Source organism: Lotus japonicus, chromosome 5 (assembly GCF_012489685.1).
Source record: "Lotus japonicus ecotype B-129 chromosome 5, LjGifu_v1.2".
NCBI classification, from domain to species: Eukaryota; Viridiplantae; Streptophyta; class Magnoliopsida; order Fabales; family Fabaceae; genus Lotus; species Lotus japonicus.
In genome coordinates, this window is record NC_080045.1 from 23,499,449 (window position 1) to 23,606,202 (window position 106,754).

Here is a 106,754-nt window from a genome sequence, read left to right on the forward strand (position 1 = left end):
TTCTCCAACTTAATCATTAATTCAACACTTTTCAAGCGAAAATTCATCTCTTAAGACTATAATGTCTCCACATATTAATCCAACGCTTAGCAAAACTTATTCCTCGAACTCGACTATAACAATCTAGTTCAGAGTTAATTCTTCTCAATCTCGCTACCATCAAGCTATCATCTAAAACCTGATTACATTCAACTTATTTAGTCTCTAACAATTCCACTCAGTAATCACATAACCTATGACTTCATAACTTCCGAGAAACTACTTAATACTTTTCCGGCATTAAACCTCTTGACTTAGTCTACCTCTACTTGGAGTAATCACACGAACTAACCAATCAATGTCTATACGACACTCATCGAATTCCAAAGATTTAAATCTTAATCTTTCACAATCAAGTGCTTAACACGAACTTTCCTCCCAAATCCGACTAATCCTCAATCAATTCAAATTCATCTTACACATCCTTCTATCAAAGTCCATAACCAGCTGTGATTCCGAATATCACCCCCTCAATATTAGGTTGATCAGGCCTAATACATCGAAGGTGGAAATTTAGAAAAACCCACTGGAACAGTCAATGAGTTCCTATCCTCCAGTAGTCACAAATATCCTGATACTAAATCCTTTAAGGATCCCGCTACGGAACTACACACCCTCAACATAACACGTATACTACCCATACGGAATCTCCCTAAGATTCGTTCTTCAACTACTAGCTTCCTCATAAACGCATCGGTGGAAGACTACTTTCTAGACTTAGTGTGCTATTCCCAACCTCGTGTAACTTCTATAGTTAAATCACGAGCAACCTCGAATAAGGTCCTACATCGTTCCCACGTTCTTCCTCGTTCAACTCCTCAGCTCTTGCCCTCCTTGGCATGAATCCTTTCCTCTGGAGCAAGTTGTTTTCCTTTCCCAACATTCCCTGATGATTCGCCCCTGAGTGCCTTGCAATCTTGGGAGAAATGTCCCGGTTGGTTGCAATTGAAGCATAGACTTTCTTTGGTCTTGCAGTTCACAGCTAGATGCCCCTCTCGGTTACACTTGAAGCATCTCCGTCCAATCACTGAGCATTTGTTAGCAAAATGCCCAAACTTTCTGCAACGAAAACATGTCACTCCTTTGTCACCAACTGGCTTCCCCCCCAGTATCAGCAGTCGTCGTTTTGTACTCTCTTGAGATAAGATTTCTTCCTTCGGAACGCTGATATGGTCCCCACTTATGGTAGCTCTTCCTTCCGTTGTAGCCTTGGGAACCTGACCTCATTGGTCCCCCAGCTCCAGTTCGGTTCATTCCTCTTTGTTGATACATTGCTGTCGCCATCAGTCGTTGATGATACTCACGTGTAGCCTCCACCATCCGGTTAAGATCCACCATCCTATATCCCATCGAACGTCCGATTAGTACTAACCATACGGTAGCACTAGACAAACCACTCAATCCGATTGAGTAGTAACGCAAGCAATTAGAGCGAAAATCGCTCTGCAGACAATCAATTTTCACTCTTTGCAGAGTCACACAACCTAGCACAGAAGACCTATTCCCCAAAGACTCCCAAAAGACTCGACTAAGCTCTGATACCACAATGTAACACCCCGATTCCAGGTGTCACTTTAATAACCAAAAATAAACTTTACGCGGAAAACAGGTAATTTTTTTTTTGATTGTTTCCTTTTAATAAAAGCAGTAAAGAAATAAAGACAAAGCCCAACAACTAAACTAACCGATAAACAACATATACAAAGGTACAGCCTCTGCTGCACTATCCCGTCACGCGCACACGCAGTGACTCCAAGGTAGCGTGCCCGTAGGCGAATATATACAAACCAGAACTGTACGCAAAAGCATCAAATATACCACTATCCAAGAGAAAGTCGGCCTCAAAATGGCCTCAACCCAAGACCCCTATAGTCCGACAGACTCTCTGTGATCCTCAGCAAGAGAACCACACAAAAAAGCCATATATCGGGAACCTACCCGGTCCCAAAAGTAAGACGAATCAGAGCTATGACAGTGACAACCAACTCAAAAGACTCTAACCACCCATATCCCACACTACTATTATCGACTCTCCCTCGATCAGCCATGAAGTCCGAGTCCTCGTCGAAAGCTTCAGTAATAGACATTTCGCTCCGGGTCTTTCCCGCACAACGAATCATCACGAACCGGCTGACAGACGCCTGGCAGCAGGCCGACCGCCCAAACACAAACATACAAACAAAGCCAAGGTGCTAGGGTCAACTTACAGAATACAATAGATATACAATCAACATGAGATAAAGGGGGTATATATATATGTTGTATATATACATATAAGTTATGTATTGTATCAACTCCCTAATACAATTCAATCATCAAAACACATAACGATGTTTATCAACATCAAATCATCAATATCTCAACAGATATAGTTAGAGTGCATGATATGTCAATGCAACGTCAATTAAGAAGGTTCCGGAAGAAATAGGCTGGGCACGATCGAGTCGGTCCTAGCACTAGCATTGTGCCGACCATAACCCTCGGGTGTCACTTACAACCTTGACATAGTCGGATCAGTCCTAACCCTGCGGGTCGACTTTTCCCTCCAACGAATGCCCGAGTTACCCGAAGGCATGCTGTACCCGAAGGTATATACTGTACCCGAAGGTATATAGATATATTGTACCCGAAGGTATATAGATATACTGTACCCGAAGGTATATATTGTACCCGAAGGTATATAGATATACTGTACCCGAAGGTATATACTGTACCCGAAGGTATATAGATATACTGTACCCGAAGGTATATAGATATACTGTACCCGAAGGTATATACTGTACCCGAAGTTATATAGATATACTGTACCCGAAGGTATATACTGTACCCGAAGGTATATAGATATACTGTACCCGAAGGTATATACTGTACCCGAAGGTATATAGATATACTGTACCCGAAGGTATATACTGTACCCGAAGGTATATAGATATACTGTACCCGAAGGTATATGTCGATTCGGCGACAAAAGATAATTAATTATGAAAGGAGTGCGATCACCCTTGATGACTTCTTGAGTCATCTGACTCATCAAATCTCGATGGTCAAAAACTGCTCCGACCCAAACTCAAAACAACCCAAGAGTTAGTGTCTGTCAATACAACACAACTCCACCAACAAGATTACACGAGGGTCTAGTGTCGGTCAATACAACACAGCCCAAACAACAAGAGCACTAGGTGTCGGTCAATACAACACGGCTCCACAACACTCCCCAAGAGTACTAACGTACTCGGTGACTTTCAATCATCACCATAGCTCACCTTAGTGGCTTTCCCAATTCCGATAACTCTCCAAACCCACAACAAAGGTCGACTTTTCCCCGCCTTTCGTAAATATTTTTCCCCTTCAGTTCTCCTATGCTTAAACGTTAATAAAAATGATTTCAATTCAAATTAGTCAAATTATGAGTTTATTTCTCAAAGTCTAAGTTTCCCAAGTCTTTATTTTTCGAAAGCTCTATCATTCTAAGTTTCCAAAAATCAACCACCCAAAATACATTTCCCGGGGAAAGTCTAGGAATTCCAACGAATCCCAACAAATGGCTAAGTCTCAAACCCCACATTCGGACTTGCCTAGGGTTGTTCATCCAACCCGAAATGTCAAAGATCACCAGGTCAATGAACCTCCACTCCGAAGTTGCGTCAAAACGCTCAATTCAACACATCATCAATATCATAAGTTATGAAAACAATCATAACAATAAATCATCATCATAAACAACATCAGATAAAGCATAAGTCGAATTTATCGACGCCTATCATGCAATCATAGCTAAATATAGCAAGTTGCCCTAACCTCGAGCTGTTCCAGCTTCGCAAACAAAGTTCTCCTCAAACAATTGCTCTGAGTATTCCAAAGTTCCTTCAACTGAACCTCGGAGGAAAACAAAGCAGAAACCAAACAAAATCGATTAGTTCGATCGCAAAACAATACATAAACGATAGACAAAGCATTAAAGCTTCAGAATACGACAATCGGGTACGAAAGGACAAGTTTTCGAAAACGAAAAACTCCCCCCCTTAGGAAATAGCCCACGGCCATAAGGAGAAAAGGGCTTCGGCTCTTTTTCTTCGATCAAATCAATTCACAAGGTAGTTTTAGGGTAAAACTAAGGCAAAGAAACTGTCGGAACAATTTTCGGACAATCGGGCCGAAATACAACTATCCAGGGGCATTTTGGTCCAAAATAAAGGCTCAAAACTTCAAAGTTATCAGTTCTGAAAACAAATTTGGCAGCAATGATCCTCATGACATCCGTGACAACAAATCCTAAAGGCACGAAGTCAGATTAAGTCTTTTCGACAATAAAGTTTCGAAATGTGAGACAAAAAGGGTTTTGAAACAGTTTTTCAGATCCTGGACAACTGGATCACAATCAGCGTTTACTGACAGAGGTTTTAGACTCAGGGGAACGTAAGGAACATAACCCAACCAAGAAATCGAAGAAATCGAACCATTTTAGAAAAAGCTCAAAACTGTGAGCACAGAAACGACTTTAGAAACGCAACAGAAACAATAATCAGAGGTAGGAATCGTGTTAGTTACCTCGATACCTAGAAGTAGGGACGAACTGCGCGAAGATTGGTAAAGTTTTCGCGAAAATCTCCTCCCCCCTTGCTCTCCACGAAATTCAGCCACAATAGGAAGAAAATGAAGGAATTTTTGCTTTTTGAGCTATTTATAGGCAGGCGAAATCGCGGGAAAATGAAAATTTCGCGATTCCGATTTTTGCAGCACGATCACCGTGGAATTCTAAGAGAGATTCTGGCGTCAGAATTCCAGAACTCAAAACAAATATCTAAGATTTAGGAAAAACGATATCCAAAACGCCAAAAGCGGTGTAAGTTAGTCTGTCCCGAAAAACTACTTTTTGCTGTGATGCTCAGACGACAAAACTTCCAACAGAAGAAAGATTGGAAATGTCGAAACAAGTCTGGCAACGCGGACGGAATCTTCGTTAGAAGTCCCGAATAGAAAAAGTCTTCATCCTTCGCTCAAAACTACATCCGAAAAGTAAATACTATCGTGCGTACAGTCCAGAGTTCCGAAATGAAATGCTTGTCGAAGGAAAAATAAAGAGAATCTTTAAATTTTCCAAGAATTCGAAATATCGCCTAAACATTGCTTTAAAAGCGAAATTAGCCTATTCTGGACATGCTCGCCATAAGGCAGGTGTGCAGACGACTCGCACTAGCTCCGAAAGAAACAACGCCACATTCCTCGAGCAATTCCTGAACTTTCTTCTTCATTAATCTTTCTCAAATATCAAACTCCTGTCACACTTACACTGATTCCACGTGTGAGTCGGAAATTAACTTGTTCCGAAAATCCGGGTCTTACAGTGAGACTTCGTGAAAGCAGAAACTTCACTAAGGCGGGAGACCTTGTGGAGACGGGAACCTTCGCTGAAGCGGGAGACTTTGCGGAGGCGTGAAACTTCACTGAAGCGTGAGACTTCGTGAAGGTGTGAAACTTCATTGAAGCGGGAGACTTCATGAAGGCGCGAAACTTCACTGAAGCGTGAGACTTCGTGAATGCATGAAAATTCACTGAAGCGTGAGACTTCGTGAATGTGTGAGATTTCACTGAAGCGTGAGACTTCGTGAAAGCGTAAGACTCCATTGAAGCGTGAGACTTCATGGAAGCGTGAGGTGTCATCGTCGTTTACCCTAAGGCAAACGACAGGGAACATTTGTTTAGTTAGACACTTGTGCGTTGGGAGGACGATACATTGTTTGACTAACGTTATCACCTAGCTTCATATGTTGAGATTTTGATGATTTGATATTGGTGAACATTGTTATGTTATTTGTTGAATTGTTGAGATATTGAACATTGTGTTGTTACTAGAGATTTGATAACATGTCATGTATATACCTTAGGGTAGGCAATGCAGAACTTATATGTATATATACAACATATATATATATACCCCCTTATTCTTCACATGTTGCTTGTATTATCTATCATATTCTGTGAGTTGACCCTCGCGCCTTGACTTTGTGTTCATGTTTTTGTTTAGGCGGTCGGCCTGCTGCCAGACGTTCAACAGCTGATTCGTGATGGTTCGTCGTTTGGGGAGGACCCGGAGCGAAATGACTACTACTGAGCCTTCGATGTGGACCCGAACTTCATGCAGGATCGGATGAGGGTCGATATTAGGGGTGTAGTATATCGGGTTTCGTTATCATAGCTCTGATTTTCATTTCTTATTTTGGGGAAGGGTAGGTCCCCGACTATTAGCTTTTGTGTGGTTCTCTTCCATGAGGATCACAGGGAGTTTGTCGGACGTAGGAGGTCCTTTGGAGGCCGTTTTGGGCTGACTTACTTTCTCGGAGGACTGAATTTATAAAACTTATGACTCTATCTATGGGTCGCACTTGTTTGCCGTTGGGCAATACTTTTAGTTACTTGATGTTACTTTCCGTCACTTGAGGACACTCGTGACGATGATTTTGGTTGCAGCGAGGGCTGTACTTATATTGTATGTTAGTCGCTGTTAATCGCGATTGGGTTGAGTCTTTAATTTCGACAAGTCTTTTTATTTAAATAAATTGAAAAAAAAAATACCTGCTTTTCCTCTTTATTTTATTTTTCAGTTACTAAAGTGACACCCGGAAATCGGGTGTTACATTGTGGTATCAGAGCTTGTCGAGTCTTTCGGGAGTCTTTGGGGAATAGGTCTTCGGTGCTAGGTTGTGTGACTCTGCAAAGAGTGAAAATTGATTGTCTGCCGAGCGATTTTTCGCTTTGAATTGGTTGAAGTTTCTACTTAATCATATTGTATAGTTACGCTAGATGCTATCTTATGATTAGTTCTAACTGTTTGTTTAACTAAACAGGAAATGGTGAACTCTAACCAACTTGCTGAGATGGTGGCCACTTTGGTCCAAGCAATGACTGTACAAACGAATGACAATGCACATAGGCGTGCTGCTGAGGATGCACGAGAACTACACCGGTTTCAGAGAGAAGCAGCCCTGGACCAGAACAGGGGACTGAATGATTTTAGAAGGCAGGATCCACCCAAGTTCACGGGTGGGACTGACCCGGACAATGCGGATCTATGGATCCAAGAGATTGAGAAGATTTTCGAAGTACTGCAGACTGTTGAGGGGGCCAAGGTGGGCCTGGCAACTTATCTGCTGTTGGGTGATGATGAGTACTGGTGGAGGGGTACCAGAGGAATTATGGAAGCTAACAACGAAGAGGTGAATTGGAACTCTTTCCGTGCTGCATTTCTAGAGAAGTACTTTCCAACTAGCGCTCGAGACGAGCGGGAGGCACAATTTCTGACCCTTTGTCAAGGGAACATGACCATACCTGAGTATGCTTCCAAACTGGAATCATTGGCTAAGCACTTCCAGTTTTTCAACAACCATGTTGATGAACGCTACATGTGTAAGCGGTTTCTCAATGGGCTGAGAGCAGACATCGAAGATTCAGTGAGGCCATTAGGAATTATGCGGTTTCAAGCTTTGGTTGAGAAGGCCACCGAGGTGGAGCTGATGAAGAACAAGAGGATGAATCGAGCTGGAACCCACCAATGAGGTCGGGTTCCCATAGCTATCAAGGACGAGGAAAATTTCAGATGGAGAAGCCATACCAGCGTCCTGCGGGGGAAAGGTTTACCCCAGGATCGTACAAGCCTATGGCTACCGCTGCTGCTGGAGGAACAGGAAACTCGATTGCAACCCAAGACGTGAAATGCTTCAGGTGTGGAAAGTTGGGGCACTATGAAAGTGCGTGCTCGGAATCGAGGCCCAAGTGTTTCAACTGCAACCAACCAGGCACAACGCCAGTCAGTGTAGGGCACCCAAGGCGGAGCCGTCTGTCAATGCTGTGAGGGGAAAACGCCCCGCTACTAGAGGAAGAGTTTATATCATGGACGGTGAAGGATCGGAGGGGTTAGCCTGAGGTGAGCGCAAGAACGATGGTAACCTTCTAAATATTCCTTTTGATTTCTAGTATAGTATACCCTTCATTACTCTAGTAGTGTGTGCAACACACCTAACTTGCTCTTACTGTCGAGCTTTGACCTTATAATTATTACACCTACTAAGAATTTATTTGACTGCTGCTCGTGTTTTAACTATAGAAGTTACACGAGGTTTAGAATAACACACTAAGCCTAGAAAGTAGTATTGCACCGCTGCGAATATAAGGAAGCCAGAAGCTGAAGAAGGAATCTTAGAGAGATTCCTGCTGGGTAGTATACGTATTATGTTGAGGGTGTGTGGTTCCGTATCAGAATCGTTGAGGATGTAATATCAGGATATTTGTGACTACTGGGTGATAGGAACTCATTGACTGTTCCAGTGGGTTTTTCTAAATTTTCACCTTCAATGTATTAGGCCTGATCAACTTAATATTGAGGGGGTGATATTCGGAATCACAGCTGGCAATGGACTTTGATAGAAGGATGTGTAAGATGAATTTAATTCGATCGAGGATTAGTCTCGGGTTTGGGAGGAAAGTTCGTGTTACGTAATTGATTTTCTTCGGGAAGGAGTTGTCGTCTTAAGAAATGAATATTCATTTAAGAAGTGTTAGAGAGTTAAAAGATATTAGAGGTCTAAACTTAGTGAAGGTTTAGATTTTAAGCCAATCGATTTGATCACGAACGCGTGAGACATGAAGTCTTGTCAAGTTTTGATCGAGAGACTAAGTATTGGAATGATTGGAGGATGATCAAGTTACAGAAAGGAAAGTGTTAGTATCAAGATGAATACTTGAGGTTTTTATATTTGGACAAGTTTCGTAGAGTTTAAGAGTGAATGGAACTTTGTTATGGATTTCGGTGATGCATGCTAGAGTTAGCAAGTGAATTTTGCTCAGTTGAATGAGAATCCTAGGGTTAAGATTGACTTCGGGAGTTGAAAATCATGTACGAATAAGAGATTTAGTGGTGTTAGCATTTACGATTGTAGTTAAACCTCAGAAAGTTGAAGGATAGGATGATAAAATGACTAGTTAAGACCCTTGAGGTATAGTTATGAATTGATCTTCTAGAGGATAAGTCTCGATTTATGCGAAGTGTTAGGGATTTCAGTAAGTGTAAATTGGTTTGAGTGAGGAAAGTTTTAAGGAAGGAAATGACAATGAAGGATTGTTAGATATTAAGGTGATGATTAGCTTATCAGTTGTTTGTGAATTGATGTAAAGGGAATAAGTCTAGCGATGAACGAGGTGTTGAGACTCAAGTCAAGTTTTAATTTGAATGGTGATTAAGTAGAAGATTGATTTCAGGGTACGAATGAGGATGGTTACGAAGTTCGAAGTGACGTTTAGGGACTAGTAGATTCCAAGGCAATAGTTCATCTTGGAGTTATCAAGCGATCGAGTTGAGTTTTGGATCATGAGTGAACATCACGAGGACAAGTTGAGCATTCACTCCGGAACATAGAGATGTACCGAGTTTCTAAGCAGAATTTTGGACGAACAAAAGCAAAGGAGCAAGTGGTTAAGGCTGTGCGATTGCACGAAATGCCAACCAATATTATATCCAACGGAGACCCGACGCAAGTGGTCGAACCGGACAATATAGAACTAAAAGATGATATGTCTTTTGAGACGCCGTCGGTCAGCATTGCGGCTAGAAAAGTGAAACAATCGAGGAGAAAGCAGAGTGCTTTAGTGAAAGTTATTTGGAACAAAGACACGGACGGTGCTATATGGGAGTTAGAGGAAAAGATCAAGGAATAATATCCGGAACTTTTTACTGAGCCCTAAATTTCGAGGACGAAACTTTCTTTTTGGACGGTAGTAATGTGAGACCCAAGTTTTTAAGCTTAGAATAAATTAATTAAATTCATATTCACGATTAGGTTTCGATGTATCGTGAAGGAAACCTGAACAAGTGGTTATCAAATGGAATAAATTTATGAAGGAGAAAGTTCAGGAAAAGGCTGAAAATAGTATTAAAGTCGATATAAGTTATAACGCGAGTCTTATTCACTTACGCCTAGGGCAAGAGCGTTAGTAAACGATTAATTTACCCTTAAAGCACTATAGGAACTAATTCCAAAGGAATGTTAGAATTTCTCTTAATCTTTTCCATGACAAGCGTTTCGATACGAAACCCTGAGATATACGAACGTCCGATTCCAATTCTCGGAGGTTTGCCGAAACTAAATCCCTGATGACTCATGAACCTTAAAATAAACTGTCGATGGAGACTTTTTCTATTCGGAACTTCAAACGAAGATTCCACACGCGTACACCCATTTCTTTCGATGTTTCTAATCTTTCTTCAGAAGAAAGTTTTCTAATCCAACATCAACTGCAAAAAGTAACTTTTCGGGTTAAATCGATACACACCGACTTTGGATTGTTTGCTTTAATCCCAAGAAACCTGTTTCGAGTTCTGAAATTCTGTCGCCAGAACCTATCTTAGAATTCACAGAGGAATGCACAGGAAAAATTGGAATCACGAAATTTTCATTTTTCCGCATTTTCCATAAACTATAAATAGCTTGAAAAGAAAAAAAAATCAAAAAAATCCCACACCACCATAGCCAAACCCGCGAGCTTGAGGAAGGAAGGGGAGGAAGAGATTTTCGTCGTTTCTTGCCTGATCGTTGCACCGTTCGTTGCTACGCGTAGACCTTGAGGTATAGATGCTATTCCTTACTTCTGATCGTCAATTCTGTCGCTTTTCTCTATGTCTTTCTGTGCTCAAAGTTTTGAGCTTTTTGTAAAACTGTCCAAATAACTTGATTCCAGTGTCTAAACTTATTGCCTACATGCCCAAGAGCATGAATATCCGGTTGTTTTCTGCTCAATCTCGCCGAATTGCCGCCGATTTTCAATTCTGCTCGAAAAACCCATTTTTGGCCAAAGCTTCGTTCTTTGGATTAAAAACTCTCGACTGAGCTTAGTGTCAGTCGGATTAGTTGTTATATATGTCGTTAGGAACACGCTCATCAAATTTATTTCTCAAAATTCCGACTTTGAGTTTTCAGGCTAAAAACACTTACCAAAATACCCTTGTGTTAGTTTTCGACCCGATAACTTTTCTGAGAGTTTCCTTGTCCTAGATATCGCCTAAGAATACCTAGGAATTAAATTAGATCGAAGAAAAAGTTCGGGAAACCCTATTTTGATAGTGGCCGAAACTTATTTGGTGTGGTACCGTGTCCAAAAATAATTTTTGGGTCTGTATGACCTGAGTTATAGCGTAGCTCTCTCTGTTGTCGAAATTTTGGCTTTGGTTTCGTGTCATTCTGAGTTCTGTAGCTCGAGTTATGGATGTTTTAGCGAATAAAGTGTTTTTGTACAAAACTTGAATCGAGTCAAAACTCATCCATTTGGGGAAAGCCCTTCCATTCGTGCCTAAATGTTGTACTCTGAAGCTTCTTGAGCTTTGTCTAACGTTAGTTAGTATTGTTTCGATTGTACCGACTTATTTTGATTGATTTTTGCTTTGTTTGCTCTAAGGTTCGTTTGTGGAAACCTTGGACTTGACTGAGCAAGCTTGTGAGCGTGACTTACACCGTGATTCTGAAGGAACTAGAGGTGAGGGCAACTTACCTTGCTAGCTAATGTTTTAGGCGTCGATGAATTCAACTTGATTTATTGTTTATGCACTTGATTGTGATTGACTGGGAAAATGTTTTCTGAGGCTACGGCTGACAATGATAATCATTTATCGTTGGAATTGTTTTTGATATTGATTCACATGTTATGTGCTAAATGGTTAATCTAGGATGTGTTGATATATGTGCCTTGACTTTCGGATTGTGCTAATTTGATTATGCAAATACACATATATCTGTTGTACGTCAGAGTGAGGATAACGGGCAGTTATGCCAAATTTATCATCAGATTTTGGGAAAGTTTGACGGGACGAACGGAGGTTCGGGCCTTGTTATTGTTTTAATGGATCGAGACCTTCTCTGGGAATTACTGGGATGATGAGATCTTTTAAACTTATAAGATTAGAGATAAACCTAAATGGAAACTATTTTACAAGGAAAATTCGTAATACACTAAACAACCTCTGAACCCTTTAAATAATGATAACAATGTCAGATGAAAGCTTAGAGCTTGGATATTAGTTTTGGAAAATGAGAAGGGTCGCAGAATCCAAGTTTTGGGGAAACTAATAACTATAAGTTTCCAAGTACATTGGTACTCTTTCGCTCTTTGAGCAGTTTATTTAGCCATCCAAAGGATGAGCCGAGAAGCTTCACTGAGGCGTGAGACTTCGTGAAAGCATGGAACTTCACTGAAGCGTGAGACTTCGTGAAAGTGTGCAAAATCACTGAAGCGTGAGACTACGTGAAAGCAGAAACTTCACTAAGGCGGGAGACCTTGTGGAGACGGGAACCTTCGCTGAAGCGGGAGACTTTGCGGAGGCGTGAAACTTCACTGAAGCGTGAGACTTCGTGAAGGTGTGAAACTTCATTGAAGCGGGAGACTTCATGAAGGCGCGAAACTTCACTGAAGCGTAAGACTTCGTGAATGCGTGAAAATTCACTGAAGCGTGAGACTTCGTGAATGTGTGAGATTTCACTGAAGCGTGAGACTTCGTGAAAGCGTAAGACTCCATTGAAGCGTGAGACTTCATGGAAGCGTGAGGTTTCATCGTCGTTTACCCTAAGGCAAACGACAGGGAACATTTGTTTAGTTAGACACTTGTGCGTTGGGAGGACGATACATTGTTTGACTAACGTTATCACCTAGCTTCATATGTTGAGATTTTGATGATTTGATATTGGTGAACATTGTTATGTTATTTGTTGAATTGTTGAGATATTGAACATTGTGTTGTTACTAGAGATTCGATAACATGTCATGTATATACCTTAGGGTAGGCAATGTAGAACTTATATGTATATATACAACATATATATATATACCCCCTTATTCTTCACATGTTGCTTGTATTATCTATCATATTCTGTGAGTTGACCCTCGCGCCTTGGCTTTGTGTTCATGTTTTTGTTTAGGCGGTCGGCCTACTGCCAGACGTTCAACAGCTGATTCGTGATGGTTCGTCGTTTGGGGAGGACCCGGAGCGAAATGACTACTACTGAGCCTTCGATGTGGACCCGAACTTCATGCAGGATCGGATGAGGGTCGATGTTAGGGGTGTAGTATATCGGGTTTCGTTATCATAGCTCTGATTTTCATTTCTTATTTTGGGGAAGGGTAGGTCCCCGACTATTAGCTTTTGTGTGGTTCTCTTCCATGAGGATCACAGGGAGTTTGTCGGACGTAGGAGGTCCTTTGGAGGCCGTTTTGGGCTGACTTACTTTCTCGGAGGACTGAATTTATAAAACTTATGACTCTATCTATGGGTCGCACTTGTTTGCCGTTGGGCAATACTTTTAGTTACTTGATGTTACTTTCCGTCACTTGAGGACACTCGTGACGATGATTTTGGTTGCAGCGAGGGCTGTACTTATATTGTATGTTAGTCGCTGTTAATCGCGATTGGGTTGAGTCTTTAATTTCGACAAGTCTTTTTATTTAAATAAATTGAAAAAAAAAATACCTGCTTTTCCGCTTTATTTTATTTTTCAGTTACTAAAGTGACACCCGGAAATCGGGGTGTTACATGAACCATTGGGTGAAGACAAGAGGAAGAAACAGAAGGTACTATTTGACAAGGTGGTGAAGGAACCGTCCAAGAGGGTTGTTCCAAGAGCTCTGAGAATCGCATTGTATCCTTAAGATGAGATTGAACTGTCTAAAGACATACCCAAGGTCTCTACTAAAGAACGGTCCATTCACATTACCAAGAGTGGAGTACCACTGCCGCCACCGTCTCATCCAGTTGCTTCAAGAACTCGCTCTGGCAAATGATCCCCAACGACTAAGCCAGCAGAGCCCGAAAAGCTTAAACGCTTGAGAAAGCAATTTGAAGAAGAACCTGCTGAGAAGGCTACCCAGCCTCGTTCCAGAAGAAGAAAGATACTAGCAGATGAGCATGATGAGACCTTGGGTGATGAAGTCATTGCTTTTCACATCAGGCTAGTAGATACTCTGGGATCCGCTCTGCCATATTAAGAGGTACCCTCTGAATTTTCACAACAAGATTTTGTGAATTCTTTATTTAATGAGAACTTTGAACACCAACTCCCTGCAACACCACCACACCACACTCAACCATCACTAACGCAAATCACCAAAAACTTCACTGAACCATCCAGAACAAGTCATCCAAACACTGAAATGACTAAACCACATGTTGTGCAACCCACTGTTCATAACTCTCCTCAGTTCACCCCCGTTCGTTCACTTGAATCCTCAGATGAGGAAAGAACAGATGATGATATGCCCAATAATACCAACAACAACAACACTTCATCACAACCACCTTCATTCACCACAATCCCCATTCCACACACACACCACTGGTTGTGCATACTGCACCATTCAATGAGAAGGAACCTACTCAAACAACTCCAGAATCGAGTTCTTCAAAGTCAACAGGGTTTGGCTCCATCCTTTCTCTCTCTCAAGTGAGAAAGAGGCGTCTTCAGACGCTTGTGTCCTCTGCCATCCAACGCAGACGTACATCCAAGACTCCCAAAGTTGCATGCTTCAAGGACCTTCCGCATCGTCTGACCAAGAGTATTGCAAGAGCTTTGGATCACCAAGTTTCTGTGTCATGGATAAAGCCATCAGATGTGGGTTATGTTTACAAACGCCAAGCTAGCAAAGTTCCAGAGTGGGATACATGGAAATTGTGCGCCACTTAAGGCTATGTGGGCACTATACCGTTTTCCCTGCTTAATCGAATGACTGCCCTAATCGTCCTCCTAGGCAATTGGGTGTATGCACTTAAGCCTAATGACATACCTGAGTCCATCCTTCGTCTTGAGAAATTCCAGATTATCAAGGCAAAATCACCACTTCGTGAAGATGGTGAATACTTTGTTGAACTTCCACCAGAAGCTGAGCCTGCTGATGAACAATGTAAGACCCCGTTTTATGGCATATTATTTTAATAATAATATTAAATAATATTTTGTGAATTACTTGTGCTATGTGTGATATTATGTCTTTTTAAAAGGTGATTAATTTTTAGAAGCAATATTAAGTCTTAGAAACCTCTAGACGTTGATGTGCGCGAAGATACGAGCATTTTGACTGTAATATTGCTAGGGTTCTGCGACGACGACTTTTACGTCAAAATCGGCCCAACAAGAGCGATGAGTTGGCGAATCGAGTCGACGAAGACGATTTCGTGGGCCACACCTTATGGGGAGGTGCTGGGCATGATTTTAAGAATATTCTATGAGGGAATATTCCTTACTTTGGTTTTTGAAGGTTTTATTTAAATAAAATGAGTTTTTATTTAAATAAAATGCATTTAAATAATTTTAACCTATGGTTTAATATCAAAATTAATTCTGAAAATATTTTTGAGGTATTATGGAGCTGATGCACGAAATTTTGGAGCCAAAATTATTGATAAGGGTTTTTGATTTTAAATTTGAAGTTTTGATGCATTTAGGAGAGAAATGGAGCATTTAATGCATTAATTATTTTGGGGTTTTTATTTAAATTATTATTTTAAATATTTTTTGGAGAAAATCTGAGCATGGAGAGTGTGTTGGGCGGCCAAGGCTTGTGGAGGAAGGAAAATGAGACTTTTGCAAGTAATTTCCTTTTCTAGCTAGGTTTTATGAAGGAGAGATATTAGGGATTTTGATTCTTTGACTTTCAATTAATGGGGGATTGATTTCTGAACTTTTAAAACCTCCAAGGATCTTTTCACATCTGATTTAAAACCCTTTGGATTCATATTTATATATTCTAAAAGATTAAGGATTTAAATGATAGTTTTAAAAGGGATTTAATTAGGAAATAAGCCAAATTTTGAGGACCGAATCAAGGAAGGTTGGAAGAGTCTAGAAACACTAAAATGGGCTGGAAATTTCGTGGGTTTGGGCTTCTTCTTGGGGAGAAAGAAAAACATTTAATGCTTGGCTCTCACCCCTCACTATAAATAAAGTTTTTCCCCCTCTCATTTCTTCACACCAAGAGCTCTCCTCTCCTCTGCATTTGCGTGAGCTCTCTTTCCCTCTCTTGTCTTTCTTTTATTTTTCTTGTTCTTAGGTTAGTTTAGTTTCTAAGCCTTGAGCAAGGTCATTCTCAATATGCTATGTGGTTGCAGCTTAAGCTGATCTGCCAAATCCAGAAGAGAATGATTTTAATCAAGTTGCTTAGAAATGATTATCTATTTGAGGGTTTTCTTAAAAAAGTTCTTGATGTTCTTATTTTGTTCTTATGACCTTCAAAGAAAGGATTTTATAAAGGAGGTTTTGATCTTGGGAGGATTGAATCTATGCGAAAATTATGTTTTTCTTCGAAAGTTCTTCAAGTGTTCTTATGATCTTCAAGCAAAATGTTTTAGAAAAGAATGTTTGATCTTATGAAAGAAATGATTTTGGATTTTCAAGGTTTTTGGGGGGGAATTTCGTGATCAACAAGGGGATGGGCTTATGATCGATTCGATTGTCCGATTAGTAACGTTACTATGTCCGTTCGTTGGTAGGAAATTTCCAAGTGTAGATCTAGCTTCAAGGAGCAACCCGAGACTTCTAGGAAAGCGTACCTTTGAGGTAAGGGCACTTCGGCTATGATTGATTGTGATTGTATGATAGCGAAATGATTAGGACCTTATGATTTTCGAATATGCGAGTAAGGGCACTTCGGCCTCGGCCTAGATAAATTGGTTGTGATTGTGATTGTTAGAAAGCATGATGCTAGGACTATCAATGATATATGTGCTAGACATGCTATATGATGATGATGCAATAAATGTTAGCTAGTGTTATTATGAACATGCCTATATGCCTAGGATGTTAGCTACTTTTATTGATATGCATGCAAGTTACTATGCTATGATATTTTGTTCATATGAGATGAACATGATAGGCTTAGGGCCTAGTGATGATGACTGACTTGCATGGCATGCATTGTGGACCAAGTGACCTGGACTGGGCTTGGTTGTCCACGGCTAGTGACCTGGACTGGGCTAGTCGATGGTGACATTCAGGGGAGGCCCTGAATAAGGACAAACGTGAAACGGCAGTGCGTTGGAGAGGTCCAACCCCGATCATCAAGCTGTTGGGCAGCGGTGCATTGGAGAGGTCCAACCCCGATCGTGGAGTCGTGGTCGTCCAGCCTTTCCAAGAGGGATTGACTTATGGATATCCAAGTGTCTGCATGCATGTGCACAAGCATTGACTAACAATAACTTAGAGCTACGAGATAGATCCCCATACTTGTGCAACTTAGAGCTTAATATAGTTCCCCTATTTGTGAATGTTAGCTTAGGGAAGAACATGTGATTGATAGGGTAGTATACCCTACTTATGATATGTGTGTGTTAGAAGTTGACCCTTGCTTGTTTGCTGTTTGGGGCGCTTAACGCCTAGACAACAAGCATGCGTGTGATCAGTCGAGATGCGGCCCTATACCTGCTTGATGTGGACGACGACAAGGCTCGAGACATCGACAGCGCGACTGATGGTCCAGCTATGGGATTGGCGAGAGAAGAGGATGCGAGACGATGTGATGTGAGTGTTGGAGGAGGCCTTGGAGGGCACGCGACCTATGAGTCGGGTATTGAGTGTGATAACTGAGTCTGTACTTGGGGGCGAGCTGAGTTTGTTTATAGGGTTCGAACCTAACCTAGAGACCTTCTTGTTGTGTTGGCTCGGGGGCGGTCGAACACTAGTTTAATCATTATGTTTTAATTTGAAAGAGTTATTGTACACTTCCAAAGCTTTTATTAATAAGATGAATTATTCAGTCTACTTCTCAAGTTACTACTTTTTATTTGTAAGCAATGTTATTGAAAGGTTTTATTTCAACGAAAATTTACACACGTTTTTGGAAAAAGGTTACTAAAGTGACCCTCGAGAAATCGGGGCATTACAAACAATCCAAGGCTCCCACGGAGAAGGAGATCAAGAGAACAATGATGATGCCATGAATCAAGAACAGCCGTTGGCCAATCATTTTGTCACCAGGGAGGACTTTGACAGTCATAGGGATCAAATGAATCAACTGTTCCTGAACCTCACCTCCAAGATTAAACAACTGCTTAACAGATTTGGCTAATGGCCACTCTCTATCTCAGTCTGTTTTGAACAATTTAATCTTTTATGTTTGTTTGTTTAGTGCACTAATGTTTCTACACTATTTGCTGCACTGTTTAATTACCTGTTCACTCTATATGCTATGCTGCACCTTTTAATATGTTTATCACTATTATTGCTATCTTCACCTGATAGTTTAGGCTTTGATACCGCTTTATGGCTAAATTCTTGCACGCTTTTTAATAATTCCAAAGGGAGAGAAGACATAGAAAAAGTATAGAGATGCGTTAAGTTTTAGAGTTTTAGAACTTAATTCTATAAACACCTTTACTCTGAAAAAGTTTAATTCAAACAAGTTGTTTTTCTTAGGAGGAGTAAAACTTAAAAAGCTTTCCTTGAGAAATGATAAATCTATAAGTAGAACTTGAATGCTTTTCTTTTTGAAACTCTTATCTAAGAACCATCTTACCATAAAGAACTAAGGGGGAGTTTATATTTTCATTAGAAACCTTTTTCAAATACCCTCTATCGATTTGTTAAAAATTGTCATTATCAAAAAGGGGAGATTGTTAAGTTCAAACGCATCATAACGTTTAAAAATCTAATTTTGATCAATAACAATTTTATAGAAGCACTCTAATTGTCAACTAAGCTTCTCAATTAATTTGAATTTCAGGAGAAATTCAATTTGCACGAAATGCTTCAACGTTCAATCGCTTCAAAAAGAAAAAGCTTAAGAATTTACAAGACCGTCTGGCACGCAAACAAATTCAAGTCAAGACATATTCCTTCTTACCGTCCAATGCCAACTCATCAGTTAGAAAAATTGAAGATAAATTTTGTGCGCCGAAGACAAAGTCATATTGCAACCAATTGACTTATGTTCAAAAGAGATCACGTTAAGACTATGTACTTTTTCTAAAGGCGCGCTGACCAACAAGGGAAAAGGACAACTTGTCAACATCATATTTCTCAATTGTCACATGTATGAAAAGTAGCCCAAGTCTATTGTCATCTACTAGTTGACAAACATCACTTTTTCGGCTAAAGGATAGACTTGAATCTAAGCATGCATTCAATGAAGCTACCAACCGAAGCCTTTGAATCAACGGATGGATTTCATCTCTCAACGGCTAGAACAACGGTAAGATCATGTCTCACAACGGCTACAACACTAGCAAGCGAGTATTTAAGGCAAACATGAAGAATGAAGATACAGAGAATTACTGAAGCAAGCACAAGAATTCAAAGCATTCATTCCAACATTCTTCAAAGCATTTAAAGCTCAAAGCAGAAAAATTCCTAAGTGTCAAATCCCAGCCACTACATCTGTTCAGTAAAAGAGAGAACCTTGTACCTTAAAAGAGTCGAACCTCTTTATTTATTTCTCTCTTAGACCTAGAACTCTTGGGTGATCCAAAGTCAAATATGAACCCAAACACTTAGAGTTCCAGTGCTTTAAATTCTCTACCATTACTCTTGTATGAAGAGAAACCTTGTAGAGCTAAACGATCTTGAAAATATTTTAGGAGAAGTCATGTACAATACTTGTAGGAGGAGTCCTGTAGAATACTTGGAGAAGTCTGTGATAATACTTGTGGGAGAAGTCCTTTAGAATACTTGTATTGGAGAAGTCCTTGACACTTGCTAGTGAAAATCTTGGTGATGGCCAAGTATTGTACGTAGCTCAATCGTTTAGGGTGAACTAGTATAAATCTCTATGTGTTGATCATCTTCTTTATACTGCTTATATTTCTGCTGCACTAAACGGTTTACGAAAAGTTTTACTAAACGTTTTCAAGATCTAATACTCTTTTAAAAAACCTAAGTTTTTAAAAGTGATTTTCAATAACACAATTCAAACCCCCCCTTTCTTGTGTTGTTTACTTGCATCTCAGGATCGATGCATCGTTTGATTATTATTTTAAGGGTGTGTGAAAATAATGTGTATTTTCCAAAAATAATGTGTATTTTCCAATCCAGATTATTTGTGATCGTGTGATAACTAATTGTGCGATTCTTTTGGAGGAGTGAATTATTGGAGGGAAATTCAAATGTATATAATGCCAAGATAGTTTAATTGGTGAAGGTGACATTTCACTAATTATTTGACTAGGATAAGGGCAAGATTTTCCAAAAAAAAAAATATTGATCACTTAATAAGTGATATGCGAATTCTCACTATGAGTTAGTGTTAGATTTATGTTTAAATTAAGCGGATTAAGCTTAGCTTGTGGATAAGTATAAAGAATAAAATATCTTCTAATCAGTTAAAAATGACTAGGCTTGAAATTGTGACTTTACATTAAGGTTAGAAACACTTTACCCAAGGTGAAATTTTTAACTTCTCACCCATGTTTTTCACTCTTGGGGAGAAGAGAAGATATTTTTCTCTTCACTTCTGCTTAGTTGGTGAAAGTTTAGTGAGATATTTGAGAGAGCTTAGAGAGAGAAAGTCCCATCCTCTTCTTCCATCAACCTTGGTCGCCACCTTCATCCTTTCTTGTACCATCAACACTTCATTTTTCACTCTTGAGATCTTGACTAAAGAGGTAGATCCGCCCCTCCTTTTTCTTTTGATATGAGTTTTCATGCACAAAATTTGAATCTTGGGTTTTTTGGTTATTCAAAGTTATGATGTCAAATTTCTCTCTTCACTAAACTTATAGATCTAGTCTTTAGCTTCGTAGTTATGTGAAAATGGTTTTGAGAAATTGATTTTTGGGTGTTAAAGATTTACAAAGCTTGGCTTTTAAACTAATAATCTTTGATATGTTGTTCGCCATCACTAGATGTATGTTTTGTGCTATTTTGTTTCCTTGGAAGTTGATGTTTTTCCTTAGGAAAATGATTTTGGCTTTTGGCTTTTGAGCTAAAGTTCTTCGTCAAAGTTGTAGAGAATATCTTGATCTATCCTTTGACATGTTTGTTATGTTCAAAAGCTGAGTCTTTGGATTTTGGTTGAAAGTGATTTTGAGACTTAAAGCATGTTTTTACTTTAGATCTAGTCTTAGATCTCTGTAAATCTAGCCTGAGATCTCTTTAGATCTATCCTTAGATCTACCTTGTGTGCTTTTGGTTTGAAAGAAAAATCTCATCTTGCTTAATTCTAGTTGAGACCATGATCTATGTGTGAAGTTTGGGTTTGTTTGCTTGCTTGATGTTAGATCTATATTTTGGGAATCCATTGGCTAAGTTTTGAGAAAGAAAAATTCTGTCTTGCGCATCATATGTTTCAGCCATACATGGTTTATGGGTCTGGGATCTTACAATTTTAAATTTAAGCTTTTATCTATGGGTTTTAAGGTATTTAAATAGCTTTAGAGGTGCTTTGGAGAAAGACTAAAAACGTTTGCTAACATGTTTGTTATCTTCAAAAGTTGAGTCTTTGGAAAGTGATTTTTTGTTTAAAGTGATTTTGAGACTTAAAGCTTATTCTTACTTTAGATCTAGCCTTATACCACTTTAGATCTAGCCTTAGATCTACCTTGTATGCTTTTGGTTTGAAAGAAAATCTCATCTTGCTTAATTCTAGTTGAGACCATGGCCTATGCATGATGTTTGGGGTTGTTTGCTTGCTTGATGTTAGATCTATGTTTTGGGTAGCTATTGGCTAAGTTTTGAGCAAGAAAAGTTCTATCTTGCTCATGATATGTCTCGGCCATACATGGTTTATGAGTTTGGGACTTTACAAATTTTAATTTAAGCTTTTATCTATGGTTTAAAGTATATAAATAGCTTTAGAAGTGATTTGGGGAATAACTAATAACGTTTGCGAACATGTTTGTTATGTTCAAAAGTTGAGTCTTTGGAAAGTGATTTTGAGACTTAAAGCTTGTTTTTACTTTAGATCTAGCCTTAGATCTACCATGTATACTTTTGGTTTGAAAGAAAAATCTTATCTTGCCTAATTCTAGTTGAGGCCATGGCCTATGTGTGATGTTTGGGGTTGTTTGCCTGCTTGATGTTAGATCTATGTGCATATAATGTAAGTAAGCTAGGAATACTAGCTAAGCCTTGACCTTAGGTATTAGATGTGATGTTTGGAACTAAGGATAATGTGTATGCTTGTTAAGGTTTGGAGCACTCGTTGCACTCGGTAGCGAGGACTTGAGCTAGGAAGGAAAGCATCAAAGGTAAGGGCACTTCAAGTTTCTGGACTTTAGCGTGTAAATTGTATGACTTTTGAATTGATTTGATGATACTGAAGTATGATATGATATGATATCTCGTGAACATGAACTGTTGATCCATGATTATATGAGAACATAAGACTGATAACAAGCTTGTATGCTCTTGATGTTGGTGTATAACATGATTGTTGATAAGATTGTATGCTCTAAGCTATATGAATAACCTGATGATATTGGGTTGATTATATGAAATGATTGTGCACTCCCTAATAATTATTATATCTTACTAACAATGCTCAAATGCGGAAATAGAAGAAGATAAAAGTTGTCATGGCAACAAGTAGCTAATAAGTTATGGTGATCCGAACCACTCATGAGAGGAGAGCGATTCTGACTATGACATTGCGATCGTAACTCCACTTGTTGTGTGTCGTTATATGTTGTGTGTGAATGTCCTATATATCTAGTATGAAGTTGACCCTTGCAATCTTATCTTCTTCTGGATGTACCGTGGGTGCCTCCACCAGACGAAGAGGATAACCTATTTGGGATGCCTATGGCGTGTCAGAATCAGTGTGCATAATATCATTTAAAATTTTCTAGAACATTTTTTAAATTGCATTGTTTCATGAAGTAATTTTAGTACTTAATATATTTGTTTTATATAAAAATATTACTTAGACATATTTTATTTTCCTTGAATTTTTAATTCCTAATTAATAATCAATATTTTACCTAATTTTAATATTTTATATTTGCATTATATAGAAGTTTATAATAAATATTTAATGTAATTAATAAGATTAAATTTCATTAATTTTTACGTACTATTGTCATTATTGCAAGGTTCAAGTGTCACTTTAGTAATTCAATAATTTATTCAACAAAAGTAAAAAAAAAATTAAATGGGTGTTTTTGTAAAGATGATTATAATTAATCTTATAATTTAATCTGAACCCGTCCAATACACCATTCATCGTTCTTTAGTTTACCTTCAAATCACAACCTTTCCATTTTCTCATCATTTTGAAATTAGAAGTTAAAATCAATCAACCCATTCGAAGAGCCTTATAGTAAATCGGTAAGACATGTGCCTTCTCTTATGTTTACATTTTATTTTTTGTTCTTCATTTTCATTTCTTCTATTAATTCTGTTGTTATTCTACAAAGTTTGTCTCCTTAAAATCTTTCACTTTGGCAATCCCCATTCTGCTTTCAACTTTTGTTTGAAGGTTGCTTTCAACTTGTATGTAACTGTCATTTGGTTTGTGTTTTCAATTCGCCAATTCAATTTCATGGCTTTTACTTCATCACCATTTACTTTAGGCAGTGTCCTTCTTCACAATTGTAATTGGAGTCTCATTAAAAACCAAAGGTTTATTGTCTTATATCTGGCTATTCATTTCGCCATTATGAGTTCACGATTTTTCTTATTCATTTTACATTTAGGACTGCATTTCACAGAATTGTCCTCTCCTCTTTCGGTAAGAACTTTTTTTCCACCTTCATAGTGCATGATTGGTTTGCTGCTTAAACTTGTTAAAGTCATCACCTTTATGCTTAATTTCAGAGTTAACATCACTTTTGTCACATTCACATTCATTTTTCAGGGTGTGAAATTCTTCTTCACATTTCGTTCTCAGGCTACATGCTTCTTAATCCTCACCTCCCACTCTGACGACATGTTGTGACTGTTGCTTCAATTGATGAAAGACATCTCATTCCTATTTTTCTTCACATTCATCACTATTGTGTTTGAATGTTTTTTGATTTCTTAATTATATGTTCTTGTTTGCCCTTATTTGGTGGTTCATCAGTGTAAATTTTCTACTTTTTTGTTCATTTTCATTGCTTGATTATCAACTAAATCAGTAAAATAAGATTTTTTTTTTCTTATTTGGTACAATGAAGCTTTTGTTCTTCACTAAAATGGTGTGGTTCATCAGTGTCAATTTTTATCCTTTAACATTTCACTGATTTGGTTTCAATTTTTTTTATCCTTTAAGGTTCGGCCATTGCACTTTTCCCTTCTCTGACAGTTCTATCGTCAATACATGTAAGTATCTTGCATTTTTCTTAATTTTCTTTGTTTCATTATAAACTGAATCGTCTGAGTAACTTTTTAATCTTTCCCTACTTGGTGCTTTGAAATATTTAATATGATGAGTTAATTTAATTCACGTCATTTTAATATTCACTTTAGACTACGATGAGCTTATTAATTTTAAATTATTTTTCCAGTCTTTGGTGTTGTTCAACATCCTTCTTCATTAGTCTTGTCAACTTGATCTGGTGAGTTTATTTAATTGTTCTTTATTTTCATTGTGCACTTTTTTTGTTTACAATTCCTTAAATTCTCATTGGAAAGAATTTTCTTTACAAGTGGGACATCTTCCTTCTTAAAGATAAAAACTTTTTTGAATCTAGTTGTAGCAAACTCCTTATTTTGGATTTTTGTTAATTAAAATTATGTAGTAGTTGTTAGTAAGAAGGAGGTTTTTGTGGTGTTTCTTTCTTGAATTGATTTTAGCATATATGAGATAACAATTAACTATGAGTCTATGATTTGTGTCTTTTCGCCTATTCCATATCTCAGTTTTCCTGAATTTATTTTTTCAATCGTTTTTGCAGAAATGTTTTTAGATTACAAACTTTTTTTATATCAAGGTTTAAAAAATTATGTGTTGTTTTATTTTTCTTTTATGATAACTCATTTATTTTTTGATACATTGAAAAACTGATAACTCATCTATTAAATGCACACAACATAATTTAAAGAAGACAAATTCTTCATGTTGATAAAAATTATTTATCTTAAAAAACTCAATTTATGAGAGAGAAATAAACTTTTTTTTCTAAGTTTGTTTTTGTTAGAAATATTGAAAATGGAATAAAAAAGGATGAGAAGATTTTAATCTCGCATGTTCATAATTAATGTCATAGATGAGTGTCAAAATTCAGAAAGGATTATGGTCACTTATGCAGTTTAGTTTTTTCTTTCTAATAGAAAATAAATAATATTTTTATAGCGATGAGTGAGTGTACAAATGAACTCACACACATGCATATAACACACACATGAGTGTAGCACCAATATATTAATTTTTCATCTAATCTTCATGCTTCGTAGATATGAACACACACACATGCATATAACACACACTAGATAAAGAAAAATTTGTTTTTACCTGAGGTAGAAGAAAAGAAGTGAGATTTCAAGGTGAAATTGAGAATACAAAGAAAAGAAAGAGCAGCAGAATTGTTGCATCAGAAGAGAGGAAGTAACAAGAGAAAGAAAGGAACTTGGAATTTTTGTATTTGCAAAAATGAACAACCTATTCAACTTTATTGACGAAAGAAACAAAGAAAATACAAAGATCGACACAGGGGACGATAGAGTGGAATCTATTGGAAGGAGAAGGATTAGAGGAATCGTTTCTTCGGAAGAGAAGAAGCATCATGACAAAGGAAGGCAGTTGGTGTTAGCATTGCCTATACCAAATAACTCATTCTACCATGTTAATAAAAGAAACAAAGGCAAGGCAAAGATCGGCATAGTGGATCCCTTGGATGGTTTTACTAAGTATGAAACGCATGGACAAACTAAGAAGGGACCCAAGAGAAAGGTACTTTGTAAATTTTTCTAGAGTTTAGTAATCACTTACAAATTCTTATATGGAATAGAATTGTCACATATCACAATAGCATAATAAATTTAAAGCTAACTATAAAAATATAAGGTAATAAAGTTATTCAATATTATTGTTGGGAATCTTTGTTGTAGCCTGCTATGGCTTTTGCTTAAGGCATGTATGAAATTTATGTTTAGGGTATTTTGTCATAGGTTTAAGTATTGCTTATAATATTTTTACCTATCATCCACTTTGCTAAGAAATATTTTTTCAATATAATCCAATATATGCAAATTTTTAATGCGTTCATTGAAACAATAAGATATTACAAAATTTAGTGAAAAATTGTTATTGCAATAGCCATGTTTCTATACGCATATCAAGCTTTGAGACTTGCAATTTCCTTATCATTCATATTTGAGTCAATTGCATGCTTTGTAATTTGCTGATTTCTTCAATTTTCCATACCATTTCAAATCTTATACAGGAAGGAGGACATGTTTCCATTGTAACTACCATTCTTAAAACACATAAGAGGAACACGTATGGGTCTCAAAGTGAAAATACTTTGAATTCGGAGTTCCTAAACTTGAACAAGTCAAACATTCAAGTAAGTTCTTCCCACCAAATAATTACATATGTGATTAATCTAGAAATAGAAATATGACTTTGTAACTTTATATCTTCAGATAAAACAATAATTATATTCATATTTCATGTTGTCAATACAGCTGAACAAAGATCCTAGTAATTACAAAGATAGTTTATTGAGGTTTGTGGAAGATCAAACACCAGTAGTTCAAAAGTTTGCCGCCAAAAAACTAGAATCCTTAAAGTTCGAGAAACTCCAGGATGGAAACACTCCAACCTCGAACCTCCTTGAAAATGTTTCACCCACTCAAACAATCCATTCGTTTTCTCCACAAGCACAAACACAATCAAACACCTTCAATCCTGTACATATGTGTTCTCTTTCATTACCCTTTCTCAATAAGCCATTGGAAATTCCTGGTACTACGACCCAACAACTCAAAAAGGCCAACACCCTTGCTGGTAGTAATAACGTCAAGGATGCAGATTACAAGGGAAAGGAGATCTTAAGGAATTTCAAATGGAATGCTTCTGAGCCTAGTATTTTGAGTAGTGTATTTTGTGATGATATCCAAGAAAAAAATCAAATTGGATATGAGATCTCTAATGAAAATGGAATCATGAGCACTTTTGATCTATCTAAGTCAAAGGGAAAATTTGACTCCCCATGTGAGAACATGCATGGAAAGACTGGAAAATGGAAATCTTATACTTCTATTCCAGACATGTTAGTTAATGGTAGTTCTAGAAGTGGTCTCACTCATATCAATCGAACAGATGCAGTTTCGGGTCCTCAGCATAACAGATTGGAGCCTAGAACAAAAAAGTGTCTCTCGGGGCCCTCATTCTTCCCACAGATAAGACCTGAAGATACCATTTCAAGCACAAACCTCTCAAATTTATCTCTTATGTCTTGGCCAAGGCTAAAGGGCTCCATGTATGGAACTTCTGACTATAAGCCCTTAAATCAATGTCTTACCCTCCAAGAAGTACCAGAAGATTCTACTCCTACCATTAACTTTTTAGAGTCATTTTCGACATCTGATCCAAAGCTAGGAAGCCCTATTGCTGTCAATGACTCTTTTCCATTTTGTTTATCTCAACCAAGACCAGAAAGACCCATTTCTGGTGATCCAAGAAATAACCTTCTAGAGCTATCTGTCGAACATCATCAGCCATGTTCAAAGCCGGAGACTGTTTCAGTTAATTTTAGCAACCCTTATCAGCATGGAGAGTTCCAAGCTAAAATAGGATCAAAAACTTTAAACAACAACTCATACCCAAATCAGGTAAGTCAAGATTAAGTTCCATAACAAACCATACCATACATCTTTTTAGCAGTAAATAATGATTTCCTGAATTGCAAATGCAGGTAAATAGTCGAGCTAGCCCTCTCAACTCAGTTTCTTTTTATAAACCAAAGTCATCATCATCTCTTGAAACTCTTTTAGACGTTGATATGAATCACTATGGAGGAGTCGTTTCGCCTATAGGCCAACGAGAAGACACTAGTCTGCAGCTTCCTTTGGATGATGATAAACAGTCAAACGTGGATCTTCAACTTTAAGTTAGAAGAACACAAATAGTCTTAATCTATCAACAAATGGAATATTGGAAGTCTTATGATCTAATTTATACATGTATCATTTTTTAATCGGAAATTCTGTTAAAATTTTTCTCAATGTGGAGAAACTTAATATGTCTTCAATTGGAACTTTTTTTTACTGAGAATACTATTTATTTCCTCTCTGCTAATTTTTACTGAATCCTTATTTGTTGAAGAGAGGGTTTTATGTGTTTTTATTGATTGATGGTAAACTAGTTCAGATTAATATTATTCAGGACAATTCACTAGTTTTTAGAAGTGGGACAATGAATGTTAATTTGAATCTCATAAGGTCCAATGATCCGGTTGTATCGCACGATAATAGAGACCCTAGTGCAAGCGACAAAGCTGTCTCAGAGTCTGAAGATTTGAAGGACATTGGGGTTGTGCCTGTAGCTAATTCTAGAGTCGAGATTGTCTAGTGTGATTCATAGCAAATGAGGCAAATTGCATGGAAGATATATTTGCGGTGCATGGAACTGTTAGGCACATGAATAATCCCTCATTGGGCGTGGGATATAATGATGGCATGAGTAAATGTGGTGGATCGTTTCCTAGAATTGGAGCTACTAGTAATAAACAATAATGTTGGAATCATTTATTATGAATGTGGGTCGCGTGTGAATTGCTTTTTTGTCAAGGGATCTTGTTTTTCGTGCCACATCTTAAGTGATGCAGGTATTCATGCCTCAACTAGTATATGTTAGATGGTGGAGGATTCGGGTGAACTGCCTTTAGCTAGTGATGATGGCGATCTAGAGTTAGAGATTTCCCCCACGGATGAATCTAGAAATGAGCAATTTACGTATCAAAGTTTATCGGTAGTAGGTTGGTATATTCTTACTTTATAATCAGGATGTGAGTTCATAACTGAATAAGTAGAACAAATGAGGATTCAATCACATCCAATCAAAATATGAACGGAAATTATAGTTCAGCCAAAGTTTTGGCTGAAGCCAACTAAACTTTAGTTGAATCCGTACTTTGATTGCTTTGCTAAAGGTGATCTTTGTAGGGATCTTGGAATCACAAACAAGAACATACACACTATTAGGATTCAAAGAGTCAAGTTTAGTAGAGAGAGATAGAAAATGCATAAACAACAAAGGTCTCAACCTCAATACTTATAAAAAAAGGAACCACTCATAACACTATTAGGGAAGGAAAGATAGATAGAGGAGGTTCTCAGGCTAAGTGGAATCGTGAATGATGGACAATATATATCACCACATTCCTTAACTAGCATAATTAAGTAAAATGCGTAGCACTTAACTACAAATCCAAAAAAAAAAAATATGACAAACCGGGGAAAACCTACTACTGAAGGTAAATTTTGAGTTGTTGATAGGTGGTGGATGGTAAAAGTTATAAGATAATCTCAACAATTAGTTTTTTAGGTAATGGGTATAAGTTTATAACTACATTTTCTTCTATAGTAATATGACAAATTTCCTCTTATTAATTAAGAAGGATTTGTCAGCTAATTCAAAGATGAAAATTATATCAAGTATTTTCTCAATAAAACTAGAACAGTTTCCAATTGAATACATATTAAGTTTTTCTATGTTGAACAAACATATTTATAGAATTTGGATTTCATAAATAGTACATGTTAAAATTAAATCATAAGACTTTCAATTTTCTATTTGTTGATAGATCAATGTTTTTTGTGCTATTCTTACTTCAAGTTAAAGATCCACATTTGGCTACTGGTCATTATCCCAAGGAAGTTGTAGGTTAGTGTCTTATGGGTGGAAAATAGGAGAAACAACTCCTCAATGGTGATTCATTTCACCATGTAAAAGACTTTTACGAGTCAATAATGACATTGGTTCTTGAAAAGGAATCGGGTTAAGAGGGTTAACTTGGAAAATTACCTGCATTTGCAATATAGGAAAATTATTATTTATTGCTAGAAAGTTGTATGACGTAGTTTGTTTTAGAACCTATTCATGACTTACCTGATTTTTGTAAGAGTTTTTGAAGTTTGGTGATCCCATTGTAGCTTGGAATTCCCCCTTCTGATTAGGGATGTCAAAATTAACTAAAAAAGTTTCCGACTCTGGACATCGTTGATGATGTTCGAGAGATAATTCCAGAAGGTTATTTCTTGGAACACTAGAAATGGGCCTTTCTGGCCTTGGGTGAGATAATCAATATTGGAAAGAGTTATTGAGGGCAAAGAGGCTTCCTAGCTTTGGATCAGATGTCGGAAATGACTATAAGAAGTTAATGGTAGAAATAGAATCTTCTGGTACTTCTTAGAGGGTAAGACACAGATTTAAGGGCTTATAGTCAGAAGTTCCATACATGGAGCCCTTTGGCCTTGGCCGAGACATAAGAGATAAATTTGAGAGGTTTGTGCTTGAAATTGTATCTTCAAGTTTTATCTGTGGGAAGAATGAGTGCCTTGAGAGACACTTTTATGTTCTAGGCTCCAATCTATTATGCTGAGGACCCGAAACTGCATCTGTTTGATATGCATGGGTGAGACCACTTCTAGAACTTCCATTAACTAACATGTCTAGAATAGAAGTATAAGATTTACATTTTTCAGTCTTTCCATGCATGTTCTCACGTGGGGAATCAAATTTTCCATTTGACTTAGATAGATCAAATGTGCCCATGGTTCCATTTTTATTAGAGATCTCAGATCCAATTTGATTTTTTTCTTGGATATCATCACAAAATACACTACTCAAAATACTAGGCTCAGAAGCATTCCAGTTGAAATTCCTTAAGATCTCATTTCCCTTGTAATCTGCATCCTTGACGTTATTACTACCAGCAAGGGTGTTGACCTTTTTGAGTTGTTGGGTCGTAGTACCAGGAATTTCCAATGGCTTATTGAGAAAGGGTAATGAAAGAGAACACATATGTACAGGATTGAAGGTGTTTGATTGTGTTTGTGCTTGTGGAGAAAACGAATGGATTGTTTGAGTGGGTGAAACATTTTCAAGGAGGTTCGAGGTTGGAGTGTTTCCATCCTGGAGTTTCTCGAACTTTAAGGATTCTAGTTTTTTAGTGGCAAACTTTTAAACTACTGGTTTTTGATCTTCCACAAACCTCAATAAATTATCTTTGTAATTACTAGGATCTTTGTTTAGCTGTAATGACAACATGAAATATGAATATAATTATTGTTTTGACTGAAGATGTAAGATTATGTGTTCATATTTCTATTTCTAGATTATCCACATATGTAACTGTTTGCTGGGAAAAACTTACTTGAATGTTTGGCTTGTCAAAGTTTAGGAACTCTGAAACCAAAGTCTTTTCATTTAGAGGTCAATACATGTTTCTCTTATGTGTTTCAAGAACAGCAGTTATATTGCGAACTTGTCACCCTTCCTACCTAGGCTTTGAATGGTAAGGAAAATTAAAGAGATAAGAGAAACAAAAAACATGACACTTAAAAAATATGTAATGCTAAAAAAATTGAAGCTCTAAGCTTGATATGACTATGGATAAAACATGGTTAGTGCACCTTTAATTATTCACTAAATTGAGTAAGTTCTTATTGTTTCAACAAAGACACTAAAAAGTATAATATATTGAATAATATTGATCAAAATGTTAGTTAGCAAAGTGGATAGTAGATGAGAAAATTATATCCAATGGTTCAAACTATGACAAAATACTTTTTTTTACAGAATTTTTTCGTTAACACAAAATTTCGTAAAGGGATGAGGCAAAGACCAAAGCAAGAAACAACAAAGATTTTAGCTATATTATTGATCAACTTTATTACTTCAAATATTAATATTTAGCTTTAAATTTATTACTCTAATGTGAATTAAGACTATTTATAGTATATTAAATATGTGTTCAATGTTGTAGCACTACCATCTTAGCTGAATTATTGATTCATCATCAAATATCTGATGACTCATTTCCCATGTCTTCTATAACCTTCGCTCAGTTGCTCTCCTCTCTTTCAATTATCTCACCTCCCTCCGCTGTTATGTTTTTGGGTTTTAGCACTTACGTTTTGTTAGGTGGTACCCTCCTAAGTGGGCCACACTAACCTATTTTATTTTAAAGAAAAAAGAGAGAGAAAAAGAGTTTTTTATCGGATTATAGCCCATGCCCAATTGTATTTATTTAAATAGTTTTAACCCTTATTTTGAAAAGTGAAACAGAAGCACAGTACGAGAGAATTGAATCTCGTTGAAGCATGCCAACAAGGGAAAGGAGAAGGATTTTGAGTTTTTTGACAGACTTTGGTGGTACATTGTATGTACTTCATTTCGGCTGAAACATCAGTACGTGTTTCCGGTCATCGAGCTCGTCATTTTGATAGTTTTATTTGGGCTTTTTACCTTCTCTATTTTCTAGGATAGTCCTATTTTGTTTGGTTTTTTGCTGTGTCTGTTTTCACTTTCTACCTTAAAGGTGAAGTTTTGGTGTTTCTATGAAGACACTATTTTCTATAGTGGTGATTTTGTGGCTATGCCCGTGGTTTTTTATTATTTTAAATTTAGAGAAGTTTCTCCACATTAAAATTTTCTGTGTTCATATTTGTATTGTTTTTTATTATTTTCACCGTCTCCATTGGTTTTGTTGCAAGTTTCTACGTTCATTTTGTCACAAGTGAATATGAATTTTTTTATTCCTAATTTTTCCTTTCAACCACTCTTGTAACAACATGTTTCCCTCATTCACTTGAGTTACGCTTCACTCACAACATCAAGACTCTTTCCCCAATTCCAGTTCTGTTTCTGCTTTCCAATTACACTCTTTCTTTCCATTTTCTTTGGATCTCTGCTTTAGTTCCCCACGCTTTGGCTTCTTAATTTGATAATTGATCCTAAATTCACTCAACTTGAAACCCCCATCTGCCGCGAAGCTGAATTCGTAGAAGGTCTTGAACCCTCAGCTCTCATTTTGTTATGTTTTTTGACTATGTATCTTTACATGCAAGTTCTCACTAATTTGTTTCAATTTTTTTATTATCGTAATGAAACTGAAGATACCTTCATCCCTAAGCTCTTAGTTGGGTTAAACAATAATTTTTATGATATTTTTCTAGTTGTGGTCATTTTCATTGTCCCAAAGGTTTCTCCACCAAACAATTGTCTGAGTATTTTGAAATATGAAACTTTTACCTTTTTTTCAATTAATATAATTTGGCCATGTTATTTTACTGTATAATAGGGCACGATCGACCTCAAACCAGGTTTCCTTATTCCCTTCTTATAACTATGAAATGTTGTATATCTATTTTTTTTGTTTGTGTAATCATTGATGGATCTATTTTCGAATGATAGCTCAAGTGGTTAGAGCTATGGGACATATGGGTTGGGTGGGAGAGGTCCAGGGTTCAATCCATGGAGGGTGCAATTTATATATCTGATGTACCCAAAAAAATCAATGATGAATCTGAAAAAGAAATCGTTGAATACATTTTAAAAAAGACTTAAGGATGCTAGCTGATTAAGTTGCTCTATAGCTAATTAAGTTGCTCTCTTTTTAATATATATCACAAGTCGTACTTCCATTCATGGGATTTTGAATTGATTCATAGGATGATTTGTGCTTGGTGTACAAGTATGTTTGAGGGGGCAGCATAGAGCATCACTTTGTGGCTCTCTTTTTCTTATTTCCTTTGACTCCTTATTTGCAGGGTTTGCAATTGACTCTGATGAATTTCATTCCAGCATGCTTATTTTATATGGAGGAAAAAAAGCATGAAGGATGGTTAACCACTTTCATGGTATGCGACATTTGAGGGTGGTTCACCACTTTCATGATACCTTACAATAAGCTTCTGATAAAGTTCATTTTGTTGTTTTGGCATAGTTAATTGCTTTTGTTTTTTTTTTTTGACATAGGAAATTCCTAAAAAAAATTCTAAATGAAAAATATTATTGCGTTGACTTAAGAGTGAAATTTGGGGTGACTTATGATCTTGCATGTGAACTTGAGTGAAATTTGGGTTCTGTGAAATTCCTGTTGAAAATATGAGTTTTAGAATGTTAACAAGTCCAAAATGTGATTTATCATGCATAGGGATGAATGGTTTGTATGATTTAAGTGTTTTTTGTAAAATTTGGGGTATGAGGTTGTGTGTTTCTATGTGAAAAACAAGTCCCCTAGGCGGTTTTCTACAAAAACTAAGTAAAATTACTTTTCGTTGCTTTGGAACAAACTCATGTTTGTGTTTCAATGTTGTTTTTTCAAGTATTAGGTTAGGTTACAGGGTGAACTTGGTGATTTTGAAGTCAAATTGCATATGAATCGATCAATGTGTACTTTCTTGATCATGGAGAGTGTTGGTGCAGAAATGTGTTTCTATTGTGTGTCAAATGCCTCTCGCAAGTTTTAAATGATGCAAAGAGAGAGAGTTTGGGGGCTTAAAATGTAAGAAGAGTGAGAGATGCAAATTTTAGGGTGTTGAGTTGTTAATTTACATGGAAAATACATATGAAAGTGAATCTAGAGTGTCAAATGTGGATCTTATGGAAATTGTGCTTCAATTCATGATTTTAGACTTCAAACAAGTTTTTTTTATGGTGAGTAGTTGGTTTGATCCTTTGAAAGGCATTGAAAATGAATAAAGCAAAATTGGGACACCAACTTGTGGAAATAACATGAATTTTCTTTGGATTGGATATGAAATGGATTTTGTGATTTTTTTTAAGCTAACAAGTTGAATTTATGCTTATCACAAGTCCAAAATGAGGTGTGCCATGTTTCCTAATGGATGGAAGGCAAGGAAGGTGAGAAATTTAAGTTTTAGGTATGTCACTTGTGTAGAATTTTGTAAAGTTCGCTAAATGTTCTATTCTTGTCTGCATACTTATGAAGATTTCTGCATAATTCGATTAGCAAGCTTAGGATGTACTTAGCGAGCATCAAATTGATCACCAGGGTGTGCACACTGTAAATTTAGCTCAGCAGAATTTTGTATCGTTAAGCGAGATAGAGGTGAAAAAAAGAGTGCCACACTCTTCCTGTATTATTTCTGCTGAGCGAAATTTCACTTCGCTAAGCGAAATTCGTTTTAAAAGTCTCAATAAAATACCAAAGACACATTCACTGGTCATTCCACCCACAATACCCATGATCACTTTTCTTCTCACTCACCCAAACCCACGACCTCTTCTCTCAAATATCTTCATTCCACTCGGATATCTCCTTCCATCAATTTTCTCTCACTCTATTCCTCAATCTTCTCTCATTGATTTAGTCATTTATGGCATGTAAATTTAGGGATTCCATCAATTTTCTCTCACTCTATTCCTCAATCTTCTCTCATTGATTTAGTCATTTATGGCATGTAAATTTAGGGATGCTTGAAATTCAGAATTGTAACTGATAATTAGGCTCTAAATTCATGATTCTTTCTTGTTAGTCTACAGTTCTCAAACCATTTCATGAAGACTAGGACTGTGATTTGACATGTGAATCTTAGGCATGCGAAATTGAGAATTTTTGTCTTTATTGGGTCTTTAATTTGAAAAGAAGGATATATTTTGGTTGTGGCTCATCACCCACAATGTTCTACTAAAGGTGTTATTCAAGCATATATTTTGAACACGATATGTTGATTTAATCCCAAGACTATGGTTTGTTGATTTATCCAGGTAGTTGTTACTGTTGAATTATTATGAATACTTATGTTTTATGTGAACCCTATGCCTTTGCATTTGGATGTGAAACAGTTTGTAAAGAAATTATATTAAAAAATTTGTTGAGTTGTGCCGGTATAAAATTGTGGTGGAGCCATTTTGAATGACCTGAGGATAGGCCATTTCCAGAGAAGGGAGAGAGTTGCTGGACATAAAGATGAATATGAGGAGTGATGAGCTGACATACTCAACGAGTGATCTTTCAGTATTCTGTTATTTATACTTTCAGTATCTTATTTAGGTTTTAGTCGTTATTGGTTTGAACTTGGTATTTTGTGTTATTTTGTTGTGTTCTTAAATGTAGCACATGCTTGGATATTTGATAAGAAGTTTGTTTTGTTCATTGTGCTGAATTGCTATGAAATTCTAAGTTGAGCATGATGGTGTTTTTAAAAGTTCATAGTTCATTGCGTTTGTACGCACTTTGTGCCATTATATGATATGAATGCATCATTCACATGAATGTCATAGGCTCATGTTAAAATGCTTGAAATCACCTAAGCCTAGTCAGGAGTGTAGCCAAAGTGAGATTCGAGAGATTCTCCATTGTTTTGCCTAGTATTACTTGTTTGAGTCTCTAACTGTTTAATTGCATGAGATTGATAGAAAATGATCAAGGCAATTTTGTTTTTTAGTGTACATAACCCACTTAGCTAAATAAGCATACCATTGATGAGGAATTCCCATTGCACCCCTTTTGAGCTTAAATTGAAATTTTTATTGTTCTTTGTGTATAATCCCAAACTTAAATCAAAAAATCAATATTTCTTCCATACCTTTTAAGTTAAGAGAGCATTTATACGAGAAGAAAAAGGGTTATGTGCAGGAAATTGTGTAGAAAGGGTGAAAACGGGGGATTGGTAGAACGAGAGTGAAATGATTCATAATTGTTGTGTGAATCCAAATTTAATTGCTCTCTCTTGACTTGAAAGTGTATTGAAAATCTAGAAAATACAATTTTCTTGATAACCCTGACCACATTACAACCCATAAAGACTTTTGTGATTCTTAAGTTTCCATAATTTTCTCATCTTGATATCCAATCGTTTTTATTCTTGCTTTGTTTAATTTGCATGTGTTTTTGGCTACAGAAACAATTATCAATCCCTTGGAAACCTATTGCTTGAGTAGTTTAACTAGAGAACGATATTTGTGTTAGTCATTCCCTGCGGATACGACAAAACTGTTTGCTATACTACAATTTAGTCTTGAGGGATTCAAAATTAGAGTGGTAAAATAAATCTCTCAACAGTAATAACTTCGACTTTCTCATTGGAATGGAGCATTGTGTACACCTTATTGGAATAACATCGTAATTAATTGGTTGCAAGATATTGATTCATGTAGCCGTGATTGGAAATATTAAGTGAGTTAATTTTTTAGTGATAGTTTTTCTTACTGTAGTCGTGATTGGAAATAAAATGATATCTTCTGGTTTTGAAAATGAATTGTAAAGGTTTATTAAAAAAATGATATGGTTGCTAAAATTGTGGAAATTAAATAAATAAAACTATTTATTTAGTTCAAGGTCTCACGAGCTTCACCTTTTGCTTTTTCATTGATGTTACTTCTTCACGATTTGGAGCCATCTCTATGTTGAAACGACACTGAGGAGAATCACAAGGACACAAGAAGGGGGTTGAGTTGTGTTTGTATCATCCTTAATGGTTTTGACTACTTAAAATATTGTTTTTCAATTATTCTTCTTGCGTTGTCTGATGTTGGTTGCAATGGACGATAGATGAGCGTAGAGCAAGAAGGTAAAGAGTGAAGCACATAATTTTATCATGGATTACAAAACAGGCTACATCCAGTCTTTTGTCTTTCAATCAAGATTTCCACTAATAACAGAGTATTAGCAGCAGGACTCCTCCTTGAATAAATATTCCATGGATTTCTCCCAAGTGTTCTTTTATCCCAGCATCTTCAAGAAATTGAGTATTCTTTGTCCTAGCATTTCCAAGATGAACGAGTATTCTTTGTCCCAACCTCTCTATAATGAACGAGTATTGCCTATCATATCCTATCTATCCAGTGTAAAATTTGTTCTAGGGGACCTGGGTTATATTATTATAGTTAAGGGAAATTTTATCATAATTTATCTTTTATTTTATCATTACCTAGTGCACCTAAAAATATGATAAATAATATTATATTATTTGGTTATGTGATCCAATGTCCAACAAACATTGGATATGATAATATTTTTATCTTACTTGTAGTCTATCATATAGCAATGACATCCGCGCGAGATGGGGTTGAGGACTACCTCATTGCTTCTCATTCCCACATCTTTCCAATTCTCGCGTCTTAGTGAATTCTTACTCCATTCTAATTCCCCATAAGAACCTCAACATGTTATTAAAAAATTTAAATAGTAAATTAAATATATAAGACAGATAACTTTATGCAATAAATCTACAAAACATAAGTGATGTCACAAATACATCAAATTCAATATTTATATATAATACGGTTCAAATAACATTAAATAAATCTGACCACACAATATGTGAAGTCTGCGAAATAAGAAATTTGAAATGTAAAGCCGACATTCAACCCATCTAAAATGTAAAGTGTAGCACTCAAAACATATCTCGAGCAATTTGAATTTGAAATGTAAAATCTAACATTCAACCCTTCTAAACAATTCAATATTTGTAAGCGTATTATTGTATTTTCACGATATATATGGGGTATAAACAGTGATTCCCATCCCCGTCCTAAGATTTTTATAGGGGAATTTCATCCCCACCTTTATCTCACGGGAGAGATAAGACGAGGTTGAGGCTTCTAATAAGACAATTGATGGGTCTTATCTCCATATAAAAATCGATAGCTCTACCATCACATCCATATCTAGTTTTCTTATCATATCCTCTCTTATCTCTTATCATATCTTGCTCATCAAATAAACGATTTAAGTCCACCCTACTTATAAAATAAAATATTGATAAGCACTTGAAGCTTGTCAAAATTAATGAATAAGAAAAATTATATATTTAAATAGTCAAATAAATGATATTTGGTTAGTCTTGTGGTGGTTGTTTATTTGTGGTTTGAGTTGTTTATCTGGTCTTGATGCTTGATACTTTTTTGATCCCTTTGAGCAGGGTTTACATCATTCCATTTCTTCAATCTTATATTAGTACAGATTTTTCATTAAAGAAAATTAATAATAATAATAATAATAATTCATCTTTAACTAAAAACTAACCGTTACATGTTTAGCTTTGCCTTTGTGTCAGCCTTAAACCAGTCTCTCAATAGATAAAAAGAGTAAAATGTACAAATCTTCAATCCAATATACATATCCAACGGATGAAAGAAAGTTGAGGAAAAAAGAAAGAAAATGCTATTTTGGTGGTAGAGGTAAAAAAACAAACGCAGAGAAGAAAAAAGCACAAGTTAAGTTAAGTTAGGGAGAGTCACTATTATAATAGCATACAATATTCACACGCAAGCTCGTTTTTCGCTGGTTAGATATTTATTTCTCTTTTATTTCAGTCAGGGCGCAACAAAATATGCTTGTTTGGTAACCAGGAAAACGCTGAGAGAAAAGAAAAACTTTTGATTCAACTTTGAAATACGCTGAGAAAAAACGAGATTGCGATATTCTCGCACTGTCCCCTGTAGAAACCTCAATCGAATTCGAACCTCGTCTTCTCCCATTCGTTCAGGTTCGCTTGATTCGCTCATTGGTTTCCAAAATCATCTAGTTTTTCATTTTTTTCTGATCTATTTGCTTGCAGATTGTAATTGCTTTTTTTTTCTCATCTGAAAAATTTAGATATTTATTTGACAAATTTTTGTTTTGCTTTGCTGGATTTGCATTTTTGGATTTCTAGTTTGAAATTTGCATTTTCTTTGGTGAGATCTCGCATGTTGTAGCACATGATTGAATCATCATTAAATTCATTATGTGATCTTAATTATTGTTTATTTGATTTGTTTTTTTTTTGTTTTTTCTGTTTAGCTGATCGTGATCGTGATAAAGAAGAGTGATAAGAGGACCTTGGATTGGGAAATCATAGTTTTGTTTTGTTTAGAATTTGGTAGTTATCACAGAAAAAGTTACAATGTCTGCGACAATGGGAACTTCATGGGCGGATTCTGCTGACAATTCAGCCATTGGTTCTTCCAATGCCAATGCCTCATCGGGCCGCCCAGCGTATGTTCCTCCGCATCTTCGCAACCGGCCGTTGTCTTCGGAGCCCCCTGCTGCGACATCACAATCCTACGACCGGGGGAATTATGGTGCTCCGGCTGCAGGTCCTCATGGAGGCGGCTTCTCGAGGCCTGATTTTGGTCGGCAAGGATATGGTTCAGCTGCCCAGACCGGTGGTGGTTGGAATAGTAGAGGGGTGGGGAGGGACCGTGGGAGGCGTGAGGTGAATCCTTTTGAGAATGATGATAATGATGTGGATCAATCTGTCGGTGAGCAAGAGAACACGGGCATTAATTTTGAGGCGTATGATGATATTCCTGTGGACACTAGTGGGGAGAATGTGCCCCCACCTGTGAACACATTCGCGGAAATAGATTTGGGGGATGCATTGAATCAGAACATACAGAGATGCAAGTATGTCAAACCAACCCCGGTTCAAAGGTACGCCATACCAATTTCTCTTGCGGGGAGAGATTTGATGGCTTGTGCTCAGACAGGGTCGGGAAAGACAGCTGCCTTTTGCTTTCCTATTATAAGTGGAATCATGAGGGAGCAGTATATTCAAAGACCACGTGTTGCACGAACTGCCTTCCCTATGGCACTTATCCTCTCTCCTACCCGGGAGCTTTCATGTCAGGTACAACTTGATTTTAGTTTTCAGTTTACACTGCCTTCATAATTTGTATCTGGCTATCTCTATCCTCAGAAACCTTTTTTATTAATGTTCACCCTTTTGTTTTCCTTATCTCACAGATCCATGATGAGGCCAAAAAGTTTTCTTATCAAACTGGTGTCAAGGTTGTAGTTGCTTATGGAGGAGCACCAATCACCCAACAGGTTATTTTTGCCTACCGGTGTTCAAGGCACTCTAATTTAGTTTAACTGTTTTACTTGCTTTCATTAAATTTGTTTTGATGGCTTTCTTTATCATCATCTCCTTGACATCGGAGGTTATGCGGACGCATGCAATGTTTTAAGTAAGGAACATAAAACATATTAAACAAACTTTATACCATTTCCAATTTCATGCATGGACAAGGTTGTGTCAATAAACAGCACAAAATATGTTTTCTGAGTTTCTGAACCTGGAGTTGAAAGGGACTGATTATACTATTCTTGCTTTATTGCTTAATTATATGCTCTGCTAAAAAGATTAATTGTAAATGGTGTTTCCACCTTCTTAATCGTAAGTTTGATTAACTGATATCCCATTGTAAGTAACTTCATTTTATTCCTTCAGATTGATATTTTTGCCATGGTTATCCTCACCATGAGTATTTTCTTTTTGAATGAGTCACATCCTATGAAGAATAAGTATCTGGGAGGGCCAAGTTAGACTTGTATAGTATGTCATGCTCAGTTTCTACCCATATGTTGAAGGCACGCTTACTTGCAAGGGCATCTTCTTTAGCCGTGCTGTCTTCCTAGTGCCCCATGTTTTAAGTTTACGTCAATACATATTATGCTACTTTCAATAACTTACATACCTGTCAGGCCTGCATTTTTTAAATGATGGGCCCTTTATATGTAGGTCAGAGTTTGGAGAATTTATGTAATAGTGGAGTCAGAGAATAGGAGTTGTTTGTGAAGAGGTCTGGTGGTATAGGCAAGAAGTATCCAAGTGAATGAGTGGTCATATGTTCACCATGAAAATATAGTTTCATAATGATGGGTTCTCTCAATTTTAGTGGTCTGTCCCCACTTATCTACCTGGTTTTCATGAGTCAATGCGATCTCTGCTTCAAGAATTTGATAATTTTTATTTAAAAACAATTGTATTGTTCCTAGTGGTTTCCAAGACATTCCCTTCGCTTGTACTTCTAATATGCATGTTGCAATTTTATTTTATTTTTCTGAAAGATTTAATGGGACTGGAAATGTTTCTTATATTAACTTCTGCAGGCTCTTTATATTTAGTTTACAAGTAGTCTGGTTAGAACATAGTTTGTTAGCCTAGTGAGACTTCAACTGCTGTTGCTGAAGGGTGTAAATTGTAAAATGAAATATTTAAAACTACACTATCCTTCATTATGCTTATAGGTCTTTTTTGCTTTTTGTTACTGGTCTGTACATTTGGATTTCACTTCTTTAATAATGTAATAATGTTGTGTTGCATTGTTCAGTTGCGAGAGCTTGAGAGAGGAGTTGATATTCTGGTGGCGACTCCTGGACGACTGGTAGATTTGCTTGAGAGGGCTAGGGTTTCATTGCAGATGATAAGATATTTGGCTCTTGATGAGGCAGATCGGATGCTGGATATGGGTTTTGAGCCTCAAATTAGAAAGATAGTTGAACAAATGGACATGCCTCCTCCGGGCATGAGACAGACAATGCTGTTTAGTGCCACATTTCCAAAAGAGATACAGGTATCTCGTTCTTGTACTCAGATTCTCTAGTTGGTTATGTTTTTACACAAGGGTTCTCCCCGCTAAAAGCTTACTAGTAATTTTCAAAAACAAAAGTGAGGTTAAGGTAAATGTTTTCTGCTTTTTCTAAAAGCTGGAAACATCTTTTTTATGCGCATATTATAAGGAGCTGACTTATCCAGTACCTGTAATATTACTCTGTTCATTTTTTTTACTGCGGGCTGTTTCTGTAGTTTGAAATGGCACTCCACATTTGCTCTCGTGCAAATTGAGATTTCCTGTATTGAGGTGCTTGAACAACCGCTTTAAAGCTTAATAATTACCAAAGAGCATGAAAGGTTGGAAAGAAGACAGCATTTGATTGAAAAGGGGATTAGAATTTGTTTAATTAGTCCATTTTACATAATGAGTGCATTGGGCGAAGGTTCCCTGCTATAGTTTAAAGGTTGGCTAGGTAAGACTTGATGAGATTTCTTTAACCTAGAGTCTTCCTGTCACTTCATGTTTCACCTTGAGCTACAACCTATTGTAACTCTCCAAGAAGAGTCTAGGTGTGAGTTTGGCAGTTCTCTCCTTTGCAGATATTGTCACTTCTTGTCCACCTTTAGAACCTTGATCTGGACGTCCTTAATGTCAGCAGAAAATCAAACACATTTCTTCTGATGTTAACATTTAAATATTTGATTTTCATGATGCAATGTACCCTTCTATTTGACACAATGATACTTGGAGAAAACTCGAAATCCAAATTTAGTTTCATTGGGACGGAATGGAATGCCAATGTTAAGCCAAGTGTGTATGTTATTTTGTAGACCAATATGTTTTTATATTGAAGCTGTTTTGAAAACTAAATCATTGCAAGTGGCGCTTGATTTGGGAAGCTGAAAGTGTTGATTCCTCTAACCAAAGCTGCAATCACCTGGAAGGTGCAAACAATGACAATGCTTTGTTTGTTACTTGTTCATATTTGTATAAAATATTATTATTCCTAGAGCTCGGTTGGTGGTGATTGTGGCAATAATTAGCCAGTATGAAATGCTCGAAATGTATTTTTGGGGGAGATATTGAGCACTTGATGGTGATGCTTTTTTATTGATATTAATATGCTTCTGTTTGGTTGTATTTGACTGTGAGACGAGTTATTGACACTTTATGCTGCGATTAATGCCTTGTATGTGTGATAGAAATTATAATCAATAGAGCTTGGATCATGACAACCATGTTGCAAATCTAGATGTAATTTTCTTTTAATTACAAAATTCAATAATGATTATAATGACTGTTCCATCTGAGTGCAGAGACTTGCATCAGATTTTCTTGCAAATTATGTGTTTTTGGCTGTTGGAAGGGTCGGTTCAAGTACTGATCTAATTGCTCAAAGAGTAGAATATGTGCTCGATTCAGACAAGAGAAGCCACCTTATGGACCTGCTTCATGCTCAGAGGGAAAATGAAACTTTTGGCAAGGTAATCTGTCACGTCTACAGTCTACATGCTGCTGGTATCCGACACACATTTGTATGCCATAATTAATTTTTATTGTTAATGGAATTCACTAATTTTCCGAAATTATGCTGCACTGGGACAACTGTTAGTTTAAGAGTAGGAAACTTTGATGTCTGTATTTATCATACTGATGTTTTAAGGATTTGTGGGGGTGGTTTTTGCAGCAAGGTCTGACATTGGTTTTTGTGGAAACAAAGAAAGGAGCTGACGCATTGGAGCACTGCTTGTGTGTTAATGGGTTTCCTGCAACTTGCATTCATGGTGACAGAACACAACAAGTGAGTCTGTTTTGCTTATTGAAATTTATATTTAAATGTAAAACATGTCAACATTATGAATACATGAAAACTACCTTTCCTTCCTTTATTTGTTCTATGTTTCATTGTTTTTTTTTTTCATTAAAATCACTTGTGTCATGATGTTCTATATTCCTCATGAGATGAGACTTTAAAAGGATTATGAAACTTAAGCAGTTCAATTTTCATTGTGAAATACTCTTAAGGATCGATAAACACTTTTTTTTAAATCTTTACTACCATAGAAAGGGGATTGGGTATTTAATTTTTCTCTTCCAATATAAAACATGTTTTTTTTCCAGTATAATTGAAATGCAAGGTTTCATATTAACCACGATAGCTCATCTCTTTCACCCAGTTTCTACTTTGAAGTAATTCTTTTTTTAAAAAAATCTTCTTTAAGATATTGCAAATTTCAATTAATGTTTTCATTCAATTTTAAAATTCAAAATGGGAGAAATATTTCTTGCCATCATTTAATTAAAGAGCAATGCTAGTTATTACGAAAGATATTTGGCAAGAAATGCAAGAATCTTAAGTCTCCAATTAAAATTGGTCCTCGGCAGAATAAACAGATGATCGCTGCGATACAAGGATTTTTAGACCAATCAGAAATTCAGAATAATTCGTTTGCAATCGTCTAGACAACTTTCGCACCCCCAATCATTTTTCTTTAATTAAATATTGAATTTTCTTGGCGCATCTACTTTGCAGGTTACTTTTCTAGAATCTGGTGGTTTGAACTTTCAAATTTTGTTTTTCTTTTCATTTCATATTTTCTAGTACAATTATTTTTTTTTCATAATTGTTGGCCAGCATGATATTATGTTCAAATTTTGTCCTGAGAATTGAATTTGTCTGTTTTGGCGCAGCTTCTAGTTGAAATCCTTATTTATATATAAAGCCATTGACAAAGTCTTTCTGAAGCTTCTATCTACAATGAATTTACTGTTAAACAAGTTTTCCCAGATATTGCATTAGAACTTGAACTAAAAAATGTTCTGCTATACATTTCTTTCGTTTTGTGTCCTCCTGAAAATAAATGTGTGCGATCCAATGGCTCTGTATGCAGGAAAGAGAAATGGCACTGAGGTCATTCAAGAGTGGACACACACCAATTCTAGTGGCAACAGATGTTGCAGCACGTGGTCTTGATATTCCTCGAGTATCACATGTGGTAAATTTTGATCTTCCCAATGACATTGATGATTATGTGCACCGGATAGGAAGAACCGGGCGTGCTGGTAAAATGGGATTAGCAACAGCCTTCTTCAATGAAGGTAATTTATCCATGGCTAAACCATTGGCTGATCTGATGCAAGAGGCGAATCAAGAAGTACCTGCCTGGCTCACCCGTTACGCAGCAAAGGCTTCTTACGGTGGCGGTGGCAACAGAAGCAAGCGGTCAGGGGGAGCCCGTTTCGGTGGCCGTGATTTCAGGAAGGAGGGTTCATACAATAATAAAGGATCAGATTACTATGGTGGAACTGGTGGATATGGTGGTGTTCCTGGCAGCTATGGTGGAGGAGGAGGAGGGTATGGTGGTCAAGGTGTGACTAGTGCTTGGGATTAGATTAGAGTCACTTCACTCATTCGTTCTCTTGTTGAGTGTATATAAATTTCAGACTTCAGTGATGTAAAGTTGTATCTTCTCAACCATGTTTTGCCTAAGCTCTTGCATTCCTTACTACTGGAAATCTTTGGTTTTGCTGGTTTGGCAGACAAGGTTGGGAAATGCTGCATATGGAGAAGATAAAATCTGTATGCAGCCCGAAAAATTCTGACTAGATTTACTTGTCTTTAGAATCCGTAGAAGAGGGAGAGCCTGTAAACAATTGATGAAAACTGAATGGCAGATATTATCCCTAATTAGCAAGCACATATTGGTTTAATTGTTATATTAGCTGTTCGGCACGCTTAATTAATCTTGTCTTTACTTTAACTAAGGATCCATTTTAGTGTGTTGAGTCCACGTTCAAAACGCTGGGAATTGCTTATAGGGCGTTCATTGAGAGTGAGGCAAAAAATATTAGGGGAGGATATCGGATCAAATAATGAATCTGCTTGTTGAAACCAAACCAAACCAATCTAAGTTTGGTTAACTGGTTACACTCACGCTGAACTTAAATTAAACAAATTGCAACTAATTCAGTTTTAATTTAACCTGAACTAACTGGATCTTGTTTGTATTCGTCGTGGCTCGCCGTATGCAACAATAGATCAGGCAGTCGCGGGTAACTAAATGATGTCGTGACGTTCCACCGGTAAGAAAGATTAGGAATTTAGAAGAAAAAGGGGGGTAATTTTTTAGTACTGTCCCAATTAAGACAGTTTTAAAACAGTCTCATACTTAACCAACACAAATATGACACGTATTATTAGATATTTTGAAGTTAATATTTTTCAAAATATATATTTTAAACCCAGTTAATCTGCATCCTTATATTTTACTAGTACTTTTTACCCGTGCGATGCACGGGGATATTCATTTTTTGACTTTGTATTTTTTTTATTAAATCGGTTCTTTTTATTAAATATCGGCTTAATTGCACTTTTGGACCCCAACTTTATCTTTTCTGTCAAAATTTTCCCCCAACTAAGAAATTAGCAAAAATTAATCCCCGAAGTTACCCTCCGTTAACACATTTGGTCCCTTTAGCAAAAATTAATCCTGCGAAAATTGGGGGACCAAAAGTGTAGGTCACGATGGTGAGGAAGTTGACTTAATTGCATTTTGATCACTCGGACCGTTAGATTTTGGATGAAAAATACTAAAGGGACCAAATGTGCTAACAGAGGGTAACTTCAGGAATGCTTTTTGTTAATTTCTTAGTTGGGGGACGGTTTTTGTAGAAAGGTCAAAGTTGAGGGACTAAAAGTGCAATTAAGCCTTAAATGTTTGTATTTGTTTTTTTGTGTTGTTGTTTTGTTTTTATCTTTTGTCCTGTTGTTTTAAATGGTAGATTAATATTAATTTTGTGTCTATTGATTAGTTTATTTCAGCTAGTTGAAGTAACATTGATGCGCTAGGTTTTTTTTTTTTTGCAATTGACATTATTTTATTGAGAATAAAACTGAGAGCGTATTATTTCACATGTTTTTCAGGTAGTATTGTGACCCGTGGGATGCACGGAGGATATTCTTTTTTGTTTTTAGCGTAAAAATGTTTAAATGTGTTATTTTTGTTACTTTTATCTGGAAAAAGTATATGAATTAAATAATAAAACTTATTTTCGTTATAAAAAAACATAATCTGAAATGTTTTTTTTTACATAAATGTGTTTGAGTTTGTATTGTTTATATTTAATTTAGTTTTTTATATTCAAATTTAATAGTCTGATGCTACTATTATTTTTAAAATTATTAATGTAAATTGTTTTTAATCAAGATTCTTATAATTCAAAATTTACGAACACTTTATATATCTTATTTATCCTATCCTTAATCAGACCACCAACGTATCTCAAACAGGTTAAAAACTTGTCAAACACCAAAAAAAAATTAATTTTTCATAATTTGTTACATTTATTAATCATTAATTGAAACTTGAAGGATTCACATTCAATATTTTATTGAAGCCCCTTTATTTTGTAACTTATGTCCCTTTATGCAATTTGGTAAAAGAAATATTGATTTGCTATTCTTCTCTTTCTCTTTTGTACCGACGAACAATAGTATTGGGCACAAATTGTACCGTACAATCTTAATGCGCATATGGAGCTCACTTTTACAAAATCTGGTGCAATATTGGGTATTCACAAAACTGTAGTATATGGTAGAGGAAAACAATTGCAAAAGGAGATGACTTCAGATTTATGTTATAAGCATAATAATGAAATCTGGTCTAAGATTAGAAAGCATATGAATTTCGACGTAGCCTTGTAATTAAGAATGTTGGTCTCTTAAATTTGCACCCAGGAATAATTACATAGACAGTTCATGTTATAGGTCTTTGATGGTCCTGTTGGCCTAGCTTACTTGTCTAAATGACTTCTTTGGAATGCAAAATGTCTTTTCTACCTGTGATAAGGTAGCTTCAACATATTTGTAATACAAACTTCAGCACCTTTGTCTTTAAATTTACCTCTTCCTGAACCTTTGTTTTTCCCTATTTTAAGTTTATCTCTTTTTTTTCTGGAAAAAAAAACATGGATCCGTTGTTCAAAAGAAAATTATACATAAAAAAGTAGCACTTAGGGAACTATTTCTTTGAAATTTAAATGGACGCAAGACTTGCTTAACTAACCTGAGGAAAGAAAGTTGAACAAGCACAATGACCTTAAAAACTGGCTACTAATGCCCGTCATTCCATTTAAAAAATAAAAAGAGACAACCTTAGAGAGCTGAATCCAAAAGTTAAAGTTACATTTAAAACGTAGGAGCTTGATACAGTAAAGCACAATGATTATCACACTGACAAAGCAATGCTACTAAAATAAGGGTATACCCAACTTGCACAATTTTTCTTCAATTTGAAGCGAAGGAAGTGGGAGAACTACAGAATTCTCCTATAAGTTGCTCCCAGAAGTAGATACCTCAGTATTGCAAACATGGCAAACCTTGTTTATTTTCAACCAATTGTTAATGCACTAAGGATGGTAAAGATGTTTGCATGAAAGATCTGTGAAGGACTCACCAGTGTCATAGTCCACCCGGTAAATAACACATGATTCATTGCTTCCATGTTGATATTTCCCAGTTTTGTACTTGACTAAAGGCAAACATGTATTAGTATCAGTTGGATGACCTCTGCTTTCAGTTTCAACTACTTCCCCCCAATGCTAGTATGAAAGTTCATTTGGACCTAAATGCTCCCAAGCATCCTGTGAATTACCACCATGTCCATGGCCTCCACTGTAATTGAAAATGATATTGTCTTTATAGAATTCAGAAGCTGCAACATCATTTCCGAGAACCTAAAAACGAAAGACAAATTCTATGTCACTTACAAAGAACACATTTGAAAAGCCAAAGCAATGTAAACATAATTTTGATAAGAGGCTAACTTTGCCGGTTAACTGTGGCAATAACAATTTTCAGAAATTTCAAACCAAATGATGTAACTAAAAGCATATCAAGTTGAGCAAAACCATGTCCATTTAGTTTCAAAAACAATAGAGCAACTCCATAAAGATTTATGCATTAAAAATTAAGGGAGGAAATAAAAACAGAAAACCAAGTCCAAATTGAGCAAAACCATATACATTGCCAGCATGAAGTTTGATAGACACAACATCCCCAAATAAACATAAACCTGAAATGCAAAGGAACACATGAGTCCAACAAAAAAACATAAATCACTAAAACAACAGCTATGTGAGACTGACAGTTGTATTATTCAGGTTTGTGAAAAGAGGAAGAGCAAGAAGTTATTGATGGTCTTGGAAAGAAAAAGATTGTGGCTGGTGGAAAGACGATAAAGATGAAGTGTTTGGGAAGGTGGAAGGGGATTACGAATTTAGGAAGTTTACGGGTTATATTGAACTGAAAGGAAAGACAATAGAAACGCACAGCTAAGATTGAAAGGTACACAGTTAAGATTTGATCCCTGACTAATTACTCCCTCCGTCCTAATTATAAGACACCATTCAAAAAAATTTCTTTGATAAATATTTAAGATAAGATTAAGATGTTGTCCTCAATGTAATGCCATAAAGAGGGTTTATAAACTTTCTATGGCAGGTTCATATAAAAGAGGTACTTTGAGGGTGATGTTAAATTTTAGTACTAATCAATCAGACCTACGAATAAGATAAATGATCTTAGACAACACATACATGGAAGGTATATAGAGAGATCAATCTTTACCTTTCTTCAATGACTCAAGTACTTCTTTCAAAATCTAAGGAATAATTGGAATCTAATTTAATCAGGGAGGTAGTAGAAAATCAAAAGATAAGCAAGACACAATTCTGTGTGGCTGGACCAAAATAGAAGAAATGCGACAAAAAAGAGAGCAGATTGCTTAAAATACAAAATATTAAAAAAAGGTGTATATTTATTCAATACACTTTGTTTTGGTCAATTTTTTTTATCATTATTATCCACTTTAAAGCCGTATTTAAATTCCTTATTAAACGGTACAAATTCTATAACTGCTATATAACTTTTGAAGACAATTAAACTTTGTAACTCATGTTTTTTTTATTATCCACATGGCATCTTTATATTTATTTAAGACACTTTATTGTGTTTAATTTGGATCATTATTGAAGACAATTTAATTTGGTAACTTATGTTTTTTATCATCCATTTCAATGTCTCACTGATATTCCACACGTTGATCATTAATAGCATTTGAGAAGCTTCCATATACATGTGCAGTATTAGCAGAGGACCCATATAAATCATTGATGTCCCTAAATGAGAGTTGAAAAAACACCAGAAACTCCACATAAAAGAATCAAATGGCCACAAAAAGCAAAACTTCTAAACTATCCCCTCACTAAAAACTGTCCAAACAACTTTTCCTACCTCCATTTCTCTCAATAGGGTATATAGAGATAAAAAATGAATAGTATCATTATATTTAGTAGATAACTTTCATGTGTAATGGCATAGCTGTAAAAAAATAAAAAACCTAACCTTGCCATCTATGTCTCCAGTAGAAATTGCATTGTTTAATCAGTTCATTGTAGATAAAACTGAATCCATTTCCTGACGCTATGATTTGAGCAAGTCCCGTGCAGCTCTCTCTACTTATATTGCAGCTCTAACTTCTTGATTGTACTCCTTGCAAATGGCCTGATCAAATTATTATTCAAAATGATTATCTAACATAAGATATGGACCTTAAAATTAAAGAAAAGTATACTGATTTTGCCATTGAAATAACTCCAAAGTATACTGCACTAATTTGCTAAAGAAAACAACACATATCCCTCATGTGTAAAAAACCCAACGGTTACGGTCATGACATGCTTTTCTCTTCATGTCAACACATCTATGCGAGCCCTTTCTAAGTTTCTATCCCTTCTATCACCCCTGCAAGCCCCAAAACCTGCAGCATTATCTCTCAGTATCTAGCAAAAATAAAGGGAAAAGAAAGGATTTTCTTACCTTGCCATATTTTTGGGAGAGGAGACACATTCTGTAGCGTCAAGAGAAACAACGGAGTGGCTGGAACGAATAAATAGGAGGGCCGAGACAGATAAAGTGTTGTTCCTTTGTTGTCATACATTTTGTTAAAAACAACCTGATGTCCTAGCCGATGTTGTGACATCTGCTTTTGTGAAGGCCAGGACATTTGTCCTGACTGGCGTGCAATGTGGGTCCCTTTTGTTATTGGTTTGGAGGATGTGATTTGTTATTACTTGAGATTCAAGTAACTTATTAAAGGGAGATATACGCGGGTTGTTTATTGTTGGAACAAATCAGTGATTGGAGATTTGTTTCTATTCTTAAGTTGTTAATCACTCATATCATATCTTGGAAGATTCTGTGCTGATATGAGTTGGATCAGAGTTGTTCTTCAGCCCAAGAAACCCTAGTGCCGCCTCTGCCGAAGTATAAATAGAACAAAGACCTAAAACGTGAGTCACCAGAGCTAAGATTGAAGATCAAGTGTTTTAGGATTGTAAGTTGTGTTTTGTTCCTGTTATTTGTGAACTGTTCTTGCCCCCTGATTCTATAAAGCAAGTTTCAGTTCTGTGTTGTGTTTGAGTGTCAAACAAACTCTGTGTTATTGTTGTTCACCAATCACTGTGGCAGTGATTGAGAGAAAGTGAGAGGGGCTCTCATACTTAGGTTGAGATTCTAAGTAGAAATACACTGGGTAGATTAGGAAGTGAACTATGAACTGAGTTGTTCATGAGTGTGTGTAATTCCTGAATCTTGAGATAGTGGATTTCCTTTCTTTGGGTGCATGCAAACCCTCCAGACGTAGGTGAAGTTTCACCGAACTGGGTTACCAATCTTCTGTGTTCTACTTTATTATTTTTCTGGTTTTGTTACTGTTAGTCAGTTGTCGAACCGGTTGTCCCAGCATCGCGTTCGACATCTGTCCTGTGCGAGAACCGTATTTTCAATTGGCATCAGAGCAGGCACCCTATTCTGTTGGGTGAGCTCCAGGGAATATATACTGTTCTCAAGGACAACATTATGGATGGAAGAAGATCAATCTATATGCCACCAATTTTGGATGGTACCAATTATGACTACTGGAAGGCTCGAATGGTGGTTTTTCTCAAATCTATGGACAGTATAACATGGAAGGCAATAGTCAAGGGGTGGAAACATCCTGTGATAGCATCCACAACTGAATTGAAGCCTGAAGATAAGTGGACAAAGAAAGAAGATGACGAAGCTCTTGGAAACTCCAAAGCCTTGAATGCTATTTTTAATGGAGTTGACAAAAATATGTTCAGGTTAATCAACACATGTACTGTGGCTAAAGAAGCATGGGAGATTCTCAAGACTGCCCATGAAGGAACATCAAGAGTTCGTATGTCAAAGCTTCAGCTTCTTACAACTCAGTTTGAGACTATGAAGATGAATGAGGATGAATCCATATATGAGTTTCACATGCGTATAAGGGATCTAGCCAACTCTTCTTTTGCCCTAGGGGAACCCATGTCTGAAGAAAAGTTAGCAAGAAAGATTCTTAGGTCTCTCCCCAAGAGGTTTGATATGAAGGTAACTGCCATTGAAGAAGCCCAAGACATCAGTAACATCAAGGTTGATGAACTCATTGGTTCCTTGCAAACCTTTGAGATGTCTCTTAATGGTAGATATGAGAAGAAGGCGAAGAGTATAACTTTTGTGTCCAACACTGAAGAAGATGAAGATCAGAGGGACAAGGATACTAATGCAAACATTGCAGAAGCTGTATCATTACTTAACAAAGCGTTGAAGAGTTTGGGCAGAATGTCAAATACAAATGTCCTGGACAATGTGTCGGACAATGTGAAGAATACTGAATTTCAACTCAAAGACAAACATGAGAATGATACAACCAAGGCTATTCATGTAAAGGCTCTCATTGGGAAGTGCTATTCTGATGCTGAGTCAAGTGATGGTGATGAGCAAGAACTAGTTGAAACCTACAAATTGTTGCTGGCTAAGTGGGAGGAATCATGTACGTATGGTGAGAAAATAAGAAAAGAAGTCAAAGATTTGATTGCTGAGAAGAAGCAACTTCAGAGTAATAACTCCAGTTTGCAAGAAGAAGTAAAGACCATCAGCAAGTTGCGTGAGGAGAATGAGAAACTTCAGATCACTAATGTAAAACTGCAGGAGGAGGTAACATTACTGAACTCAAAGCTTGAAGGTATGAAAAAGTCTATTCGTATGATGAATAAAAGCACTAATGTGTTAGAGGAGATTATGGAAGTTGGGAAAACAGTTGGAGATATGGAGGGGATAGGCTTCAGCTACAAGAGTGCAAAGAAGTCTGCTTCATCTGAAAAGCAAACTAAGCAACCAATGTCAGACCCAATGTCATTCTGTACGACATGTGTACCCTCAGTTCAGAAAATCCAAGAAATTTACTTGGAGATGTCATCACTGTGGCAAACTTGGTCATATAAGGCCCTACTGTTACAAGCTATATGGATATCCTCAGTCTCATGATCAACCAAGGACTAATCCACAAGTAGCTTCATCAAGGAAAGAGTGGAAACCTAAAGAAGGAGTTAGAGTCAAGTTCTTCGGCGAGGAAGAGATGTCTCCACAGCCATCTAGGGTGAATAGATCATATTCAAAGGATGTTGCTCTTCTTAAATCTCCGAGTTCTGGTGTAGATGTTATGAAGGAATGGAGGAAGAAATTTGTTGCTGCAAGTTCTCTTGAAGTCTCAAATGCACCAGAACTGTTCATGCAAGCATAGGTGAATCTGTAAGTGCAGATCCTAATGTTATTGTGCCTAATGTGATTCATGAGATATCAGTTGAATCTGTTTCTGTTCCCAATGTTGAACCTCATGTTGAGACATTAGTTGAGACTACTTCAGATGTGAATATGGAACCCTCTGCTAGAAATCCAAACCCCATTGTTGACACATCTGAACTTGATCTCCAAATCCATCAATCTGCCTTGGGTTCTGAACCATCTACCGTTTGTAAGAAGTCAGTTATTGAAAGTGTTCATGAATTGTTGTCATTCTGGTCTTAGAAGTGATGGTTTGTTTATGCTGTGCTACCTTTGCCAAATTTGTGTTAAAAAGGGGGAGTAGTTTGGTGAAGAATCTGTGTTGTTTCTGTTGCTGTGAAGACTATGTGTGATTTGCAAGTGTTAGCTTTGGTCTGTAATAAGTTGAAGACTCTTTCAAGACAAGGCTAGTAACTGGTTTATGTTCAAGCTGCTACTGTTCAAGTTGCTACTGGTTTTCTAGTTTACACTTGTTGGATAGTTAGTGTGTGTGCTGCTATGCATATGGTATTTATACTTCAAGCAGTCCACATGGATGCATCATTTGAGGGGGGGGTTCCTCTATGGTTGGCTACAAAGATGCATTGATTTGAGGGGGAGTTTTTTTTCCGCTGCTGACTCTATGTGATTTACCCTCTCTGGTTGTGAAGTTGTTTTTAGACAAAATTTGACAAAGGGGGAGATTGTTGTTCCTTTGTTGTCATACATTTTGTTAAAAACAACCTGATGTCCTAGCCGATGTTGTGACATCTGCTTTTGTGAAGGCCAGGACATTTGTCCTGACTGGCGTGCAATGTGGGTCCCTTTTGTTATTGGTTTGGAGGATGTGATTTGTTATTACTTGAGATTCAAGTAACTTATTAAAGGGAGATATACGCGGGTTGTTTATTGTTGGAACAAATCAGTGATTGGAGATTTGTTTCTATTCTTAAGTTGTTAATCACTCATATCATATCTTGGAAGATTCTGTGCTGATATGAGTTGGATAAGAGTTGTTCTTCAGCCCAAGAAACCCTAGTGCCGCCTCTGCCGAAGTATAAATAGAACAAAGACCTAAAACGTGAGTCACCAGAGCTAAGATTGAAGATCAAGTGTTTTAGGATTGTAAGTTGTGTTTTGTTCCTGTTATTTGTGAACTGTTCTTGCCCCCTGATTCTATAAAGCAAGTTTCAGTTCTGTGTTGTGTTTGAGTGTCAAACAAACTCTGTGTTATTGTTGTTCACCAATCACTGTGGCAGTGATTGAGAGAAAGTGAGAGGGGCTCTCATACTTAGGTTGAGATTCTAAGTAGAAATACACTGGGTAGATTAGGAAGTGAACTATGAACTGAGTTGTTCATGAGTGTCTGTAATTCCTGAATCTTGAGATAGTGGATTTCCTTTCTTTGGGTGCATGCAAACCCTCCAGACGTAGGTGAAGTTTCACCGAACTGGGTTACCAATCTTCTGTGTTCTACTTTATTATTTTTCTGGTTTTGTTACTGTTAGTCAGTTGTCGAACCGGTTGTCCCAGCATCACGTTCGACATCTGTCCTGTGCGAGAACCGTATTTTCATGAAGGAAGCCAAAGCGATACATGGAGTGGAGAGGATGAATGGATCTAGCTAGATTTTGCATCGTTTATTTGTACTCGCTAAGAATAGTAGTTGCAAGTGCAGTGGTAGTTAGCAATAGCAAAGCTCTCACCATTTCTCAAAATTTAGAAATAGTTAAATGAAAAATAGCATGACTTAATAGTTATATGATTTCAACTTAGAAGAAAAGAAAGAAAAGAGGTTAAAACGAAGCTGTAGAATAAGGTTAAAGGGTTCAATTTAGATATATGGAAGTAGAATAAGAGCACCAACATTTGCATGCAATTTAGTCAAAGAAAAAGGGTACAAAAAGAGGAGAAACACTTGCAGAATTGTAATCTGTAAAGCAGCAAGGGCTGCAATTTCAGACACAATAGTAGTGAAGGATAATACACACAGAGGGAAGAACAACAAACACAGTGAGGGAAGAAGGACAAAACATGTACTGCAAATAAAAAAATTTTACTCACTTGATATTTGGTTGGAGATTTCTGAAAATTCCCAGAGAAGCACAAACAGAAGAATGAAGCACCTGATTTGTGAAGAACAAAAGAAAGTGATCCAATACATATGTACTACAAATGCAAACAAAGGAAAATCAAGAGAAGAAAATCATATAAATAACAAAAAATACATGGAATAGCAGACCTTGCACTTTAAACTCAGTACTTCATGCTGACCATTGCTAGCCAAGAATGATGTTTTATTGATGAAAGCTTCAACATTCACTGTGTCATCATCCTCAAGGTTAATCGATCTATTTCACTTTCATCATTCAGCTTTAAAAGGTATAATATCAATCAAAACCAAAGAAAGAAGTACATAACATTGTAGGTTACCTTCAAGTTGATCCTTCTTCCTCTATGGCCAAAGGCAAATCCATGAGCGATTAAATTCTGCAGACACCGATTTCATATCAGCAGAGAGAGGACGGGGCTGCGTTGCAGCCGCTGCTTCAATTCTGTCGCCAGGTGCGCCATCAATATCACATTCAGGACCATAGAAGAGAAAGAAATCATTTTGAGTTTGCATCCTCAAAAGGTAAAAACATAAGAACCAAAATTTAAGAAGATTGTATGAGAGAAAAAAGGAAAGAAACCACACCTATCCATTTCAGTCCTTGAGAATTCGTGTTCTGCTACACCAAATTTCTAAGCTTCTCTGAAAAGAAAATGCTCCAAAACCTGGAAATTAGGCATGGATTCAATGCAAAGCCGAAACTGATCTCTCTGATGTAGACAATCTAACGAAAGGGGGAATGTTCAGAGCGAATGAAACGATCACCCATGACCCACCTTAATACTGGAACAAAATGAATGGGGGTTTAAAGAGGTGGTGGAATTGAAACTGAAGCCTTGATTGCAGAACAAAAACGTAAACATCAGATGGGATGATAGAATGGAAACAGAAATCTACTGGAGCGAATGCGATAGGGCAATCCGCAAGGACCGTAAAGATTAAAATCAATGGACGGCTAAGATTGAGTTGCAGTATAATTATTTGGAGATTTACTAAAATAACCATGTCAAAATTGAAGTTCATGTACATTGGCTTATTGAATTACTGATTTGCCCTCAAGGCTGCAGAAACTCTGCTTTTATATATAGTATAGATAGATAGATAGATTTCATAAATTCCATAGTGGTGGAGCAATTACTGGGTTATCCACTTGCGATTAGTGGTGGAGCATCTTGCTTGGAGGCGTAAACAGAGAGCAGTGAGAGAAGTGATAATATTCACGAAGTGGGTGGAGATTTGTTAGCATCCGATGTGGAAAAAGGAATCCACTTGTCACATTTTAATTAGAGAACAACAAAAATTGTACATAAGGAAATGTAGGTAAGTTTTCCCTTTTAAATAGTTAAATTATTAGTTTTTGGTAATTTTACTTATCCAAACTTAAAAAAAATTAGGACTAAAAAATTCTCTCTCCTCATTTATGACCTTCTTTTCCTTTAATTCCTCTCTTCTCCTTCTCTTTCTCCTTCTCCATCTTCTGATTAACCTGTTCCAGTTCTCCTATATCCTGCGTCTTAGAATTTAATAACTTTCCTTAACAATCATAACGCTTAAATAATTTTTCCTTCCCTTTAAAAAAAAGAGATAAAGTTAAATAGAACATTTCACAATCATTTGTCTTTCGTGAATCACGAATTGAGAGTTGAGGTGGTCTCTGTAAAATAGACATCAATTAATTTTGCAATATTCTATGAATTTTAACTTAACAAAGCTTGCTTCACGAGGTGGTTGAGTATGAAGATGATAGTTGAAGCTTATGGTAGTGGCGCACATTGGGAGAAGGGGATGTGAGAGAGAAATTTAAGGGGGAAAACATAAATAAAGAGAGAAGAGAAATAAGGTATGCAAAATTACCAAAAACTCATAATTTAACTATTTTTAATAAGAAAAAGTAGGGATATTTTTGTCTAAGAGAAAAAGGTGTTGGATGCTATAATGCTCCTTCTAAAATAGTAGTGAGAGTATCATAACAAATCTCATATATATATATATGAGCTAGAAGAAAAGCAGAGAGATTTCAAGGTGAAATTGAAAATACAAAGAACAGCAGAATTGTCGATTTAGAAGAGAAGAAGCATCAAGAGAAAGAAAGGAAGTTGAAATTTTGGTATTCCAAAAAATGAAAAACTCATTCAACCTTATTGCCGAAAGAAACAAAGGCATTACAGAGATCGACATAGGGGAAGATAGAGTTGAATCTTTTGGAAGGAGAAAGATAAGCGGAATCGTTGCTTCGGAAGAGAAGAATCACCCTGGAAAAGGAAGGAAGTTGGTGTTAGCATTACCTATACCGAACAACTCGTTCTACCATGTTAATAAAAGAAACAAAGGAAAGGCAAAGATTGGTACAGTGGATCCCTCGAATGACTTTACCAAGTATGAAAAGCACGGACTAACTGAGAAGGGACTCAAGAGAAAGGTACTTTGTAAATTGGTTTCTTCAATCCATGTGTGTTGTTTCTCATTCCTATCATTTTCTTAGCTTCCATATCTAAAACGCACAATTAAAATAATGGTAAGTTCATATTTCTTATAATTTCTTGAGCTTGGTTTATAATTTTATGCAACAAAGTTTGTTATTTATTACTATAATTTTTAACCATGTCAATTTTATGCTATAAATGTTCATAAGTAAGCATTTAATATAGTTATAAAGTATAGTAATAAGTTAAAATTTCTATTATGGAATAGAATCGTCTCATATCACAATAAAATAATAAAGTTAAAGCAAAATATGAAAATATGAAGTAATAAAATTATTCTTATATCATTGTTTGAAATCTCTGCTATGGCTTTTGCTTAAGGCGTGTACAAAATATTGTAGTCTGGAAAAAATTCTCTAAATAAAGTATTTTGTCATAGGTTTAAGTATTGGTTATAATATTTTTATCTAGCATCCACTTTGCTAACAAATATTTGTTCAATAAAATCCAATATATCCCACTTTTTAATACTTTTGTCGAAATAGTAAGATATTACTCAATATGGTAAAAAATTGACATTGTTAATAGCTTTGTTTCATCTATACTCATATCAAGCTTTGAGACTCGCAATTTTCTTATCATTACATATTCGATTCCATTGCATGTTTTGTAATTTGTTGATCTCTTCAATTTTCCATACCATTTCAAATCTTATGCAGGAAGGAAGACAAGTTCGCAATGTAACTACCATTCTTGGAAAAAATAAGAGGAACATGTATTGGCCTCCAAGAGAAAAGACTTTGGTTTCAGAGTTTTTTAACTCAGACAAGCCAAACATTCAAGTAAGTTTTTCCACCAAAAAAATCACATAAGTGGGTAATCTAGAAATAGAAATATGAACTTGTAATTTTATATCTTTAGATAAAACAATAATTCTATTCATATTTCACGTTGTCGTTGCAGCTGAACAACGATCCTAGTAATTACAAAGATAGTTTATTTAAGTTTGTGGAAGATCAAGGACCAGCCGTTCAAAAGTTTGCTGCCAAAAAACTAGAATCCTCAAAGTTTGAGAAACTTAAGGATGTAAATACTCCAACCTCAAACCTCCTTGGAAATGTTTCAGCCACTCAAACTATCCATCGGTGTTCTCCACAAGCACAAACACAATCAAACACCTTTAATGGTGTTCAAATGTCTTCCTTATCACTACCCCTTCTTAATAAGCCATTGATTATTCCTGGTACTGCAACCCAACAACTCAAAAAGGTCAACACCCTTGCTGGTAATGTTAATAACAAGGATGCAGATTACAAGGGAAAGAAGATCTTTACGAATTCCAACTGGAATGCTTCTAAACCTAGTATTTTGAGTAGCTTATTATGTGACAATATCCAAGATAAAAATAGAATTGGATCTGAGATCTCTAATCAAAGTGGAACCATGGGCACTTTTGATCTAACAAAGTCAATGGGAAAATTTGATTCCCCACTTGAGAATATGTATGGAAGGACTGAAAATTGGAAATCCTATACTTCTATTCCGGACATATTAGTTAATAGAAATCCTAGAAGTGGCCTCACTCATGCCTATCAAACAAATGCAGTTTCAGGTCCTCAGCAAAACAGATTGGAGCCCACAACAGAAAAGTGTCTCTTAGGGCCCTCATTCTTCCCACAGATAAGGCCTGAAGATATCATGACAAGCATCAACCTCTCAAATTTATCTATTATGTCTCAACCGAGGCCAAAGGGCTCCATGTATGGAACTTCTGAGTATAAGCCCTTAAATCCATGTCTTACCCTCCAAGAAACACCAGAAGATTATATTCCTACCATTAACTCCTTAGAGTTATTTCTGACATCTAATCCAAGCCCCGTTGCTCTCAATAACTCTTTTCCATACTTTTTATCTCAACCAAGGTCAGAAGGATCCATGTTTGGTGTTCCAAGAAATAACCTTCCAGACTTATGTCTAGTACATCATCAACCATGTCCAAAGCCAGAGACTTCTTCAGTTAATTTTGGCACCCTTTATCAGTATGGGGAATTCCAAACTAAAATGGGATCACCGAACTTAAACAACAGCTCTTACCCAAATCAGGTAAGTTATGAATTAGCTCGATAACAAATCAATACACCTTTTTAGCAGTAAATAATGATTTTCCTGAATTGCAAATGCAGGTAATTAGCCGATTTAGCCCTCTCAACTCAGTTCCTTTTCATGAACTAAAGTCATCATCGACTCTTGAAAGTCTTTTAGATGTTGAAATGAATCACTATGAAGGAGTTATTTCACCTATTGGCCAACTAGAGGACACTAATCTGCAGATTCCTTGGGAAAATGATCAGCAGCCAAACATGATCTTCAACTTTAAGTTAGAAGAGCACAAATAATCTTCTGATTTTGTTTAAAAATGTACAATTTATGCATCCCAAATTCTATAAAATGTTTTTTCAATGTGGAGAAACTTAATATGTTTTCAATTGGAACTTGTTTTATTAAGAAAATACTTCAGTAAGTATTCCGTACTGAATCCTCATTTGTTGAAGAGAAGATTTATGTGTTTTAATTGATGGTAAGATAGTTAAAATTAATATTATTCAGGACAATTCACTAGCTTTTAGAAGTGGGTGGTAAATGTAAATTTGAGTCTTATACGGTCTAATGATCCGGTTGTGGTTATATCACATAACGGTGGAGACCCTGGTGCTAGCGACGAATTTGTCTTGGAGGTTGAAGGTTCTAAGGACATAGGGGTTGTGGCCATCGCTAATTCTAGGGTGGAGATTGTCCAGTGTGATTCACAGGAAATGCAAGAGGCAAATTGCTTGGAGGATCTATTTTCGGTGCATGGAGCGACTAGCCATATGGGTAGTCCCTCATTGGGATGCGAGATAATGATTTCATGAGTAAATGCGGTGGATCTTTTCCTAGAATGGGGGCTGCTAGAAATAAGAAATTAATGTTGGAATCATTTGTTATAGATGCGGGTGGCATGCGAATTGCTTTTCTCAAGGAATCTTTTTTGGTGCCACATTTGAAGTGATGCAGGTATTCATGCCTCAACTAGTATATATAAGATGGTGATGAATTCAAGTAAGCTATCTTCAAATAATGACGATGAGGATCCTGAGTTGGAGTTTTCCCCCACAGATGATTCTACAAATGGGCAATTTACATATCAAAAAATTTCAGTAGTAGTAGGTTGGTATATTATGACAGTATAACTAGGATATGAGAGTGCATTATAAAATAAATAGAAAAATGGAGATTTAATCATATAAAATCAAAATACGAATGAAAATTAAAGTTCAGTCAAAGTTTTGGTTGAAGCCAACTGAACTTTAGCTGAATTCGTACTTTGATTGCTTTGTCAAAGGTGATCTTTGTAGGGATCTTGCAATCACAAACATGAACAAACACATTATTAGAATTCATAGAGTCAAGGTTGGTACGGAGAAATGGAAAATGCATAAGTAACAAATTCTAAACCTCAATGCTTACAACAAAAGAAACAACATATAACATTGCTAGTGAAGGAAAGACAAATGAAGGAGATGCTCGGGCTAAGTGGAACTGTAAATGATGGTGTGTATATATCACCACATTCCTTAAATAGAACAATTAAGAAAAATAAGTAGAACTTAACTACAAATCCAAAAAAAAAAAACAATATGAAAACCCGGGGAAAAGCTACTACTTAGGGTAAATTTTGAACTGTTAATAAGTAGCGGACGGTAAATTATGAGATCAGTATAATCTCAAGAATAAGTGGAATGAAGCGGTGCTCAATAAACAAAATGAGAAGAAGTCGAGGGTTGAGAGTATGAGAAGGAGTGGAGTTGATAATGTTAGTAGAGAAATTGAGAGTATGAGTCGAGAGTGTGGGAAGAAGAGGTTTTACAATGGGTTTAAAGGGAGAAAGGCTCCTAGTATAAGGCGTATTCAATGTTGAAAAGATGTGTTCCTGCAGCCTTGTGAAGACGCACCTCATGTGAGGCGTTGTCAGCCTTGGGAGACTCGCCATCAGGCTCATGAACACGTTCTGAATGACAGGCGTGTCAAACCAGGCGTGTTGCTTGCATAAAGAGAACCGCCTCAGCTGAGGCGCCTTTTAGGCTTGTCGCACCTGTTTCCATAGACCTAACTTCCACCAACAACTCATTCAACATAATAATTATGCATTGATTGGTCTAGAAGTTGCCCCATGTGAGGAGCCTTCCAAAGACCAGGTCAACTCAGCATCCTACATGGCCAAAACAACCCCTAGTTGGTAAGTACTGAGTGAATCTTCTAAATGGTCCTAGAAGTTGTAGGCCCGGGGTATTTTCGTCCCTAAACTCCAAAAATGGCTAATAAAGCACTCAAAGTTGCAATCGTTGGTCACGTTCGTCATTTTGCTCCTTTCATGTTAGTTCGTAGGACAGAATGGACGAAGTGACACATGGACTGATCCACATAACAACCACGTAATATATAATAATAAATATTAAAATAAAAAATAAAAAATCTTAATTAAAATTATGAATTAAAAAAATTTACCAGAATCTCAATTTTTTTTCATCTTCATCTACTTCACATAAAACTCAAATCTTGATCTTCTTCATCAAAAGAATCCAAATTTTCATCTTCATCTTCATGCCAAAAAAAATTTGAAGCTCAAAAAAAAGAGACCATAACCAATACTAGATATAATTAGAGGGACAAAAACATATTTAAGTCTAAAATTGTTAATGAAACTATAAAAATCTTGAACAAGTTTTTGACAACAAAACACCTCATGCAAGCAAAAGTAGGCGCTGAGATACAAAACATTTTTCGAGCAACAGGAAGCTCAATATCATTTTCCAAAGACAACAGCCGAAATCATGTCGCAATCGAGCTACAAAGATTACTTTGGAGTATGGATTGTGACAATATTCAGGAGGGGGTTTTGGGACCATGTTTACCTTTAGGATCCTAATCGAGCATGATCTTCACATTGATACCAAAAACACCATACGAAACAGTAATGCAAAAAATGATTAGGACTAGCACTCAGAAAAAAATAGAATGAATCAACAACTTAAAAATGGTTGCACATAATGACATTCTACAAGGTATATATGAAGAAAAGAAGCAAACCTGTCTAAGGAGAATATGTCTCACTACAGATTCATTGTAATTATTGAGTGGTTGGCCATAAGAAATCATGTACCCATCCTTGAACTTCATTGATTTGGCCCTCTTGGCCCTCAATTTTCCACTGACGTTTACCTCACATCCCTTAGCACCACTTTCCATAACAAATATCAAAAAACCATAACAAGCCATGTGTACAGCAAAGCCACCAAGGAGCTTGTAGCAAAGTGACTCATCACAAAGGCCTCTGCTATTCACCTTCTCAGCATATAGTTCCACGTTATTCTTAGGAAACTTGAACCTCTTATGTGCAATTCAGGTAAACTCCCTAATTCTCCTTCCCTTCTCACCAAGAACAACCTGACCAATAAAAAGAAGATCTGGTCAAGAAGAGTCATGAAACCCAATGAAGAAAACTGACAACAACATTCAAAAAAACCAAGAGAAGAACCCCACCCCCATCGCAACCCTCGCCCCACCCCCACTCTCATTGTCCACCAAATCCCCCACCCCACCGCCAATCTTCCAACAAACCCATCAAGAGAAAGAGATCAGAGAGAGGTTTTAGAGACGAGAGAGAGAGAGAGAGAGAGAGAGAGAGAGAGAGAGAGAGAGAGAGAGAGAGAGGGGGGGCACAAATCTAAGCCACCTCAACCCCAGCCCCAAACCCAGATCAATCTCATCTCTGATAGAAGTAAGGGTTCGATTGTCGAACCAGAAGTGAGGGGATCACCTAAAAGGGTGAATACCATAAGGAAAAAAAGTTTTTATGGTCGAATTCGTTCCACTACAAATGCTTTCGCCGAACGTGCTCTCAGACCCCATGTCGGATCCTAGAGAAAAGGGAATTTGTGTGGAAGATGGGTTTCACGGCTCAATCTCGTCTCTAGGACATTCAAGTGAGGGATGCAACTCATAGAAGGAAGGGTTTTTATGGTTATTTTAATTGTTTTGGTGATATAAAATCTCGATTGAGGAAAGTTGATCTAAAAATTTAGGTTTGAATTTGAGATTGTTTTGGAGAGGATGAATGTAGCAATATGAAGATGAAGAGAATGAAGATGGTTTTGTGGACTGAAACCAATGATGAAGATAGAGAGAATGATGACTATGGAGGTTGGTGGTGGCTGAGAAGAAAGAAGATGATAGATTCAAGATAACGATTGATTTTTTATTTTAATTTTTAATATTTATTATTATATATTACGTGTCAGCCACCCATGTGTCACTCTCAGGAACAAACGGGAAAGGCACAAAAAGACGAACGTGACCGACAATTGCAACTTTGAGGGCTTTTTGGGCCATTTCTGGAGTTCATCAACAAAAATGCTCAGGTCCTACAACTTTAGGGACTAGACGATTCACTCGGTAAGTATTTCCAGAGTGAACTTTTTGTTATGATTTTTTTTTACATTATTTAAAATAAAGCCCAAAACCTGGCCTTCGCTCACTATTTGGGATCAAAACCAAGGTCCAAAACCCAAAAGCAGGAACCTCGAACTCGACCGAGATTCTCCGTTGGCAACAACAATGGAGGAAACAACATCAACGTCAACAGAGTCAAAGGACCATGTTTGGTGCAGAGAGACAGTGCCGAAGGTTTTCAAGCTTGTTTGTTCCACTTTACCTCTCGCTCACACAGACCTCGTTTCTCTCCTCCTCGTTAGTCCCTCGCTTCATCGCACCCTTGTCTCTTGTCAACCCCTTTGGCAGGTCACTGTTCACTTCGCTTGCTCTTCCCATTTTTCCTTATTTTCAATTTTCAATTCTGTTACTAATCTTCTTCAATTATTATTAGTCACTGATTTTCCGCGAGGTAAATAATGCCGGGAATCGCCTTCTAGCTGCTCTTTCTCTGGTAATTTTTTTCCCTCAATCCATTTTTAAGTTTGATTACATTGCTAATAGTTGTAATTAACTGTAATGCAGTTGTCCCCGAAAGATAGCTCAAGTGGTAAGAGCTAGGGACATAAGTGTGGGGTGGGATGAAGGGTGAAGGGTCCGGGTTCGAACCCTGAGGAGGATTAATTTACTAACATTGCTAACAACTAACATTTGCCTATAAAAAAAGCTGTAATGCATTTAGTAGTAATTTACCTTATGCAAAAAAATTGATTTTGCTATTTTGGAGGGAGATATATTGTTAATGGGAATGGCTTTGCTTTATGATTTTGCTTGATATTTATTAATTTTTCCTAACATTTTGGTGCTTAATACTTAATAGTGTTTTGGGCTGAAATTTGATTGCTTTTTTGTAGCCTAGATATCGCTATGTAAAGCAGATTGACCTCGAATTTGCGCGACATGTTGAAGACACACATCTCATTCTTATTAAGGATAAGGTAACATATGTATCTTTTTAGTTTATAGCTTTTTGTGAATTTTATGTCTTAAGGCGGAGGAACCCTTCTTGTTTAACTGAAAAATATTGTCAGATAAATTTGTTACTCCACTAGTTCTAGAGATGCCTGTGCTCTTACATTTTTAGAGTTTTCTATACAGAATATTGATGCAGAAAATTGATGTGTTTTTGCTAACCTGATGCGTCCAGCTTGATAATAAAATGATGCATGACAGATCAAACCAATTTTTATTTGTGTAATCCATTTTTACATGTATTATTTATTATTATTGTCATTATTATCATTGTTATTGAAATTGTAGTTATTATCAATAATATCCCTCATAATCTGGGTTTTGATCGAGCTCAATGACGTGCTGTGTTCCATATAGTCGACCTCACTTAGTGGGATAAGGCTTTGTTGTTGTATCTGGTTGTATTTTTACTACATATGTCAAATGTAACTTATATCAATCGGATTTGTCTGCATTATAAGTTGAAAATAAAGGGAAAGAGAATAATGTGAATTTCCAGCTAAAAATATTCCATCAATAGGGATGCAAATTGTGGATTGAAGTAGAAACAAGAATTTAAATCATACCTTAAAAAAGATAAAGATATTGGTACAACTTAATATAGTAAGCACCTAACAACTCGTTGCAGATTGACGGGCTTAATTGACCAACTTGCTTTAAAAATTTATAAGCTCTATTTGATTATGGTTATCTGTCATAACTAAATGCTTTGACAGAAGCTGGAGCAGTCTATCATAGCTTAATGAATATTTTTGGTTGTGAAATTTCTAGAACTTTAGATAAAGAAGGCAATCCTTAGTTGACGGTTTTTGTACAAATACTTTATGATGTTATGTAGAACTATTATTCTAACTGAATGTTTTTAAGCATTTCTAGTGTTTTGATTCTCTTCAAAGCTTGGAGTCTTTAAATCTCAATGGCTGCCAAAAAATATCGGATACAGGAATTGAAGCAATAACCAGTTGTTGCCCTCAGCTGAAAACCTTTTCCATCTACTGGAATGTGAGGTGCTTTAAAATTTTCTTTATGTGTAATGGTTACGTTAACAGTTGAAAATCTCACTTTCGATTCAAAAGTCACTCCTTAATAAAAATAGTAAATTATGAATCATGTTCCAGGGTAACAGATACCAGCCTACTACATACAGTGAGGAACTGCAAACACATAGTTGATTTAAATATAAGTGGCTGTAAGGTATGTGATTTCTTGGATTTTGTAATTTTGTATTACAGTATTACTATTGAGCATTGATATTAAAAGGTTTGTTACACACACACTCACTCATATATATATACAAATACAGAAGCCTACATTACATTTTTTGTTGTAACCTTAGTTTGGACTTTGTATGATTTTAGTACCCTTAGTTTTTTTTGAACTAATCATGCACCTTTACTTTTAAAATTAATCAAATTTGGTTCTTCTCTTAATTTTCATATGCATAAAATATTAAATCTTTTATTTTCTTTTCAAATATTTTAGGGTTTATGATGGATTTGATATATGGTACAATTTTAGAAATTTAAAAGTAAAAAAATTAGCGAAATTTTAAAGGATTTTGTAGGATATGAATTAAGGTCTAAAGATTTGGGAAATTGGGATTTTTTTAAAATTTTGATTGAAGTTTAATATTCTGATTGATGAGTTTTGATGTGAATAACGTCTACAATGATTAAATTGATTCAATTTGTGAAGTTTTTTCTTAGGAAACGAGAATTTGAGAGTTTTAAGTAGAATAATAATTATTGAGAGCCTTGATTTGCAAAAATTTGAGGGACTAAATGTGCTCAAAATATTATTTGAGGACTCAAATTACACAGTTCAAACTAGATGACAAAAAATTCAATGAAGCCTAGACAAAAAGAAGAAATGCATCATACAGTGTGTGTATATTTAGTTGGTGCATCTCTTCAATACAAGTCTGAGGTGCCAATATCGAAACATAATTCAGTGTAGAAAATGACAAGTCTTGGAACTTACATTGATTTAGTGGATGTTGTTGAAAGCCTACCATAAAGGAATTGAAATGGAAAGTCTATAGTATCCATAGTTAGCTAGTAGTTTCGTTTGTTGAGGTAGTTTTAGTAAGTTTGAGAGAGTTTGTTAGAGTGTGAGAGAGAATGTATCAAATATGAGTGACTTAGAGAGAAATAGCATCTTTAGGTAACCACTAGGGAGGTGTGATAATACTCTTGAATTACTCAACAACTATTGTAGTTTCTATTCTTGAATATTCAACTTTCTTTTTCTTATTAGCTGGTTCCTATCAAATGGTATCAGAGCTCTATCCAGGAGCTGTGGGCACCGTCGAGAAGGAAATGGCTGGTAAGAAAAGGAAGAATAATAAGTTGTTCACTGCCATCAAAATTGAGTTAGGAAATAATTGCTCTTCTTGGACAAGTGAAAAGAAGATCGCATACTGGAGAAGGGAAATCAATGAGAGAAGACTAAAGGAAGAAAAAGAAAGGAGGAAAACGAAGGTGATTGCAGATTGGAGAAGGGAACTCCAAGAGAGAAGACTGAAGGAGGAACAAGAAAGGTGGGAACCTGGAATTCTGGAGTGAGATGTTCAAACCAGAATCAGAAGAAGGGACCCCCCCCTCCAGAAGGAACAATTTTATTTTTGGGCGTATTGTTGCTGGTTATTCGCCTTAGATGCTGACCCTGTGATACTCCAAACAAATTAGTTTTGACTTGCATCAATCTCAGCCAGATCAAGTTTGAGAAGTTATCTTTTGTCTGCCCATAGATTTAGCAGAAGTTCAAAATGTTGACCTATTCAATTCAAATATTCAATTCAGATATTCGTCAAGACCCTCATTAGCTTTTCCTTTTTCTAAAGCATATATTTGTTTCACGCTTAAAGATAATAAGCTTTAGCTTGAGGGGGAGTGTTGAGACCTTGGACCTGCAGCTAGGGCATTTAGTTTATCTAATTTTTTCAACCCGAAGGGTGAAATCTAAGTTTAGCTTATCCATAGAGGAACTTATCAGTTGATATTAAAGCTAAATGGAGTATCACTTACTTTGCCACAAAAAAATAAAATAAAAAAAAGGCTAAAAAGCACTTTTGGCCCCTGATGTTTCAAATTTGTGCAAATTCTGCCCCTACTATATTTTTGTCGATGTTTCTACCCCTCATGTTTTCAAACAGTGCACCGTCTACCCCTCCGTCAGTCAGACGTTAAAAAACTAACGGAATGAGCTGATTTGGTTTTTGTTTTTTTTTTTTTACCTGCCACGTGGAAATTACAAGTGAAATTGGAAAAATGGGGCATGGGAGATTCAAACTCAAGACCTGTAAGTAGCAAAACATGCATTTAACCAGTTCAATTACATACATAATTGATATATACATCAAACAAATTTAATTTATATCATTTCCTTGATCATCATCAACTTCATATACTCCTCTTCATCTCTCCAATCCACTCAGGAACCTCTCCTGAGAAAGCCTGACTGAGGGAGGGGTAGACGGTGCACTGTTTGAAAACATGAGGGGTAGAAACGTCGACAAAAATAGAGTAGGGGAAGAATTTGCACAAACTTGAAACATCAGGGGCCAAAAATGCTTTTTAGCCTAAAAAAAACTAATTCTATAGAAAATTATGTTGGTGAAGTATGTTTGTGTACACTATTCTGAATTTGATTCATCTACTTATTCATCTAAAGAAAGTACTTTGATATGATAATTGCAGCAAATTACAGATCAAGGTATACAATTTGTTGCTGAGAATTACCCAGAACTAGAGTCACTAAACTTGACAAGGTATCTCCAGTGATTTATGTTAAGAATTCATGTGTTTTGTTATGATAGATTACTGTTATGATATATTAGGATAAGTTACATTATTTTGTTATGACAGATTATGGTTAGATCAAACTTTATTGTTTAGATTTTGTAGTTGACTAGGAAACCTAGTATATAAGTATTTCACTTCTGAATCAATTATAAATCAACTATTCAAAATATTCCGTTTCAAGATGGTATAAGAGCTTGGTCCATACTCTGCAAGTATTCAACATAGTATTGTGGATCATCCTCAAATGACCCAAACTCGTCAGTTCTCCACCGTCCTGCATCGGAATCATGTGGTTTGTTTGGACCCACTTTTGGCTTGTGGATTTCACATTTCAGATTGGATTTGGTTGTTTCTGGGTTGCTGGTTTGTACTGTTTGATTGTTGTCCCTCTTGTTTGGTTGTTTTCCGTTGCGCATAATCTTTTTAAGGGACGTTTTGTTTGGTCTTGTCCTCATGGCTAAATATAAGGAGTATATTCAATTTAAAGCTGCCCAAGAAGTCTCTTCCGCAGCTACTATTCCTCATACTGGTGGTACTTCCATAGTTGGTTTTTCTCACACCAGTTGGATCTTGGATGTAGATTCTGGTGCTTCTGATAACATTGCTGGTAACCTTTCCCTCTTCTCTAAATTATCATCTCCAAAAACACCACATTACATTACTCAAGCTAATGGTTCTAAGGTACAGGCTCCTGGTATTGATGAAGCCTCTCCTATTCCATCTTTGTCTTCAAAATTTGTCTTATTTGTACCAAATTACCCCTTTAATTTAGGGGAATGCTAACTTACTCCCACTTGATTTTGTGAGGGAGTAAGTTAGCATCCAACACCTTTTTATTTGGACTAAAAACTCCAACCTTCTCTCCTTAAAACCAAATTCAAATGAAGGTTAAATATGTAATTTTGTTATTAGTTATTTAAATTAAAAATCTCATTTTCTCTCTCATCATTTAATTCCATCCATCTCTCTTCTTCTCCATTGGATTTTTCTCTGATTCCCAATTCATTCTTTCTCTGCTATGTAGCGTTCCATATGCATCTGGAGAAACAAAAATGGTGCATCAAATTAACCCCCCTCGAAACCCCATGGTAATGGTGCACCCCGCTTTCAATCGTTGAACCCGTCCATGAGCATCACCACACAGCCGCTGCCGCTGTCTGAGTCGCGTCGCACTGAACCACTACGTTGTGTGAACCTCGTCGGAACCATCACGGTTGTGCCACCGCTCCGGCCTCCCTTACCGCGAGCTTCCCCTCTCGATCTGATTGTACACCTATAACCTCCAAGCTTTCACCAAGCAATGGAGTTATCTATTTTAGATTGGATTGGAGATTGAAAATGAAGATTTAACCATTGATGGCAAGGTTTTGTGAAAGGGAAGAAAGCAGGGAACGATGAAGGGGAAAGTAGAAAAAAACAACTGCAGTTTTGAAAAAAAAAGATTGTTAAATTACTTAATAACCAATAAGTATGTTTTAAAGTTTAAGATAAGGGCTATTTTTGTCTAAACGAAAAGGTGTTGAGCGCTAACTTACTCCTTCTAAAAAACAAGTGGGAGTAAGTTAGCATTTCCCTTTAATTTAATATAAATTAGTCAACTTACTCGTTCCCTCGATTGTTCTATAACATTTACCTTAGATTCTTTGGTTATCTAGGATATCAGAGTACAGGGCAAGTGATTGGAGCAGGATTTGAATCATGCGGCTCTACTATCTTCAACGTTCTTCCGCTATATGTGTTGTTGTTGAGTCTCATAACCTTCTTCATCGCCGCTCTGGTCACCCAAGTTTAAACAAATTAAACCAGATGATTCCTAGCCTTCCACAATTACAGTCTGTTGAGTATGAATCCTGTTGACTTGGAAAACATGCCAGCGTGTCATTCCCAGTTAGAATTAATAAGCAAACTATATCTCCATTTGAATATTTGTGGTTCAAGTTGTGTTCCTCGATTCCTTCTACTTTGAGGTACAAATATTGTCACATTTATTGATGATTTCTCAAGGTGTACGTGTATATGTTGAATGAAGGATCGATCTGAATTATTTGGCATCTGTGTACCTTCTACTTAGAAATCAAAAATCAGCTTGGGCAATTCATACGTTGCGCAGTGACAATACTGGAGAAACTTTTTCAGGAGTATTCAACTCATATATGAAGACCTATGGCATATTCATCAGTCAAATTGTCCTTATACAACCCAAAGGAATGGTGTAGTTGAACGAAAATGCGACAGACTGAGAAGTGCTCGTACTCTTTTGATCAACGGTGAGAGTGAGACATCTTCGAAATTTTGGCGAGATATCGTTTTTACTGTTTGGTATTTAATAAATCAAATGCCATTGTTTGTTTTGGACTATCAAATTTTTCATTTACTGCTTTATTCAAAGGATCCTTTACATGTTGAACCCCCTCATGTATCTGGTTGCACCTACTTTTTTCATAATCAATCTCAAGGTCTCGATAAGATTTCAGCTCATGCTATATTTGCCTTGGCTATTCTCATGTCCAAAAGAGTTATGGTGTTACTCTCCTGCAGTCCTGCTACTCATCAATTCTACGCATCTGCGAAAACACATCATATTTTGCCGCCGCCTCAGATGCCTCTTCAATTAACTTAGATTCAGTCCCCAAGGTGCTGCTTACCACCAATCTTGACTTTGTTGTGCCTACTTCTACCACTCCAGAGGTATTAGATAATTCTTCTGGACCACCTAATTCTGATCCTGATCTGCGCCAGTCTGGAAAAACGAATAAGTTTCGATCACAATTTGTTCCTACCACTCCTATTGGTGAGTCCAGTGATTCTACTCGTGCTCCAGTCTCCACTCCTACTTTAGCTCCACCTACCTCTCTGCCCATTCCCATTTGTAAAGGTGCACATTCTACTATTAACCCTGAACACATTTATTACTTCGTCTCATGTCATCATTATTCTCCCACCTACTCTACCTTTGTCTCTATTATTTCATCTATCACTGTTGCTAAGACAGTATAGGAAGCTTATCTCATTCAGGATGACGAAAGGCAAAGATTGATCAGATGGTGACCTAGAATCTAACCATTCATGGGTGCTTGTTCCACCAATGGGAGTTCTGCTGTTGGATGCCAATCAGTCTGTAATAATTTAGTGGGCTCTGATGAACAGGATGATCATTTAAAAGTTGTCCTTGTGGAAAAAGGATACATCAAAGTCTATGGTCTGGATTATAGTGCAAAGATTGTCTCAGTTCGTCTGTTCAGCCATGGCTGTCATGAAACATTGGCCCTAATTTCAGTTGGATATTAAAAATGCATTCTTACTTGATGACATAGTATTAGAGTACACTACATAAACGTGTCAAAGATACTGTTAGTGACTGCTGACTGTGCTAACAGTTAGTTATTGAGTTAGTTATGTTTAGCTGTCAATAACAGAATTAGAATATTTGAGTACACTACATAAACGTGTCAAAGTTACTGTTAGTAACTGCTGACTGTGCTAACAGTCAGCTATTGAGTTAGTTATGCTTAGCTGTCAATAACAGAATTAGTTAGTGTTAGCTTGTTCAACAAGCTTTAGAGTTCTTCTATAAATACTGTAATCATCTCTTGTATTGTTAGCTTTTGAAAATCAATGAGAATCAGTTTTTAGATTAGAGTTTTCAACACATAGACGAGGAGATTTATATGGACAACCTTTTGGATTTGTTGCTCAAAATTGATCTGGTCTTGTTTGTAAATTGCAAGAGTTCTTATATTAGCCTCGAGCTTGATTTAGTAGATTTAGCAAGGTGTTGCTTAATAGGGAAATTGTAACGACCTCCCCTGAGGTTTATCATTGTCGCACTGACCTCCCCTCTATTATTTAATAAGACACTAACTACCCTTACTTTATTTAGAACATTGCACTAACCTCCCTTGAGGTTTATTATCATTGCATCATCAACCTCCCATAAGATTTATCATTATAACACTCAACACCCCTCTGTCTTTCTAAATGATATATGAATATATGAAAGAGGGGAGGTCCGTGCATTTTGCAAACTAGAGGGGGGAGGTCAGTGCAATAATGACAAACCTCGGGGGGTAATGAATGATACTGTTTTACTTTTTTGCTTTAGCAGTTTCATATTGTTTGATTGACCAGTATCTTTTGATGCCCATTATTTGTTCTTGCGGAGGGGGGTCAACTTTTTTTTGTTTTGTTTCAAGAGCCATTGAAGATGCATTTTATGCCTAAAATATATTATATATCAATATTCCAAATGAAAATGAACATTTGGGTGAATCATACCTCCTGGTACTTATATCTCATAATTTGATGCTTAGGTGCATCAAGGTAACTGATGACGGGTTGAAGCCCTTATTGCACCAATGCCTATCGCTTCAGAGTCTGAATCTCTATGCACTGTCTAGGTAGGTGTTGAAACTGAAAATATTCAAGCTGTCTTGCCCTGGAAATGGATGAACTAACAACTATACTCTTATTCAGTTTCACAGATGCAGCTTACAGGGAAATTTCCCTTCTGACACGTCTCAAGTTTTTGGATCTCTGTGGTGCCCAGGTAAAATCGTGGGTTTTGAAAGATTTCTCTGCACAACCCTATCTAATGCAAACTGCTGATTGAAAAATGTTTGGTGTGCAGAATCTTTCAGATCAAGGACTTCATTGTATTTCTAAATGCAAGGACCTTGTCTCTCTCAATTTGACCTGGTATATTAATCATCAACCTGAATATCTGTCTTTCTCATTTATGAAAGTAATGGAGCTATATCTAATTTTATGTGATAGGTGTGTGCGTGTGACTGATGAGGGGGTTATAGCTGTAGCACAGGGTTGCACCTCTCTTGAATTTCTAAGGTATATATCTTAATTTGAGAAATTTGTAGCACTTTTCATATATGGCACTGGATTGTGCACTATTGACTATGAAAATATTTTGTTCCCCTAGTCATGTTACAAATATATGTGCTTCTCAAGAATTTAAATATTTGCTTTAAGGTTTCAAGAAACAGCATATGAATGTCCCAGTCCCGTACACTGTTTATAAGTTTGCATACAATGACTAGTACATGGTTTTCATTTTCCAGAGTATTCCCATTTTATCTGTACGGCTAAGAGCAAACCACACTAGTGAATTAGACACCACATCTTTCACCCAAAACCTTAAGCATTGAGTGTATGGGTAATTTCACTTATATATTGTCCAACACTTCTTTTTTATCTAATGTGGGGCTACTTACTCATACTGGGATTCCAAACACCTGTTTTAAAACCAGTGAACCATCTATTATCCTGCTCAGCCGAGCACAGGATACTTGTTTAGCATACTACATTTATTGAGGGAGCTTCCTGGTGTAGACTAGATCTGGCTCAAGCTGGTTTGATGAAATTATGCTAGGTTGATGCTTGGAAGCAAAGACTTCACAACAGAGGTTTAAAGGGACATTGTGAAACAATGCATTGTCATACAAAGACACTTGCAGTTGCATGCAAATTCATATATCCTTTTTACAGTGACAGCACAAAGTGATCTCTATATTAGAGAAAAATCTACTCATGTTTCATTACTCTTTCTGTTAAGAGGGGGAGCCTTTGTCTTGAGTACTACAGGAATACCGAAGATTTGCTCCTTTATTAGTTGTTATGAGATCTCCTCCTGATGTGTGTTTTTTACTTTGAACAATACTTGCTGATGTGCTGAACATATTTGCAGCTTGTTCGGAATAGTTGGTGTGACTGATAAATGTCTGGAGGCACTCTCAAAGTCCTGTTCGGACAAAATTACGACCCTTGATGTGAACGGATGTATTGGCATCAAGGTAAAATCCAAATTGAAAGTATCTATGTATTAATTCATATTGAAGATATCCACTTGTTTTATGTTATTTGCCGAAGACCTAACAACCCTCCTCCTTTACCCGGTTGGGACCAGCTATGCAGCATAGGCGGAGTTTAAAGTATCTATGTACATATGAGAAATTACAAGTATAAACTTGACTGTTTTTTTTTCTTTCTAATAGTGCGTTTTCTCCTTTGCAGAAACGAAGCCGTGAAGAGTTGCTTCAGCTGTTTCCATATTTGAAATGCTTTAAAGTGCATAGCTAATGAAAGCAGTCTTTTTAATAATAAGGCATTTGACATGTAAAATTTGCAGATCTAATCTCAACTCAAGTAATTGTGTTTAGCTTTTCTCCCCCCTTCTCCCCCTGTTTTTTTAGTTAGTTATCAATGTTTTGTGAAACTGTTAAACAAATTTGTGTTTCTGTGCATTAGAAACCCTTCTAACTAAGTGATTTTATTGATCTAAGTAATTATATAATTGAGTTCAACTAGAATTCTCTACTGCAGGTCTTTTGACAATTAATGTTTTTAACAATGAAGAGCTAAGTTGCACCTTGTCTCAGTTGACTTGAAATAACTATGAAATCATGATTAATGTTTTCTTTGTTAGTAAAAACTTGTCTTCGAAGTTGCGTGTTTCTAAGTACTTCCAAATTATACATCTAACTATCAACTTAATTGATACGTTGTAACGAGTCCTCCCGCTGTCCTATGCTAGGGTTTGATAACTTAGGGTTTTCAACACTCCTTTGATGGCTTGTGGACGAGCATTGGGTGCCTTGATCTATTGCGTCCGATCTTGGTATTGGCTCTAGTCTCTCTTGCTGGTGGAGCCTTTTGGTGGAAAGTGCAGATCAGAAGATGGAGGTGTGGGAAGGTATCCACTTTACGAAAGAAGAAAGCGAGGCGGTCATTATTGAGAGCAGTAATGAGATCCCAACTTAAAGCAATCTTACAATGTTTTGAACTTGCCTCTGGACTCAAGGTAAATTTTGCTTAAAGTAGGATAGCAAGGAAAGCAGGTATAGTTGTGGTGGAATCTCATATTCAGCGATGCGCTACCGTGCTTCATTGTAGAGCAATGACTACACCATTTACTTATTTGGGGATCCCAATAGGATCAAACCCAAGAAGGAAGGACATATGGAGACCATTGATAGACAAGATGAGCAGGAAATTATCAAAACTGAGGCGGAAATCTCTACCTCTAGGAGGTAGAATATGTCTGATTAAAAGTGTTTTATCTTCCCTTCCTCTATTCCTACTATCTTTCTTCAAAGTTGCAACGGGAGTGATTACAAAATGCCAAAAACTTATGAAGGATTTTCTTTACGGAGGATTGGATGGCCACAACAAAATTGCTTGGGTTAAATGGAAGCAAGTGTGCAAATGGCAGGAGCTTGGAGGGTTAGGAATCAAGGATTGGGGGCTGTTTAACAAAGCTTTATTGGGAAAATGGAAGTGGAGATTACTTCATGGGCAAGATGATTTATGGTGTCGGATTCTACGAGTGAGATACCATGGTGTTGTCCCTAATTCAGCTTCTGTATGGTGGAAGGATTTAAATATGTTATGTTCTAGCAATGAATCAAAGATGCTGGTTCGAAACTGAAATAGTGAGGAAAATTTGCGAGGGCCATGAAACTATTTTGGGAAGACAATTGGTCGAGACCAGAAGCTTTTGCATCGCAATATAGCTGTTTATGCTGCTTGTCCTTACAATGTAACATGGCCTTAAAGGAATTGAGGATTTGGATAAATAACGAATGACATTGAAAGTTTAGCTGGCGAAGAGAGTTAAGAGGAAGGGGAAATGGTCTTTAGAATCTCTATTGCAGTAAATCCAAAGCTTTACACCAAGAGTCGGTGTGCTAGATCGATGGTGGTGGGCATATATGTAATTAACTTTATGGTCTTGTTTTGTCGACACGAATCCACCAAACACAATGCATAAAATATTATTGTCTTATTCCATTTTTTTTCCATTCAGTTCTATCCTATTCATTTCCACTATCAAACGCTATCTTAATTTTGGTGGAGCATTATATGGAAAACTACTTGTTGATTTAAAAAATAATATCTTCAACTCTTTAATTACAATCCGTATTTAACATACTGAATTAATGGGGTCAACTTTTTCATTCCATATCTGATTTAAATTATTGTTAAATTTCTTTAGTTAGTGTTATCTGTATTTAATGACTCGTGCAATATTTATAAAAAATAATTTAAATAAGGTTTATAAATTTAGAAGGTGTAAGAAGATGACATGTGACATAGTAACTCTTTTTTCTTTTGAAACTATAGGTGACTCTTTTATACTCCCTCCGTTCCCATATATAAGTCACAATTAACTAATTATCTTAGATTAAGAAAGTAGTTAAAATCTAGTTAGAAAACAATAAATTTGTAAAATTTCTAATTAATTTTCCTAAACTGCCCCCATTTAAAAGTTTAGCAATCCAATTAATTCTTCTCTTTATCTGAAAATTGTATTAATATCCCACTATCTCTAAAGTTGTACTACTCCATATAACAATGAGTCATTCATTATTGTTTTAATTGTACATTACTCCCTCCAACTTAAGTTTGAGTAGCCTAGGCGTAAAATCATATATGAATTTATCATGTGAAATAAAACTCCCTCCAACACCAAAATTTTCATCCAAGCTTTGAAATGAAATTTTTATACTAAAAATTTTCCCACCAATTTTGTTTTTTGGAACCAAAACAGTTCCTTCCAAGCTTTTTCACTAAAATTTTCACACTAAAATTTTTCCCACCAAATTTGTTTTTTGGGAACCAAAACAGTTTCAGCTTATATATTGATACTCTAATGTTAATGTGTGCTCCAAACAGTTTACTCCAAATGGAAATAGATATGAATTTGTTAGCTAGAAATCATGAAAGTAATGAGCGAATTATTGAAAGGGAAGCACAAAGTGTTATATACCAGATCTTAACCTTGTTGAAGAAGAGTCTAGTGCAATGAGTTCAATGTTTTATTTGAATGAAGAGTCATATTTTGAAGAGGCATATAATATGGAGAATAATTTTAATGAAGAGGAAGATGACACAAACACAGAAGTGAATGAAGAAACAGTCCTGGAATCCATTTTCAACTCTACTGGTACATTACTTTTCTCTATTCATTTTTCAAAGTCTAGTGTCAATGGCAATTATGAACTCGGGTGCTGCTATATTTGGCTAACTATTTCATTATCTATAAAATTACTCCTATAAAGTTTTCGGGTAAATTTTAATTCCAATAATTCATTCATTGCTTAAACTAAACTATACAAATATGGATTCTGCGATGAATATATCCAGCAGTCCCATAATCCAATAAGTCAAAATGTTGTGAAAATTTGGATTAGTTTATGGAGTAATTAAATTTAGTGGTAAATGATAGTGGCATGGGGAATGATAAGCAGGAATATATATAAGGATAAATTTGGAAAACTGAATTTAATGCTTTCTAGATATCTAAAAAGTGACTTATATTTTGGAAATTTTTTTTTTCTCAAAATGTGACTTATATATGGGAACGGAGGGAGTATTTTATAATTAGACCATTTGAACAACACACGCATAAAAATGAAAACACTGAGAATAGTTGCAAACAATACGCAACAAATCAAAGGATGAAAACAAGTTGCATTTTTAATTTTTTTGATAATGTTCGGGGCTTAAAGCCCAAAGACAACAACACTAAACAACTCTAGAAACAGAGGTACCTACAACATCATTCCTAAGGAGAGGAAGAAGAGAACTGGGCACATGTTCACTGTCAAAGCAAAACTCTTGAACACTATGTCCAAGGTGAGCTAGATGGTCAGTACATTGATTAGCTTCCTGGAATACATGATGAAAATAGACTTCCCAGTTCAGAGAAGCTAGTTCAGGGATTGCTTGGACCAAGTCTAAACAAGTTGCATTATTATATAAGAGGCGAGAATGGTGAATACATGTTCCTTACACCAAATATAACAGGTGGGAGAATGAGCATGCAAGCAAACATTCACAACTCTATCTAGTATTTAAGTTGATGAAGACCATCCTTTATCAACTTGTTAAACACAGCATCCCAACCTGCTTGCATTGGGTGGAACAAATCCCAAAACAAAGCTGATTTGGGATTTTCACAAACCACATATTTCTTCACATTGTTGTCTACACTCCCACATGAATATTGGCTGCTGACCCCAACACAACATGGCTTTAACAAATTCACAGTGTTACCATTTGATGTGTTGTTAAGCACAGAGAAGAAGCTGTCGTAAAGGTTGAGAATTACGAAGGTGGTGTGATCCTTGGCCTCTTGATTCAACTTGGCCACAGATTGGTTCAACATGAGATTGTGGAGAAGGGCTAAGTTATTAAAGGTGCTATTGCAATGCTGGCAGTGGCGGAGCTTGGGGGAATTTTTTGGGGGGGCTTTCATCCTTGGATCCCCTGAGCTTGTTTCCTCCTTAGTGCAGTGTTCACTTTGCTGTTTGTGTTCTTGCCCAAATTCTATCTAAAGCTGCTCATGGGCTGTAATTCTATGTAACCCAATTCCCCACCCAAATAAATCACAAAGAAAACAAAAGAAGAAGTGCAGAGCACCTAACCAGTAGGACAACAAGAGACTGATGTATATCTTTGCACTTTCATTATATATAATTTTTCAAAAGTTTTTTCCAAAAAAATTGGGGGAGCGGATGCTCCTCCCCGTCTCTATAAAGCTCCGCCACTGAATGCTGGTACGAGGTTGTGGCTGTGAATAAAGGGATGCATCCAACGGGATGGATACCATCCACGACGATTTTGTTCACTCCTAGTTTTTGTATGCAAATCAAATTGGTGATTGTTTGATTCACCAACGAGGCAATGAATGACGGGAAATCCTGTATGTGTGTTAGAATACAATATAAAATCATTCATATACCTCTTACTAACAGTTTAATCTTTTGCTAAGATTGATTATTTGATACATACGTTCAGATTATGAAATTTAAATTTAAAATTAATTTGAAAGCGTGAGTATTGTAATTAATTTACCTTAGCTGAGCCATTTGTGTCCAAGAAGAACCTGTAGTCATTTCCACCAACATTGACTAGAGCCATAGAGTTGTTGAGATCTGAGAGAGTATACACTTTTTCGTCAATAAGCTCCTCAAAGAAATTGATTTGAACAGTCATGTTTGGGTATGAAGCAGCTGTATGAAACACTCCAGCACCACCATAGGCAAAGTTTAACCCATCCTTCAAAAGTTGTGGCATCACTTTTCTAAATTGGTAGGGGGGTGGCGTACTTAGTCCCAAATACTTTGCTGCACCAAATTAGATTTATTAATCGAACATCACAGAAATATGAAGTAGATAGCAAAAAGATAGGTTTAACTGCATTTTTGGTCCCCACTTTATTCAACTGTGTAATTTTGGTTCTAAAAAAAAATACTTAGCAGTTATCGTCCCTCATGTTTACTACCCTCATGTTTACTACCGTTTATAGTTTTGGTTTTCCATCTAAATCCGTCCAAAAACTAACAAAATATTCTCTAAAATACTAATTAAAAAATCATAAAATTCATAACTTAGAAACATTCATCACCTTCAAGCATCATCGCAAGTTTAATTAAACCAGAATCAATCAAGAGAAACAAATAGTTACAATTAATACTCCCTCCGGTCCTTTTTATAAGAAAATTTTGACAAAATCACACAAACCAAAGAAACTAATATTTTTTATAATATGCTTAATTCCAATGATGTCTTTTCCTTTTCACAAGAATAATCATGCTAATAACCATAAATGTTGACAATAGCTATTGGGTGCTTGCACTTTCCATCCAAATTTTTGCATGGGAATAGGTATATTTGCATTGGAATGAATTATTTGACTTAATTTAATAAGAGTGTTTCTTATAAAAAGGACCAAGAAAATTTGCCAAAATGTTTCTTATAAAAAGGACCGGAGGAAGTAATATAGAAGTTATATTTGGTACAAATAATCATTTTTTGTACATGAATATCTCAGGTGTGAATCAGGATCATCTCATGTTAAATCTCTACTATATGTTAAATGTTTAGGTTTTTATATATATATATATATTTTTTTGGTTACAACTGGAAAAGAAAAGAAACAACAAACTAAAAGACTACATCCTGACAAAGCAGAGAACATAATATTCCAATAGAAATACATAATAAATAGGTGAGGGCCTTTAAAAAATTTCACTAAAGATCAGTGGCGGACCTACTTGATGACAGGTGGGAGCCATGGCTCCCTCAGAATTGCTATATATATTTAAATTACAAGAAAATAGACAAGTACGGATGTTGTCCCAGTGGTCAGATTTAGCTTTCTCATCCATTTGGTTCTGTGTTCAAATCCAGCCTCCAACACTTTGATGTGATATTCTATATTTAGTATTTTTTTTTGGCTCCTCCAAAGATTTAGGCCAAGTTCCGCCACTGCTAAAGATAGAAACAAAATATTCCAATAGAATTTTTCATGTCATATGAGAGGATCATAATCTCATTCTATCTAACTTTTGATGTGTCTAATCGAGAACTATGCTATCATTGTCATGCGTTTAGAATAATCTTAAACCTTTTTGGTTGTTAAGACACATCTAGAGGCTATCTCTTTTAATAGAAATTGTAATTTTGTGTCGTGCAATTTCGGAGGCTCCGCACAGAATCAAGATTTTATTTTCATTGAATAAGATAACTATCATATCTAACATTACCATCTATTTTCTTCACAAAAAAAAAAAACATTACCATCTATTAGTCACATTTCTTTTCTTGTGGAAAAAAAAAGAATAATTAAAATAAACTGAAAAAGCATGCACTTCTTGGTGTTTTTTTTTTATCAGCAAATGTATATAAGTATATTAAGTATATTCACTTCTTGGTGTTCCAGTGAGCGGACAAAATCAAGAGAGAAGGAGAGAGAGGTACATACCGACATAATCAGTTAGAACTTGACCATCAGAGATTCTTCCGGCAGGTTTTTCAGGAAAAGTTATGCCATAAGGATCTTTCCAGGAACTAAATTCATTTTTTCTAGTGTTGCCAGTGCCAACAAACGAGTCTCCAAAAAATGAACAATTTTTTTGAATGTTGAGGTTGCTGTAAAGCCTCAGCTTGCAGGCTCATTTGTCCTGTAATAATTTTTTTAATTTAAAAGCAAAAAGATTTATTAATCACAAAACTTGAGAACATACATTTCCAAGCGAAACAGAAACAAATAAGGACGAAATTGACATTTATAAGTTTTTTATTAGTCCATTAGTGAAAGAAAATCAACAAATTACATTGGAATGATGGCATAAGGGAAGTCAAATTGGAAAGAACATCGACAAGTTACTTTGGAAAGAAAATCAACACGTTACACCGGAAAGATAAGTCAAATTCATTGTAGTATTTCTTGACTTAGTACCTGAAAGGAGGACAAATAATACTAGGGAAAGATAGCAGAAAAGAAAAAATAGTTTGTCGTATGTGGTCATCATAGTAGCTATCAAATGAGTTATGGCGGAAGCAAGTTAATAAGAAAGAGATGAATAAAATTAAGATCATCAAATGAATGTTCATAGAGGGATTCAAAGGAATGTGCTACGATGAAGGTGAGAGAGGTATCAATGGTTTTAATAGTGAAATGAGAATGATATAACCAACATTTTTGTGTGGAACCAACTGATAAGATGGGTTGACCTTTTTTTTTTGTTAATTAAGTTTTTGGTCCCTAACCTTTGCCATAAATATGGTTTTAGTTCCTTACCTCCGTAAATGTGAGAATTGGTCCCTAGTTTTTGGACAAATTGGGTTTGGTCCTTCCGGCTGTTTATGTTTTTTTTTTGATAAGCCAAAGGATATATTGAAATGAAGTACAAGGGGTACTTCAACCCAATACAAAGAGAGTGAGGGAAAAAGAAAGCAAGAAAAGAAATGTAAAATACAAGGGATAAATCTTCTTGAAAACAAGGAACAACCAAGAAGATACCCCTCAAAACACCCACTTATACCTACCAGGCATATTACAAATAAGATAATCTACCCAAGAACCCCAAAAATCAACAGAAGTTCCCATATATATATATGCCCGTATTGCACTTCTCATCTCACAATGTTTATGTCAACACTAGAACTCCGGGAAACTAATGTGGCATGACCACGTCATTTAATGAGTTTAGGTGGGTTTTTTTTTTCTTTTTCATTTAAATTCGAAAAAAAACAAATAAAATCCTTAATTTTTTTTTTCTTTTTTTTTTCTCTCTCTCACTTCCTTCACTTCTGCAACAAAAAATTCTCTCTCTGTCTCTCTACCCGTGAATCTTCACTCTTCCTTCTCAATCGTTTTCAGTTGCTCGATTCACTCATAACAAACAAAATTTTCAACCGTTTGGGTCTCGATGAATGGGATCTTACCCATCTCCTTCTTCATTCTCTATTAATTGCTCATTCTCTTCTTCCACTGAACAATGCCTCAAGAAGCACAACGCCAAATCGAACCACCACGACACACCACCCTCAACCCCACCCACACTAAGCCACCAGCCCCAATCACCAACAATCCCCATAGAACCCCAAAACCCTATCCTAGATCTGCAGTTCGACCACCACGCGCACCCCCGCACAACCGTTCAGACCCATATCTGAGGTCCACCCATGGACAACCCAACGCCACTGAAACCCCCACACCACCGTTCTCCCTTTTCCATTTGCTCTTTCCTTTCTTGATTTGACGAAGCAAGCACCTTCTCTGCACCGGTGCTTCCCACGCTTTCTGGTATGTTATACTTTTTGTCTTAATTTGGGGGTGGCTTGATCTGGGGATGAAGGATTCGATCTGGGTATGCATGTGTTGTCTCCAAATCTCTCTCAATTTCTTCCTCTTCTTTTGGATCTGATGGGTTGTGGTGGTGGTTAAGGTGGGGGAGGATGTTGGTGATGATGAAAGATGGTGATGATGAAAGATGTGTGGATGAAGCTGATGATGAAGAGATGTTGTGTGGATGAAGAAGATCTAGAAGATGAATGTTTTTTAATTAAATGAAGGATTTAATTAAGGGTGGTTTTAACTATTTTTTTTTAGAATTTAAATGAAAAAAAAATCCAGTTGACCTCATTAATTGACGTGGCAAGGCCACATCAGCTGTCGGAAATCCGGCGTTGAACCAAACGGCCGGAGGGATCAAACCCAACTATTTGTCCAGAAACTGAGACTAGTCCCCACATTTACGTCGACGAGGGACTAAAACCATATTTATGGAAAAGGTTAGGGACTAAAAACTTAATTAATTAAGCCTTTTTTTTGTTAGATGGGTTGACGCTTCATTCGCGCATATTGTGATAATATTATTCACACTATTTTTTTTGGGTAAGCAAAATTGTATTAATGAGGTACTAGGGGTACTCAACCCAAGATATGTACAAGAGAAACCAAAAAAGAAAAAGAGGAAAGACAGCCAAGGACTCCAAGGCTCACAGAACGTAGCAAAGAGAGAAAAAATCAAAAGCTACCAGCTAGCCAACACTAACAGCAACTGCATAATTCTTCTTGCTACTTCCATCCTTATCCCAAAATGATTCCAAGCTGCAGTACATGTCCACGAAACAGGGGATAGAGCCAAAAGGTCAAGAGCAAAAAGTTTAACAATCAACAATTCAATTATGGTCTCATAGATTGCTCAGGCAGTAACTTGGGTTTGTACTCCAATCATAAAAAGAGTAATGAAAGTCTTTACTCTTTGCTGTCAGCCATCTCCATGCCCTTAATTTAACCAGTTCCAGCACCTTTTCCGAATCCTTCTCTTCATCTCTAAAAATAATGTTGTTCCTTATTTGCCAGAGAGTCCAAGCTACCGCTAGCCATATTGTTTGCGCTCCCCTTCTCTGATTTAATGTCCAGAACTCTCCCCCGTGCTGCAAGAAGTGCATTCGGCAATTTGCTGGTAGGACAGTGAGTGTACCCAGCCATCTATAGCAGTTCATCCAAATCTGAAAGGAGAAAGGACAGTTCAGCAACAAGTGTTCCAATGTTTCTTCCTCTTCCTGACACAGTCACAATTCAGAGAGCTCGTTTCTGGTAGAATCCATCTTCGATTGAGGCTTACTTTTATTCTGCCCCATTGTACCCTCCAGCCAAAGGAAATAATATTTGATGGTTCCTTACCTCGCCACAGAGTTTCAAAGACCGGTTCAACTTCATCAAAATCCCTTCCTTGCAGCACATGATAGGCTGATTTCACACTATAAAGTCCCTCATCATCAGCCAGCCAAAGTCATTTATCTTCTTTCCCTTCAACCAAGGTAGTCGTGGACACATAGGAAAAGAGACTAGCCAGCTTCGCTTCCTCCCGAGCCAAAATTGGCCTTCTCCAATTTAAATCCCAGTTCCAAACACCATTTTCCCAATAGCCAAGGTCTGAAATAAGTGAGGATTTATGGTTAGATAAATTGTAAAGTCTACAGAATTTATCCTTCAACATTTCATTGCCAAGCCAACACTCTTGCCAGAACCTAGTCTTCCCTCCGTCTCCCACATTTTTCTTCAAGCTTAAATCAAACCATCTCCTACCATTCGCATCAGAGCATATCCGGCTAATATCTTTCCACCAATTTGAAGCATTCCTCTCTACCTCAGTGTTTTCATAGTGGGAGGGAAGATTGTATTTCGCCCCTAAGACTTTCACCCACAAGCTTTCCGACTCAACTAGGAACCTCCACCTCCACTTGCCTAGTAGAGCTTTATTGAAATCCCCCCAATCTCTCAAGCCCAAACCACCTTGGTTCTTTGGTTTGCAAACCATCCCATTTGATCCAAGCCACCCCATTAGTTCCCTCACCACCTCCCCACAAGAAAGATCTCATGATTTTATTGCAAACTTTCAATACACCTTGGGGCATACGGAAAAAAGACATAAAAAAGAGAGGCAAGGATGAGAGCACACTTGCAATCAAAGTTACTCGCCCTCCAAATGAAATAGACTTTTGTTTCCACCGGGAGAGCCTTCCTTTAAGTTTGTTGACCACTGGATCCCAAAATGCAAGTCTTCTTGGATTTCCACCAACCGGGATACCGAGGTAAGTGAAAGGGACTTTCATAACCTTACAATTAAGAAGGTTTGCAAGCCTACCAATGAAACCTTCTTCCAGCTCAATCCCCGCCAACTTGCTCTTGTGGAAATTAATTTGTAATCCCGATACCAGCTCGAAGCATCTCAAGACACTTTTTATCGCTAAGGCATTTAGAGTAGAGGCCTTTCCAATAAAAAAGAGTGTCATCCGCAAACTGTAGCAATGACACCTTCACCGGGTTTGTCACTCCTACAACATATTCTTCAAACTTACCTTGGCGCACCGCTTGTTGGAATAAACCATTTAGACCCTCAGCAGCTATGAGAAGGAGAAGAGGGGCTAAAGGATCGCCTGCCTCAATCCTCTTCCCATTTTGAACTCCTCACCCAGGCTTCCGTTCACTAGGACAGACACTCTAGCGGATTTAAGGTAGCTCTCAATCCATACTATCCATTTTTCCGGAAAGAGCATTCTTCGCATCATATAGCTCAGGAATCTCCAATCCACTGTATCATAGGCTTTTTCAAAGTCCACCTTGAAAATCATTGCTTGTTTCTTCTTGCTCTTTACATCATGTATCACTTCATTTGCCACAACAATGCTATCAAGCATACATCTCCTTGCTAGAAAGGCAGATTGTTCCTCTCCTATCACTCTCGGAAGGACTAGTTTTAGCCTATTTGCTAGGATCTTCGCAAATTAAATAACGATTATATGTCGAAAGTTTTTCTTTTTGGGTTTTCTAAATGACCCATGAGAAAATTTGGATAAATAAACTATCATCCAATCACGTTGAAGATAAGTGAATTGTAATTTCTATATTTTATTTATTAATTTATTTATAAAAAATCCTATTGGTCTATTGGGTTGTGGGTTAGTAACCCACATGGGTCATTTAGACAACCCTTTTCTTTTTACAAAAACAAAAACTTTATTGAATGAAAAGCTGCATGAGAACAACCCTCTCATAACATAGTGGAATTTGTAACATACACTTTAAACTCATCCCTTGGATTTGGAAGGACAACCTTATAGGTCATGCCTCATTAAAACATTATTAGGAAAAATTCATTTAGGATAAAAATCTAGTTGAGGAAAAAGAATACATTAATCTCTTTTAAAAACACACCTCCCAAAGATTAGATATGTCATTATACTGCACCTTATCAACATAAATCATTACCCCCACTTTAGCCCATCAATAGAATCTGGGTTTTATGGGTGAGGTTGCAAATCTGGGTGTTTTTTATTATGATGAAGTATTGTTGATGATGTTGATAAGGATGAAGAAGATGGAATTAATTAGTTTCAGTGTTGTTTTTAATTTTTTAAATAATTAATAATCTAATTAATAAAAAAATTAAGATAAAGAATAAAAGAAAAAATTTAAATGAAAAAGAAAAAAAAACCACCTGAACCTCATTAATTGACGTGGCAAGGCCAAATCAGCTGTCGGAGCTCCGGCGTTAACCGAAACCGCCGGAGGGACTAAAACAAAACATTTTGCAAAAGGATAGGGACCCATCCCAACCTTTACGTCGACAGGGGACGAAAACCATATTTATGTAAAATGATAGGGACCAAAAACTCAATTAAGCCTATAAAATACCACAAAACATTCTTGTCATCACATGTTGCATTTTTCGACTGCCTACCATAGTCATCAATGCTTCACTCTGCCACTTTCTTTATTTGTAATTTGTACTAATAACAATACATCAAAGTGCTATTTTAATTGCATTCCTCCTGTCCCAGCCACGAGCCAATGCTTAAAGCCCTGCATTTCAAAGCATGCTGCCAGCAGAAAATTCCATACCAGAACCAGTGCACAATAATAGATTACAGGCCAAAAGAAAAGCAAGACAAATTAAGTTGGTTATACACAATGTTCTTACATGAACAATGATGTCCTTTCTCTTGGGTTTATGGTAGCTATTGTTGAACATAAGAGAGAACCTGATTTATTATGAATAGAGACTAGCCTTTTATAGTAGGGCTGAACCCTAACCTAAATCTATTACATATGAGCCTTATACTTGACCCGTTGGGCCTTAACAGTAATAAGCTCAAAATCCTAGTTATGTGTCAGGTGTCAGTATGGGTCTCGTCAGTATGAGTGGACCCGCCATGGTCGAGTGTCGGGACCAGTCCACACAATAAAACAAATCTTCCTTTCCAGACACCCTGCAGACCACCAGGCCATTTAAACCAAAATAACCATCTCAGATAACAGAAACAAATTACTCATTTAATGTCTGTCAGGTCATTACCCTACCAGTGCCTTGACGTGAATTCATTCTTGACCTATCAGCCAATCAATATATATTAGAAAAGAAAAACTTCTAGCATGACGTGCCAGTACTATATTAATTCTTAGTGACGTGTCATTCTCATAAAAAAAATTCCACGTGTCATTCTCAGGTATTTTTAGAGTATTAATTAATTTTTATGGTATTTTTGTTGAATTTTCGGATTTTTAATTAATTCAGGATTTTATGAGTTTTTATTGTGATTTGCTAGATTTTGGTAGTTTTTATCTATATTTGTTTCTCTATTTTAGATTAGTATCTACATAAAAAAATATTTTTTTAAGATTTTGTTTTGTTTTTATTGTTATTTGTTAGATTAGTTTATTATTAGTCTTATCTCATCTCATCTCATTGAGACTAGAAAAGAACAACTTCTAGCATGACGTGTCAGCACCAGATTAATTATTAGTGACGTGTCATTCTCACGTTAATTCTCATAAAAAAATTCCACGTGTCATTCTCAGGTATTTTTAGAGTATTAATTAATTTTTATGGTGTTTTTATTGAATTTTTGGATTTTTAATTAATTCAGAATTTTATGAGTTTTTATTGTGATTTGCTAGATTTTGGTAGTTTTTATCTATATTTGTTTCTCTATTTTAGATTAGTATCTACATAAAAAAAATATTTTTTTAAGATTTTGTTTTGTTTTTATTGTTATTTGTTAGATTAATTATTATTAGTCTTATCTCATTGAGATATAGTTTAGATTTGTTACTCTATTTTAGATTAGTATCTACTTAAATAGTTAAATAGAGATAGGTTTAGATAGATTTAGTTTCTTTTTATCTCTTTGTTAGATTAATAATAAACTAAATCTTAACAGATATTCAACAGAGTCCTTATATGTCTTTGGCTTCTCTGCATTTTTAGGACTTTCTTCTTCCCCATCTTCTCTATTCGTACAACTTCCTTTGTTCCCTTTTCATAGACAATATTTTGTTCTATTTCTGCTGCTTTATGCTACCTTTAATCCATGGAGACTACCTTCTTGATTGAATGATTGACTTTTACTTAATTTTTTCCTGACCGACAAAGTGTAAACGTGTTTTGATTCAGGTTCGATGTGAGAATTTTTGAAATTGCTATGTTCGCACAGATCCTTCTCAAGGATGACCTTCAAGCTGTCTGTTTCAGAGACCGTGAATGAGGAATAAATTGATTGAAGAGGTAATCTAACATAGAAATAGAAATCGTTTTGTATTTTATGTTTTTGATATGTTATTTGAATTGTGATCATTGTTATTGCTCACCTTTCTTTTCTTGGATTTGCCTCCTCTATATTGTGGACTGCACTCTAGAATTTAACAACTTTAGTGTTTGTTACTGTATACATATGCATGTAGTTTTGTTGTATTAATCAACAGTGATATAGTTCTCTGACATAGTGTCATCTAAAGTTGTATACTTCACTTTGTTATTCCTGACCCTATTTTATTAGTTATAGCATCGTATTGAATGTTGTTTTTAATAAAATATATACAAATTGAATAATTCTAAATAGTTAGTGTATATTTTTTTTAAAAAAATTGTATATTGGAAAACACAAAAAGCCGTTTGAATTAATTTTTTGAATAGGTAACTGGATTTAAATTTAAGGCATTTATAAAAAAAAATCACATGTTGACCAAAAATATGAAGAAAAATCCAACAAGATATCCAAGCACATGTTGACCTTTTTAAATTTTAGATTTGATTAGGATTTAAGTTGTTTATTTCTTGATTTTTTATTGGGTATTTTATTTTATTTTGAGAGTATTAATTAGTTTTTATCGTATTTTTATTGAATTTTCAGATTTTTATTTAATTCAGGATTTTATGAGTTTTTATTGTGATTTGCTAGATTTTGGTAGTTTTTATCTATCTTTAGTTAGTACCTTTTTAAATTTTAGATTTGATTTGGATTTAGGTTGTTTATTTCTTGATTATATCTTGGATCTTTTATTCTATTTTTGATTTATTTTGAGGTTATTAATTAATTTTTATGGTGTCTTTATTGAATTTTTGGATTTTTATTTAATTTATGATTTTATAAGTTTTTATCGTGATTTGCTAGATTTTGATAGTTTTTATTTATCTTTAATTAGTACCTTTTTAAATTTTAGATTTGATTAGGATTTAGGTTGTTTATTTCTTAATTTTTTCTTAATTTGTCTTATTTTTATTAAATATTAATTCCAGGAAAAGGGAGTTGATCTGGTGCTGAGGGTCCACAGAGCTACCATTGACACATAGAGATTTGATGGTTGCTAGGTGAATTTGGCAGAGTTTCTCATTAGCTGCGAACTGTGGTTGTTTCTATATTGTTTCCATTTATCAATTAAGAGAAGTGTGTTTACGTAAATTTTCAAACTCATGTAAGGATGTAACAGAAGGGGAAATTAATCAGGGACTGCTAAGTTAGTTAGATGCTATTATAGTAGTTACTTAGTACTAGAACGGGATGAGTTATAAATAGAGAGAAATCAAATTAGAGGAACACATTATGTAGCATTATATATCTTTCATTAAGTATGTCCTTTAGTATCTGAAAATATTGCTAAAGTATGGTATTGAACATGTCTTAAGCACAAGAGAAAGTTCTTCGTGCAACACATAGATAAAAAGTTATTGTTTGAACTTATAGGTCGAAATCTAATTCTTATGAGTGGTAAATAAAAAATCAATATGATGTCATTACTTTTTACATAACTTTTTGAAAATTTTAAAAAGAAATACATATAAAGGCATGATAATTTGATGATTAAAATTTGTTAAGAGTTCCCACGGGGATGAACATTTGACATGAAAATTCATGTAAAATTAACAGAAAAAGCTCCTACGGGGCAAAAAGCTAGAAATAAACCAAGGTATTGATCCATGCCTCAAACACAAGAGCAAATTTCACCGTAAAAACACTAGAAATATTTGTTCTGGAGATGCACACAATTTTCTACTGCTTATCTTTCTGAAACCTAAAATCGGCTATTGTTTGTATTTGCGTATAATTTTCAATTGATATGTTTTAATTTTAAACTACTATAATGCTACCTACATGAGATTTTATTTTATATAAAAAGTATCATTATACTTTTTTATACAATCATTATATTCTAAACTAATTGATTGGTATTATTTTAATAGAAAAATTTAATATAATTAATTTTAGTATTGTTTTCAAAATTTTAAGAGTGTATATTTATATATGTTTATAACTATAATAATTGGATAGTAAGAAAAGTACGAGGAATAAAAAATATTAATACATATGTACTATAAAATTATGACCTAAATTTATTAGTGCTAACAAATTAGAGTTACGAGATCTCACGGGAGGAACATTTTATATGTAAAATGAAAATTTGTAGGAGTTAAAAAAAAATTCATTTTTTCTATAACTTAAGTGTATTTTTAATAATTTAAACAATAATTATATATTTATGTATTTTACATATCTAAAACACAAAAGCATTACCCTTTATGCAACACGAGTACATCTTCACAAACAAAATTCAGTTATACCTCACATATGCAAAACTTAAAGCTTTTGGCTTATTAACTTCTGTGTTTTTCAAAATCTTTATATTAGTTAATGAAGTGTATGCTTACAAAACACTAAAATTGAGTGTCTGAATTTATGTTCTTTAAATATCTACATCTTTATTATGATTGTTCTTACATTCTTAGCATCTTAAATATTTTATAATTTAAAATATTAATTGATGTATCAAATACAATAAATAAATTTCCCGTGCAACGCGCAGGTAAAAAACACTAGTATATCTAATTGTCATTTAGACTTTTCTTAATTATGCTTTCATAATTTATTTAGAAGCCATGTGCGGCGTGCAATTTTGCTAGCTCTATATTTAGCGAAAAAATTCAGTTGTTTGGTCCAATCTATTTTTTTGAAAGAAAAAAAATCCACACACTATTTTTGAAAAAATCAATACACTTATCAGCTACTCTTAAATTTATTGAAATTGTTTCCAAAATTTCAATATTAAACCCGGAACTTCCGGAAGACGAGCAATAACCCAAGAAAAGGAAACGATCAGTTATATTTTTCCCATGATCTACTCTTATAGATAAAATAATTATTTTTATAATATTATATTTTTGTATATTTTTTTCTTAATTTTTATATTCTAATCTTTATATATAGAACTATGAAAAAAAATTCACATTTTTTTTTGGTACAAAGTAAAATAAACGGTGCATCCATTAACAATTTTGCTCATCAGTTGTTATTAAAAATATTCTCTCTCTATATATATATATATATTTATTAATTGGCATTTCTGGTTTGTTGAGTGGTACTTATTTATTTGGGCATTTTCTGAGTGTTATATTCTTTGCTGGGTTATGCAATCACTTTGGAAATTCCTGAATTGTTTTGTGCTATTAGGTGCCTTCGATGATGACACTGGCAGTTTTGTGAAGTTGGGCCTGAGTGTAAGGTTTTGGTAATTCTTGGGTTATTAGTAGTTTAAATTGATTTTTATAATGTATATGATTTTGGCTCTTGTCTTTGGACTTATTTTTTTCTGGGTTTCTTTTGGTATTATCCTTTTGTGCTTCATTGGTTTGGTGCTTTGCTTTGGTGCTTTGCGCCTAACGATGCTGTTCTTTTTAATCCACTTGAGAAGAGTTGTTTTCAAGATTTATCTCTTCTATATAAATTGATTTTTCCTTTAAAAAAATATTTATTAATTGGCTTCAAACTTTGTGTACGGCTCAAGGTTCTGAGCCGGCTTACGGTATCAGTGGTAGGCTCTGAAACAATACTAAAGGCGGCCCAGCACGAACAACCTATCGAAGAGCTTCAGGAAATATCGAGACGTGTCTGACTTGCCACGTAAGACTGTGAGAGATGATCCTATGACCAAGTTTGTACTGACTTCCGGTTTAAGTTTGCCAACTTGGTTTTCACGTTGTTACCTTTCTGTTACATGTAACCGCATCCATTCAATGTACCTAGACACTTAGCATGGTCGACCTGCCTATTATATAAAGGAGGTCTTGCTTGCTCATTGCAACTCAACTTTCATTGAAATACCATTTAAAGATCTCATTTTTACGCAGCTGACTTAGTCTTATGGTTCTTTTCTAGAACATTTGGCGCCCACCGTGGGGCCCAGGTGAAACTTTTCTCGGGAACTCAAGGTTATCTTTTCAACATGACGGTAACCCTAAGGTCTCCACACTATCGTCACGCCACTCAATATTTTCTCACGTGCTGGCATCACGCTGCATGATGATTATCCTGATGCTCACATCAGGTCGTTCAATATTTTCTCCCGTGTTGGCATCGCGCCGCATGATGACCATCCTAATGCTCACGTTAGGCCATTCAATATTTTCTCTCGTGCTGGCATCGCGCCGCATGATGACTATCTTGGCATCACGCCGCATGATGACTATCCTAATGCTCACATTAGGTCGTTCAATATTTTCTCTCGTGTTGGTATTGAGCCGCATAATGACTATCCTAATGCTCTTAGGCCATTCAATATTTTCTCTCGTGTTGGCATCGCGCCGCATGATGACTATCTTAATGATCACATTAGGCCATTCAATATTTTCTCTCGTGCTGGCATCGCGCCGCATGATGACTATCCTAATGCTCACATTAGGTTGTTCAATATTTTCTCCCGTATTGGCATCGAGCCGCATGATGACTATCCTAATGCTCACATTAGGCCATTGAATACTTTCTCCTGTGCTGGCATCCCGACGCATGATGATTATCTTAATGCTCACATTAGGCCATTCAATATTTTCTCCCGTGTTGGCATCGCGCCGCATGATGACTATCCTAATGCTCACATTAGACTGTACAATAATTTCTCTCGTGCAGGCATTATGTCGCGTGATGGATGCCCCTGACTTAGATAAGTCTGTCAGACGACAATGTTTTCATAAGTCGATCAATTGTAAAGGAAAAAACATAAAAAAAAAACCAAGGAAATACGTCCAACTACATTAGGCGAAAATATAAGGGAAGACATCTGACTAGCTAAATATTGTTTAAAAGGTAAACTAGCTGTTTCGGGGGCGCGCAGACCAAGGAATTGGTGGTGGATGGCTTGCCAATCAATAATTTTGGTATGGATGTCTGACTGACCAATCCGTTGGGTGTGACCGGCCATGCAATAAAATTATTGGATGGCTTAGAAATTGATGGTGGGGGGATTTTTCTTTCTTTTTTACCAAGGCATGGTGGATAGCTGACAAATCAACATTTTGGGTATGGATGGCCAACTGACCAATCTGTTGCGGAGTGCACTGGTTTAAAGCTATTAATTGGACAAATATTGGGTTTACGGATGGTTGGTGAGGATATCCAGGTGGTGGAATAGTGGTCATGGCCGACTATCTTACAAATAGTGTAAGCGTGGATAATTGTCTTACTAGAAATTTTGTCATGGATGACCAAGTCATAGCAGGGTGGTCGGCCATGCAATGAAATTGGTGGGGGTTCGAGAAGTTGGCGTAGGAAAAGGTAGTCGGTTAAAGCGGCGTATTATCCAGGTAATTCTTGGAAATTCAAAATTTAAAGGGATTGGAGTGCACTGCAGATTTGATCGAAGGCTTCTCATAAGGCTTTTGGGCCTAATGTCTAGACGCAAGCCTTGAGGGGTCCTGTACCACTACCATGGTATCAGTGGTGGGCTCCGAAACCATACCAAAGGCGGCCCAGCACGAACAACCCATCGAAGAGCTTCAGGAAAGATCAAGACGCGTCTGACTTGCCACGTAAGACTGTGAGAGATGATGTTATGACCAAGTCTTTACTGACTTGCGGTTTAAGTTTTCCAGCTTGGTTTTTACGTTGTTACCTTTCTGTTACATGTAACTGCATCCATTCAATGTGTAACGCCCCGATTTCTCGAGTGCCACACAGTAACTAAATCCTGGTAAATTTCATAAAGAATTTTCGTCGACTCATTTATTAATCTTGAATTAATGACAAACGTTCATTTTACGAAAACTCTTGAAAATTAACCGTTACAAATCTCGTGGAAGTAAACATCATCGTAAAACTTTTGAATTAAATAAACCATCTGAAATAAGTGTGAAACATACGTCTAAAACTCAAGGAAATTACATCAAAATTTGATCATCCCAAAACTAAACAAAGTAAATTGTTCAATGCCCAATCTCGGTAACTCTCAACCCAAAAAGAAAATAAATGTCTCTCAACCCAAACCATATTCCTTGACCTCTTCCTCTTCCTCTTTCTCATAAGTGTAGTCGTCATCCGGTAATGGATCGTTGGTGAACTTCCTCAGCAAACGGTTCCTCAGACCTCAATAAATTTCTCCCTTCTGCTGGAAGTACTGATTGACTACCAATCTAAAGAAACTCTGGGCCTTCAGCTCGTCTTCACTTGGGTTCTCCAAGATCCAAGGCTTCCCTTGCAGCGGTGGAAGTTCCTCCTCTTTCGTCCCAGTCTTCGGCAGCTCCCGTGCATAAGTCACAAATAATACAGTTCATGGTAATCATACGATGAAATATCGGTCGCATATCCTCACATCTAGAGTTAGCAACCCTAAAGTTGAGTTAGGCTAACGTCCTCACCATTCACACAATCACCTCAACACCTTGGATCCAATCTCGATCATCCGCAGATGAACAACACAAGGGGACCAACACAGTTGACCCAAGTCACGTGAAGACCAACACAGTCGATCCACAAGTTCTCAAGGAAACCAACACAGTCAATCCTTATCCTATGACTAAATCATGGTTATCACGTGGAGACCAACACAGGAAATCCACAAATTCTCCCTCGCGTGCAAGCTACCGTTTGTCTCTAACGACCTCATCATTCTCATGGTCCATAGCCTATACCCTAGCACTATAACCATATCATTCACTACTTGCAAGCAAAATTCGCATCTCCATGTTTAGCTAATAATATCATATCTAGAAGTAAATCAATAAGTCATCAAGCATAGCATATTAATCAAGAGGTTAGGGTTTACCCCCATCCTCGCCAAAATCAGAAAATTTATCAAACATCTCTCTTCACATAAATAAGGTCAAACGCCTAACCCTAGAGAGCATTAGGGTTCGACCAACTTCATCAATTTATCAAACCATCATGCTATCATACTTCTGTACATATCATGTATAAAAGTCCAGCAACTAACATCAACTCATATCCATGAACAAGAGAAATCAAACACGCCTAACCCTAAGCAAAATAGTGTTTCGGCCATACCATAATTAGGGCATCCAAAGGTACTTATTATCATGCTTCATCATACTTCTATACAAAATTCAGCAACATCTACATCATGTTCATCACCACATAACTCAATCTAAACGCATGATATCGACTATCAACATAGATTCAAGGATAAACATCAAGTTTGGCATGATTTCGCCTAAAACATTTCATAGATCATGGCATCAAGTCTTTGAAGAAAGTAAAAACAGAAACCTTGGCCCTATAACATGTTCAAGAAAAGACTCTACTCATCATACAAAGGTTTTACATATTAGAGAGACAACCTATCATCAATCATACAAGGTTTTGCACTCATAGAACAAGATTCATGTATCACATAGCCTGGACTCTACCCAAGACCGGAAAAGCCCTCACCTTTTCTTGGAGATTGAGAAGAATGGTAGATGGTTGAAGAAGATGATCACGGTCTCCTCTCCTTGCCTTGCTTTCTCACAAGCCTCTTCTTCTTCCTTGCCTTGCTCTCTCTCACGTTACTCTCTCTCTCTCTTTCTCTCTCAAGAAACCTTGTTTTTCTCTGATGAAAGTTTTAACGTGAATGAAGAGTGTTTGTGTGCCTTTCTATTTCAACTCTTTTGACTTGCAAAGAAAAATAAAAACTCCCTTTCTCTCTCTATAAATGGCTGGCGGCCACACACACCCAAATATTATTATTTCAAAAATAATAATATTTTCACACATTTCATGCAAGATTCCACACGCATATCACTCAAGAAATTTATTAATCACTAAAAATTCACACTTATTATTTATTCAAAGTAAATAATAATATCATAAAAATAGGGTCTTACACAATATATCTAGACACTTAGCACGGTCGATCTTCCTATTATATAAAGGAGGTATTCCTTGCTCATTGTAACTCATCTTTCATTGAAATACCATTTGAAGATCTCGTTTTTGCTCAGTTGGCTTAGTCTTAGGGTTCTTTTCAAGAACACTTTCCTTAATAACAAGATGAATTAATTTGTTTAAATGCATTTTTGGACTCCTCGAAAGGCAAATGTGCAAACGAAGTCCTTAAACTTAAAAAAAAAATCGCATTCTTTATCCCTAACATTACACTCTGTCAAAGGTTTTGGTCTCTTTTCCATTTTTCGACCAAAAACTAATGTGTTTTGGAAAACCTAGAAAAAATTCTTCATCTTCAAATGTTCTTCCATCATCTTCTTAATTTCTCTAGAAACCCAGGAAAAATAAATCATCATATTTCATCCCTATAGTCTTCACCTACATTCTTCCATACTCAATACAAACAAACCCATAATAAAAAATAGGCAAAGCTATGGTGGGTTGATTTGGTTGTTTAGTATGGTGTTGGAGGGTTTTGTTGTGTTCCTCCGTGAACCTTTTGCTGGGTTGGTCTTAGTTTAATTGTCGTTCCCCTCTTTTTGTGTAGAGGTTTATATTCTTGACTATTATCTTTTATATATAACATTTTTCTTTTAAAAGTGTTGTTCCTATGTTCTTAGTTGTCGACATTTTAGCTAAGATATTTTGTTTGTCAAGATGTGGGACATGATGTTGGAGCATCTGTGTGCAAAATATGTCCCTGCGTAGCAGCTGTGTGTGCGCGTGTTTTGTAGAAGCTTTGGATTGATTGACGTGATCAATAAGATATGGTTGTTGAAGAAGCTTCTGCATGTATATATTGAAATATATCAAGTGTAATCAAATATGTTGTAGAAGATTTGATTTGGTTTAAATTGTAGAAGATTATATCTTTTTGTGTTCAAATCTTATTTGATAAGATGTGTTACTGGTTTAAAAGATTTGATTCAAATTTGTTTTGTGCACTCTATTTTCGTGCAAGCCCATTGTAGATCAAAACTTGAAGAATAGCTATTTATGGAGTCTTAACCCTAAATGCTAGATGTACGTTGGGCACCGAATAATTGTGTTTTTAGGGTTGTGTTTTGTGAGTCCTTATTCTGTTATTTGTACACCACTCTACTGCCACCACTGACAATCATAAGGCATAGAGTTGAGTTGTTTTAGTGGAGTTGTAATCTCATCAATCTAATATCGTTATTGTAATGGTTCAATCACTGTGGCAGTGATTGAGAGAAAGTGAGAGAGGCTTTCATGCTTAGGGGGAGAGACTAAGTATAGTGGATTTGCTTTCTCGGGTGGAAGCCCTCAAATGTAGGTGACGTTGCGTCGAACTGGGTTACTAATTTTTTGTGTTCTTTGTTATTGTTTTTACTGTGTTAATCGTTGTGGCTTAATTTTCATGTACTTTGAATACATTGTCCGAAACATTGTGTTTAACATCTGTCCTGCGAGAACCAGAATTTCAAAAAAATATTTAGTAATTTGCATTTTTAAATAATTTTATATGTAATCTTTTTTAAATATATCAAATATTAAAATTATAACCAAATCCTTTTTTAAATAAGTTTAGTTATTAATTAAGCTTAATTGCACATTTAGTCCCCAACTTTGCCCTGCCTGTGAAAATCGTCCCCTAATTACGAAATTGGGGTGTAAACTTCCATTTGGTTTTTGCTAAGTTCATAGTTCGGGGACGATTTTCGCAGGAAGGGCAAAGTTGGGGGACTAAATGTGCAATTAAGCCTATTAATTATTGAGTTCTAAAGGTTAAATTATTAATACATTGATACTTTTTAATCAATTCAAAAATTCTGAAATGTATTAAGTAATTCAATTTTGAAAATTAATTTATCTTGAAATCCTTTTTATTTTACACAAATATGGAATTGCATAGATAAGAAACATGAAAAGCATTCAAAATTACAAACAAATGGAAAAAGAAAGGTAACTAACGAAACCAAACCTCATCAGCATGAGTTAAGGAATGTTTGGACAAGTAACGAGCTACTTTGTTTGCGTCTCTTTAAATATGGGAAAAGGAAACAAAAACAAAAGAACTAACTAAGATTAAGCATGGATGTCATTCCACACCATCCCCAAATAATTGTTTTGAAATCAACCCAAAACACAGCATTTCTGGCTCTCCAAATTAACGTACGTGGTACCTTGTAACACAAACAATCTTCGCTATCACCTTTAATTTGAAGCTGACAGCATCAACATTGATAACAATTGTGCAGAGCTCTGATTTGGATCAGAATCCCAGGTGACACCAAGGACCGTACTCTAGGGGAAATCCCTAAGTGCGTGCTCTATTGACTCAACAATAATGTTACACATGGGGCAGCAGATTGGATAGCAAACACACTTGTTCTAAAGTTTCTGGAGAGAGGGAAGAGCTTCCTATAACACTCTCCAACATAAATGGGCATACATTTCAGTTTCCTAAACCTTTTCCAAATATTAGAATTCCACATAGCTAAGACAGAGGTATTTGACTTCATTTCCCAAGTCCTAATACAATGATAGGCTGAATGGGCAGTGTAAAGCCCATCAGAAGTCGCAGCCCAACCAAGCTGGTTCATAGCCCCAACATCACGAAGAGAAGTTCTTGAAATTTATTCAGCCCCAAATGGCAAAAAAAATAACGGTCAATCAGTGAGCACGTCCCATCCCCGTTCTCTCTATCAATAAGTTAAAAGACATGAGAAAGCTCCTCATCACTTGGAATTGGAGATCAAACCGGGAATCCACACTGATTTGGAAGCTAATTTTTATCCCAAATCCACACCTTGCTTCCATTAATTGCCAATCCTCCAAAAACTACCACGCTCTATTATCCCCCTTATTAAATGCTTCACCAAGTATAACTAGTCACATGCCCCGGTTGAGCCGGCAAGAAGTGAGATGGGGGAAAATATCTAGCCTTCAAGCATCTTGTCATGAGAGAACCTGAGAACATAATCAACCTTCAACCTTACTTACAGTGGCGGACGGGGGAAGGGTAGTTCACTTGGTGAGCTAAGGGAAATGAAAGGATTGCAGGGTGAAGGATCAGGGTTCAAATCCGGGCGAAAAAACTAATAATTAACAGCTAACATTTGTCTATAAAAAAAAAAAACCTTACAGTGGCGGAACTAGGAAAAATAAGATAAGGGGGCTTAAATAAAAATTTCAAACATAAATTAAAGTTCTTAATTAACAACTGTCACATATCTACACAAAATAGAAATTATTAAACTAAATTATATACGCATTAAAATTTATTATAAGTTATATTAATAATGTTGGAAATTCGCTTTTTTATTTGTTTTGAATTTTAATTCTCAAGTTATCTTTTAATTATCTTTTTATTTATCATTTTCAAAAGTCTTTCTCTTGAAAAAAGAATATTATTTTACTCTTGACTATTAACTTTTTAGAAAAATCTATATATTAATGTTATACTCAAGATACCATTGTGATGATTTTAATTTTTGCACTAATTAATAGTATAAAATCTATTAGTAATAATAAGTGAAATAATGAATATGAAGTCTCAAACAAATTAAAAAATAATAGAGAAAATAAATTTTAAAATTTATTCACCTATATATCAAAGTATTATTAGAAAAAAAGGGTTAAGGGTCATATTAGTCTCTGTGTTTGTAATAGTGTTTGATTTTGGTCCCTTAACTAAAAAATGACGATTAGTGGTGGTTTTTTTTACCGTTACTGGCGGTTTATAATATAGTTACTGTCGATTTTTTGACTGAGGGACCAAAATCAAATGTTTTTACAAACACAGGGACTAATATGACTCTTAACCCTTCTAAGAGAGCTTGGTTAAATACATATTATTTTTTCAAAAATGAAATATTACTAAAAAAGGTGAAGTATTATTAAAAATAACCTTCTAAAAGAGAAAGCATTGGTTAAATCCATATTATTTTGTCAAAAAAGAAAAATTAACATATTATTTTATCAAAATAGAAAAATAATGCTTAAATCCATATTATTTTGTCAAAAAAAAAGTCTAGCTTTTGGTCCTTGAAATTGTAACGAGAATCAAATTGAGTTCCTGAAAAATTTACGCATGAAATTGGATCCCTAGAAAAAGATTTTTAATCAAAATAAGTTTTTTTGCTCAATTTTGACAGATCTACGGTCCAGTGGCAAGCGTAGCTAAGGATGACCATGTGGCTTTTTTCACATCAATTTTAATCCCTTAGAAAATATTTTAATCAATTTTAATCCTTACTCTTCCACTTCTTCTTGACACACTCAAAGTAACATCAGAACCAAACATACCTAATTAACTACAAAAATTACATACAATAGGACGGAGACCACTACGGACCTCAGTGGTGGACGAAATAGAAAGATTTTCTACAAAAAGAATCCTCCATTATTAGATATATTAATAAAATATGTTAAAGTTTTCAAATTAAATATCAATAAAAAATTAAATACTAATAAGAAATTAAATAATAATTTAAAGATTTTCCTCTTGTAACAAAAAAAAATTTAAAGAGGAGGTGGCAAAATAGTCGTTCTCCTATCTCTCTTCTCCTATCTCTCTTTGCCTCACCACCATTAACTCAATAACACATTTGAGAAAGAAAATCATATAGAATAACCATGCTATGTAAATGGGCATGACTAAATTTTATTAATACCGATTTTTAAATTATTTTTTTTACAACAAAGAGATACTTTATTAACAAATACTGTTAGAATATATGAGAACAACCCTCTCATTAGTAAGATATATGCTAATCCACAACACAACCAACTGGATAGACTAACCTTAGAGAGTGTCTCGTTAAAACTTTCCTAAAAAAAATTCATTCGGGATAAAAAAACTAAGTAAGAAAATAGAGTATACTAAATTCCAAGAGCCCCACAAAGCTAAAACACAAACCCCAAAAGCTGAAACACAAAAGCCTTACAACCAAACATTGCACCAACACTAAATCATAAAATATGAACCACTTCTAAGTTGATTACCTACTTTTCCCCTGCATAACCTCTCTAGTCACACAATTCCAATTGACAAAAGTTCCCCCACGAAAACAGAACTCATGTGCAAGTAACAAGAAGAACCCCCATCACATTAAACGAAAAGGACATGGCAATATAACATCTCCCAGCAGCACAAGCTCTTCATCATTATAGAGGCACCACCACTCTGCCATGCGTGTTACAGCCATGAACCATATATAATTGGAACAAAACCACCCCACATTGTCATATATACAAACTCTGCAAAATCAAGAAACACAGGCCAGAGTCGAAAAATAAAATAAAGACAGCTCAAAGTACTTGCTGAATCATATACCCACTGCCGCAAAGAAGTCTATAATGCAGAATCACAGACCACATGCTATACGACAGACATCAAGCAAACAGGCACAATTCAATCTCTGATTTCACAGTGCTTCCAAACCCCAACCTGACTACCCCTACCATATCTTGCTAGAAAGTCCTCTACCACATTGTCTTCCCTCAAGACATGCCTCACCCCCAAGCAATCTACAACTCTCATCAGCTCCTCTATATGGTAAAAATTATGATATACCCTCCAAGGCCTTCCCTCTTTATTTAGCACCCACCCCACCGAAAGAGAAGAATCACCCAATCACCATTGATCTTATCTTGAATTCCTCACAAAATTGGAGCGCGCACATTAGAAATTGCATGGACTTCTGCCTCATATATGCACACACAGCTCACCCGTTCCTTTGGCAAAGTAACCCAGAACAGCTCTTTCATGATTCCTGACCACCCCACCAATTCCACTCCTTCCCGAAGTGGAACTCCCCAAAGAAGAGCCATCAACATTGAATTTTAGCACACCCACCACCGGTGGAATCCAACATACACATTTTTGCGGAAATATTTAACATTTATTACACCTGGTTGAATATCATTGTCTCTATGTAAAGAATATCTATGGTTAAATTAAAAAAGTATTTTAGTTTGGTGATTCATTTACATATAAGATTGTTGAGTATTTTTATTATTAATCATATCTTTAAATAGGCTAAGATTAGATGCCATATCTAGAAAACTCCCTATAACGAGTAACAAATCTGCCTTAGATTTTGAATTTTTTTAAAGCAACCAGCAGCCAGCCCAATTTCAACCCTATAGGTTGCCTCGTGCAAGTTCCAGCCGTAATCACTTGGCTGCACACATTCGCACCTTCTCCTCTCCTCTCTTTTAGAAGTCCCTCCCTCTCCACCGAATTGTGAGCACTGTGAACGCCACAAAGGTAGGTTGCCTCTCATCTCTTACCTTACTTCCTTGGTTTGGAGATGTTTGTGTTAGGATGTGATTAGTAGAAGAGTGGTTTGGGACTTTAGAATATTATAAATGTTGAAACAGAGGAGCAAAGGTAGCAAGTAGAACGGTGTTGGTTTTAAAACCTGTGTATTATACAAGGCTTTTAGTTTGCTGGAGCTCACCTCACAAATGTGACTATCATGCCTATTTATAGGCTTGTCTTCACCGACTGTATATGTCGGTTGTTTAACTTTTTTAATTATTAGATGATTCTAGAGAGTTTCTAGATTTTACATTGTCTACATATTTCTAGTTCTATCATAGTATTATGTAGTAGTTTCCTGAAACTTGCAGCATATTTTAACACTCCTCCTTGATACAAATTTCTGTAACTCCAAGCATAGCTCGTAGCCCTTCGAATCTTGGTTTCGGTAATGTCTTCGTGAATATATCTGCAATTTGATCTTCAGACCTGCAGTACTTGAGTTGAATCTCTTTTGTTGTCTCAGCTTCTCTGATGAAGTGGTATTTATTGCTATGTGCTTTGTTCTGCTGTGATGCACCGGATTCCTCGCCATAGCAATAGCTGATTTGTTGTCGCAGTTGAGTATAGTAGATCCATCTTGTCTTTCTCCCATATCTTCGAGTATTCTTCGAAGCCATATAGCTTGACTTGTTGCTTCAGCAGTTGCTACGTACTCTGCTTCAGCTGTTGATTGTGCAACTGTAGCTTGCTTCTTAGACGCCCAAGAAAATATTCGTGAACCAAGTGAGAAAGCATAGCCGGAAGTGCTCTTCATATCATCAGCCGAACCTGCCCAATCACTGTCGGTGTAGCCAAGCAACCTTGAGTTGGTTGTGGTTTTATACCATATGCCAAACTCTTTTGTTCCTTGCAGGTATCTTAGGATTCTTTTTCCTGCTCCAAAGTGTATCTGACTTGGGCTCTGCATGAATCTTGATAGAAGACTTGTAGCATACATGATGTCTGGTCGTGTAGCTGTGAGATATAGAAGACTACCAATTAGACTCCTGTAGCGCGATGCATCAGCTTCTGGTGCTCCATCATCCTTTTGTAGTTTCTCATTTGTCACGAGTTGAGTACTAACAGGCTTGCAGCCATACATCTTGAACTTCTTGAGTAAGCCTTCTGTGTATTTCTTTTGAGAGATAAATATCTCATCATTTCTTTGACTTACCTCTATACCGAGGAAGTAGCTCATCAAGCCAAGGTCGGTCATCTCGAAGGTTTTCATCATGTCTTCTTTGAACTCCATCATCATCTTCGTGTTGTTTCCTGTGTAGATAAGATCATCTACATACAGGGAGAGTAAGAGAGTATGCTGACCTTGAGTCTTGATGTATAGTGTAGGCTCACTCTTGCTCCTCCTAAAACCTCGATCGATGAAGTATTGATCAATCCGACTATACCATGCTCGAGGAGCTTGTTTCAAGCCATAGAGAGCTTTTCTTAGTCTTAGCACTTTGCTTTCATTGCCTTCGCACACGAACCCTTGTGGTTTCTCCACATAGATCTCTTCTTCGAGTACATCGTTGAGGAAGGCTGATTTGACATCTAGTTGATCCAACCTTTTTGTGCTGCAAGAGCTATTAGAGCTCTTATCGTATCAAGACGAGCTACTGGTGCAAATGTCTCATTGTAGGCGATGCCAGGTTGTTGTGAGTAACCCTTCGCTACTAGCCTCGCCTTGTGCTTTTGTATAGTGCCATCAGGGTTGAACTTTGTCTTATAGACCCATTTAACCCCAATGATATCTTTTCCATGTGGGCAATCTACTAACTCCCATGTGTTGTTTTTCTCTATCATCTTAATTTCTTCTTCCATTGCCTTGACCCATACTTCTTACTTTGATGCTGCTTCAAAGCTTTCAGGCTCAAGTATGGCCAAGTTGCAGGTTTCATATACATCCACCAAAGATCTTACTCTTCTGGGAGTAGACTCTGGTGATGAATCTTGTTGTTGCGGAGGTGAAGAAGGCTCACCTGAGTTTTCTGCTTCTTCTTCAACTACTTCGCGAGGCTGATGCGTTAGTACAGGGATGTTCTTTTCCACTTTTTCTTCATCCCAATTCCAGGCAGCATTCTCGTCAACTTCAACATGTCGACTGATGGTAAGCTTCTTTGTTTGTAGGTTGTAGACCCGATAGCCTTTAGACTTTGTGCTATACCTGAGGAAGATACCACGTACAGTCTTGTCTTCTAGTTTGTGCCTCTTCACATCACGCACATGAATGTAGCATATAGATCCGAAGACCCTTAGGTGTTTTGCCGATGGCTTCTTCCCGCACCAAGCTTCAATTGGAGTCTTATTTTGTACTGCATTTGTTGGACATTTGTTGAGTATATAGACAGCAGTGTAAACTGCTTCTGCCCAAAAGGTGTTGGGCATTCCCTTCTCCTTGAGCATCGATCTGGCCATCTCCATAACCGTGCGATTCTTTCTTTCGGACACTCCATTTTGTTGT

General features: G+C 36.2%; 4 protein-coding genes and 2 long non-coding RNA genes across 7 annotated transcripts; 3 read left to right on the forward strand and 3 right to left on the reverse strand.

The window, feature by feature from the left end:
• Positions 1-20,521: 20,521 nt before the first annotated feature.
• Positions 20,522-36,182, forward strand: LOC130721429 (uncharacterized). 2 transcript variants are annotated; one of them, XM_057572228.1, is made up of 8 exons: positions 20,522-20,659; positions 22,184-22,243; positions 24,247-24,296; positions 24,482-24,532; positions 25,438-25,866; positions 26,360-26,482; positions 26,604-27,752; positions 27,836-28,196. In XM_057572228.1, exons 5-8 carry the CDS (start codon positions 25,567-25,569, stop codon positions 28,028-28,030), a joined length of 1,767 nt encoding a protein of 588 aa, XP_057428211.1. In that variant the 5' UTR covers positions 20,522-20,659; positions 22,184-22,243; positions 24,247-24,296; positions 24,482-24,532; positions 25,438-25,566; the 3' UTR covers positions 28,031-28,196. The 2 variants fall into 2 exon arrangements, 1 of the variants encoding a protein (XP_057428211.1); XR_009013448.1 differs by lacking the exons at positions 25,438-25,866; positions 26,360-26,482; positions 26,604-27,752; positions 27,836-28,196 and adding an exon at positions 33,696-36,182.
• Positions 36,183-39,181: 2,999 nt separating this feature from the next.
• LOC130717200 (DEAD-box ATP-dependent RNA helicase 37-like) lies at positions 39,182-45,936 on the forward strand. The gene is made up of 7 exons (XM_057567336.1): positions 39,182-39,383; positions 39,680-40,508; positions 40,625-40,708; positions 41,995-42,237; positions 43,536-43,703; positions 43,907-44,020; positions 45,111-45,936. Exons 2-7 carry the CDS (start codon positions 39,783-39,785, stop codon positions 45,609-45,611), a joined length of 1,836 nt encoding a protein of 611 aa, XP_057423319.1. The 5' UTR covers positions 39,182-39,383; positions 39,680-39,782; the 3' UTR covers positions 45,612-45,936.
• Positions 45,937-48,330: 2,394 nt separating this feature from the next.
• On the reverse strand, positions 48,331-50,781 carry LOC130720675 (uncharacterized). The gene is made up of 3 exons (XR_009013214.1): positions 50,624-50,781; positions 49,243-49,292; positions 48,331-48,954 (listed from the first exon to the last, which is right to left on the reverse strand). It is a non-coding gene; the product is annotated as an uncharacterized LOC130720675 (long non-coding RNA).
• Positions 50,782-59,078: 8,297 nt separating this feature from the next.
• Positions 59,079-64,633, reverse strand: LOC130716696 (uncharacterized). Its single transcript, XR_009012125.1, has 3 exons — positions 64,001-64,633; positions 62,966-63,904; positions 59,079-59,666 (listed from the first exon to the last, which is right to left on the reverse strand). It is a non-coding gene; the product is annotated as an uncharacterized LOC130716696 (long non-coding RNA).
• A 153-nt stretch (positions 64,634-64,786) lies between these two features.
• LOC130716695 (F-box protein At3g58530) lies at positions 64,787-76,043 on the forward strand. The gene is made up of 13 exons (XM_057566698.1): positions 64,787-64,912; positions 65,016-65,257; positions 65,343-65,402; positions 65,803-65,886; positions 66,797-66,927; positions 67,039-67,114; positions 69,619-69,689; positions 74,034-74,120; positions 74,197-74,269; positions 74,351-74,418; positions 74,497-74,565; positions 75,422-75,527; positions 75,748-76,043. Exons 2-13 carry the CDS (start codon positions 65,075-65,077, stop codon positions 75,811-75,813), a joined length of 1,074 nt encoding a protein of 357 aa, XP_057422681.1. The 5' UTR covers positions 64,787-64,912; positions 65,016-65,074; the 3' UTR covers positions 75,814-76,043.
• Positions 76,044-79,582: 3,539 nt separating this feature from the next.
• Positions 79,583-83,054, reverse strand: LOC130719331 (GDSL esterase/lipase At5g03610-like). Its single transcript, XM_057569953.1, has 5 exons — positions 82,982-83,054; positions 82,505-82,693; positions 80,593-80,864; positions 80,286-80,438; positions 79,583-79,948 (listed from the first exon to the last, which is right to left on the reverse strand). Exons 1-5 carry the CDS (start codon positions 83,052-83,054, stop codon positions 79,583-79,585), a joined length of 1,053 nt encoding a protein of 350 aa, XP_057425936.1.
• Between the last annotated feature and the right edge of the window lie 23,700 nt (positions 83,055-106,754).

Excerpts from the sequence above, each read along its gene's own strand:
- LOC130719331 (XM_057569953.1), bottom strand. The coding sequence starts at position 83,054 with ATGATGACCACATACGACAAACTATTTTTTCTTTTCTGCTATCTTTCC. Across the intron at positions 82,694-82,981 it reads ATTATTTGTCCTCCTTTCAG|CCTGCAAGCTGAGGCTTTAC; the intron begins GTACTAAGTCAA and ends AGGACAAATGAG. Across the intron at positions 80,439-80,592 it reads ACACAAATGGCTCAGCTAAG|GATTTCCCGTCATTCATTGC; the intron begins GTAAATTAATTA and ends ACACACATACAG.
- LOC130721429 (XM_057572228.1), top strand. The coding sequence starts at position 25,567 with ATGAACAACCTATTCAACTTTATTGACGAAAGAAACAAAGAAAATACA. Across the intron at positions 26,483-26,603 it reads TGAACAAGTCAAACATTCAA|CTGAACAAAGATCCTAGTAA; the intron begins GTAAGTTCTTCC and ends TTGTCAATACAG. Across the intron at positions 27,753-27,835 it reads ACAACTCATACCCAAATCAG|GTAAATAGTCGAGCTAGCCC; the intron begins GTAAGTCAAGAT and ends TTGCAAATGCAG.
- LOC130717200 (XM_057567336.1), top strand. The coding sequence starts at position 39,783 with ATGTCTGCGACAATGGGAACTTCATGGGCGGATTCTGCTGACAATTCA. Across the intron at positions 43,704-43,906 it reads AAAATGAAACTTTTGGCAAG|CAAGGTCTGACATTGGTTTT; the intron begins GTAATCTGTCAC and ends TGGTTTTTGCAG. Across the intron at positions 44,021-45,110 it reads ATGGTGACAGAACACAACAA|GAAAGAGAAATGGCACTGAG; the intron begins GTGAGTCTGTTT and ends CTCTGTATGCAG.
- LOC130716695 (XM_057566698.1), top strand. The coding sequence starts at position 65,075 with ATGGAGGAAACAACATCAACGTCAACAGAGTCAAAGGACCATGTTTGG. Across the intron at positions 65,887-66,796 it reads TCATTCTTATTAAGGATAAG|TGTTTTGATTCTCTTCAAAG; the intron begins GTAACATATGTA and ends AAGCATTTCTAG. Across the intron at positions 74,419-74,496 it reads GTCTCTCTCAATTTGACCTG|GTGTGTGCGTGTGACTGATG; the intron begins GTATATTAATCA and ends TTTATGTGATAG.